Consider the following 141,608-nt stretch of genomic DNA (forward strand, 5'->3'; position numbering starts at 1 on the left):
GCAGGGAGACTGCCCGGGGCTTCAGTTCCCACGCACGGGCGAAATAAAGCGGCCCTTGCTTCACCCCCCTTCCACTTCACACGCCCGCCCCTCCTGCGGCATTGCCCCGGGCAGACGCAGCCCCGGCGGGGGGGCGGGGTGAGAAGAGACTGTGAAGGAGTTAGGAGCAGCGCAAAATAATTCTCCAGAATAAAAAGTAAAAATCACAGTAAATCAAAGACAAAACTAAGACCACCCAAAATAAAGATGTATGGAAGATGTTCAGTTCATTCGTGTTTAAGGTAGTTTCCTTCCCTAGCAGGTTTACAGGTTGTGATATACGAGCAACAAGTAGGGAGATTTATGCGTGTTCAAATCTTGCCTCTTTTCTTCTCCCTTCATTGCTTTCGCAGCCTCAGAAGCAGCCCTCTAATGAACTGTAAGATGCGTGTTATCACACAGAGCATCACCCTATATCACGTTAGGAATCAGCACACAATTTATAGGAGGGCTTCAGGCTCTCAGAGGCTCGCCAACGGCCCAGCTGTGGCCAGGACCGGCTATCGGGCTGGCTGCAGGAGGCCCACGGCCGCACCGAGCAGCGCAGGGGCCCCGGCCCGCTGCGGGCAGTGGGGATGTGCAGGGGCTCACACTGCCGGCAGCGTGGAGCAGAAGTGGCCCTGGGAGCGAGCGAGCTCTGCCCTGCTTCGCCACACGGTAGGACTGGCTGAAGCGTCCAGCTCCCACGGGCTGCCGGGCTACGGAGCCTGCACCCGAGCAGCAACCCCCGGGAAGCACGCCGTGCTGGACCCTGACTCACTGCAGGCTCTCGGCCCCACATCACCTCCCATCACAAGTGAAAATATTTCTCTCCCTTGGGATGGACAAACGAATGGGAAAAATAAAATACCCTGCCACTTATTTTGGCATTAGCAGAGCTGGCAAGACCTTGATCCCTGGGCATGAGGCCTCTCGGAAATGGGTGGACACCACGGGAGCACCAGCATGCTGCTCTGGAGGTTCATGATATTCTTTGACACCACATCCCCTGCTCTGTGCAGGCCTCCTTCCACCAGCCATTTAAACTTACTCATGGCAGGAGACGCTCAGCATTCAGGCACTCGCTCACTTTCTCAGAAGAGCTATTTGCTGCAACAACAGATGGACAGAGGTTGGAGAGCACTAAACCGAGGACTTGTGGGGACTTGGCACGTGTTTCTCTGGTCTCCTCTCTTCCACAGTGGCCTTTAGCTTTAGTTATCCTGAACAAAGTAAGAGACAAAGTCTCCTTCTCTCCTCATCCACCAAAGCACAAGTGTTAGCATCCTTCCCTCATGCATCAGTCCTAGAAAACACCTTGCACATGTCCCAGTGCTGCTTGTGCACTGGGCCAGTTTGGGGCACCAGCCCAGTTCACACTCTTTCTCCTTTTGGGTGGCTTCCATGGTGTGAAGCCCTGCCCAACCCAGCGCTGAGCCTGGCACAGTGTCACCAAGGTCTATGAAGCTGTCCCTTTTCCTCTTGGGAGACTCCTGCTTTGGGAAGGAGCCGTGTGCTGCCTGTGACACAGGGCAACGATACACAGGGTCAGATGGACTTAAAGCTCAACACCTCTCAGGCAGTGGGCTAATGCTGTCTTTCTAGCCAGAGCTCACCTCCAGGTCGTCTTATCTCAGCTGCAGGTGCCAAGCTGAACTGGCAAAGTGCAGCAGGGACCGGGCAGAACCCACCCAGTAGCGGCACTGAGGACCAGGTACTGCATAAAGCGATCTAATAGGCAACGTATATAATTATTATTATTTATACAGTGTCAGGAGTGCACATGCTGCTTTACAGATTAATGAAAGGAAATGCCTTACCACTGTGGTTTGCAAGTGTAGAGATTCTGCAGTTGATATTCATACAGTTATTCATACAGCTGATACAGGAGAAAGTAGAAACACATGTTATATCTGCAGCATACTGTACTCCCATGAAAGTTATGTTACTTATTTCTGGGTACAGGTACAGAAGTGTTCTAAGCTGTTATTCCCTGCAAATACATCTGTTAGTAAGCATCTACGAACACTCATCCCTGTGGTTGTCAGAGTTCCGTGGCACTGTGATCCTCCCCGAGGACTGGGGCCAGCCCAGTATCTCATAATGGTCAAGACAGCTCTCACTGTTTGCACAAGGCAGAGGTGGTATTTCAGACTGGAAGCCAACAGCTAACACAGAACTCCCAGGAACGTCAGCCATGCAAACCCAAACTGACAAAATATTCCAAAATAAACCCTGCAAATGTCGGCAGCTGACGGTGCAGAGTCTAATCCAGCCTGGCCGTTAATATCCGAGTGACGCATTGGTCATTCTTATTCATTGTGATGTTCATTAGTACCTGGGGAATTCATTACTAAACACATGCAGGTTACCTCCATTGTAGCTACTGGAAGAAACAGGCACTTCTGTCCTCAGTTATATATTTTACAATTGTAATGACATCAGTAAAAGGCATTTTTGGATCAGATTTAAAACTGAAAAGTCAAGGCAAAGCTTAGATGCCGCAGCTGAGGAACTGCCACAAATACCTTCAGCAGAGCTGGATATTAAAACCTGTGAGCTTGTTTGGTCAGAGTAAAGTAATAAACCACTATGTTCAATCACATTGGAATGCAAGGGCTGCAGCGAGCATGGTGATGCCTCTGTGCTGCCATGCCCTTTCCAACGGCTGCTTCATGCAAACTTTTCAGCAAAAATTCTGAAGGAAAAGTAAATTCTGATGCAGAGAATACACAAAACAATATTGCAAAGAGCAGCAATGACCAAAAACTAATCATCATGACACTTCAGCGTGTATAACCGAAGAACAAGAGACCTGTTGCTGAGAGGCAAAGGGCAGCTGGGCTAAATTAGCTGAGCAAGTTTGAGTCTGGATAGTGTCATTAGGAGAAAAGCAGAACTATGCCATAAACTCTAATGAATGCATTAATGGATGGCTTGTGCCTCTCAAAAGGGGAAAAAACGGTTTAAATAAAGTTATTAACACAGCCCACCTGTGTTTGGCTCTTGGACTATGTTGTTTAAATAGCCCATTAACTCTTGGAGTAACTAATCTTGAAAGTGAATATAGCCTTTCTGAAGTAGACATTTAACTACATTCATATAATTCAATTAGATTGAGCATTCTTAGTCCAAAGCCAGTATTCTATGCTTTCATCTCTAATAATGGTGCACAGCAAACTTGGTTAATATGGTGTTAAAAAAAGAATTTGCATTTGTAATGGTAGCCAAAAATAAATTGCTGGACTGAACCCTAAAATGTAACATGTAATTTGAGTGGTATAAGTTGGCATTATTATAATAATACAGAATTTTAAGGTTGTATTTATTTCTAAAATCAGTATTACAAGAGTGAGCTGAGTTTTATGGCTCTGCCTTAAACTCAAAAGGGAAAACTAATGATTTTTTAAAAAAACTGATATTGAGATAAAGTTTCTTTTTTGGATACCAGAGCTCACATCAGCTAACAGACAACACCCGGGACTGCTTCTGCTTGGGTTTTGGGGGGCAGGGGTGAGAAAGAAGAAAAACAAATTGTGGCCTGAATAAGTTCATCCAGTTAATAAATAGTTAAAGCAAATTCATTAGGAAACAGGAATTTTATAGATTTAGTTAAAGGTTTCTTCCTATTTATGTCACTGAGAAATGATAAAATTCCTTTTATCACTCTACAACTTGTTAATGTTTTACCCCAGGACCACTTCATCTGTAATAAACATCTTAACAAAATATGCATCCCTAGGGAGGAACCGTTAATTTCCTTAAGGCCTCACACATGTAATAGGTTTTTATTGCATGCAGGTGCTTTGTGAAATTGCATTGACTTGTAATAAACGTCCAGTAAAGAGCAGGTAGCACCTAAAAGGGGGAAGTGTTTGTGCACCTGTCTGAGGAGAGACTTAACACACCCTAATCCTCCACGGGCTTCTTCGGCTGCACTAGACACATCACCGAGCCTCACCTTCTAGGGCGTCTGCTGCCTCTAATCACACCAAGGTAAATGCTTGGCTTTTTACAGTTGTGTTTAGCCAGCTTAAATAAATGCTAGGTGAATTTAATATATGTTCAAATATATTTATTGCTGCTTTGGTTAAAGTTGCAGCATAAATTACAATCAAGCACACTCTAAAGTACAGGGAAAATAGTGCATGGCAGATTTTCCTTTTCTTTTGTAGGCATTTATCTGTGTAAGACTCTTAATGGAATTAAAATATTTTATTCATCTGTTTTAGAATTAAGTATAAAGAAAGTTTAACATAATTCTTACCAGTAATAATATACCTTAGATATTTCAGTGAGGATAGCTTTGTCTTAAGTGTTTAATTTTGAGAGGTTATTTTTTAAAAACCATTTGAGCAAAGTCGTATCTATGGTTTTCCATGGACACTGAAGAGGGCTATTGTGCTCATCACAGTAATTAACAGCAATGAAAACTCTGCATTTCAAGAGAATCCCCACCTAGCAGCAGCACCACATGCATATGCTGAAGCTCTTTGCTGGTCGAGCAGTTGCTCTGCCAATTCTCCGTGTTCTGTGGAACACTTGCAGTACCCGTGAGCAAAGAACTGCTCCCCCTCCTACCCTCGGGGAATGCGGTAGGTATGCCTGAAGGACAACAATCGCAGAAAACCGGGGAGTTAATGTTCTGTGTCACCATCTGAGGCAATACTACAGAGTTTGTACGTTTGAGGAATTTCTAAGTTTAGTTACAAAGTCCAGAACTTACACAAGTTCTTCAGTAAAACCTCTGCATATTTCCTTCCTCTCGCCCTTCTTTCTTTCTAAATGCAGCTTCACAGTGAAGGCATATCAAGGCAAAATTGCAGCTAGAAGTAAAATAACGGGTTCTGGAGCTCTCCAGTAGCTCAGATTAGAAATCTTTGAGGCGCTTGGGTCGAATGAGTCGGTCCGAAGCTGCCCAGGCTTCGTTCATGCCGGGGGACCAGAAGCGTTTGTTAAGGGCAGTGATACAGCCACTCGATGCACCCCTTGGTGAAACAGGGAAAACTTTTTCAAAAGCTCCTGTGACAGTTAAAAATCCAAGCTTAGTTAAAATTTTTACTCAAGTGTGTAGGAAAGCCTTTTGACCTTTAACAGGACTGTCACTGAAACACCTAAGATGCTGTGGGGTTTTTTTTTTGTTTTTTTTTTTTTCCCCCACATTTGGACATTTTTTGAAAACCGTAACCATATGCAAGATTAAGAATTTAAAGGTTTTGACTAGCCCAGACAGAAGGGCATACACTTCATGGTCCAAAGCATCACCTGAAATATTTATTAATGACTGAAACATTTAAGTTCAACAAAAGTCTAAGAATCTGAGAAGTACTTTAGGTGTGTGTTTAATTAAAAAAAAATACTTGCTTTTCACCAACACCTTCCTGAACTGGGTACATAATGTAAAAACTCAGCTGTGAAGTCATGAATAACAACAAATGAATATACTAAAGTGAATCCTGATTTCTTGGGGGGGTAGAAGCGGTAGAAGGGAGGTAAGTTTACTCATTACTGAGTTATAAGAAAACTATTCCTATCCAAGTGAGTGAAAGAGAAATTTAGTCTTATGTGGATAAATAATAAATAGTAGGAAAAAAAGAACCAAAAAATGTAAGAGCAAAGACAGAAATGGAGAATGCTGAAGAAAATCTCCCTGAATTTAAAAGGCAGAGAAAAAAAAGAAACAATAAGTAACCTCACACCTGAGCTAAGATGGCAAAGAAATAAATAGCACCGCAAAAATCAGGAAAGCATTTAAACACATAAGTCACTCGTACGCAGCCCCATTAAGCCCGACGGGGCTGTGCACACACCAAGGGCTCTGCCAGAGCCGGGCCCTCGGCTCTGACCCCGGCGAAACACCACATGCCCAAGGAGGCTGATGAATTATCCGCACGGCATCTACAAGGGCTCATTAGAAAAGGTTGCACCGGGCTGCAGAGGCGGGAGGAGGTCCCGGCGCGCGGGGGTGTTGTGGGAGAGCAGACGGGGGATGCTGCGGGGCGGCCGAGAGGCTTTGGGGGTGATGCCGGGGACGGGGCTGTGGGAAGGAGCACGAGGTGCTGCCAGGCACGAGGGGTGTTCCCTCTGCACCCCGACACGGGCAGGGCACCGCTCCCGTCCCACCATCTCGGGCTCGGCCAGGCCACGTGCGGGGAGACAACAAAGAGGCGGCTTTTTGGGGCTCCTAGCCAGAAAAACCCACCCCTGTTGGGGAAGGGGCAGCCGAAACGTACATCCCTGTGCTGGTGGTTCCAGCCCGTCCTGGGGGAGGATGGGTGGGGGGGGCACCCCGCGGCCCTCAGTCTGGATGGGAGAACGGCTCCCAGGACTGTGGTCATGATCAGCGGGTGCACAGTCGGGGCACAATGAGAGACAGAGACATGGTCTGGGACCCCTGTCCCCCCCAGGCAGGAGCTGGAGGGCAGTGTGCTGGGCAGCAGAGCTCCCTGCCCTCCTCTTCCTTGCAGGCTCAGAGCGAGCCCTGCTCAGCCAGAGCTGGGTCCTCGCACGGTGTGCTGAACCACAAGCAGGCCCGTAGGACTTAATGATAAAAAGGGAGAAAAAGCTTATGCTTGTCAGTAGGCAGCATCTGAGCAATCTCCCCCCCACCCCCGACGGCCACACGAGTATTTTCCTCCATTGGAGCAGCTCCTGGGCACACCCAGGCCGTGCCGTGCGCGGGTGCAGGGCGAGCAGTGCCGGTGGGCACTGTGCACGCCGTGGCACGGCCACCAGCACCCATCCGGCAGGGGAGCCCCCGGCGAGAGGCGGGGGGCAGCCGGCCCCCGAGCACGGCTCTCCAGGAGTGTGGTGTGCCAGGGGCCGCTGAGAGCCAGTGTCACCAGCCCCCCTGCCAAACCCCGGCCGGGGCGGGAGTTTATGTGGGTGGAAAAAGGAGCTGCCACCACGAGCAATTTTCTGTGCTTTCTGGCGAGAGTCAGCCCCATTCCTGCCGGCTGCCCGGCTCAAGCCCACGTCCTCTCCTCCCTCCCAAGATTTCATACAGAACCGCCGGCACCGGAGCAAAGCGACGCTGGTGCCCAACCCGGCCGTGCGCGGGGAGAAGGGCAGAGGCTGCGGGGCCGGCGGTGGCGGCTGCGCCGCGCGGGACGGGCCGAGAACGGCAGCTCGCGCTTCCTGCGGCTCTGACCGAGCTGCTTTTTGAAGGGGTCAAATAGTAGGAACGATCATCTTCAAAGAGAGAGGATTTATAGGTGCTGCCAGGTCCCAGGCTTCGCCCGTCGGAGCCCTGAGCAGACGGGCGCGCTTCCTTCGCTCCTTATCTCAACCCCACATCTCCCGGGGCTGCCCCGAGAGCTGCGAGTTCTGAATCCCGGTGGTGGCCACTGCAAATGTTCCCGCAGAAAAGCTTGACGTAGCATCTTGTTTTTTCAAAGAAAAAAAAAAAAAAAAAACAAACAAACCAACCCAAAAACAATCCAAGAGAAACAGTCAGCCTCCTCAGTACTAAGGACAAAATAGAGACAGGAGTCATAGAGGCAAATGTAATTAGGAAACATATGAGAAGATTCAAAAAAAGTTCAAAAGAATATGAGAAAGGAAATGTATAAAAAGTAAATAAAACACATTGTTTAAAAATGTTTCATATTAGACTTCCCCTATAAACATTTTACTTTTTATTTTATAGATTTCATGCTATTCTAATCAACTTTATTTTTGTAACTTCACAACTGAAACTGCAAACCTTACAGCCTGTTTTCACATTTCTGGTGCGTCCTGTCAGTCTTTTATATCTCTCTGGATGGGGGGAAAAATAAAGTCAATGAAGTGAGCCAAAAAATTCTAATTTCAAAACTTTTATAGAAATTTCTCCTGAAGAAACTCAGGCACCACATCATGGAAAGATCATAAAGGTTTGGTGAAAACAGTTCCAACTCCCAGACAAATCAAAGACTAAATAGTTTACTATTGCTTATGAAGAGTATGTAAACTTGTAAAGGATATTAATGAAGGTGTAAACTCTTACTGAGGAAAAACAAATCTTTGCTGTAGAGGACTGGGGTATTAAAATAAAGCAAACACAACACCTCATCTGCCATGCCTTAAACTGCACCAGAACACTGGAATTAGAGAAGCCAGGTAATCTAAAAAACAATTTAGAGATGCAAGGCTTTTGCTGGCCTGCAGTCATCTGGATGAAGGTCCCATCTCATCTTTACAATCAAAGAGTTAACTCTGATGTCCCAGCACACAAATAAGTAAATGTGGGATAATTAGGAAACAAATTCTGCAAACATCTTGAAAGGGGCTGGAGACCTTTGATCTTTATAGAAAAGAAAACATTACAATACAGTCTAGCTTTTGGGGTCTGCACACATTTTATACCAAGGCAGAGGATGGTATCTTTCTTAAAAATCAAGTAACACCTAATTCCATCATACCCTAATTATCTTAACTGATTTCATATGTCTAAAGGTATTTCACCAAAAGATTAGAGTAGAAAGAGGGACTGACAAAATAATTAAATATGCAATTTGCCAAGCTTGGGCAATATGGCTTTGAAATCACCTTTTCAGGAAGTTTTACAGCTTGTTCATTGACATATATATTGCAGCCTTCAGATTCTTATTTAAGCTCTTTTGATTACTTTAATGGATTAATACCCGAGTACCATCAATGTAAAGTCTAATACTCAAGCCTGTTTCTAATTTGCCAAAAGTTGCATTAGTTTCCTTTTGGTGTTATGATAAGAAAAAAATAATCTGTAACTTCATACTTTTTTTTTTTTTTTTTAAATAATAAAATTCCTCCTTCCAAAGCAGTTCTGTGAATACAGAAGTAAGCCTGTATCTAGTGCCCTTTTTGTTTACATGAAGCACTTCTGTGTTTTCTAAGGTTTTGGTGACCTAACCAACACACACGCAACCATCAGCCACATGCGGGGTGGCGGGTTTTACCAGAAGAGTGCAGGATTGCCACTTTAATCCGTTCAGATTTATTCTGGGTGAAAAAACTTGTAATGAATTCCTGTCTGGAGCCTTCCCCACGGCTCCATCTAAGAGGTGCTCAAGCCTCGACCAGCAGGGCAGCCCGTGCTGCGGGCAGAGGGCTCCGGCTCTGCCCCCCTGCCCCGGGGATGCCCGGTTTCCAGGCCTGTCTTCCAGCCACAGACAGGGAGGACATTTCTGTGCTCACAGCAACGGCAACATGCCTGCTGCTTCTGCTGCTCTGCATATATCACAATGCAAAGTTTGCAGGAAAACTTTCCACCTAAAATCTGTGATCTGCTAAAGGAAACCGTGAAAGCAGCCGCAAGAGGTCAAAGCAAGAGTTGTCCAACCAAGACTCCCTGACCCCAGGCAGGAGCAAACGCCCAAAGCAGAACGGCGCATCCCGTGGATCCTCCTCTGACACTCCATGGCCAAGGAGTTTCCCAAAACACGGGTGGTTTCTGCGTCCAGCAGCCCTCCGTGAACTTGTTCCCTTCCCAGCCTTCATCACAACCCGTGGTAACACGTTTCATGTTACAATGACATGCTGTGTGAAGAACCACCTTCTTCAGCTTGTTTGGCACAGCACAACACAAAAATGGTTAACTGACACTATACATAAATACATATGCACACAGCTCATCTGGCTTCTTGATTTTTACAGAGCCAGGTGTGGCTCTTTCACTCTAGGAGGAACACTGCTGAAGTTGAAAGGCATTTTAAAAATAAAAATTAAAATACACATCTGAATGGTTAAATGATTTGGCCATGGACACCCAGAAGCATCACTACTCAAATGCAATTCAGGCATGAACCAAACAAACAATTGTGTAGCAGCCAACTTCTCAAACACATTAAGCAGCAAAGCTCACTTCACCTTACCTAATTCAGTTACAGAGGTTTCTTGCTCTGCCCTGTGTAGAGACAATGAACCAACCAAAACTCCTCGGGAAACAGGCCTTCTCCTTCTAATACTTGTTTGACAAACCTTCCTGGGCTACTCAGTTACTGGCCGCACACACTGTAAGAGTCTGTATGGCCAAAGCCGGGGCAGCCAGGACTAAGCCTGCAGCATACACCATCTCTCCAGTTCAGATCCAGTTTTGTGAATCCAAGAGGAAACACAAGCTTTAAATATTCAAATAGAAAAGAAATTCAAGTTTAAAAATCCACAAGACTCTGGATACCAGACATGAGAAAGGTTTTCTGCCATTTCTCCGGAAGCCAACACACATTCTTTAATAAAGACCAGTTTTTCTTGAGATTTAACAAAACAATCTAACCCAAACCAGCATGGCCTTTGCCTCTTCCTGAGGAATTCCAGACTAATTGTAAACTTCCTCTGAAAGATGAAAAAATATAGCTGATACTCACAGTTTGGAAGACAATGCAGCCAGCAGCAACTCTGGCACAGCCATGCTGCAAATGGCTGCTAATTGGCTCCACACCTGGACGAGATGAGGAGAAAAGCCTCCCCGGCCTTTCCCTCAGGGCTGGGCGGGGGGTCAGGTCCCTCCTTTTGCTGCGGGCGCCCGCGGGTGCCGTGGCAGTGCCCTTCAGCCTCCTCCGGCAGCAGGCCTGGCTCCACATTGTTGGGTTTTCCTACTGACTTTTTTCACATTTATTATTTCTCCGTTACACGTTACCGCTTGAAGCCATCAGAAACGTCCCAGGAGGGAGAAGGGGCACTTGCTGACCACAAACACGTGCGCGATGCTCTGGGGGAACAAGGCCGGCTGTGGGTTCCTCGGAGCTCTGGGCGCGGGGATGGAGAATCGCTGGTGGGCTCCGTCCTCCCCGCTGAGGAGGCAGCGGGTCCCCAGGGCGGGGGCTGACCCGGCTTCTCCCCCTCCAGGGCAGAGGGGGGTCTGCTGCCCCAGCTGGGACGGTGCGGGGCCGTTCGCGGGCACCTCTCGGCCGAGTCCCCGGCACAGGGCAGGCAGGAGCCGTCGTGGCTCAGCCGGGGCCAACAGATCCCTGCCCTCGCCAGCCCCGCCGGGGAAGGTGCCGAGGGGCTGGCAAAGCTGGAAAAGAGGAGTGCTGGTCTGATGCCGAGGCATAGTTCAGGGCCTGCTTGTTTATTAGTGTCCATAAAGTTTCGCCAAGTGACAGACGTTAGCATTAAAAATATAGGTAACATCAGAAATGTTCCCTAGGAGCCACAGTTCAGCAAACGCCTTTAAAAATAACTAACTGAACCACAACAGAGAGACACCAAACTGACCCGATCCTTTCCGCCTTTAAAATCATGTACATACACTATATTTCAGGGTCAATTTATCATAACATGCCCCTTCCTCACTGGTGCATAGCAAAAGGGACTGCACAGACATATTTATAGCAGTCACTGCTTATCAGATGGTATAAATATGTCCGTGCTAAAGTAAATCAAGTCATGGATGTGGAGCTCAGCGACCCATAGCGAGAAGGAAATGTTGGTGAGCACCTGGCGGGCGGAGCCCCCCCTGCGGGCATGGGGCAGGCTGCCCACCCTGCGCAGTGGCGAGCTCCCCCGTGCCGAGGGCAGCCCGGGGCTGCTGAGCGCGGGGCGCTTCGGGGGGGACGGGCCTTTTTGTTTTCTTTCAGACTTGCACCAAGGAGCACATGGAGAGGATTAAAAGGAGCCTTCTACGTATTCTCTTTTTCTGCTTATTCCTCTGTAGCTGTTCACCTAATTGCATTCTGGATATAATGAAGCTCCCCAAGACAAGAGTTTGTCCCAGCTTATCCTAGTCAGATCTTGGACCTGTCTCCTGTGATATTTAACAATAAGGCACCATTATGGCATGTCATGCTCCTCTGTTGAACTGTAGAAATAATATATGGTTTTCCTAAACTTTTAGCTGTTACCAATTTACTCTAATCTCATTAACACTGTTGTCCAAATTCTAAACATCGCTGCAGCTGTAAAACCACAAGGAAACTTCCAGATATTGTAGGCCTAAGGAAAAATCAAGGTGGGTTCTCCGTTAGCCATTGCTTTTAGGAGAATAGTATCTAGCACACCCCGAGGTACAGACATGGGCTCAGAGTGAGGTGGTGCACAGGAGAGGTTCAGGGAGACTTTTGATTCGGGGTCATTTCTTGCTCACATGTGCATCCTGTGCCGTCTGCAGCCTTGGGAAACAGCTGAGATTTAAGGTTTGCCAAACCAAGAACACAAATATATTGATAGGAAACTTGGTTTAGCTTTCAACCAGCAAAACATAATAATTCGCCGATCAGCAGAAGTCTTGGGACAGAGCTGCTGGCAGTGATGCACAAAGTATTCACAAAAGAATTACAGAAACTGCACAGCACTGGCTTGTTAAGAAGACTATTTAGCAAGCAAAAATGCCAGCAAACACTACCAAGATAGAGCTGCAGTGTTTCCTTATGGGGACCATTTAAGATAATGCCCACTCCTGTGCCTGGACAGTTAGGGCTTTCTAAGAATAAACTGATTAAAGAACATTTTGCAACCTATAAACCCGGTGCAGTTTAAAAGAAGTCTTTTAACCTTGGAGGTCTTATTTTCCTTAATAAGAAGTTGGGAAACCCCTTGCTTTCCCCAGTTTGATCAGCTCATTAACAGACTGACAATATCTCAGGAGCTGCTGATACTCAATGCTTTGATAATAACATCTGCTGACTTCCTCAGGGCCCTTTTCAGAAGAAATTAGGTACAGGTTTGCATGCCAAAGCAAGCAGGGATGTCATGAATCTGCATCCAGCTGGGAAAAGCAGACAGGCTGCAGAATCGCTGCTGCCACACAGTCAGCGCCCGAGCAGACCCCGGCCGGGGGAGGCAGGTTTGGTTCCCGTCTCCCTCCCCTTTTACGAAGAGCATAAACCCGGATTGCCGTGCCTGCTCCGCGGGCCCCCCGCCCCGAGCATCGCCCCGCGCGAGACCGAGGGGGCGGGGTGCCACCGCAAGGGCTGGTAACTGCTGTGGGATTTTTTTAATCTAGTTTCCTATGAAAACAAGGTTCCTGTGATCCCTGTATGCTTGTCTGTCTGCCTGTCCTGCCCAATAACTTTGAACTCTTTTCTTTACTGATTTAAACCAGATTTCACAGAGAGGTAGAAGTCTCAAGGATAATTAAGTTCCTAAAAGTTTCATATAAATAGGCATTTGGGCAGAAAAAAGGAATTTAGAGTTAGAACAGACAAAAAGTTTGCATTAAGGGCTTTGAGTCCATTGACCGGCTTCTGCAGACTGCGACAGGTCACTGCCAGGAGACTGGGGGAAAAGTTATAGGTGTAGGTGGGAAGAGCAGAAAACCTTTGTATAATTCAGATACAAGTCAGTCACAGGAAACCACCCCCATTGTCTCCAGTGCTTGTGGAACAAACCGATTCTCACATATCCCCGAAGTCTGTACTTCTTGCTTTTTGCCGGCAGCGCGGCCCAAGCCACGGGCGCGATGGCTTCTCCCCGGTCAGCGGCGACTCGTCAGTCACCATAAAATAAAAAAGCGCGTGTCGGGGAGCCCATGTGCTGCTCCCCTCGGCGGGCAGGGCGCTCCGCAGCGGCGTCCCCGCGCGGGGATGCCGTGGGTAGCCGGGCCACCGCCCCGTGCCGGCTGCCAGCCCCGGCTGCCATCCGGCCCCACACCGCTGCTGGAGGGAGGTGGGGGTCACGGGGGGGGGGTTGCGGGGGGGCGGTCACGGTGAGGGGGGTCACGGGGGAGGGGGGGGGTTCTGTGCCGTGGGGCCATTTGTGATCTGGGGGTGGAGGGGGTGGCCGTTTGTACCTGGGGCTTTTGAGAAGCGTTGTTCCAGAAATGAGTCCAATTCAGCAGCCAGTCTTGGTGTGCTGTTGTCAGGGCCTTACGCGGTGCACCTTGCCGTAGGATTCGCGGTGCCTGGGCCACCCCCTCCTCCCCGGCACGGGGCTGGGCAGGCAGCTCGGCTGAAGGGCCGGCCCGGTTGCAGCCACTGTCCCCCTCTCCTTCCCCTTGCTCACCTCATGCCCTCAGGTTTTTGCCTAATGCATCTCGGCCAAGCCCTCAGGTGCTCCTGCGGGACACGTTATAGGGAACAGCAATAACGGGGCTTCTTGCCTCGTTTTTGAAGAACGACTCTGTTCAGACACTCCTGCTGGGAGCGTTTCCCTGGCAGGGAAATGACCTGAAATGACCTTACGGCACGTCGGCTTCTCGGGCTCCCTGGTTCCTTGACACTTCAGTGACTTTGCCGGCACCCTCCCCCAGCTCCCAGAAACCCCAAACAACCCCGATCCCAAACCTCTGCCGTGACCGTGGGAACAGCCCACTGGTGTGCTCCCAGAGGAAAGGCAGTGCCTCGGGGGGGGAGCGGCGTCGGGTCCTGATGCTCTCCCCTCCCTGCAGAGGCTCAGCTTTAGCCCTCCTGCTCCCAGCGAGTGTTCAGCAAAGTCTTAATGACAGAGACTACAGGTCCCTCCCAGACCTCACCTGTTTCCCCTTTAGGAAGTTCTCTCAATGTCCAGTATGGATTTTCCCAGTTATCATCTAAACCTGGCGCTTTCAGTGCTGCCAAGGGTGAGGTGACCCACAGGGGCTGCAGGGTCCGGCCCGGGGGATGCGCGTCCCTCCCCGACCTCTGCTGCTGCCCCCGGCCACCAAAGCCCACCACAACCCCCCCGAGCTGGCCTGATCTAAGACACAACTCTGCTCTTGGAAACTATTTCATAAAACTTTTTAAAGTTCAAAATAAGATTTTCCTTCTTTGCTCAGCTAACAGTGCCGTTCAATTTGGCCAAAAAACCTGTTCTGGACAATCAATATCTTTATTGTTCCATGCCAGAATAGTTTAAATTATAAAACCATAAACTATAAACCAACCAGTGGGTAGACTCCCCTGTTTGACAGAGGTGTGAAAACTCTCCTCAGAGAAGGGCACAGCCTCCTCCTGCCCGCTTCCAGCCCTTGTGGCAGCAGGGACCCACCGGCCGTGGGCAGCGCGGGGGGCACGGACCCGGAGCCAGCGGGGCCGCAGCCGCCGGCCGCGGAGCTCTGCCGCCTCGGAGAGCACCGGGACCTGGGGCAGAGTCCTCTCATCTCTCCCCTCCCTCCTCCACTTTCCAAATGGCTGGAGGAACAACCAGGTTGCTCATTTTTTCAGTGATAATCAACAGTGAATTTCTGCTTATGATTTAACTTTTTTTTTTTCTTTTTTAAATATCCTCTAAACTAAAAATTCAGGAAAAAAGTTACCAGTGAAAATGTTTCGGCATGGGCCACGAGGCACGGGGGGTTCCCTGTGCAGGTCTGCTCAGGTGCCAGCAGGGTTTCTCCAGGGAGCTGCCAGGGCAGCGCAGGAGCTGATCTCCAGGCACTGCCAGCAGCTCTGACTGGGGCTGAGCCTTCCTGGAAAGGCCTTTTCCTGATTATGAAAAGCAAGATTTTAGCTATAACTGCAGAAAAAGAAACATGAAGGATGGCGTGTTATTTTCCAACATGTGGCTGCAGTTACTCACGGGCAGAGGTAACACACGGGGCTTTGCAGCAATGCTTTGTTCACGGGTCACTTTAGGATCCCTATGTGGCTCAGCAGCGTAATCCCCAGGGCTTCGCACCGCGCTCGCCGAAGCCAGTTGCTTCTCCTTACTATGGGGCTCACGCTGTCAAAGCCTCACCTGGGTGCTAACGGGCACGAGGGCCTCCCGCCAGCACCGCCACCACCACTGCCACCGCCACCACCGCCACTGTCACTGCCACCGCCGCCACCACCGCCGTGCAGCTGACGCAGGGCAGCTTGGAATCCCAGCAGCACGTGGCAGCAGCGGCATGGGGCAGTGGTGGCAGCGGTGGCAGCAGAAGCGGTGGCAGCAGCGGTGGTGGCAGCAGCAGCGGTGGCAGCGGTGGCAGCGGCGGCAGCAGCAGTGGTGGCAGCAGCAGCATGGGGCAGCAGCAGCATGGGGCAGCAGCAGCATGGGGCAGTGGTGGCAGTGGTGGCAGTAGAGGCAGCAGCAGCGGTGGCAGCAGCAGCATGGGGCAGCGGTGGCAGCGGTGGCAGCAGCAGCATGGGGCAGCGGTGGCAGTGGTGGCAGTAGAGGCAGCAGCAGCGGTGGCAGCAGCAGCATGGGGCAGCGGTGGCAGTGGTGGCAGCAGCAGCATGGGGCAGCGGTGGCAGCGGTGGCAGCGGTGGCAGCGGCAGTGCGGCTGGCAGGTCTCTGCTCTGCCTGCGTGGGAAAGCGCCTGGCAGGGGTTGTGCCCCCCCGGGGCAGCGCCCGCCGTCTCCAGAGCACCGGGAGCTCTGGACTTCGGGAGAGGACACGAGTTATTTGATTTCACTTCACTCCCCCCTGTTTGTTCCAGAGGAACCCCCAAGGATCCGCTTCGGTCCTGTGGAACGATGGATGTTAAATAGGGGCCTTAAAATATCTAACTAGAGCTAACCTTTCTGAGACCCACCCAGCTGAGCCTAGAGCATTTCAAGGCCTGCTCCTCCCGAGAGGATTACCTGGGGTTTGGTTTGGACTTTTTTAATCAGCAGCCCATATTGGCAAGCGAGTGGCAGAGCGCTCCTTCACGTGCACAGGTACCACACCGTCCGGTCCCCGTCGTATGAGTTGGTGGGAAGACTGTAAAATAAAAACTGGCAGAGCAGCTGGATGAATACTCAGTTTAATTTAAGATCCAGCACTCACAAGTCAAACTACAAAGTGGTCCCACTTGGGGTATTCTCGCAGTTTTTGGTTTAATCGAGCAAAATTCTAGAGGTCAAATTTCACCCTCAGTAGAAGTATGTCATGCGACTTCCAGCATTTCTGGTGGAAAAACCCCACAGCCCAGAGCCCGCTTCCTCTGGAGAATCGCACGACGGTTTGACCGGGCTTTCTCTCCTTGACGTGTCGCCCATTTTATTAACTTCTGCTTTGCTTTAAAAAGAGGCATCTACCGTTTTGCTTCCCTGAAGAAGCTCATAATGTTATAATTCAAGTGTCAGGACAGATTAGGTTAAATGTACTGTGTGATTCCCAAAGGAAAACAAACTTCCAAACATACTCTATTTGCCTTGTTACATGTCATGGATTGCATTAGAGCTGAACATGTAATTCTGTCGCCTAATGTGTTAAAGTTGGCATGAATTTTATTCTCTGTGCAAGGTGAGAAATTACTTAGCTAACAAAACATTTCGTTTCCCCCTCTTTGCGTTCTTTCTTTATGAGATTCTGAATGTGACATTTTCACAAAAAATCCCTGCACTTATTTGTGAAAAATGTATATTAAAACCAAAACACATCAAATGGAAAGAAATCACAGATGGTTTTATTCACAAGCAGTAGAATTAATGGCCTTCCCTACTCTTTATAAATATTGGAAGCAGATGAGTTCATTACTATTTCACTCTAATAAAGAAAACCTGCTTTATTTTGACAAGACATCTACTTATCTAGTGTTTCTACTGAATAATAAATCTATTTTCTTTGAAAAATAAAGGTTGTCGATAAACAAAAACCTTCCTGGAAAATTTGTCTACCAAAAAACCCCCAAACATCTTCATTTCTGATAGTGCAGATATGGAATTCAAGGGATTTTGAAAATGTCACTAATTTTCAGAATAGAAAGTTTTGAAATGTTTACTTTGTGGTCGTCTTAAATTTTTACATCTTTCAACAAAGCAAGCAGAAAAGTGAAAACATCTGAAAAGGCTTTTGAAAAGAAAAGAGTCAGCACAAGCTGGATAAAGCTGTGGGCTCCTTTATCTTCGAGAAATCTGCACACATGGAGTGGAGTTTAGGACTTTTTTTTAACTACGCATTCAAACACTTCCCAGTTCGCAATCCAGGCTACGTCGAGTTTGCCAGACCTTCAAAGTACTGTTGGCAGCCTTTCCTGCGCTGGGATAAAACATCTTACCCTAGGGAAGCAAAAGCTGAGTCATTTTTAACCCCAAACAACATTCACTGATGTGGTCATCTTGTTAGTCATGGAAATCCTGTGTTATTTCTATTTATGCTTCTTTCAACACTTATTAACCAAGAAGTGAGGAGGTTTTATTTTAAACTGCAGAAGATGTTTATACTCTCCAGGGCCATGACAATCAGTTACACGGCTTATCCATCATTCCAGAGAAAGGAAAAGATTCTGAGAAACTCCCCAGGCAAGTTAATTTTTAAAGCTGTAGGAGGGAGAAGAGAAAAGAAAACAAACACCACCACCAAAGCCACAGGCACACAAAGCCTAACACAACCGCCTAATGCCGCGGGGGCCGTGGCTGGCTCCTTCCAGCCCTTGCGCCTGCCTCTGGCAACTGCAGCGTCTCCTTGGGGCAGGAATGGCCAGGAGACCCCTCGCTGGAGAGGATCGGCTGCCCCAGTGCCGGCAGCGCCGAGCAGAGCAGAAGAAATCAGAGATCTCCCTTAGAAAACAACCTCTGTGAACGCCGGCCAGCGTCAGGCAGCTCCAGTCTGGGCCCACGCGCCCGCCCGGGGCCGCTCGGGGCAGGAGGGTCGGTCCGTGCAGCCCCCCCGGGGCCGCCGGTGCCACGCGGAGGGGCCGTACCGAGCGATGCCAAGTGCCAGGCAAGCCGATGGCCCGGCACCGGCCCGGCACCGCGGCACGGGCACCGGCTGGCACCCCCGCGTGGGGCTGGTGGCCGTGGGCCCTCGGCACCAGCCGAGCTCTCTGCCTGGCATCAAAACCCGCTTTGCAGACAAATTTAAATTTCGTTTGTCCAACAAGGGACAGACGCAGGAGAGGGAACCGAGGTATCAGAGAGTGTTGCTCTAACCGAGGGGGAAAAGATGCTTCAATGGATGGAGACTGATGCTGTGATAACAGAAGGAAACGCTGCTCAGGCGCTGGCTTGGTCCCCGATGGCACTGAGCGATGTGGCAGGTGAACCTCTGGGGTTTCTTTCTGCCTGTTTTTATCATCTCTGCCAATTTGTACTGTTGAACACCGTGCCCACACTCCAGTGTTGGTCTGTGAGCAAAACGCCTCTGGCCAAAGTGTCACACGATGTCTGGAAGGGCAGACAGGGATGCCTCCTTGAAGCAGCAAGGAAAAGGGAGGAGGAGGCCTTTGCTTCCCCAGGCTTTGAGCATCGCTCTTGCTGCTAACGATGGAGACCCCCTTCCAGCTCATCGCCACCAGTAACAGCAACTCTAGATTACGGCTATTCCAGCAGAAACGCTGCAGAAACGGCAGAGAGATTTGGTGAAGGACTGATTTTAACAATCAATAATTACCCCAAAATTCTGAGCAGGTGAATTAGGATCAGGGGCTGAGCAGAAATACTGGGATTTCGGTCAAGTCTGGAGTATTTCAACAGCAGAACCATCCCAGAGGCCTTGTGGGGGGAGGAGAGCCGTTCACCAGCAGCGGGAGGAAGGGCAGCTCGTGGGGTAGAGCGCGGTCCTGGCCCCGCCACAGCCGCAGCCACGGGCTGGGGGTGAGGGTGCCCCCCGGCAGGCGCCGTTTCCAGGCGGCAGATGTGCGGCCCCACAGCACAGCACAGCGCCCACGCCCAGTGGCAACAGCTAATTAGGCAGAAGCGGCTTTGATGTTCGAAGGCATCGGGGATGTCCCCGAGGCAGCTCCCGGCCCGGCCTGGCGCACACCGACACCGGCAGAGGCGAGCCGCGGGCGGGACGGGCCACTCTGGTTTATGTGCCCCCCGCGCCGCCTCCCCCGCCGGGATATTCAATCAGGTGCCGGTGACGGCTCCCGCAGCAGCTCCAAGAAGCAGTTTCTTAGTTTTTGGTGGAACAAGTGGTACTCACATTCAAAAGCAGGTTATAAAAACACGTGCCTGAAGAGAATGTCGGGAACTTGGGTATTAATCTCCTTTAATTCAAAGACCATTCAAAATAAGCGAGACAGAAATATTGGCGGGGGTGAGAGAAGATGCCAGAGGTCGTATTGTGCACCACTGGCTCGGGTCAAGTTCAGAGGAATAATTTAGCACAAAGAATAACGATTTTCAACCTCAGTGGTGTGGCACGAGCCTCTCCCTAGCTGAGAGGTCCGTTTCCCCTGCGGGGCTCGCTGCCGCCGGCCGTGCAGGCACCCGCCTGCCCGCGGCGCCGCCGGCCCGGCACCCACCGCAGCCGGGACCCGACGGGAAGGGCTCTGCCCCGAGCGCAGCGCCGCCCTCGCTGCCGCCCGCGCCCTGCCCGCGCCAGGCATTTCTTTTGCCAGGTTTCGCCCCGTCCTGCCCAGTACCGAGGCGTCTCCCCGCTGCTGGGAGGTGCCCAAAGGGACGTCGCCCTCCGGCACCGCACGGATGCCAGGCGCCGTCTCCCCCTGCTCAAGCCGAGGCCCGTCCCGGCAGCGTCCCCGCGGTGCCCTCGGAGCGCTCAGTGCTCGGCCGAGCGCGAGCAAAGCTGGGCCACGCAGGACAGACCGCGGGGCAGAAAAGCGCGGCACCTCCCCTCCAACTTGCACTTCCACCCTCAGCCGCCTCTCTTAAAACGGCCTTATTTCAGAGTTGAGTATAAAACCTCATCTATTTCTGCAGAATCCCAGTTTATAACATTTGTGAAAAACGAGACCCCGGAGCCCTGAGCTGGGCAGGGCCGCTCTCAGCCTGCAGAAACGCCTCCAGCCCCGGAACGCTGCACCGGGTACGGCCCTGCCGGTGCCACAGCCCCGAGCCCGCAGCGCCCAGCGGGCTGTGGTGAGGCACCGTGCAGCCCCGGGAGCTGCACACCGCGGTCACACCGCTGCCACATTGCACCCTGCTGTCACCCTGCTGTCACCCTGCTGTCACCCTGCTGTCACCCCGCGCGCTGCAGTCCCTGGCTGCACGGGGATGCAGCAGCCCGCTGCTGCCCCAGCTGCATCGCCAGGAGCTCCTGGCAGAGCCCCACTGCCCCGCGCTGCGGCAGCCCCAGCACCCCCACTCCCCTGACACCCCTGGCACCCTGGCACCCCCACACCCCTGACACCCCTAGCACCTCGACACCCGACACCCCTGACACCCCCGGCACCTTGATACCCCTGACACCCCCAGCACCCCGACACCCCCGACACCCCTGACACCCCCGGCACCCCTATACCCCCAGCACCCTGGCACCCTGACACCCCTGGCACCCTGACACCCCCACACCCCTGACACCCCCAGCACCTCGACACCCGAAACCCCTGACACCCCCGGCACCCTGATACCCCTGACACCCCTGACACCCCCAGCACCCCGACACCCCTGACACCCCCGACACCCCTGACACCCCCGGCACCCCGACACCCCCACACCCCTGGCACCCCCGGCACCCCGACACCCCTGACACCCCAGCACCCCGACACCCGACCCCCCTGACACCCCGACACCCCTGACACCCCCGGCACCCCGATACCCCCGACACCCCAGCACCCCGACACCCCCCGCACGGGGAGCAGGTCTGTGCAGAAGGCCGGGGGAAGGGCTGGCCACGCACACGTTACAAGAGTTGGTTCAACCAAAGCCCGTGCTGCCAAGTCGAGGCCGCGCTGGCGTTTCCAAGCTTTGAGGCCGACTGCGTGACTTTAACCTGACCTCGTAATTACACACAATGCAAATTTTGACATTGATAATTACGAGTGACTAAAGCTGTTAATCTTTATAATAGAGGGTAAACAGGTTGGCTCACTGACGTTGCTGCCATTTTCTGCAGTGACACGCTTATTGCCACATACACTTGGGACAGGGCCTGCGTGGCAGCGTAGATGTTGCGTGTGGTCCCTTGCGCTCCAGAAAACACTGAAGTTGAGCCATTTTGACTTCTGTGTTTTCACTTTGCAGCATACCTTTTGAGAGGGACGTTTTGGATGGAGTTTCCAAGGCTTTTTATATCTAATTTCCAAGGACAAAACCGCACAAACAAAAGCAAATTACCTGGAGGGGGATCGTGCTGCCGCCGCTGAAGTCGGCCCTTCGGACCCAGGGCCAGGCTGCAGCTGCTCGGGCCAGCCGGGACCGGCCGCAGAGGCTCCGCAGCGCCTGCTCCATCTCCAGCGATGCCTCTGCTCCTGTTTCTTTATTCCTCCTGTGTCTGAAACCAGGTCCCACCTTTTGCAGCGTCCCTCGCCTCCCTGGGCAGCTTGAGAGCAGAGGAAAAGGTGCCTCCGGCCTCGGCCCTCACGTCCCACCAAAACTGCGCAGAAAGCCCCCGGCAGCCCCAACAGGCAACCCGCCCAGCTGCGGCAGGGGAAAAAGCACCCTGTGGGCGAGTCCCTCACAGGAAAGCCCGCGATCCCCGCTCGTTACTGCGACACCCCCGTCCACGGACGGACACGCGTGACGACTCGCTATTTCCTTCCAAAAGCGGGCGGGGATGGGAAGGCAGGCAGGCTCCCCACTGGGGACGCCCCCCGCGCGACAAAGCCGGCTCGGGCCCCCGCAGTGTCCGAAGCCTCGCTGCCCGGCGGGGCACAGGGCCCGGGGCCAGGCGCGCTGCAAGAAGCGCCCCCCGTGCCGGGGGCGCTCACCGTCACACCGAGCAGCCCAGCGGTTCAGGTGCCACAGCTGGAACCGCTACGCGGCGGCTCCGTGCAGAGAAAGCACTGGCTCATGCTTCGCTCCTCCCGATGCTCTGAGCTACTTTCCGAACGTTCGGGTTTGGGATGTGAAGAAGTCAGTGCAACGGTGGGGCAGAGGGAAAAGAGTGGCTGGTCCCAAGGGATGCCCCTTTCCACTCCCGCAAGTCAGAGCTGTGGCGGTTTAGGCTTCTGAAACTCCAAATTTAAAACACAAAGCACAGAGAATAAACTGATTAAAACAAGTTTTATTTAACAAATTATATTAAGAATACAGACTAAGTTATCACACAATGAAACTTCCCTTTGTAAAATACAGGAGGGTCATCTAAAATAAATATAAAACGTAGTAACATTCATAAGATTAATGCACAGTAAATTCACTTTCAATAACCCAACAAAATGCATAGCATCTTAGAAAAACACTTCGCAACTGCATAAAAGGTTTCTCTCTTCCATTTGCATGATGACATTTAAAACTGTTGCTGTTAGGAAACAATTTCACAATAAACGACCAGAATATCCAAACTGTTTGGCTTCCCTGTACTGAATGAATCGAGCAGCACCTCACTGAGCTTTTTCATGAGCGGAGGAGCACCCCCCCCACTGCAACGCTGTCAGGGTTTCGTGGCTCAGGATAACCAACACCGGCACCGCTCGGCTGCCCCGCTGCCGGCACGGATTCCCGTCTGTTTGTCAAGGCTCGAAGGCTGAGGTAATTATTTGAAGGCAGCGAGACGCGCACGCCCTTCGGGAGGAGGGAACTGCTCTGCGGTGAGCTGCTCCGCCGGCCCCCGCGGGACGTGGGGCGCCGGGGCCAACGTGGGACCGGCCGGCTGCCAAGGCGCCGCATCCCGCGCTCCCTCCCCCAGGGAGATTTTTCGGGCCCCGCCGAAGAGGAGGAGGGGACGCACGTCACGTCGCCGCCGCCAGCGCCAGCGCCCACCCGGCACGGCCGTGCCCCGCGGGCCCGGGCTGGGGAGCTCAGCAAAGCGGAGCGGGCAGGGGCGGGTGTGAACCAAACAAGCCCGAAGCTACAGACGACCAACAAGCTGTCCCTAGGCAGGAGGCCCGCGGGGGATCCCCTCCTGCAAACACCGCGGGCAAACTCGGCGCCCGGCAAAGGAAAAAAGTTTGACAAAGTTTATTCCTATGTAACTACAGCTATGAGATGCTCCCACTGGGAAGACACCTGCTATGACTGTCCACACTTGAATTTTATCACAAAGTTCACACTCTACGTTACTTTCTGGACTAATTTCTTGCCTCTCCATTGTTAACACATTAGACAGCACAGCCTGGCCTGGATGGCCCACGAGTCATCTCAGCGCTACCTGCTCTTTGCCGTGAGAAATCCAGGAGGCAGCGTGTCACTACTAATTCACATCAGAAAGTGTATTTTACAGCAAGCAAACCCCTCACTGCTGCTTTTCTGTCTCTGTCGCAGACATATGATAATTTGGCAAACTAATTTCTCCATCAGCCACAAGATTAAGCTACCTAGAGACCAGTTTTGTTCTAGAAATAAAGGCAAGGTAGCCAAGCACATCTGGTAAAGCTCTGCACATCCACTTCTGTTGCTTTCCATTAACTCATCCCCTCCCCTTATGCTCCAGAAGGCTTCTCCATAGCCAAACACCAACATCAGGCTCCCTGAATATTTACTGCCTGGGCCAATGGTACCACAGTCACCTTTTGGACAGGGAGGGAGGAAGATGCAGAGAGGTGATGCTGGTACTGGCTATGGCACATGCTAAGGGGGAAGACTGGCTGCAAGGATGCAAGGACCAGCCTTGCAATGAGTTGCCATGAGTACAAAAGTTACGGAACAGCAAATAAAACCTGCCTGTGGAAACGCTGACCTGATGCCCAAGGTCTTGGGAATCCAGAGACGCAACAGAAAAGCTTCCTATAATCGGTGGACAGAGAAGAGGACACATACAGTCAGCCTCCCTGCGCCGTGTGTCTCGCTGTGCTTGCAGGCACCGGCTCTGTGCCCTCTCCCCTCTGGGAGCGCCCCGTTTGCCAGCCTTCGGTCAGCAGGTCTGAGAGCTCAGCTGGCTCTCAGCAGCTGTAGCTCTTTGCTCAAAACACCTCTATTGCGTTTGTACCACAAGAACTGCACTTGTACTGTTCGTGATTTCAGTACGTGGCATCTTTGCAGTGCCACAGTGCAGAGACACACTGGGAAGATCAAACTGACCTCTCAAGTTTCTTTGCAGATGCACCCCTGAAGCAGCTCTGCTGGCCCAGTGTAAGAGAGGGAGGAGTGAGAACCAACTATACAAATATATCCTGAAGATTTCTTAGACGCTTGTCCCAGCTGCATGTCCTGTCAGTGTTCTGAGCCATCCAGTGTTTCTTGTAGGTCACCGAAGAGAAAGCTGAGCTCACTATCTCTAAGAAGGCTGAGCAAACGTAACAGTTGCTATAAATACTAAAGCACCAATTCTATCGACTGATGCTCTCTAAGCTCAATCTCGCAGGAAGGGACTCAAAGCTACGCGCCCATTTTTCTGAGACATCCCCAGGGGGTGCCCCATGGGACGTGGGGCTCGGCAGCTATCCGAGCCCACCCCTCCCCGGGCACTGCCGCTGCTGCGGGAGCCCTGCCCTCGGCACGGGAAGACGCGGCTTGAGGAGGGGCTCCTGGCAGCCGTCCCCCCGTCTCCCGGCGGCAGGAACTGCCCCCGGAGCTCCGCAGACTCTGCGCTGGCCGCCCTGCACCAGCCCGCAGCCCTCACTCCTCCACCACCAGTAACAGGAGGTCAGCTCTCTGCAGCCCCACATCCCAAAGCTGTGCGGAACACACCGCTGCAGAAGGCTTCTACCTGCCCGCAGTGTCCACTGAGCCACAGGAGAAGCTATAAATGGATGCCTCAGAAAACTACAGAACAAATTACAAGCAGAAAAATAGAAAGACAAAAGATGGATGAGATGGGCATAGTACTAGAGCATGGAGTGGATTTGAACTTCAAGTGAACCTGAGCCGAATGACCAGGCTGCCATGGTATGTTCATTTGTCGATGTCAGCATCATCAATCTAGCCTTTGTGAAGCTTGGCAGTGAGGTCTGGCTTTGCTTTCTTGCAGGATAAATAAGAACTAAAAATGGTGCTGCAGCCTCCAAGTAAACGAGCACTTCCAGGGGGTCACCCAAACGTCCAGAGCCAGTGCAAATAGCATACCTCTATTTCTTTTGCCCAAACACACCTGCAACCAAATTGGCCTCTGCTTTCCAATCGCACAGCCCCGCTTTCAGAGGCAGGTTTAGAAAATGATTTACCTGATTGGAAGAAGATGAAGCAAAGACTTGGAATCAGTCTGTCCCGAACGTTACGGTATTTTGTGCTCATTATCCCAGCAATGCGGTATGGTGCCTTAAAACCAGAAATGAATCTTTGGACAAGAAATATTTTACATATGTACAAATAAAAAGTACAAGCTGACAGTACAAAACCTACTGTTAGTCACCATTCTGTCCAACTAGAAAATGCAAGATCAATCAAAAGCAGTGCAAAGCAGGTCAGGGCATACGTATGACCCAGACTGGGAGCAACAATACTGTTACTTGTTACTATGGCAATTGCATTTCAATAGGGTTAGGTAATCAGTATTTTACAATAGAAAAAGTTGTACGTTTTAACACTTACTTAAAAATTGCCATTTTGGTGCCATGATGTAGCTTTGTTCTACAGCAGAGACTTTAAAAAGCAGCATGGAGTCAGATGGGCACTTCTAAATAACTTATTACAGCAACAGACTTCTCCAAGACATGCATTTGACTCGGGAGCGAGCTAAGGTCAGCGATCACAAGGAGGCTGAGGTCAGGGTTTAATGCATCCCACTCTCATCCTGCACTACGTCAGAGTCCGGTGCTTCCCCGTGAGTGCACGAGGGAACAGGCACATCTCTTGTTTTAGCAGCTAGAGGGGCAAAGATTAGAAAACTGTCCAAAGTGATGGGCAGGTGACAGCATCCACGTTGTCAGCAGGGCCCCAGCTCCACAGGCAGCTCGGCTGGGGGTCAGCGGGGCACTGCCAGCACCCAGCCCCGAAAATGCAGGATGTTCGTCACTCTAGGTCCTGACAGACACACGGACACCCTGTGCAAAGCGGAGGTGCTTCGCCTCGGGAGCTGCAGTGCAGCTCGTGCTCTCTGCACCCCTCTGCCTGGGGAGGGAGCCCGAGGCGGGTCTGAGCCGGCGACCACGGCCCTGCCAGCCTACAGCAAAACCAAGTGATCGCTGTCGGGCTGATCCCGGCTGCGGCAGAGCTGCTGTGCGCCCGGACCTTGGCGGGGGCAGACGGGGCATCCGCTGCGGCCCGATGCTGCCCGCTGGGCCGAGTGCCGCAAGGCCTCGAGAGCCCATCAGCTCCGTGTCAGCTCATGCGGGAAGCCCGGGGGCTTGCGGATTAACCAGCCGTGTCTTTTACTCTTCCTTACTTTTAGGGCTCGCTGCTGAGCGCTTCCTGATGGTCTGCGAGCTCGCGGCTCGCTGTTCGCAGCACTTTGTTACGGCTCTGGTTTCTGTGACTGTCCTGCAGCAGGGGTTATGAACGGGGGACAACCACGGGGCTGCCGTCAGGCTCCCAGTCACGTACTCACATGGAGCGGCGTCCGCAGCGGCGAGGGAGGGCGGGGGGCGGCTGCCGAAGGGTCGCGCGGTCCCAACGCGTGGAGCGGCGTGTGCAGGAGGAGGCGGTGCGGTGCGGGGCGGGCGGCGGTGGCCGGACAGGCGGACGTCGGCGGGACGGCCCCGGCGCCGCGCCCCGCTCAGTAGTATGCACGCCCACGGCCGCCCCAGCGCCGGCCGCCCCTCTCAGGACGGCGGCACCGGTGGGCAGCGCGTGGGGCTGGGCGGCAGGCGGGCCGCCGCGCTCTGCTCCGTCCGGAAGCTGTAGTCGTACTGCGGGGCAAAGCAAGAGAGAGGGAACCGTGAGGCGCTGCCCGGCAGCAGCCCGGCCACGCTCCCCAGCCCGTGCCCAGGGCGGGAGGATGCAGGAGAATGAGGCAGCACCCTGAGCACCCAGGCAGGGCCACGCCGGGTGAGCCTGTGGCACTGCCCGACCCCACCGCCCCAGGCAGGATCCAACCCCCCCCCCGCAAACCCAGCGTTAACACTAACACGACCATCCTGGGCAGAAAGCAGCTAGTCAGAAAGACTCCCCTTTGCAGGCCTCGTTTACACAAGTTGGGACCATCGCAGTTAACACTCTTGGTTTGGCCAGGAGGGTGAAAATTCCTGTGTGCGTGTCCCTGCAGCCCAGGGATGTCACTGCAGCCCCGGGGACATCCCGGCTGCGTGGAGCGTGCCGTAGCAGTGCCATCTCGTGGCACGCCACGGGCCGCTCCCCGAGAGCCCCAGCCGTGCCACGGCACCCCCGGGAGAGGCCGTGGAGCGATGCGCTGGGGCAGGGGCGGCACACGGCACCGGCACAGCCCCGGTAACCGCTCGGGGCGTGGACCATCCTCCCCGGCATCTCCCGGCGTGCTGTTTGCAGCTCCTGGGACGTCACCAAGACGTTCCCTCGTTGCGGGCCGTTGGCCAGCGCCCAGCCCCGGCCGCGTGCCCGGAGCGCTGGCTGTGCCAGGGTGGCCGCAGGGCTGGCCGCGGTGCCCAGGCCCCTGCGAGGGCTGCAGGCTGCTCCCGGTGACACGAGCCGGGCGCGCTCCCGCAGCTGGCTCCCGCCGGACACTGGCTTGGCCTGCATCTCGCCCTGCTCCTCAGCCATCTCCTCGACATTCTCCTTGCCCTGCTCCTCCACGTTCTCCTCAGCCATCTCCTCAGCCTTCTCCTGACTCTCTCTGCCTTCTCCTCCACATTCTCCTCAGCCATCTCCTCAGCCATCTCCTCAGCCTTCTCCCGCCCTTCTCAGCCTTCTCCTCCACATTTTCCTCAGCCGTCTCCTCGACATTCTCCTTGCCCTGCTCCTCCATTCTCCTCAGCCATCTCCTCAGCCTTCTCCTGACTCTGCCTTCTCCTCCACATTCTCCTCAGCCATCTCCTGCCCTTCTCAGCCGTCTCCTCGACGTTCTCCTTGCCCTGCTCCTCCACATTCTCCTCAGCCATCTCCTGCCCTTCTCAGCCGTCTCCTCGACGTTCTCCTTGCCCTGCTCCTCAGTCTCCTCGACATTTTCCTCGCCCCGCTCCTCGGCCGTCTCCTCGCCCTCCTCCCTGCCCGGCCCCTCGCCCAGCTCCCCCCGTACCCCGGACTCCCCCCCCCCCCCCCGGGGGCCCCTGGGGCGGGGCCTGCAGGGCGGGCGCGCGGCCGGCAGAGGGCGCGCGGGGACCGCGGCGCGTGCCCGCGGCGCGCAGGGGGCGGGGCCCGGGCGCGCGGGGCCCCCGCGCCCGCGGCGGTTCTACCTCAGCGCCGTGATGTCACGGCCGGCAGCGCCCGCCCCGAGCTCGACAGGCAATGAGCCTCATTCTTCAACAGGCAAACACATAAAGATGTCAGCTCAAACTGTTTACTAATTAACACTTAAAAAGACACAAATTAGATATGCGTGGCTAAGAGCAATTATAATCAAGACGAATTTCTCTAGTCATTTGGGAACTGAAAAAAATGCCTAATTGCTGGAACCAATGTTTTAAAAACTGAAATCATGCCAGTTAGCAAATATGTTCATTTAAAGAACATTTCATGTGACTACACTCTGGAGAATTGACTACAAACATCAGAACAAGGAAAAATATTTCTGTATAAAATTAAAATTTTAAGCTCTTCTAGATTTACAACTTCTTCATTAAATATATTGGCGAAGAGCAGCCCAGGAAAACTTGTAGCAATTAAGTGGTTAAACGAACTGCCTCCCTCGTCACTTTAAAAGGAATGATTAAAACTAGACGCTTGCTTTACTAATTAGACCCTCTCCAGCCTTCCCAAGCCGGGACTGAGCCGGGGTGCCCTCTGCCAGCGTGGGGGGCTCGCGGCAGCACAACGGCCAGCCGGCAGCCGCGGCACGGCAGCACGGCCGCCGGGGCCACCGCCAGAACGGGAGCCACCCCTGAAACTGGAGCCACCGCCTGAACCAGAGCCACCGCTGGAACTGGAGCCACTGCCAGAACCAGAGACACCCCTGAAACTGGAGCCACTGCCAGAACAGGAGCCACCCCTGAAACTGGAGCCACCCCTGAAACTGGAGCCACCGCTGGAACTGGAGCCACCCCTGAAACTGGAGCCACCGCTGGAACTGGAGCCAACGCCGGAACCAGGGCCACTGCCGAACTAGAGCCACCGCCGGAACTGCCAGAACCCCCACTGGAGCCACTGCTGGAACTGGAGCCACTGCCTGAACCAGAGCCACCCCTGAAACTGGAGCCACTGCCAGAACAGGAGCCACCCCTGAAACTGGAGCCACTGCCAGAACAGGAGCCACCCCTGAAACTGGAGCCACTGCTGGAACTGGAGCCACTGCCAGAACCAGAGCCACCGCTGGAACTGGAGCCAACGCCGGAACCAGGGCCACTGCTGAACTAGAGCCACCGCCGGAACTGCCAGAACCCCCACTGGAGCCACTGCTGGAACTGGAGCCACTGCCAGAACCAGAGCCACCCCTGAAACTGGAGCCACTGCCGGAACAGGAGCCACCCCTGAAACTGGAGCCACCACTGGAACTGGAGCCACCCCTGAAACTGGAGCCACCACTGGAACTGGAGCCACCCCTGAAACTGGAGCCACTGCCAGAACCAGAGCCACTGCTGGAACTGGAGCCACCACTGGAACCGGAGCCACCCCTGAAACTGGAGCCACCACTGGAACCGGAGCCACCCCTGAAACTGGAGCCACCGCTGGAACCGGAGCCACCCCTGAAACTGGAGCCACCGCTGGAACCGGAGCCACCGCCTGAACCGGAGCCACCCCTGAAACTGGAGCCACCCCTGAAACTGGAGCCACCCCTGAAACTGGAGCCACTGCTGGAACCAGGGCCACTGCCAAACTAGAGCCACCGCCGGAACTGCCAGAACCCCCACTGGAGCCACTGCTGGAACTGGAGCCACCACCAGAACCAGAGCCAACGGCAGAACCGGAGCCACCCCTGAAACTGGAGCCACCGCTGGAACCGGAGCCACCCCTGAAACTGGAGCCACCGCTGGAACCGGAGCCACCGCCTGAACCGGAGCCACCCCTGAAACTGGAGCCACCCCTGAAACTGGAGCCACCCCTGAAACTGGAGCCACTGCTGGAACCAGGGCCACTGCCAAACTAGAGCCACCGCCGGAACTGCCAGAACCCCCACTGGAGCCACTGCTGGAACTGGAGCCACCACCAGAACCAGAGCCAACGGCAGAACCGGAGCCACCCCTGAAACTGGAGCCACCACTGGAACCGGAGCCACCGCCGGAACCGGAGCCACCGCCAGAACCCCCACCGGAGCCAGAGCCACCACTGGAGCCACCGCCGGACCCGGAGCCGCCGCTGCACGCAGGCCACCTCGCCTGCTGAGACACCCGCCCGGTGACGGTCCCCTGCCCGGGACAGGCCGTGGCCGCAGGGCCAAGCCCCCCGCACCCCACACCCCGGGCTGGGCACGGCTCCTCCGCCCCACGGCCACCGAAACAGCCGCAGGCGATCGGGGCTGGCGGCCGAAACCCGCCTGGACGCGCTGGGCCTCGCCGCCCCTCCCCAGGCTCCCGGGGCTCGGCTGGGCCCGCGCGGAGGGGGCGCTGCCTCCAGGCGCAGCCCGGGCGGGCACTGCAGGATTTGCACCTGTTCCCACCAGTTTTCCTGGAAGAGCGGAGTCCTTTCATTCAGCTCACCAGCCTGGAGAATGGGTGCATACATCTGCAAATGCGCTGACAGAGAACAATAACTCTTGGAATTCTTTGGGAATATTTTTTGCAAGGCATCTAGCTCCAGGGAAAATGTTCTCGCTGCTTTGGAAATCCAGAAGATTTGCTGTAATGGTGCTATTGCTTGCAAGGGAAATAAAGCCATGCAGAAATTCACAATATTTATATGCATAGCTATCTATGTGCAGACAAGATGCTTCATCAAGGAATACGGGCTGCATAATTATACTTTTCATTACTCTGAAAGGCACACAGCCTGTAAGGGAACGGGAGGGTGTGGGGAGAGCCCGCAGGTATCAGCCTCTCCTCCCCATGCTGCGCAGGCGACGCCGGTGCCGCTGTCCCGAGCTGCCGGCACCTCTCCCGCACCAGGCACACGACCAGCGCTGCCCAACCGACTCCATCGCCCCTTCGCTTCCCCCCGGCCCCGCGGCCAGCTCCGGGCCGGCACGGGGGAAGGGGGCAGGCGCATGTCGGGGCCACCAGCCCCGGCACCCCGGCCCGCAGCGCCCGGGGCTGCGGGGGCTTCTGCCAGCGACTGCTCCCGTCGGGCAGCACCTTCCGAGCTGCCGTCACCGCTCCCCCCGCTCGCCGGGCGCCTGGCACGCCCTGGCAACCCATCACCTTCTTTCTGTACTCAGACAAAACTTCCGGGCAGAAGGGAATGGGTCTAGGAAACTGGACTCTCAGCTGGAATCAAAAAGCGAGGAAGCCATGAGGATTCTGGAAGTTCTGCTATGCCATCTTCTTACTCCTGCCCTTAACCCAGCTGGTCGGCACACGAGAAGATGTTTGTGACTGATGGTGCCTGAAAAGCCCGTGCTGCCGAGACAATTTTCCTCCTGGCCTGAGACTTCAGCTGAGGCAGCTCTTGCAGAGCAGGCGGCTCCGCGGCGCCATGCAGCCCAAGCCATGCATCTGCCAAAACGCTTCCTCGGGAACACGAGACCACCCTCGGTTCCGTGGCTGTCTCCTCCCCGAGCTCCCGCAAGACTCGTGCTCACTGCAAGCGCAGCCCGGTTTTCCTGGTAACAAGATACCAGGCACCATCACACTGAAAAACGCTGAAGTGGTTTTCCTGACGTTGCTTAGTCAAGTTCATTTGCTTCCCTGGGACGCGAGAGGCAACCTAACACAAACAGAGTCCTGCCTGTAACATGCTTTGTTAATAAATGAGAAAGCAAGGTTAAATAAGCAAGACATCTGGAATTAAACAGAGGGCAGCAGACTTTGCCATTAGACTCAACACCTGAAGTGTCTCCACCCGGCACAGATCCCAGAGGACATCCCTAACGCCGAGCTTACTGTTTGGCTCCACGTTGACTTTATCCACCAGCAGTGACTTGGAAAAGACAAGGGAGGCCTTTTCCAGCAGGGAAGGGATCTTACAACGAAGCGAACACAGCTCTCGCGATGCTTTTGCGGAGTGCCAGGCTGGCTACCTACCTCCTTTTCGATTTCTGCAAGGGTTTTGATTGTGATACCCAACAGATCAACCGGCTGCATCTGGCAAGGAAAACAAAAACGAAACGTCAAATTCAGGGTTTTTTTGTTTTGGTTTTGTTTTGTTTAAAGTCAGCAAATACTCTATCACCAGAGGTTTAGAGGCTCCATCTGTAAACACCGCCGTAATCCTGTTTCTCAGTCCACCAGCACAGTGAAGAAGCAGCAGGGTGAGGGCCAACAGCCCTTCTCGCCGCGCGGGGACGACGGCACCCACCGCGGTGTCACTGTGCAGAGGCAGAGCCTCGGCCCCCGCCCCGCCGCGGGACGGCTCTGACCGGAGCACGCGCGGGACGGAACACCCTGCGGATTTCATACGGCCGCAGCACGGAGGTGTGAGCGGCACCGGCTGTGGGAAGCCCCGACCAAACTGACCATATGGTGGCAATGGTGTCTAAAGGATCTGAGGGGAGGATTAGCACGACCTAATCTCTCTGCATTTGTCCTCGCAGCAGGGACTCCAGCTTTCTGGGAATAACGGCCCATAAACAACCCTTTCAGAAAGCGATGGTTGTGAAAAACCATGTCCGGCTGCACACGCCGGTTGTGTCAGCAGGAAGAAGAAAGCACAAAGCAGGAGCACAACGTGAAAAATCAGATACAGCTGATGGCTTGGTGTTTGCCTTAACAGCTCCTTGTAAATTGATTTTTAAAGCTATATTGATTTAGGATGGGATGGATTAGGGAACTGGCAGTGGGATGCCCAGCCTCTGAGCTCTGGATCACCAACTTAAACTAGCACTGGCCCCACAATGCTCTCAAGTCATTCCGAATCGGTACTGGGGTTTCTGTTGTGGCTGAGCTGCTTCACCGGCAGCACCCCCGGCCGGCACGGCAGCGCTCGGCACCGAGCAGGCCGGACGTGCTGCCCCTCGAGCTCGGCCGCTGCCGGGCAGGAGCCGTGCCGCCGGCAGCACAGGCACGCCGCGGCAGGCCTCCGCTCGAGGGCTGAACTCACTCAGAAACGTGCTGTGTGCGGAAACAACCCAGCCCGTTTTGCCACTGCACTTCAGACACTTTGGTTCAGATAATCCCCTATTGTCAGAGGGCGATGGGAATCCTAAAACCGTTTTTCCATCCCTGCTCCAGCTCCCTGGAACCCAGCCGAGGTCCAGCTGCGGCGTCATTAGGACGCAGCCACCCCCGCGAGCTTTCCAGACTGGAACTGGTAATCACGAGGGCGCAGCCTCCCCACCAAACCGGATTTTGGCCAGCGCGGCCGCGGTAATCCCACCACCCCCGCTCCACCTGCAAAACCAGCAGTGCCCGCCGAGGCCGAGAGCTCCGGGCGGCCCTCGCCCCCGCGCCGCGGCCCCGCTCTGCCCACGCAGGACGTGGAGCCGCAGGAGCCTCGCGGCAGCTGCCAGCGCTGGGCTGCGCCGTGCCACCACCCCTGCCTTGAACTTCTGGGGTGCAAAAAGGAAGTCGTAAAGCTGACTGTGCCACGCCATACCCACAGCAGGTTAAATCTAGGAGACCTGTATGTTTGCGGCTTTCTTTACAATCTACGTGAAGAAATCAAAAATGCTTCCAGCATCAGAGAGTCCCATTGCCATTCCTATTTCTGGTGGTGATAAACCTTCAACTCCCGGGACAATTCAGTTTTAGAAGTGATCTGGCAGAAGCCATTTGCACCCTATGGGAAAGTGCTGTGAAGCGCAACCTTGGGTCATCTCAACACCGGGTGGATATTAGGCCCCAAAAAATAAAAGCTCCCAGAAGCAGGTCATTCGTGTTGATGCTCTGTGATTGCTCTCCACGAAAAGATGAATTTCAGACATGGGGAGAACAACAAAGGCAACTTACCCCTTCAGGAGCGCAGGCAAACTTCTCTGAAATCATAAAAGGCACTCCATCCATTGCTGAAAGGCACAAAACGAGCAGACACGTCACATTTCCAGCTGACTTCTGACATGTAACTTCACACGTTTGCAGTGACAGATCAAGTATTCATGGCACTGACACATGATTGATAGCCCACAGAAGTTATCCCAGCCTTCTCCTCCCTCTAACCTGCCAGTGGTTCCTCTCTGTTTGAGACACAGCTGGGTTAGTCCCAACCAAATCAGGAATTCAGTGAACCCTCCTTGCTCTGTCCACATACAATTTCATGGTCTCAATTTCGAGTCTTCCAATTTGGTTCAGCTGCCAGAACAGGACAGTATTTGAGACTCAAAACAAATACACACAGTTTAAGGGGACGGATATCTATTTATGACCACCACACAGAACCATCCGAGCGAACTTGGTGGTGTCTGAGCAAGAGGACAAGGAACGTACCTGGTTCAGGTGACCTGAACGTCCCCACAGCAGCAAGTACCTGCCACCTGGGCAGCACGAAACCAAGGGGTCAAGCACCCGCTCTGGCCTGGCTGCTGCCACTGCAAACTCAACAGTGAGCAACGGAGCTCAAACACTTGCAAACCGCAACTGGAGGATGGAAACCAGTGGCACGTGAGGACAGAGACAGACAACCTTAACGCTACTAAGAGGATTGTGTGCCTTTATATTGCCTCGTGCGTTCTGCCTAGGCAGTTCAATGATGTTCAGTGCTTCTGTCCTGCTATCACCACCTCAGAAACTTCACAGAAAGCCTCCCACAAGATGTGTCAGTGCAGGGGAGACACTTAGTTTTAAAACACGTAACTCAGCAATTTCCACACAAGACTGAAAAGGGCACACTTCTAAGGCAGAGTGCAGCCCCAAATACACCCACTTTATTTCACTTACACCTTTAACATCTTAAGTCTTTAAATTTCAACTCTGAAAGAAATAAAAACTTCAAACTAGAGCAAATTTAAGCCCTGAAATGCCCTCAAGTAATCCTCAAATAGGGTTTTCTTTCACAAAGCATCTGCACCCATGAACCCGGCATTTCTCTGCTTGCTGTTTGTAACTTCCATCAGCATCAGTTACGTTGGTGATTTAACAAGGGTTGCTTAAGAATACTTGTAATTTTACATTTGCTTTGTATATTTTTGACTTTAAAAAACCCTCCACTGGAGTAATTTCATTATCAAAGGTGCTATGTGGCAGTCACAGCACTACATGAAACAAAAGGAAACAGATGAAAAGCAGCATCACCAAATCCAGGAAGTTTTGAACCTGAAAGACCATCTGCATTTGTTATCCGACAGAAACCTGCTTTGATCAGTCACACGCCGGCTTTTGTAAAGTAATTTAAAGAATAAGCCGTGAGGAGCATGCACGTCCCCCCGGCAGCCCCCGCCGGGCTGCCTCCCGCCGTCCTGCGGTCCTTGCGCACTCCAGCCCTCCCGGAGCTCAAAACTGCAGAGCAAAGCAGCAGATGAAAGCAGGGTGTGCCAAAGGCTCAGCAGCGCAATTAGCACTCTCCTAAACAAACGAGCTTCCACAGAGCTGTAATTAAGCAGGCCTGTAATTAAGTATATGCCCTTTATCATAACGATCATGCTTAAAAATGGCATGATGCATGGAAGTGTGTTATTAATGCTGCACTCCCAAAGCGCAGGAGCGTGCACAGGAGCCGGCGTGTCAGGCCTGTCACCAGGCTGCTGGTAAAATACATTAAGGGGAGAAATCGGAAAACAACACGCTCATTCAACAGCTCCTTTCACAGCCAGGCACCAGGAGTCACCAGGATTTAAATACCCACCGATTCAGGAACCTGTACGGAGAGAAGGCACCGGGCTGCCACAGCCGCCGCCTGCCCCCGCGCTGGGGGTCGGCAGCCCTCGCCCCGTGGCCGGCGTCGTGCCGGGAGCCCGCGGTGCCAGCCTGCAGGCAGGAGCTGCTCGGGCGCCCGAGGGGCTGCAGGCAGGCGGTGGGGACCCCCCCCGAGACGCTCGTCCCTCGCCTCTGCTTCCAGGCTGAACGACGGCCCTGGACAGAGCAAACGCTTGGGAGGAAGGACAGCCCCGCGCCCCCCGCCTCGGCCCTGGAGGTGCTGCCCGCCGCCCACGGCACTGCCCACACGGAGGGGGGGTTCGCAGCTACCCCTGCCCACAAAGGTCTTTTTCACGCTCACAAGGACTTCAAGGGTGAGGCACGCAACTTTTTTCTAGGAGTGCAAATTCAAACCCAAGCAGATTACCAAGCGTGGTGAGTTTGTTCCGCCTCGCAGAGGAGGGCAGGAGGGCGCTGCAGGAAGCCATCTCCAGGGCCAGGCATCTCCAGCAACAGGCAGGGACGAGCTCCCATCGTCTGCTGGGGTGTCCAGCGCCGGGCTCCGGCTGCCATCGCTCCCCCCGCGCACCACGGGACAGCACGCAACTGCGTTTACAGCAGCCAGTTAACTTCAGAATAAAATTAAATGAAACCAGGACTGTAGGAGGCTTGTAATTCCGTGTCCCTTGTTCTGATGCTGTGCTGTAAATAAACATCAGCAGCAGCTTCTGATTCCTCCCTCTCCCCATCTCCTCCTTGTCGCTTTTGAAGCATTCCTGGCGGTCTCTGCTGAGCAGAGCACTGTGCTGAGATCCTGCCCGGTGTCACCATTTCCACGGGCAGCGCCAAGACTTACCAGCCTGGCTTTGGCCTGGAGCTGCAGTTCTGGTTTCAGTCTGGCCAGGAGCTACTCAACGCTCCCCGATGTCAATCTGCGCCACGTTCAAAACCAGCAGACAGTAACACAAAGGGATAAAAGGAATCGGTGCTGGTGAATGGTGAAGTACAGCTCTCTCTCCAAAGGCAACACTACTGATTCAGAACGAAAAAGGTGGGCACAGTCCCATTTTTCCAGCACTACCACCAGTAACATTACTCGTACCACCACCACATGAATAGGCTCGTGCACTGACCCATGTAGGTTTGAACATCTTTAAAGGACCGTGACTTCGAAATATGTTTACAGACCTACACGAGGTCTGCACCTTGCCCGTTACACTTAAGGCCTCCTTGCCCCGGCAGGCAAAGGTGCTGGTGCGCTGCCCGGCCCTGCGCGGGGCCACCACCTCCTCCGGCGCCTTGGCCCGCGGCAATCCGGGCGGCAGCGGGTCCTCCCCGTGCGACGGCACCCACAGCGTCTGCAACAGACCAGGGAGGTGCCTGCGCCCTTCTCCCTCAAAACTGAACAAAATACAAAGGGATTTCAGAAAGAAGAATGTTTCCAGCGGCTGCCTGCTGCCTCCCAGGAGCAGCTCCTCCCGGAGGGTCGTCCAATTAGCTCAGTCGCAGCGATTAGATAAAAGAACTGAAAGGAGCCAGCGGCCAGACCAGCGCTCCTAAAGCCGAGCCCCGAGGGCAGCCGGGGGGAGGCCGGAGCCCTCCGGCCCCTCCGGCGAGGGGGCGCCCCGAGGGGCCCCCAGCCACCCCGGCGGCAGTGCCGCACCACCGAAACGCACAACCCACTTTTAACCCGTGCCTACTTCTTGGTTACAATGCGCCAAGACTTACTCTCAGCCTTTAAAGGGCAGGACACAAAACCGTGCTTTACACATACAACTTGTTAGCTCGCTCAGAAATTCTCCCTTTAATCTGAAAACGTCCTGTCACCCTCCTCTAAGCACACGATAGATGCTGCCTTCTGTGCTGCAGACTCCAACCAAATCTCGGTTGTCAAATTAGTAATTCATCTTTCTTGAATAACTATATTTTTAGCAAAGCTACCAGATTTAAATAATCAGACCTGCCAATGCTACCCTAATTTAAACATGCTGACGAACTTTCACAGGCAGCATCAGCTAACATAATGAGTTTCTGGATGACAAAGAACTTCAGACCGTAGTTCCCTACACTACCCAGCGTAATAAGCACTTGTTCTTTTCTACAATGTGCCCATAAAAGAGGAATCTAAATAATAATTGCTGTAATTATCTTGAAAAATATGTGGTGATTAATGGTGATTATGAAAATCTGTATAATTGTTCACTGAAATCTCCAATGATCAGATGCTTTCTTGAAGCAGCCGTTAATGAAGAACTTAGGAACACAAAAAGCACCAAAACCCAAGCCAAGCTCCTGGCGGTCTGAGGCGCGGGAGGATGCGAGCGCCCACGCGCCCGGCTCAGCGCTCACCCCCCCGTGAACTCTCTGCCAGAGGTCCCAAGATGTCCGTGATGTGACGCATATGTCACTGCGGTTCAAAGCACCAAGTTCAACCTGTTATTTATGCAAATAATTAATTACTCTTGTATCCAACTAGCAGTTTGTCATGACACATTAATGGCTTGATAGACTTCTATGAACTAGTGAACACAGGACAGCAGAGCGCTTTTATCGTCATTTAATTTAAAAACGATCCTGTGTGAAATTATCTAGTCGTGAGTGATGGAAGCATAAAGAACAGACTCAGCAAAGCTTCTTTTGGATCATTGCTTTATTAATGGTAACGTCAGGGAAATGAAAAATGCTAACATTGTCATATTTAGCTCCTGGGTATAGATGAATAGCTGCCTCAGTGCTTGGCGGGTTCAGTTTGCACACTGCAGTGAGCGCTAATTCTTCACACCACTATTGTGGGGATACACAGCCACGCAAGAGTTTATATACCTCAACTCCCAAGGAAATAACAGCTGTTTCTGCATTTAAGTTCTCACCATAAGCTTTCATAGCTTTGGATTTCTCTATTGCTATTTTTGCACGGCCTTTTACACTTGAATTTTCAATTGCTGATATTGAAAATATTTAAATAAATAAATCCCCTGCAAAACATTTTCCTGCGTGACTTTGAAAACTAAGCATTGCTAATGCAAACCAACCAAAAACCCCAACACTGAACGTACTATTGCCACCTTTGAAATTTAAATGATCTCAGATTTTAGAAAGAGCTTTCTGTAATACTGCAAAAGTCTTTGGATTTTCCGCAGGCCTGAAACGCTAGCAGAGCGTTTATGTTTTACCAAGATGAGTATCCCATAAACCAGCCTACAGCAATACCATAAAACCAGCAACGCTCACCTGTTTAGAGAAAACTTCATTTTCAGCTAAATGACACCAGAGGAACTCGGAAGGGGGCGAGAACTGGGGGGCTGGCAGGGAGCGCAGGCAGCCGCACGCGCCCACGAGGGGAAGCCACGGGGGGAGTGGGGGGACACGCGAGCCCCTGTCCTGCGTGGACCCCAAGGGTGCCCACCAGCAGCGCCTGCTGCCCCCCAGCTCCGGGCGTCCCTTCGAGCACCGCCGGCGCGCGGTCCTGTCCTGTCCCCGGGCCGGGCAGGGCCAGGGCCGGCTCCTGCCCCGGCGGCAGCGCCCGCGGGGGCAGCGTCGTGGCTCTGGCCCGGGGTGGTGGCGCTCGGCTGCCGGCTCTGCCCGGGGGGCTCCTCGCAGGGCAGCCCGGCTGCGGGGGGCTGGGGGGGGGGGGCTCACGCCGCCCGGGGCCCCGCCGAGCCCCGGCGCCAGCTCTGCGCCCCTCGGCCCTTCCACCCGCGCCCGCGGACGGCGCGGGACACCTGAGGAGCCCAGGCACGGTACGTGATCCCGGTGCAGGGGGAAGCCATTCAGAGGACGGAAAAAACGTTTTACAACAGTCTGCAACGCATCAAGGGAAGGACGCAAGCTTTTCAAAATAAACCACGCTCTCCATAATGTACAGCTAAGCCTCCTACTTCTGTATTCTGTACACAGTAATTTAAATAGCAGTCTGAATAGTAAACATGTGTGTGTGTTCTCTGTGCTACCGTGCACCGAGTCCCAGATGGAACACCACCGCTCTGCATTTCCAAATCACTAATGATAGCGAAACCTCAGGGGGAAAACAAAAGCAAACTCTCCCGTGAGCTCCTGCCAAGCCGGCTGCAATCGGGAATGCTGCGACCGCCCCAGGCTGCGCTCCCCGGCTGCAGACACCGCCCCCAAAACGCACACACTTCTTTATTTAACAAAGAAAACTGCCCAAATATTAAGACATTGACCCCGTTTCCTCTGGCCCCTCTCCAGCCCCTTTCCAGCCTGCCCAGAGCAGCCGCACAGCAAGGGCCCCAAGGGCCGAGGGGCCGCAGCCCACCCCGCCACGACAAACCCGCCCGGCGTCTCCAAGACACGTTGCACCTCACGCTGCCGCCCCGGCTCGCCGTCCGCGCGGCTCCCGCAGAGGCCGCCGGCTGTGCCGGGGGCACCGGCGTGTTGCCGGCCCCCCGTTAGTGGAAGGCGCTGGCGGGGGCAGAGCAGGGGCAGCGCCGCGCTCCGCTCAAAGCGCTCGCCGGCAGCGCTGCCTGCGCTCCGCCGCGCTGCCCCTGGGCAGGGTGCAGGCTCCGGGCCAAGGCACCAGCCCAGGCTCAGCGAACGGCCCCGGAGCACCCGGCGCTGCCCGTCCTGCAGCTCCCGGGGCAGCAGGAGCTCGCGGAGGGGAGAGCCCCGGCCCCGAACCCCCCAACGCTCGGGGCGGTGAGGGGGAGCGCAGGGGCCTCCCAGGCTGTGGAAGGAAACCTCTGCGATGCGAAAGGTTTACGGCTTTCCTGTTCGTCTTGAAACGACTTTGATTAAAAAAGCAGACCTGGACTAAATTTTCATTTTTGCTAATTTGATTGTCAGCCTTGATTTTCTCCGTTTCCTGCACAGATCACGACATGGCGCAATTAGTCCTTTACTGCTAGATCAAGCCACAAAAACACTTGAGAAAATACTCCTGGTTTTGATTATTTTCTTTTTTAAATAAAGTGAAGGTTAAGTACTGCACGGTGACGGCTAAGTAGTACCTCAGCGCTGCGGCTGTATCAGCACCAGAGAACATGGAGAGACTTCAAACAACCTCTCAAATTGCAAGTGTTTAGGAGCTCTTGATTTTATTATTTTTTAATAAAATGGCCCCTTTGAAGTCTCTGCACCACACTAAACTTCAAAGATCACACCTAAGCATGTGCTACTTCCAAGCAACAACCCTTAATTAATTAGAGCAGCGCAGATACAAACCAGGGCAGCGTGCGGGGCGGCGGCAGGGCCGGGGCAGGTCCCGCCGAAGCGGAGGCACACCTCCAGCCCCCGCGCACCGGCCGCGCTGAAGAGAAACACAGACGCTGTTCAATTACTTTCAGCTCTAGCTGTAATGATAGACAGACTCCTTGGAAGTCGTTAAACGTGTAATGTCTGTCTGCCGCAGAGAGGCAGGGAGGCGCAGGCAGGCAGGGCTCGGGCTGGAGCAAGCAGTTGCAAAAAGCATCTCGGGCAGCACCCACAATAGCCGCAGTGTTCCCCGGCCCGCGGCTGTAAATTTCTCCCTCTTGATGAGAGAAACATCCTGTTGGGTAAGGGCCGCTTCCTTCCAGCACTGGTGCTTTCTGCACTTCAGCCGTTCAGGACTGCAGGTTAGGAGCAGGGTGTATTACAGAAACATGCTGCATTCTATGAGACTATCGGGCCCTGGGAGCTTTGGTTTCCCTTTGCTGAGGCACCCGGGGAGGTGTGAGTTGGTACAGCAGGGGCAGGGCGATTGTCACTGCGAGGGCACTCGAAATTTCGCCTCCCTGGCCAGGGGCCAGGGCACCGGGCAGCGGCAGATGCTCACCCCTGCCATGAGGGCTGCGATCCCGCCCAGCAGCAGCACCGCGACCTCCAGCTGTGCCCTGCGCAACCAACATCTGTCCCCACGGCTCCCGGGGCGGGTGTGCGCAGCTCCCCCTCCGCACGCGGTTTTGTGTCAGGGGCCTTTGGCTTCTTCAGGCACACGGGGGCGGGGGGACCCCCGTCCCCCCAGCAGTGGAGCCACAAGCTCTGCTGCAGGAGGAGATCCACCATGCCGCGGCACGGCAACTCAGGATCCAGGTCTCCTAATGCAATTTAATTTTTAAGTGCTCAGAGTCATTAGTGGAGCCGCACATTTCTATCAGGTGAATTTCATTTGCATATGCAAATTATATCTAAATACACTGCACCATTAATATGATCACTAATTACATAATAATAGTCACCAATCTCCACACAGATCAAACTTACAGTTTTGTAGCTATTAAGGAAATTGTGCTTTGTAATTAAGATAATCCTCATTTCCAGATGCTAATTAACTATATAATAATTAGCTTCTTTTGCTAATGCAAATTAAGTATTTTCATCCTTAGTGGTAAAAGAGTTGCTTATCACTTAAAAAAGAGACAACCTAGAAATAATCCCTCCTCCCCCTTAAAGGTGAAAAGGTAACTCCATTTTTATCAGTCTCATTTGCAAATGCAAATTAGCCCTGATTAATCAAATCACAGATAAGTGCGCCCATCTCGCAGCAGGGCCGGCCGCCTGGAGCTTCTCTCCCGCCCGGGGTGGCTGGGGCCATTCGCGGCCCACGGGCACCCCCGGCCGGGCCCGGCTCCTCTCCCGTCCCGCCGGTGCCGGGCCAGCCCCGCGGCACGAGCCCGCTGCCCCGAGCGCGGCTGCGGGACGCACGGCCCGGCCCGGCAGAGGAGCGGTGCGGAGCCGTGGCACGGAGCCCTCGTGCGGAGCCGTGGTGCAGAGCCGTGGCACGGAGCCCTCGTGCAGAGCTGTGGCACGGAGCCCTTGTGCAGAGCTGTGGCACGGAGCCCTCGTGCAGAGCTGTGGCACGGAGCCCTTGTGCAGAGCTGTGGCATGGAGCCCTCGTGCGGAGCCGTGGTGCAGAGCTGTGGCACGGAGCCCTCGTGCACAGCCGTGGCACGGAGCCCTCGTGCGCAGCCGTGGCACGGAGCCCTCGTGCAGAGCTGTGGCACGGAGCCCTCGTGCGGAGCCGTGGTGCAGAGCCGTGGCACGGAGCCGCGGCAGCACGTGGCTCGCTGCGCCGTGGGCGCGAGGGCCGGGCCGGCGTGGCTACCGAACCCTCCGCCTGGCCAGGAGCCGCCAGCCCGCCCAGCCGCCCCGGCAGGACTCGGCCTCGGCTGCAGCGCATTCATCATCTGCTAAACCAATCCGCCTGCTCCACACCACCATTTGTCATTAATTATGCTAATCAGCAAACCATTACTCTCTGATGACACCACAGCACTTATTAGCTAGTTATGGCTTTTCAAAAGCACAGCTTATTGTGTATGCAAGCGCTGTGCATACATTAGCCTACAGGGAAGAAATGTCCAATTATGAAAAGAAGAAATTTGCTATTATCTCCTTCTAACAAACCAATTTAGTAATTATAAAAGTCTCTGAACTCAGAAGGATTTTTTAAGAAGAGCTGAGTGATGAAACCAGAGAATTTTGTTTGCAATAACTTTCCAAGTTGGAACTAAAGTGACAATAGGGGAATGAACAGTTTTTATTATCACAACTACAATTCTCGCAGCTTAACTTTAGATGATCAAAAAGCAGAATTTGTCTAAAGGCGTGACCGTCTTTGGCTCCTCCCTTGACACACCTGACCGATTTATTTCAGTAGCTATACAGCTGAATTTGCGCGGCGTGCTGCAGAGAGCGAGGCAGAGCGCTCGTGGCCGGCGGGCGCCGCGCAGCGCCGGGGGGACGGCGGAGAGCAGGGCTGCAGGGCCCCGCTGGGGCCCAGCACCGGGCGCTACGGGACGTGCGGGGAGCGCGCGGCGGGCCCCCGCCCGGCACTGGCGCAGCCCCACGGGCTCGAGGGGGCGGTTGAGGACGCGATCGGAAAACGGCCTTGTTGGAGCCCCGAATTCATTGACAATTCCCAAGTTGTTTTGCTCACTGCAAGAGGAATACCGCTAGTTTTAGAAGCTTAATATGTGTTAAGAGCTCATTAATATCATCAGAGTAAATGGGCCTATTAAAACATCTTTAAGCAATATCTGAACATAAATCTCCCTAAACTATATTTAATGACTGTACTTAAGATACATTATATGCAAGTCTTAATGAGACATTAGATAGCGTTTTGAAGATTAAAATTAGAGAATCCATATAAAGTCTGTCCACTTAATGTAGCCTTAAGCTACACTGATGAAAAACATTACTACCAAATTATTACTTCATTAGAACAAATATTTTCTAATAATTTCTGATTTATGCCATTAGTTGTCTCCATATATATTTTTTGAATATATGTAAGAGTATACACAAACCAATTTTCTAGTTCCGCAGGAGATGGGAGAAATTTTGAGCTTTCTAATGGCTGAGTTAATTACTTGTCTTTTTTCTATGGAGTTGAAAATAAGCACTCTTTATAAAAAGTCCATTTACTGTATAGCCACTTTTCTAATTTAATTGGAGATTTTAATTGCATTAACCACAAGGTCATTTTTAAAACATTTGCTGGTTTGCTTTCAGAAGATGAGTGAGATGCCCTGGCCTCAGCCCCTCGCGGAGGTCGGAGCGAAGGCGCCACAGCCCGGGGGGCCGAGGGAGCAGAACGGAGCCGCGCCGCGCCAGCCGCCCGCGGGAGGGGGGCGGCAGCTCCCCAGGGAAGCGCCGGGCACGGCACAGCACGGCACGGCATGGCACGGCATGGCACGGCACGGCACGACATGGCACGACATGGCACGGCACGGCACGGCATGGCACGGCACGGCATGGCACGGCACGGCATGGCACGGCACGGCACGGCACGGCATGGCACGGCACGGCAGGACACGGCACGGCATGGCACGGCACGGCACGGCACGACATGGCATGGGACGGCACGACACGGCACGGCAGGACATGGCACGGCACGGCACGGCGCGGCACGGCGCAGCACGGCATGGCACAGCACGGCACGGCGCGGCAGGACATGGTACGGCATGGCAGGACACGGCACAACAGGACAGGACATGGCACGGCACGGCACGGCAGGACATGGCACGGCAGGACATGGCACGGCACGGCACGGCAGGACAGGACAGGACAGGGGATACGACCCCACAGCCAAGCGGGGCCCACCGCCGCGTCCCGCCCGCAGCGGGGGCACCGAGAGCTGCGGCGGGGACCCTGCCCCCGGCCTGTCCCGGGACGGGCACCCACCACGGCACGGCCAGGCCACGGGACACCACCCCCGACAACGGCCTCGCCACCACAACGAACCGCAGTAGCCTTATTAGCAAGAGGGCTTTATGTGCGGTTTATTTAGTATAAACAGCTTTTCATTAGATAAACGAAGCCCAACAACCTTTATAAATGTTTTCAATTACAAAATTATGCCATTGAGATATCTGGATGATGATAATCAGGGAAAACACCAGTGACACCTCTTGATAGGAGTCAGGGCGCGCTGCCTGGATGACTGCTCCTCCCAATCAAACACAGCCTAGCCACACCAGTCATTTAAAAAAAAAAAAAAAAAATCCTTCTTTATGAGATGAAATCTGTAGCAACAAGACTATTTTCATTTGTTCTGCCCAAGTCTTCTATCCAAAAGAGAGAACATCTCATTGTAACAATTTTGCATTTTTAACTGTGCAAATTAAGCATTCTTCATAAATAACAGCCTGGTTTTCTGCACTAGAACTCCTTTTTATTAGCAGCACAGTAACGAACAATGAGCAATGTGTTCTATTATTCTTTGTCAAATCACAGAATGCTACATTAGAATAACTCTGCTGGTCAATGTAATATAGTAGATTAAATTCAACTTCTGTGCAAAAACCACTGTAAAACAGCATGATAAGAAGGCTATAAAAAATTTAATTTTACTCCAAACTCCATCAGAAAAAAAAAAATGGTGTGAAAAGTAATTTTGCATAATCAGTACACGCCATCTGGAACAATTAACCGATTTCTATAGAACTATGAGGATCAGTCATATCTGCTTATTAAAGATCAGAAATTATACAAGTAATAAATCCTTGAAAAAACTAAGCGTACTCCCGCCTGTCAACGCTATTTTAACTTCAAATACTGAAGAACGCCTGATAAGGCTGAAAAGAAGAGATTAATATATGCAAATTACATCCAGCATTTAAAATCCCCAACAACTGTCTCCGGTTTTCTGTCCCTTATTGCTGCCTTTATGTTTTATTCATACACCAACTCACCTGTCACTTCATAAGCTATAATATTATGGGGGTATTATTAAACAGCATAAAGCCGTGCTTTAATTGGAAAGCTTCATTGCATTTTCCAATTATTTGGAGTAAATTAAAAGCAGATGCACATAGTTTAATAAGGAGTCTAATATCAGTTCCGGGAAATCAAAATTCATTGTCATTACTATGCTGTGATAGTTTTGCAAACTGTACTCAATTTCAGAGGTTTTGAAAAGAAAATCTGGCTATGCAATCTGTTAATTGTCATTCGGTTAATAACTGTTTAAATATCCAAACCACAGAGCAGCTTCCTATTTAAAAAAAATTAAACTCTGGCACTCAGGAAAGCCAAACAAATACAGTGCAGCCCGCCTCAAAGGTCGCGCTCCACAAGCAGCCGGTGCCGGTCGCGCCAGCGCGTCCTCCCCAGTGGCCCACGCCCCGACAGCCCCGGGGCGAGGGCAGAGCCGCACGGGGGGCCCCTCCGGTGTGTCCCCCCCCGACAGCCCCGGGGCGAGGGCAGAGCCGCACGGGGGGCCCCTCCGGTGTGTCCCCCCCCCCGACAGCCCCCGGGCGAGGGCAGAGCAGCACGGGGGGCCCCTCCGGTGTGTCCCCCCCCGACAGCCCCGGGGCGAGGGCAGAGCCGCACGGGGGGCCCCTCCGGTGTGTCCCCCCCCCCGACAGCCCCCGGGCGAGGGCAGAGCAGCACGGGGGGCCCCTCCGGTGTGTCCCCCCCCGACAGCCCCGGGGCGAGGGCAGAGCAGCACGGGGGGCCCCTCCGGTGTGTCCCCCCCTGGCAGCCGCCGGACGGTCCTCGGCAGAGATCGAGCAGCAGCGTCCTTGGAAGGCGAGGTGCCAGCTGAGAGCGACGGTGACGCCCGGGCGGGCGCGGCGCCGCCGGCCGAGGCAGCCGGAGAAGCAGCAGCACCACAGCCCGAGCCGGCACGCCGGTGGACAGGTACGCGAAAGCGAGATGATGGAGATAAAGAACCCCGCTTCGGCCGACAGCAGGTTAATCAGGAAAGCGCGTCTGAAAAATAATACGGGCGGGAGAACTCGCGGCTTCGCCTCCCAGCGGTTGGGCCAAGCCTGCCTGAGCACAGCGGCGATAACGCGGGGCGGTACACCGCAGCACCGAGCACCCAGGGAACGTCTACACCGCGGAGGAGCTGACTGAATAAGAAATACACTTTCCTGAATCTCATTAAATATATTAAGTAACACTTATATTTCCCTTCCTGAAATACGCAGCTGCAGCATTTTCCGTGAGACTTCAGCCTCCCTGAACTGCTGGATATTAATAGAGCCTTTTGTATTCTGAAGATTATCCAGGTCTTGGTCCAAAGACTGGAAACTGCAATAGGCCAAAGCGCGGGCTGACTTTAATCCCAGCCTCGGTAAAGAAGTTTCAGTGCAGAATAAAGCTTGTCACAACGCGTCTGGTTTTGGGGCCATCCTAATTAAAATTCAGTGTCACGAAAAGTAAATTTAGTTCCGCTTCTATTCTTAAGAAGCACAAAGTACCTACACGTGGGAATTGGGATTGACAGTAAAATGTAGCACAGGGCCTCCCCCTTTAGAGAGTGGGGTGTACTAAACCACTCAAACATAGGAGGGTCTCTCAAAACCACCAGAAACTACGCTGGAAGATGAAGATAAAGGCAATTCTTGTGCAGTGATCCAAAAAATAGCATCTTCCTTTTTTTCAAAATTACCTGTTTTAATAAAGCAGACACACTGTGCCAAGTGAACCATTTAATTATCTGCAAAAATGATGAAGCAAAACAATAGTTTGCAAAAATAAATGACTAACCTCTGATTAAAACGTCTGTCCTCATTACATACAGATAAAAGATACAGTATCTTTTAGAAGAAAATGTACATCGAAGAGAAGTAAGTGGCAGTTGTGGCACAGATAACCTGACATTTTGCAACAAGAAAGAGGTTGACATATGGGCACTGAAATGTAACAAAGTATTTATTTTTTTCTTCCGTTTCTTAATCTAGAAAGACCGCTGAAAGAGATTTTTTCTGTAATTAAAAAAAAAAAAAAAAAAAAAAAAAAAGGAGAAAAAAAAAACCAACGGGTAGATGCAAGGATGCATTGCCGAGCCCATCGCGGAGCAGTGGAAAGCCGAAAGTGCCAGCGCCCAGCACAGCCACAGCCACGCCGAATAAATCCACTGAGCCCCAGAAAGGGAGGAGGAACGCTGGAAGCGAAGTGCTGCCGTAAGAGCAGTGTGTAAATAAACGCTCCCAGCAAAGCTCCCCAGGCGAATTACAACTGCCCCCCCGCCAAGCTCTGCATTATCCAATACCGAAAAGCAACCCGGTTTCCTTTTCAGGAATCCGCTGCCTTTGATGTTTTTCCAGATCATTACCGCCAGCTTCCCCTCTCTCTGCCGCCTCCAGAGACCTGGATTACCCGCCAGCGCGGGAGGGACGCCGGCCCCTCTGCCACCCCCCGTGGCCCCATACTGGGAGCACCCGCCCGGGAGACCCCCCTCCGCCCGGAACCCGTGCCCCCCGCCCCGCGAGCATCCCGCCCGCGCACCGCGTCGCAAAGCTCGCCCCGACCTCCCTGCCAGGAGCCTTCGGCAGGGAAACCGACGCTCCAACCTAACAAAGAAGCGTCCCTATAGAAAACGTAACGCACGTTTCAGTAAGTGTTTACCTGTTTAAGGGAAGTATTGAGGTAGCAAACACTGGCGCGCAATTCCAAAATACCCAGATTAGAGGGGTGGAGGAAGTGGCACCTGTGAGAGCTGCCCCCGAACCCCCCCCCCCCCCCCCCCCCCCGAGCGAGCGGGCGAAGGCGCAGCCCCAGCGCCGAGCTGGCAAGGGGCCGGGCCCCCGCCTCGGCGCTCAGGCCGGTTTCTCTGGGAAAAATACTTCACACAGGGGACTGTGTTGATAATGCGGTTAGATACAATCACAAAATAGAACTTTCAAGACAAATATATGCCGAGGCAGTGCGTCACGTAATCGCTTTGAAAACCCGCTGCTCCCAAGCAAATGAACAGCGAGTATCGCAGCCTTGCTCGCAGTCACAGGCGCTGCTCTGCCGGCAGACAGAGCGCCTCACACATTTCGGGATGTGACATCTCCGCTCCGGCCCAGAGGACGTGGCGTTTTTCCTTTGAGAGAGGATGAAAAACTTCACCTTCAGCTCCGTATCAGCAAAACTGAAGACTGCGGGCATCTTCAGAAAACAGCTGCCGTACCCAGGGGTAGTGAGAAGGCAACGAAGGGCTTTCCGAGAAGCGGGCCCGGTGCTGGGCTGGGGCACGGCTCCGGGCGGGAGCCGCACGCGGTGCCGCTCCGCAAGCGCCTTCCGCGGGATCGGCAACCCGACTGAGACCCCCTCCAACGGCGCCAGGTCCTTCAGCGTACTGTAAAAAGCAATCCACTGAACTTTTCTACAGCACGAGGAAGAGGTGCTGCTGGACCCTGTTTTAGTCCTACGGGTTATCGCGACTCGAGGTACCGAGCCTATGGATGGCCTATCAGCACGTCAAGCGAACATCAACTACTTCTTTCATTACTTGCACAAATGTTTTAATTGTTTTGGGCTGACAGCTGGCAAGTATTATTTGAAAAGACTATCAACAAACATACATCAAAGTATGTTCTGCTTTTGTTCTGTTGTTTTTTCAGCACAGTTGTCATATTTAAGCATCCAAAAAATGAAACTCGGTCCCATCCGAGGGTAACGCTGATCGCCTTATCTCCAGGTTTCTCCTAGAACAAAAATCCTTGGAGCTGGGTTTATGCAACCGGTGTTAGGTTTCTGGCTGTGAGATGACAGCTGCAGCAGTACCTGGAAGTTCATACGCTTGTTTCATGCACAAAATTGGTACAAAGAGGCTTTAATTACTTTGTGCACACATTCTGATGGGGCTGCACAGAAGTATCTGATAGACTCCATGAAATGCGATTTGCCTCTTGACAGTCTGAGAACAGGTCAAGAGAAGGTACAAGTATTGACTGTCCTACATTCAAATTACAGAAATCTGTATGCTGCAACCGACAGACACGTCTATCTGCAACATGACACCGAAGATGGCTACAGCAGAATTTCAGGGCAAAAAGAGACAATCCTGCTGCTCGGCACACACACGCCAAGGCCAGCGATGGCTTTGCCCACCTGACTTTAGCAGAGAAAACCCACGCTGTGGGGAAGCACGCAGCTCGGACCAGCTCCTGAGTTCCCAGGAACCACGGCCGAGACCGGAGAAATCTCCATTTTGCACGCTCAGCCACTAGTTTCCAAGGCAAGATCCTGCCGGGTGCTCTGCAAGGTGTGTTAAGCCTTTCTTCCACCCCTCATCCTTTTCCCGAGATGAGTCGGTTGAGTACATCTCAAACTGGCAGGTCGAAGCGATTCTGAAAGCGAAATCAAAGGTGGGAGGCGGTGCGGGGCTGTGCCCCCCGCGGGGGGTCCTGCTTGGCTGGCTGTGCCGCCTCCTCCCCGGGCCGCAGACAGCTTTGGCCTGCAGTCAGAATCCGAAGGGGGCTTTCGATGGAAGATCTCGTAATTCCAAAGGTTTACATTCCAGTGGCACTTACACAGCAGAAAACTTACGGGAGGCAAGATCCCCAAGAGGCATCAGCATACTGGTCTGAAACACACTGTTTATTAACTTCAGAGAGAGCTACAGTGGCATTAGAGCCCATCCAATTAGTGAGGCCTGCAGGAATATTTGCACTCCTAAATCTCCTGGTTTCTGAAAGGGTTAAAGCTTATTATTAGCATATAATTTACAGGTCCTTTCTCCCAGGAAAGAAATAATGCACAGTAAATGCCACATTCATTTTAATAATACATGTTACAGTCTGTGCCCAACATCTGCACAAAGGTAAAGCAGACAGATTTTTTTGACATGTCCCACTCTGCCATCCAAACACAGGCTTTTTGTTTCTTAAGTGACGGAAGGTTTAATCAAGAAAGCAGGCAATTCATCAATCGAAACAAGGCTGCTCACACCGCCCTGACAGCACACACATGGTTTTATACAGAACAAACCTGGCCACCTGTCAGCAGCACCTTTTACATCAGGATATACAAATACACCGAGTGATCAATCCTCCAGCTCTTCCCATTCATTTCTTCGTTTTCTTATTATATTTTTCTTTATGCTAGATGTTGCCCTCATTCTCTGCAGGGATAGATGGGAGACAAGGCAAGCTATGGCTGTTTATACACTATCATAAAAATTTATATACCCTTAGAGTGACTTATTTCCCTTCTATTTGAGTACCATTATTATAAATAATTTTTCACTTCATTCAGGAATTTTCCCTGTACGTTATTATCTGTGGCTGCCTGAGAGGGCTCCCTCTCTCCCTCACTGTCCTTGTGGCTCTGATAAGCCAAAGCAATATGCAGCCAGAAGATGCTGAAGTCTGAAATGAAGGCAGTATGTAGTCACAACAACATCTTAATTAAGCTGAAGGCCATGAAGAAAGACTACGCTGTGAAATACTGAGCAGTGTCTGTCGACAGGTCTGTCTGGAGCAAGGCATTCTTCTTCCAGCAGCTGCCCGTTTGAACATGCATATTAAACCTGTCAGCTCCTCAGCACCGCGCTCCCAGCAGCACCCAGAGACCTTTTTCACATCAACTCAGAAATAACTCTGCCTTTTGGTCCCGGGTGGGACCAGGGGGTCTGCCGGGCGGGGAGGACGATGCCAGCGGCGCGGGGCAGGCTCCCGCGGCGACGTCCGGGCAGCAGGTCCCTACGTGCGCCCTCTCACAGACTGATTCTTTAGTCTGCTGTGCACCGAGGAGTCTCCCTAACTTTCTGGTCACCCGACGTTTCACTGCCAAGACTAGAAACACCAAAAGGCTGGCTAAAAAATATAATTACTACTTCCAGGACCACTTTTTCCTTGACTCCAGCTTTGTGATAATAATTGCGCTACGCACCCCAAGGAGTAAAAGGACAGTTCCAGCGGGGGTACGGCAATTTCTGCCAAAACGTATTCTGAGATACAGAGCAGGCTCGGCGGCCAAAATTTGTTTCACCTTCCATAAATAGGTTGAACCCCAGCTGGAAGTGTTGTTTTCATTGACTACTGAGAAAATACTGGGTGTCCACATGTGGAAGGTTAAAACTTTTAGATCAATGTAGCAGTATTAGGCTTAGGTCAAGAAAGATGCTCTTTGTAGATGTTAAAGCCAAAGGCATCGCTAAGCAGCAGAACGAGTAGGTAATGTTGTTAGAGCAAGGACGCCCCGGAGCAATTAGACCTTGGAGAGGTGCACTGCCAACTCGGCAAGCAAACTCAAGGTCTGTGTAGCCTTCGCTGAACTACCTTCATTGTAATACTAAAAATCACACCTATGGGTCAAGAAGACCCTTGCCCACGTGAAGACCCTTCCCCTGAGCACGTACAGGAGTACAAGTATTGTGTCAGCAGTGTTATGAGTGCATGGAAACTACTAACCAATCATCGTAGAGAGGATGGACTTCGAAAACTACAAACGCGGCAAGTTTTGTGTATAAATACAGCGTGGAAAGCCCCCTCAGTGTGCTAGCTTTGTGGCGTTACCACCCAGCACTCATCTCCGCACAGACATGAAATAAAAGAAATACCTTGACCCTGTGTGTATTGGCTTGTATGCCGGGTGAAAGAGCACTTCTGTTGGGATAACGCGCAGACGGGGAACCGACACCACGCTGCAACTCTTGATTTCATCCTCCTTTCCTAAATACCCCACCCTGTCCCCACCAGAATTCAGACCGAGGCGACACCAGAACTGGGAGACTGTTCACAGAGGCTTTTGTCTCCCTGCGCCAGCACCAGGAAACCTTCCATGTTGCCGAGAGCCAAGAGAGGGAGCCCACAGGCCTGGCGGGGGGCAGAGGAGGGTCCTGCACCCGCCGGAGCCCCGGCCACCGCGCCGGCCGCCTGCTGCCAGGGCTGCCCCGTGCCCAGGGCTGCCCCCCGCCCACGGCTGCCCCCCGCCCACGGCTGCCCCATGCTCATGGCTGCCCCCTGCCCACACCTGCCCCACACTCATGGCTGCCCCCTGCCCAGGGCTGCCCCATGCCCATGGCTGCCCCCCGCCCAGGGCTGCCCCCCCCCCAGGGCTGCCCCATGCCCAGGGCTGCCCCCTGCCCAGGGCTGCCCCATGCCCAGGGCTGCCCCCTGCCCACACCTGCCCCCCGCCGCCCCACGCCCACGACTGCCCCCTGCCCACAGCTGCCCCACGCCCACGGCTGCCCCCTGCCCCACAGCTGCCCCACGCCCACAGCTGTCCCCTGCCCACGGCTGCCCCGGCACGCTGCGGCCGGGACCCCGCCGCGGCACACCACATCCCGGCAGAGCAATTAGGGACGACAGTGGAAGCACGTTAATAAATTTCCCGTTGCCATGGCACCGCAGCGAGGCACTCGCACGGCAGCGCAGATGAAATGGACTGGCTGCAAACTCCACCGACGTCACAGGAAACTTCGGAATGGTTTCCACAGTGCGCCTGGGGGCTAATCTACCTCGGCAATGTTTAAGCACGCAAAGGGAATTGTCACAGCACCTCATCACAGCTGCTGAAAAGGCAGCAGCGGTCAGGAGTTATGCATGAAGATCCCTGCCAATGCACAGGATGTTTCTTATGACAAGACCCTTTCTTCAGAAACAACCCACAGCTGCAATAGCCATTACAGCGCATGTATGCACAACTTGTATAACAACATGTCTGGAGGAGAACGTGCAGTTGGGGGGAAAAAAAAAGTTACATCCTTTGACTGAAATGTGCTCGTGCAAACGTGGAGGACTAACGCTATGCCCAGCTTCGCAGTCCTGTTTTGTTCTTTGCCTGTAATTAGCTGGTAAAGCATTCAGGTTCTTCACAAAATAGGTCATCTTTCCAGGCTGCACTGCAAGCAGAGCCAGCCCATGGGAAGGCCTAGAGCAGGGCCATTCTCAGGAATATTCACGCAGAGCTGCTGCCTCGCTATTTGTGCATTTGATGCTTCCTCAGGAGAGAAAGCGCAGCTTTCTGTCCTCCATGCAGGGCCGCCTCTCATGTGAGCACAGGAACACACCTTCCCTTACATTTCTAAATCTATTAGGGCAGGAGAGTAACACGAAAAACGAGTACTGACAAGAATTATGCAATTGTTATATTCCATCTATTTAGGAACCTGAAGCTGCAGTTTCAGCCAGAGATTACCTTTTAAATAACCCTTTGATTATGGTACATGAATTAATGCCATGTTCCCACGTTAGAATTGTCACTCACTATTAATAGCAAGAACCTGTGAATGGCACATTTTTGCCATCTTCTCTTCCCTGATTATGCACAAGCACTCCCTATTGTGCAGCTCACTGAACCCACCGCTGCTTCTTCTGGGTCTCTAAACCGTCCTGAAAATCGCCTTCAGCCAGATGAAGGGACTGTACTTCCATTACGTTCTGACAGAGCCAGGTTTAAAGCCAGTACTGTTCTCCTCTTGTAAAAATGACATAACAAAGGGTAAACCGTGGCTAAGTGTGATTCTACCATGCCTATCACAATATTTGTTCAGGTGCAGCATTACTCCAAAAAAAATAATTCTGAGGAAAACTCGCTTGCACCCCAGCACTGCTCAGGTGAAGCACAGGACATGAGCGAGCCCCGTGAGAGAGGAGGCAGGTGAAACGCACTGCTGTGTCACAGCTGCCCCGAACGTTTTTCTTTAGTTTGCAGAACCAAGAGTCCTTTTGCTGTGGCTCAGGAACAGCTTCCAGACCTCGCAGCTCTCGGCGCATCCAGGAGTGGCAGACTCCATGAGGTGCAACTCTGTAAAGCACCCCTGCCTCTCACTCCCAGGGGCATTTCCTCCCGGGGCCCAAGAAGCAGGCTACCTTCCTTCTCAGCTCACTCCTTCAAGAAACCAAGTGCTTAAAGGCAGGAGCTCCTCCAGAGGAGCAGCCCTGCCAGGGACAGCTCGCAGGGCCCCCGGCTCCAAACCGAACCCACCACGTGGCCCTGAAGCACAGCAACAAGTGCCTGTGCCTGCACGGCTGGAGGAACGGGATCCATCCTCACCACTCTATTTAAATACACATTTTCCCCGCAGCCTAGTACCAGTTAAAAATAAAAACTAGCTAAATTGTTCATTGGCAGGTTTTTTTCCACACTGACATCTGGAAACTATCGCTAGCCCTAGCACTCGTATACTAGCCTGGAATAGTGAAGAGAGAGAAAGCTGCAGCTAGAGAGACCAAGTGTGCATGTGCAAGCGCATGCTGCTTAAAAATAACACGGAACCCCCCCAATCCTAACATCTTATTTCAAATTTGCCTGAACACAAGACAAAGCTTCCTGTGAAATGGGCAGAGATGTTGCCTCTTATCACTCACCTGTGACGATCATGAAAAAGATGAGGAGCAAATTTTGTGCCAGTGTTGCTTTCCATCAGAGCTCTCAACCAGCACCTCTGCAGGCAGCAGCATCTCCCGCTCCGAGGGCTGTGCTCTCCCCAGTGATCAGTCAGGTTTGCTGCCGGCAACACGTGTGCCTGGGCATTCCCCGGGGTCCCTCTGCACCCCTTCTGCTCGACACTTAAACGGCACCAAGGAAAAGCCAGACGTATGTTTCGTGGGTACCACACACCTGGCTGTGCGCGCAAGCAGGGCTGCTTTGCTTGGTTACCCTTCTGATTGCACAAAAGAGCAGAGAAGCCATCGCGTGTGCCAGCTTACCTGATATGGCATACAAATTTGAGTGCTGGTGCTCCAAATCCAGGCGAGTGCTGTGACTTTTCCCTCGAAAGCTGGCAGGGAGTGTCAGCGAGATATGCCTAAGGAAGAGAGATGGGGAAGGGAGATGACGTTACTACAGAGCGGTAGGGATCACTGCCGTCGGCTCCCTTTCGCCTGCTGAGGCTGGTCAGGTTAAGCAGCAAACATCAGTTTTAACGTTGCCTGTAAAAGCTGGAATGGGCCCCAAATATCGGGAGGAGACCGAGGTGGTGATCCAGCCATTACAACCAGGGGTGGTTCAGCTGCTTCACCTGCCCCTCAGTCTCACTCGCCCCGGCGCAGGCCCCTCTGCCCTGCTGCCCTCGGGGCTCGGCCGCCAACCCTCCGGCAGGACACGGCGGCTCCCCGGCAGCCAGCACCCGGCCACAGCCTGCGCGCTGCCCGGCGAGCACCGACCCTCTCTGCAAGCACGTCTCACCGTAAGGCACCGCGAGGGCCCCCCAACGCCCTGCGGGACTGAACCGCACCTCCGGCGAGGCAGAAAGCGCCAGCTGCAACTGCCTCGGATCCATCCGTACCGAAACCTTCTGAGTGCATTCAGCGATAAGACCTCTGAAACTCTCCTGATGTTTGAGGCCTGCCCCGAACCCACCCAGAGCTGCCGCACGCTCCCCGAGGCTGGGGGTGACGCACACGCTGAGCATCCCTGCGCCAGCCCCCCGGAAAAGGGGAGCCAAACGTCACTCGTCACCGAGTGCAACGCCCTCCCTCCCAACGGCGCTCTGCCCCACGTCCCTGCAGCAGAGAGGCATTTTTACATCTCCCATTAAACCTTCCTATAAATAGGAAAAAACAGAGCTCATCGAAGCGAAGTTGAAACTATTTTCAGTAGCTCAGAGCTTACTAAAAGGAAAACCCAGCACTCAGCAAGCCTGGACACAGGCTGGAAGACGAGGTGGGCGACCTGCCCAGGACCACGCGGAGCGGGGGGGGGACACGCACCGCCCGGCCCTCGTCAGGCCCTCGGGCCGGCGGCGGGGCTGCACGCCAAGTGTCAGAGGTGCTGGAGCCCGAGCTGCTCCCCCCAGGCTCGGGCCCTCGGGGCAGGGCACCAACAGCCCCGGAGCGCCGGGGCACGGCTCTGCCGCTGCCGCCACGCTGAGCCCGGCCCGGCCACGGGGCTCCGCCGAGCTCTGCCGCGAGAAAAGCTTTTCTGCTAGTAACCGTGATGGACAGCCCACAGATTTCCATGCCTTGACAAGAGATTCAGCCTTTTCCCTTTTAATTCAAATCTGTGTTTTTCTAATGCTGATCCCAGGTCTGGGTGAATTTTTATAGAACGTTACAATTAATCTTCTGGACCGCTTTGCCACACATAATGAAACTGCTCCCTCTCCACACAGAGGCGCAGGGTAGCATGAGGCAGAGGCAGCAGGTCCCAATTCACAGGAGTGAGTTACTGGGCACACCGAGGCCCCCGGCATCGCCCTCCTGCCAGAGCAACCAGGCGGCCTTTGTGCCCCCTCACAAACACCGTATCCGCGAGAAAGGGCCCCGGACACTCTCCAGCAGAGCAGCAAATCCACGTTCTTAGCTAGCAGGTTTTAGCTATCGAGTAAATCATCTGGAAATTATCTGCATTGAAAAACAGGACCCATTTTGTGAAGACGTATGTATTTTTAGCCCTAGATGCAGCTGATGGTGAACAGCATGGATAAAATAAGAAAAAGCAAACATCAGTTTGAGTTTGCTTATGCTTCCCAAAGCTATTTCTAACCAAAAAAAGATGGTGTGAAAATATTTTTGAATTTGGCCAACAGTTTGCTGTTTAAAACACAATCCATATGAGACTCTTTGTGAGCAGAGGCAGGTTTGTCATGAACACACTTTAAAACAGAAGACCACTGCCTGTAGGCATTACACGCTTTTCATTTGTTTTTTAATAGCAGTATCCAAAAATAATTTCCGAGGCACCAAAACAGCTAACAGAAGGACTTTTGAATTTCTCTTCCTTGTACGGAGGACTGCTTTCCTCACCCCAAACAAAAGAGCAGGAATTGCTTTGGAAGTAAACAAAGCAGACCTACTTAAAAGGCCCATTCCTGAGCCGAGTATTTCAAAAGTTTCTACCAGCTTCTGCTGCAGGAGAGGCTGGCCCCCGCTCTCCCCTCCGGACAGCTCTTTCCCCCAGCCCACGAGTGTCCCTTTGGGCAGGGGACTGGAGCCGGCCCCGGCGCTGGCTCCTGCCGGGCACGGCGCAAGCACCACGACGGAGCTGCCGGCGCCGCCAGCACACGCAGCAGCCCCCCCGGAACGCCCCGGGCCCTCGGTCCGCGAAAGGCTTTCCGCACCAAGCCCCCAGTCCCAGCAGCGTGCCTGGCTGGCGGCGCACGCGAGCACCGGGTCGCACGGGCGCCACATGCCGAGGCGGCGCACGCGTTCCACGCGCGTAATTGAAATGAATCGCCCGCCGCCCGAGGGACTCCGAGCACGCGCGCGGCGGCAGCAGACGACGTGCCCCGAGCCCCGCGGGGTATCCCGCTCGCTCCCCATTTCAGACCCGCGGGCAGCGAAAGGCACACCGGGGCATCCCCTCGCGGCGGGGGCAGTCAGAGGCGAGGCGGGGGGTGCGCGGCTTGAGCCCCGCTCCCGGCGGGCCGGGGCACCCGCGCCCCCCGCCAGCCCCGGGGGGCTGGAGCTCGGGCTGCCACGAGGGCGCTGGGAAGCGACGGCCCGCGCCCCCCTCCCCGGCCACTCGCCGTCTCTGGGCTAGGACAAACGGGCATCTCGTCGCCCCCACCACGCGGCGCCCCGGAGAGCTGGGTCTCGCCAAGGAGGACGTTTAGCCTCAAGACGGAGGGCAGCAACTGCTCGAAGGAGATCAGCTCTCCCCTTCCCCCTTCCCTTTCTTGAAAGTATGACATTGTACGGAAAAATGGGAAACAAAGTCTAATTTATTTTAAATTAATGCAAACTTCGGCCAGGATCAATATAACTTATACCTACTAAGTTGATTGCATAATGCATTTTCCTTATGCGTTGTGAAAGCCAAATCATTTTGCATTGTAGAAGACAAAAAAAAAAGAGGCTGCCATTGAAAAGCAAGAAAATCCCAATTACAAAGTCCCCAAGTTCCTAAACACATATCGTGAAAGTATGTGCAGCTCTGCGGCATATGGCAAATCAATTACTAGTTTAAATTTTAAAACAAAAACATGGTAAATGTGTTGCAGAAATAATCAAGAACAACGGTTTGGTTTAGATTACAGCGGCCACTAGAGTTTTGAATACAATTAATCATCATTCCAGGCAATGGGAAGCCATATTGACACTTATTTCTAATTTGAATATTTAATTAGGGTGAAGTTCTTCATCAAATTATCACAGAACTGGGAGGAAAGCCTAAAAGATTTAAACAATTACTACTTTAACCCTTCACCAACCGCTCACCTGTGAGCACAAGAATCTTCTCCCTGTTCTGCAAAGCAAGAACGTGCTCAGGTGATATGAAAAGACAGCATTTAAAAGACACGAAAAATATCCTGGGAGAGGTACACGGCCACTTGGCGCCCTGCGGTGCCCTGCGGCGCTGCCAGACTGACACGGGCTCCTGCCCGCCCCCCCCCCTCGACCCCCGGCAGAGCAAAGCTTTCAGGCCCGATTCCCATTTCAGCATCACGTGGGGCTCCTACTGGCGCTTTTGTGTTTCCGTGGGTTTGGTTTGGGTAGGTTGGTTTGATTTTTTTTTTTTTTTTTTTTTTTTACGACTGAATGCCCTGTGCAGATTCATCCGCCAGGTCCACGTGCCGAGGGGCACGGGAGCCGCTGCCACCGGCCGCCCCGGCCCAGCCGCCTCCCAGCCGCCTCCCAGCCCCCACCCTGCCCCGCCCTGCCCCACCCCGCCCTGCCCCGCCCTGCCCCGCCCTGCCCCGCCCCGGGAGCTGACGGGACGGGGATGGGGACGGACCCCGCGCCCCCCCCCCGCCCCGCCGTGGGCATCCTCCCTCCGCACAGCGCTGCCTCGGATTGCTCAAACATCCCTTTATGTGCTATATTAATCCATATAAGAAAATCTCTTTTAATGAGGAGTGATATAGTTATGAACTCTCTAGAGCCATAATTAGAGCAAACTAATTGAAGTTGTGTTTTGACACACTTTCCAAATTCACGGGTACTGCATGACATATTCACAACACTACTGCTGCACAGCCATGGTGACAGCAAAATCATTAGGCTAATAACGCTTATTTGCATTCTTATCATGCCAGCAGCACGCCGTTAAATACTGCTTCAACCAGTGCTCGTTTACGCTGAAAGTTTCCACTGAAAGATATTAACAGTAATTATTAGTACTTTAGTGGAATCTCTAATGTTAAGGAATGGCAACTCACATTATCTATCCCCATGCCAATTCTTTCCCTTCTGAACCATCACACAAAGCAGCGTTCTTCCTCCCCGCCGAACGAGAGCAGCGAGGCGGATGTGGCGCTGCTGGGAAGGACGGACAGACGCCGGGAAGGACGGACAGACGCCGGGAAGGACGGACAGACGCCTGCCCCAGCGAGGCCGAGGCCGGCCGTCGGGGCTCCAGCCCGCTCTCCCCAGTGCTGAAGTCAAAATCACACGGCTCCAGCACGGGTTAAATGCAAAAAAAATATTTTTCCCCAGCATCTGATAATTTCCAGGCAATTTAGGATGAAACAACTGCGACGGCTCAGCTCAGGACAGCCCAGATTTAATCACTCTCTTAACGTCAGTTTTTCTTTTGGTCGTTAAACCTATGAAACAAGCCTACACACAACAGCAACAGAAGCACCACGTGATGAGAGAGATCCTTCACATGCCAGCAGAGGCGGTTCGAGGTCTGCACGCATTATGGCCACTTTTTGACTGTTTTTGAAGAGAAACTCGCATAAAACAGGCCCAGGAATACCTGACAGTTCCAAATCAGTTATTAATAAGTGTCTGCAGGAAGGTGATGAACTGCTTTTGAAGTTAGGGGGCAAGTACTCATAAAAAGTAACAGAGGATCATAAGGGGAAATGCCAGATATCAAACGATGCTTCATAATTCATATAAAAATATCAACAAGGCACAACAAAAGAACAACGGTAAGTTTTTGCTTTCCAACTGGACTGGATGACTGTGGTAATCAGGCACAACTTTTAAGAACTGCCCCATGTTATCAAATATATTAGAAACCATACTGCATGCTGCAGACTGGAATTCTCCTGTTCTTTGATGTACCACTGTCAGGACTGCAATTTATTTTAAACAAACCTAAGAACAGCGTTGCAAAAACTGCAGTCTCGTAGGGATACCTTCAAATGAAAAGAATCATCTCTTCCATAATCAGTGGATTACACAAAGATCATGCCTCACGAAAAACTGAGGACAAAACAATTAATTTCCAAGCTGTAGAAAGCTGAAGACACACCTACAAGAAGTTAATATCAGGCTGTAGCTCTCCAGAAACATAATCCAGCTTGAAAGCTTTGCCTATGGAGGGAGTAAAGAGTCCATTTCTAAGAAACAAGCTGCTGGAGTTTCACTGACAGACACTGGAGGACCTCTCAGCAACTGCTCACTCCACCAGGATGCATTTTCCAAACTGCAGCTTACAGACACCACCAGAGCAGCTATCTATGGCTCTGGCAGTGTCCAGAATCCCATCTACAATATTTATTCACAGTCCTTAACTTTTACTGTGCTCAGGCATTGCGATGCCAGAACACCTACCTCATACTCCAAAGAACTGCAATGAAAAACAAAACTGTGAGGCAAGAATCACCTCGGGTAATGGACTTCATTCCAGACAATCTATTCTAATCGTGTAAACCAAATATTTAAATACTTTCTAAAACCTTCCTGACCCTTTCCCTAAAACAAGCAACATATGGGCTTTGCAAGCATTTCATCTCATTCCAAGCTACTAAAATATCCTGTTTCCCAAAAATCAATGAGAGCTGGTGGTGCCAGATTCAGATTTTATAAAAGCCCAAATGCATGAGAGAATGAAAAAGGGAGCGAATGATTCTTTCCACTTTTAGATCTACCCATTTAATTTTCCCAGCTGTAGAAAGGGAAGAAGGCCTGCCTGCAGCACACGTACTCAAGGCACTACACACAGCACGCCCCTGCCTATCCCCCTCCCGAAAGCACCGCGCCTGGGAGACGGGTAAAACGATGGTGCGCTGTTCTGTCAAACTAAAGCAACCACCAGCTGAAGGGAACAAACCCCGCTGACGCTAACAAGGGAGCATGATCTACTGCAGACCAGCAACCCCAAACGTAAGGCTTAATGCAGAATGAAGCTCCTGCAGCTTCCTCTATACAGGGATTAATTTAGATCAGAGGGCTAAAGTAACCAGGATAGAACAGCTGCCAAATAATAGAAAAAACCCAACAAGTTTAATTTACACTGCTTGGAAGTCTGAGCTGTAGCCCATTAAATTGTTATAGGCAGAGGACTGCATCAAAGAACTAAGACCTCATACTGCAAGCATGAAGTGCTTATGAAGTGGTTGTCTTAGATGAGCAGCGCGGTGTCTCTGGAGGCTGCAGCGGGAAGAACGCAGCTTTCCACATCCTTCACTAGCGACTCTCCAGAGTCAGGAGTTTTCAGATAATGAAGCAGTAGGGAAAAATTGCCAAACAGCAGAAATACTCCAAAAAGATAAATTACACACGGTGTAAGCCTCCTCGGTTAGGATTCTAAATTCTGCCAGATTAATCAGCACACCAAAGCCCGGGCTCACGCGTCCGACGAGAAGCGTCTCTGACGCGAGGGCGCGGAGCAGGGCGGCCGCCCGGGCAGAGCCCCCAGCACCGGGGTGCTGCTGGCACAGCCCTGCTGTGGGGAGCAGCCACACCGCCTCCGCAAAACCTGCTAAACAAATATTCCACATAAAGACTCATTTGGGAAGAGCATGTTGTCAGCACTTTGCCAGTAATAAATAATGACAGTCCAAACGCTTTACTAAAAGCAATAAACTCAAGAAGTGTTTTGGAAAACGGTGAAAGTGATTGATTTAAAGAAGGAAATATCTGAACACAACCACATGCACTTCAGGGTGAAAGCACAGATTACAAATCAACAGTGGCAGAGATCATATTAAATAGCAGACAACACAAGTTTTAGGGAAAGAACGCTCAATTCCCCCACAGGGCTTATTTAACAACGGAGCACATAGCGTCTTTGAATGAATACCTTTGGCTTGTACTTAATGACCCTACACTACACCCTAAAGAAGACACACCCTCAGGAATATTACTATACCAGGAACAGGGCTCTATAAAGGAGAATGACACGAAGGTGATCGAAGCCTCTTCACTCAGAGCACTCCCCAAATTTTTCCATGCATCCTCAAAATCAGCTAAATCAATCAGACCACTTCTAACTACAGTTAACGTCTCTGTCTCTCAGCTGCTGCAAGGGATTCTTGTGCCTGGAAACCACTCGTATTGTTTAAACATTTTTTCCTAATCATCATTTTCTACCACTAAAACATACTGGACTGTGACCAATTTTTGCACGTCTTCATCCAGCTGAGTTGGATGCAAGCCATACGGTCAGTGCAGTTTCATAACAAATTCCTTATGGGAAACAGACTCTGGATGAATGTATGCCAGCATCCCTTACCCACTCAAACAAACAATCATGTTCAGATTTGCACAGTCTACACGCATCACAGACATTTCATCCTTAAATTTTGTTTCTTACCATACCCACTGGAAAGGGTCTATGGAAACACCTTCTCCAAGCTTCAACTTACTGTTTCAGTCTCATTGGGTTTTTTTATCCATAGCTACTGTGATGCGAACCCAAGCCTTGCACCATTCTTGGCCTCTTGTAGAGTACATCATTTACAAACTATGAATATTGTGCTATATTTCACTATACAAGTGATTTGAGCATTCAAGCCAAAGAACATGTTTTATTAGTTGTAAATCAGAAGGTAGTTTTACTTTAGAGCTCTTTTGATGAAACAGATTAGAAAATGCAACTCCATCAAGAAAGAAGCATTTTGTAGAAAGGATCAGGCTGTCGGAGATCCCACTGGCAATGTTTCTCAGAGCAGTTTCCAGTCAAATCAGAAACATCCACCCCAACCTACTACTTATTTGGTAGCATTTGGTTCTGATGAGGGACTTAGGTGGACCCCCCCACACTCTGTAAGCATCCTGGCCACCTGGCTACCAGTGGTGCCTGCCTCCGGCCCACTGCAGCTCTCGGAAGCCTTGGCTTTGTTCCACCCCAGAGCAGAAAAGCACTGAAACCCTGGAACATTCTCCTCTACAGACTCTCCATAAAAGCTAAGATAGTTATTTCTACACAATATCATTACTACTTAAGAAATAGGGAAGGTAAAAGGCTTCCCAGTTCCCTTCAATTAACCCACTGCACAGAGCAAGACTGGCTTATCAGAGCGAGTTCAGGTCTCCACCGCACAGGCTCGCTGGTGCTGCTTTATTAGCTGCCACCTATTGCACATCATCAGCCTGCAGCAGAAAGCCACACACTGATCATTTTCCAAGCTTACACGACAAAGTTCAAACACCATTAATAAATCAATTTGAAAAATCAGGCTTCTCTGCCTAGAAAGGAAATTCTTACATTCCTTAACATTAAGCTCCACTGGGAGCAGAGGAACAGGAGCAGATCATTTCCCTTTTCTAAGGAGGGGTAGTTTAACCATTTAAAAGGTAATTGGGAGCACGGGAGGAAAATTTACACATCCTGCTCTTACTTCAGGGGTTGAAGTAGGGCAATTGTTATCTCCTTATCAAAGCCAGAGCAGCACTTCCCCCCGTGCAACACTCCTGCTGGATCAGCTCCTCAAGACCCGAGCGCGTGGCGGCACAGACCGGTGGTGCGGGGCGCGCGGGGGGGGCCGCCTGCCAGCCACGCTGCAGACCCACGGCTGCGAGGGCTGTGCGCTGCAGCACAAACCCGCTGTCTCTGCAGCTGATTAGCCATGCGGCTCAGGCAGGACTTACAAGCACCGCAGGCGCATGCTGGGGCCCCGGGTCCGGCACGGCACGCAGCCCCTCTCGGCAGCAGCCCGGGCCCGCGGGGAGGAGGCCGGCGGCAGGGCGAGGCACACACGCTGCCGACCCCGGGCATCGCTCCCGGGCTGGGGCCGAGTCCAGCGGGACCCCCCCGCCCCTCAGACAGGGCCACGCGGGGCCTGTGGCCACGCTGGAGCCGCTGCGGGGACCAGCACCCTGCCACCTGCAGCCCCCTCCAGCCGGGGCGATGGCAGCACCCGCTGCCTGTTCCAGCCAGGCCCCACCTCGGGCACCCGCAGCCTGCTCACGGCGGGCATCTCCCACTGCCCGGCCGGACACAGGCCCCTGGCTCCCCACGTCTCTGGCAGCTGCCCCGCGCTGCGGCTCCCCTCACGTCACCGCCCGCGGCCGCTCCGCCTTGCCAACCCGGAGAGACCCGTGCCCCTGCCAGCCAGCCAGCCTGTGCTGGCTCTGGCTGTGCCCACTGCTGCGTGCACGCGCTGCATCGGCCGTGTGCCGCTCCTGGGGAAACAACCGCCCCCCTCCTGGCCCTCTCCCCACCCGGGTCTGCAACGCGGTGCCTCCTCCTGCTGCTGCCCCTGCCTGGCCGTGCCAGGAGCCCCACAGCCGAGCTGCTCAGCGCTCCCGACTGCCACCACGCCAGGACACGTCCCCGCCGAGCTGCAGCGCTCCCGCGCCGCTGGCCTCCCCCCGCCAGGCCGGGTGTCCTGCCAGCTCTGCCACCTCTCCTGGTCACCAGCCACGCTTGGAGGAGGTGTGGCACTCGGGGCTGACATCCTTCTGCTCGCCCGTGTGCCTTTCTGGTCAGCCCAGAGCACGAGTGACCGACGCGGGGCTCTGCCTCCCGGATGGCAGCGGGCACTGCGGGCCCCGCCGAGCCCTGCAGCCCAGGCTTACGCCCTGCCCCAGGACCCGCCTGCCCTCTGCCCGGCCCCACCTCTGGCTTCTCAATTCGAACAGCCAGGCAGACGTGCCAGAGGCACCCCAGGAAGGCAGCCGGAGGAATTCTGCCCTTCTGAACCTGAACACCGAGCACCCAGCTATGCTAACGCACGATACGAATACAGGCGGATTGCAGCAAGATCTTCCTTCTCCCTGGTAAGCCATTAACCTTTCAGATGACAGCCTTGCAAACTAAATGACTGAACGATTCCCAGGGTCAGTGTGAATCTACATTTTCAAAACCTGACATCAACAAGTAAAAGTTGTGACTGAATCCTGGTCTCTCCGAGAGGAAGATTAAATGCCTGTGACACATCATCTGCAATCAGAGTGCTCCATTTCCCAAAGTATCCGTCACAGATTGATAACATCCACGCAAAAAGTTAAGTGCAATTATGTCTGTCACTGTAAAGCACACTTCAGCAGCACTGACTGACATCTTGCTTGCAGCTGACAAATTGTGAGAGGGCTGTTTGAATGGCGGTGGTAGAGACTCCCGCAGCACCTCGGCGAGGGCTGGGAAACGCGCTCCCGAAGCACCGCGGCCACACGGGCTCCCGAAGCACCGCGGCTGTGACGGGAGCCGTCGCGTAGGCAGCCGCGAGGCGAAATGGTTCGAGGCTGGCTCTCTGTACACTCACAGAAGTCAGAGACTCGCTCTCAGAGGGCTGGAACTGGACTAAAGAGGAGAACCTCAGACACGACTCCCCCTCTAGCCCAGGCTGACAGAGCTTGAGCCCCAGCACTGCTCAAATGCTAGTGACATGTACTTTTCTCCAAGTCCCCAGCCCACGCACTGGCAGTCGCCGATCCACAGGCTGGGTGAAGCAAAAGTGTGCAAAGGGCCAGGCGAGTTCCCTCTCAGTGGCACCTCTTTTGGGGGAGCATGACCTTCGTGTTCCGCAAAGCGTCACCACGCAGCACCGGAGAGCGCACACCTTGAACACAGAGCAAAGGCACTGAGAAAGTCACATTAAACTCCCACTGGTGACTCAAGTCAACAAAAGCAGTTCTTTAGTAGCAGCCTTCTAGGATGGGAAACTGCAAGTGCATTTCTCCAGGCTGCCATTAGTGCCAAGAAGCTGTCGCAGAATTTGGAGAGAAAAGACAGTAAAGCAGCTTGATGCCTTGCACAATGGCACGGTTGTGCTCCACAGCACAGCATGCCATCCTCACTGGGAAGCGCAAGGGCTGCCGTTAGAGCCCATTAAGCCAGATGCCTGCAGTAGGAAACACCGAGGAGGAGAAATGGCTGAAAAATAACATGTGCAGTCCAGCACGAATATCAAACAAAGCCTCCCCTTGTGCAGTTCTGACTGCGAGCCGTAACCCCGCGACACAAGCAGTGGAAGCAGCACTGCTGACGTGCAGCAAGCTGTGGAGGTCAAACCTCCGACACATGACAAAACTCTGATGTGCCGCCATCCACCGCCACCAGGAACTTTACATCATGGATCAGAGGAGGAAAGATGGCTGGTGCAGAAATAAACATCTCCCACAGTAAAAAGTCCTTCCGTTTAGGAAGGTTTTGCTGTGCAGAAGTGTGTTTTACTGGTTTAGTTTATATCCAGTGTTAGCAATTGTTCTGAAGCACCCAAGCATACCCTCTTGATTTAAAATTATTTCATAATGCCAGACTGCAACTGAGGAGAATATCTGACCAGCCTAACAGCAGAATCTCCACAGTGCTCTCTATCTGGCACTGCTCACCAATTTTCACTTAGCACTCACGGCAGCATCAGAGTAACTCGCGGCTGTTCCTGTCAGGATATATCTACATGGAATAAAACAGCAAACTGGCTACCCGTGTAATCTCATCTCTCTATGGTGACGTAAAAATAAGAGGTTACTTGTGACTACAATCTTCCACGAACATTAAGTGTTGAGTAACTTACCACATTGCTGATAAAGTATTAGAAAAGGCTTTCAAGTAGTATGTGCTCCCCATAATAATGAAATATTTGCAGGATGTACCTTTATATACATTTCTATTTCTTAACAAATATATTGGATAATAAATAATCAGAGTAAAAAAAACAGACATGAAAGATGCTTTGAATGATCAGGCTGGTGGTGTAAAAGTTACCTGTAAATCACACACAGGGCATGAGAGTAGAGCTGGCTACAGACAGGTGGTTTTTACTAGGAGGCATTAATGTAACGTTCAATTATTCCACTGCATACTGGCTGTTTTAACTCAGCCAAATTAGAATACATTTTATATTGACTATTTTGACATTTGCTTTATTTGGCAAGTAAAACAAAACTGATCCAATTTCCTTGCAGCCATTGTAAACCATAAACTGTACAACAAGAGGTTATAAAATATATAAGCCTTGTAAACACTTCTTTTCAGACTGTCGCCGATGCTCTGAGCTCTAATTTTGGCCCTGTTCCCAACAGCTCTGACGCTGCTCTGCAGCCTTCCCTGCTCAGCCATAAAGTGACCCTTCCACACTTAGTGATTAAGGACTGCCATTGACATTCTCTTGCTATGATAATTTTTTCTCTTTATTGTGGAAATCTGCCCAGGCAGGAATTTCTTGCAGAGAGAAAATGAAGATCTGTGCTCTAAAATCAAGACATCTTTTTCTCTGATCTTGCACGGCCTGAGCTAGCGTGTAGCTTATGTCCAGCAGAGCTTCAAAACAACGTATCAGCTCCCGCTGGGACGGGTTGAAACCTCCAGAAGACTGCTGGCTTTTCATCTCTTGCCTCCATCTCTGTTTGAGAAGCAAGACAGCATCTCTGCCTGAGCACACCTGACAGTACAGGACAGCAAGCAGTGTGCCACAGCATGGCAGGAGACCAAGCAAAACTCTCAGTGAAAGAAACGCCCAAATGCTTTGGAGAGCTCAGAGCGCCACTGCAAGACAGTAGATTTGAGTGTGGGTCATGGGTGAAGGCTCAAATGTACAGACCTGCCTTAAAAAGATACCCGATAGACTTTTCAGGAACAGTTTACAGCAGTTTAAAAGCGTCACTCTCTGAAATGACCTGTAAATCAAGACTCTGAAGGACATGAATATTCTCCACCCATATGATACAATGACCTTTGAATACAAACTGATCCCCCTGGGATTGTCTTCCGCTGTCGCCTTCGAAATGCTAGCTCTCAACAGTTATTGTAATACTGTAAGTGTATCTGCAGTATGCCGAATGCCTACTGCAAAAATACGTGTTCACTTAATTAAGCAAAAGCCCAACGGGACCCATAGAGAACATGCTGTCTCCTGGCAATAGCCTGGCCTGGAGTTCAGTCCACGAGCCTCATCAGCAGGAGCCCATCTCACACTGGATTGCTGGGCTTTCATGGCAAATGCCAGGAGTATTAAAGCACTCAGATTAACCTCTGTCTGGGTTGGTTTGTTGCTTAACAACACTTCGTTTTGTTCAGAGAAATCCAGGAAGCAAGCTGTCAATACAGCTACTGTTACACGCAAGCCTACACACAAGTGCATACAGTGATACACACACACAAACATTGTCCAGGACACAGGGAGAACAACCCAGGCAGACACTACGCCAGCCTGTGCCCAGAAGCGCTGCTCCTGCCAGTCACTGCGGGCTGAGCAGTCCGCTCTGCACGCTCGGTGTCACCTGCAAGACTGGGGCGCAGTAGCTGGGTTCAAGAAAAGAAAAAAAAGGGCAGCACTTCAACCTGTGAGTGGATTGATTCTGGAAATGAGCAAAACTTGTCTCCCTGTGCACTAAAATCTGTATGAACATTTCTCCCTCCCTTTGGTCAAGGAGGGCAACCAGCTTGGCTACAGTTCTGGCCCACCCTCCAGGGGCGACCCACACATACTTCTTGGAAACTGCAACATCCCACACAGTTTAAAGCAAAGAAAAGGTGTAGCTTGCTGTTTCCCCTCCTCTGCAGACTTCTTTCTTCTGACTTCTTCACCTGTATGTCTTTATACAATGACAGCCAAAGGAGCTTCCAGTAGGCAAATACCTGAGTGACACATTCCCTCATTATCAGATCATGCCACGTAATCATTCATACTGACGTGGTACCCTGGTCTTGATGCCGCCAGGCAAGGTGAGTAACACGGCATCAAGCAGAAGGGGCTGGAAAGCAGCAAGCTTACCGTGGCAGGTTAGGAGCTGGTGCTGAAGACGGTACTTGGGACGGAGGCGTCGCAGGCTGTGAAGATTCATGGTTGCGTGGAACTCTGCCCATCCGGTACCAAATGCCCATGTTGTTCAACTCCCTGTGTAATCAACACAGAAGACATTAATGCTGCAAGCAAATGCTGCACATGTGCACAAGCAGCAAGCACTGATGCGTTTCACAAACACCTTGGTTATGGAGAATCAGAGTAATTGGAAAAAAAAAAAAAGGGGCGTTAGTTAATTCCTACATTAAACTCAGTAACAGTTGTTCTTACGTAGAGTTTTCTAAGGACAAGCTTCAGCTCTTACAAACTACTACTTAGTAATTACAGGACAACAGAGTGCTTAGCCTTAGTACAACTGAATTTATGACGACAGCTTCTGGAGCGAGGGGTACTTACCCTATGAATGTGTACTGGGGAGGGGCTTGTTTAGATCTACCCAGGATTCGGATATCACAGATTGCTGCCTCGGTAGAATCTCGAGGGATGAATTTGATGCACAGCCTCTTCTTTCTGAAAACTATTTCTTCTGCAGAAACAACACAGAACACAGGGTGGGTTTTATGCAAGATTAGGGTATAAATGTTATTTATTGTCTTTCCAGATATTAGGCAGATAATTATGGCAGGAACTGGAGCCAAAGAACAGATATATGTCAGCAAATCAGACAATGCAGTGACATTCATTGACTGGAGAAATTTTCTATCAGGAGCTCTCTGTACACTGTGTGAGATTTGTTATTAGGCACTGTGATAAACCAATACTCCCTACTACCCTCTGCAGAGAAGATAAGACATCACATATGCCACAGAGCACCGTACTGCAGAACAGAAATGGCAAGTGATTTTTCCACTCCCACATGCTTCTTACATTTGCTTTCTCTTTCCAAGGTAACGTTTGCCTTACCGGCCTGAACAGTCGCATCTAAATATTCCTCCCACAAGCACCACCTCCAGGAACATACCTGGAAGCTGCTGACACAACCCGTCAATTTATTCTGCCAAGTGCTTCCAAACAGCCAACCAAACCGAGAGGAGGAGCAGGCAGAAAAACAGACTGCCACGCACTGTGGCTAACAGTAAAAGCTGCCTGCCCGGACCTCACGCATCCCGAGTGCTAATGACCTCCCCTGCCTCAGTCAGGAAACACTGAAACGATAGTCCCGCCGTGTCTGCCCTGCTATCTTTGTAGGGATAAGCCAGATTTACAAAGCCGTAATTGCTAGGACCTCCTATGGGGCAACCATGGTGCACTGACCTGTGTGCAGAGGGTGGAGGAATCTGCCGCGCGGCCCTCTCCTGCTGTGCATCACAGAGCAATTTCACTTGTTTCCATGTTATCCATCAAGAAAAACTCAAGCCTATCGGAGTTCAGGCTTATCAGTATAATGAATTCGTGTATATGCATGCTGTCTGTCTGCACGCAGGCACAATCCACATCCAGCCACGGGTCAGCCGCACGACAGCGGGTGGCACTGGCAGAGAGACCTGCAGTGCCTGGAGACCATTGCTCTACCTCACTCTAAAGAGTCCGCGAGAGTCAGTGTGAGCAAGGCGAGGTTTCTGTTTGAGAATGCAGGCACTTGAAAGACATGACAGAAGTCTATTGATAAACTGAAAATCTAAAGTGCAGACACCGAATGAAAACCTGGGGAAAAAAACAACTACAAACAAGTGCCTGCAAAATAAAAACCTTCAGTTTAATATGAATAAATATCCTCCAGCTTAAAAATACGCTCTCACTTCAACAGATGGCAAGCAGCCCTGTCTCTACAGGCTCCTCCTGTTTTGTAATCCGCACCTTGGAAAAAGCAATCCATCCCGGCCTCTGAAATTTGCTGTCGCACCAGCACCAATAAACGTGCAGACAGTGCGAGGTATGTCACTACACAGCATCTGTGCAGTTACAGTGCTGCTTTTTAGAGATGTTAAATACCTGTATCCCTGAAGTCTAGTCTTGTGCTTTGGGAAACTAGGGCTTTTATTTGAAGTGCCTAAAACTGATTTTAGGAGCTCAGGGTTTAAGGCTTCCACATCTGAAAATTTTCTCAGAATCTAGTAAGGAGTACTGTCTTTAATATAGTTACTACAAGTCAGCTGTCAGTTAGAGAAGAGCACGGAAACACGTACAACCACAGGTTTAACTCTGAACGAAATCAGTGCTTCTTATTTGACTTTCACAGTAAGTACAAAGCTGACTATTTGTCTTTGGTCTTTTCCACACTTGGCTAGGGTCTGCAGTCTGTAGCAAACTTGCTTTAGGAACTGGATTCATTAATGACACATGCTTAATCAGAGTTAATTTTAAGTAAACATATTACAAATAGTCTATTTAAATGTGTTCATTCATGCTAATGGAGGCAGGGATATGCACCACTTTGTTAATACAGACAGTGCCTCTGCTTTAAAGATTGCATGGGTTGCAATCCAATGCATTTTAAGTTACAAAGTCCCCTTCCACCTTTCCACCAGGACTTTCACAAAAATTACAGCAGCACACAAGTGTCCAGCACTTCCAAGTGCAAGCAGGGTAAGCCGACAACTCCCCCCCGCGCCACATGTGCCCAGGAATTCTCCAGGGAGAGGAGGTGACCCAGGGGAAGGGAAACAGGCAGCAGGGCCTTTCCCTTCTCCGCCGCGGGTTCAAATCAGAACCAGGTCAGCGGTGACTGAAAAACCATCCCCATCTGCTGCAGACCCAGATGAATTATTCCCTGCAGAGCAGGCTCACGTAACTCCTTTCTACTCACAGCTAGGCTGATCTCATTCCTGGCGAGCACGGGTACCAGCCCTGCTCTCGAGCAGTAGCTGCATGCTCAGCACCGGCGCGCCGTGCCCCGCGGCCCTTCCGCGCTCGGCTCCCGTGGGGCTGGTCCCCAGCCTCCGCCGCACCGCGAGCCCACAGCACTTGGTGCCTGCTGCGGGGCAGAGAGCGGCGACCAGACGGGGCTCCAGCTGCCGCTGCCAAGAGTCTCGGGGGATCCGAATACACTGCTTGGGAACTGCTGGCTTAAACGTTGCAGCAGAGCTATTTCTGCCTTGCAGCCCTGAGGACGGTATTTTCCCTGGACATTCCACTTGTGCCTTCTCTCAGCGAGCAAAGATAGCCCACCATCCGCGGCGCTGCCTGCCAGGCCGTGGGCCTCCCTTTGTTCGTGGCGGGAGGTGTAAAGCTGGCATGTGTGAACCCAGCAGCACAGGCACGCGCCCTTCCTTTCGGTATCCACTCGTGGACATCCCTCAGCACAGTAGCTCTGATCCTGCTAGGCCCCGTCCACCCTTCCAAAACGGAAAGATAAACTACTCCCTCCTGCCCCGGAGCTGTGCGGCTCTAGCAGACGAGCTGGTGAGTCAGGCAGCAGTACCAGAAAGCCTGAAGAGTACAGGAAAACCGAAGGTTGCTTCATTGCAGACCAGAGCTGCCCCCAAACACACACAGGCAGACCTGGAGAGCAGCAGTGCTGAGGGTGTCCCTCTGCCCAGGACACTGCCTGCACCCCCCGACCACAGACACCAGCGGAGTGGCTGCTCCCAGGGCACGAGACTGAAGAACAGACGCCAACTTACGTGTATCGATGGTCTCCTGGATGGGGATGAAGCCCAGGGGTAACGTGTCCTTGATATCAATGAGCTTCATATCAACCAAGACATTGCCTAAGTGACTCTTTGGAGAGAGAAAAGAAACAGTTGACTATGACAACGTCATCAAATTCAAACTCAGCTTTTCTCATCTGCTGAACCCCAAGATGCCTTGTCATTGTATCTGACCACCAACTTTAAAAATGATGAGAAGATGCCAAGCCAACACTTGCAACTGTCCCCTTGACAGGAAGCACGTAACAACTGACTAGGAGATACCGGGCAACTTTCAGCATTTACAGATTCTTACACCTCATCCACTGCCATACTTCTGGATCCTTGGAAACACAACCAAATTCCTCCCTTTGGAAACACGGCAGCTCAAAGTATTACCTTCACTAACTCATCCATTGAGCAGGTCACTTTAGTTCTCACACACTCTACGTCTACAATAGCAACATGACATTCCCGTGACAGTGACAGCAGAAAGCATTACGGGAAGATGGTTCATGCAGACACAGCCAAAGTTATTACATGCATTAGCTAATTAGTACTGAATAGACATGGTTCTAGCTCCAAACACAGGCACACTCCAGAAGAGCAGGCCATTTGGAACGAAGAACTTCACTTGGAGTCCATATGAATTCTGAACTGATGCCTCGTCCTATTAATCAAGGCTTGAAGAGCTCAAAGCACAATTCAGAATGACAGCCTCTACAATTGTTTAGGGGCCAGATTTTCTTTGCAGTTCTCGTTAAAGCCGGCATTGCTGCCAATAATCTGGATTCACGTATGGAAGAAAACACATTTTAGTTACTATACAGCCTTTATAAACAGAAATGCAATACAGAACAATTAAAATTTCATCCTAAGCCATCAAACCATGTCAGTGTGTTTTATTGTTACTGGTTGCTAAGTGCCTCCTTTAGTTTTTATCTGGCAGAGTATTTCAGGAAAACCTCTACTCCCTGATTATTACACTGAACTATTTTAAAACATATTTAAATTTGCAGCCTCTGACGTAAGGGTGGGGATCAGGTCTGAGTTTATTTTTTGGAGGTTCTGCATTTCATGGTCAAGTCCTCACCAGGAGGGCCACCATGCCTGCAGCCCCGTCCCACCACACACGTGTGTGGCACACGTCCTTTGCTCACGCAAAGTGGCCAAGACCAGGCAGCCCCCACGCGCCTCTGTCCCCTCTTTGGCCAGAGCATCTGCGAGCGAGCAATGTTGGATGCTGTGAAGCCTGAATGCATCAGTTAACATGGTCCTGGCACAGCAAACGGTAGATGAAGTGGTCACTGCTCATTCATCTTTCATGTTTTATTTATCCAAACTGTCTGGCTGTGTTACATCAGCGTGCAACTTTCAGCTGAACCAACAATCATTCCTCCATCAACAGCAGACAAGTAGGAGAGATGACTCTGGTGAGGTCGTTAGCTGCTGAAACACTGGGAGCCAGCACTGATGCTCTGCCATGTACACAGGAGAAAAGGGCACAAGGCCTCCCTGTTTGTGAGATGCACCGTTTGGGGCCTCCTCACCACGACACTCAAGTACCAGCAATGTCCTCATAATCTGTCACGTACTATAAGCTGTTGAGAATGAGGAGTCTGACAGAGAGACAGTACAGACTGTCTCCGTTATAAACCAGGTATCTGAGGTGCATTAACCCTGCTAACTACAGTGTGTTCTTCAGGACAAATAGTTCCCAGTGTTTTGTTAAAAACAAAAAACCCCACAGCAGTAAAACTTCCAATCCAAAGTGCAGTAACGCATCAACATCCAGGTGAGAGGAGCCTCTCCCTCCCGGATGAGAGCTCTAGGTCACTGCTGCTGGGGAGGACCGGTGCCTTTAATCCTCGGAGGTTCCCAGCTGGGCAGCACATCATGCCCGTGTGCTGGAGGGGACTGAGAGGGGACGGAAATCTCTTGCTGGGCTATCCGGGGACAAGGGTGCTGCTCCCTGCACAAGGGGCAAAGGCTGGTCCCCCACCAGTCCGGTCCCCTCCTCCTCCCAGCCCGTCAGCCCGCTTCCAGCCGCCCTGCAGCCGGGGGACCCAGAGCGCTGATCAGCTCTGTGCGCTTCCCGGGCGCTGGCAGACCGGTACCGGCGTCCACCAGCCTGGCCTCAGCCCCAGAGAAAGGCCCCGCGCACACGCGGCGCCCGTGGCCTCAAGCAGCACGGGCGCACGCTCCGTCGAGCGCGGGCGGGACGCGGCTGACCGGCCCCGGGAAATCCACCCTCTGCGAGGAGAAGGCGCTGCCGCCCAGGGGGCACGGCCGCGGTGGGGCAGGGCAGCACCGGCCCCCGCCAGCACCCCGACACGGGCAGCCCAGGAGCAGCCAGAAGCGCCCGCGCGTCCGATGCCGCCGGCGCCGGGCTCGAGCCAGCCCCCGCCTGGCACACCAGGCTGCTGGGCAGCCGGGCCGGCCGCCCTCCTCCCACGCGCCCTTTAATTCACCCCCCGCCAATATGAGGAGCACACTCCCAAACCCTGCTGAGCAGAGGATCCTGCCAAAAGCCCAACAGGCACAGACTGAGGGTAGTTACACTGTCTCTGGTAGTAGCCAGCAGTTACTACTATCCTGTAATTATTTCTGACAACCTCACATTTAAGGTAGCCACAGATAAACTTAATACTCAAATCGTCACAAATCTTTCTGTTTAACATCCTCCCTGCCTATTCTGGGACTATTATCCCTGCTGCTGCAGGTACTCCAGGATGAAAAGCACAATTACTGTCCATCCACTCCAAGAAGCGGTATTTCCCATAGCTCTGGAGCTTTTTTTTTTTAATCTAGAGGCAGGCAGGGAAGCGGCTGGAACAAAGGTCAAATGCTGGAAACTGGCAGCCCCCAGCTTTCCTGCCAGGGCCCAGCATCAGCCTCTGAAGTCGCAGTCGCTTTTCTGTTCCCGTCACTGGCGAAAGCACGATTACAAAATGGTATCTCCATACCCTGACAACTGAGTCACTATGAATATCCAAAGCAGGACGAAAAGCAGGATTACCCACTAGATGGAGTGCATTCATTGTAGAATTAAATAGTTCCTCCAGAAAAGAGGAAGTTTTCACACTAGCCTCAACCAAAAACCCAGTAGAAGGCATCAGGCTCCCACTGCACATGGTCTGCTCTCCTTCACGGAAGATGTGGGCAGACAACTGCCACTAATCAGAAATTAACTTATGCTTAATAGCCACACTAGAAGATTACAATATGGTAGCATATGCACAACTTGGGCAAATTTTCAAGAATCCGTACCAAAAACAACAAAGAAAGAAAAGCTAATCCTGCAGGAAAATAACTATGATGCCCTGGATGCAGAAACTAACATTTCCTTCATCAATACTACCTGCAACATTTGCTTTTCTAGGTAATTAAGCTAGAAATTCATCAGGATCATGAGCGTGCAGCGCCCACTGCTACAGCAGGAAACGCTAGCGTGAGGGGGCTGCTGAAATGCAAGCATTCCCTTTTCTGCTGCTTTTATTGCAGATTTTGCCAGCAATTTCTTTCCATGAATAACAGACAAAATGCAAATATCTAGCCTTTGCAATTTGCCTCCTGACTCACCCAAACTCAGTGAAATGCCTGCTTGAATTATAATTGCCTCTATAAAATGAATCATCTTATGGGTAAGAGCATATCAGGTACAGATGCAAATCATGCAGACACTCAAATGGACTTACATTCTCTTTTGAAAACGATCTTGTGAAGCACAGGTATCGTGTGACCTTGGATTTAAATAAGCCATCTTTCCAGAGGTCAGCATCCAAGCCATCTGCTGTTTGTGCAACCTGGAAAGAAGAGACAGAGGGAGAGCAGAGACATGTGAGCCAAGATAAAGTTAATATATGTGCAGTACTTCTTCCTCAGACCTCTTCTAATTAACGGTAGCCTGAACTCTCACAGCATCTCATTAGTTTCTTCGCAAGGTGCAGTGCAAAGAACTTCCAAGAGGAGGTATAAAAAGAAGTTCTAAAAATGCTGTCTCTTGGGGGTCCATTGATTAAAGATGCTCTGACAAAGGCTATTCTAATGAGGAAACAGCAACTTTGGTTACAGTCTCCAAACAATAGTTTGGAAAAGTCAGCATATCGAGGCTCTCATTACCACCCTACACGCAGGGGCACGCTGGGGCAAGCTGTGAGGAGGGGTCTGTGTAAACAAAGCACAGAAACTGCCCAACCTGAGCATTATTTTTTACAGAAAATACATTGAGGAATACTGGTTCCCAGGCCAAAAAGCTGCTTCCAGCAGCTGGGAAAAGCCCTGCTCACTCGTGGACTTTAGCAGTAGTGCCACACGTGAGGACGTACCCTGCAAACGTCCCTCTCTGGGGCAGCCCTGCACCCAGGCAAATCAGCAGCACACACCGCAGAGAGGGCAAAGGAAACAGAGCCCGGGCCCTGCACTGAGGAGACAGAGGCACGTGCAGGAAGAGGAGGTGTCGCGGTTTGAACTGTTCTAGCTGCTAAGAACAATTAACTCTATCCCAGCTGAAACCAGGACAGCACGGCAGGAGCCCTGACCCTTCAGCCAATTCAAGGAGCGGGCACAAGGCAGCACTGCGCCCAGGGCAAGGGCTCTGCTCTGTCAGCACCTGGGCACTCGCCCTGCACGGTGCAAGCTGGTAGGAGCCCCTGACCCCAAAAGGTTTGTTGTCGAGTGAGAGAGGAGACAAGGAGGCAAACACAAGGAGAGGGGTAGCAGAAATAACACCTCCCAGCCCGACCAATGGCTCCCAACAGGAGACCCTAGCGTGGTCTGAAGCTGTGCAGGAGCACACTGAACTTCTGCCTAATGCCTCTCAGATGGGGGCAAACTGCTCCACTGCAGCTCTTCCAAGTCTGATCTTACTGAACTGAGTACGACCTTGGCCCCAGAGCAGTCTGATAACAAAGAGCTGACATTTGTTGTTAGTGTTTGCACCCATGTTTTGTCAAGCAGAGATGCTGAGCAGGGCACAGGAAGCAAGAGATGTGTGCTGACAAGACCCTCCAATTATCCAAAGTGCGGGAGAGAAAAGTGCGTTTATTGTCTGATCCGTGAAGGGAGCAAAGTGCATTGGCTGCTCTTCACATTTCAGCAACGGGTGTTCACAAGCTCCTGCTCAGCTCAAGCCCTTGTACAACACACACAGCTTTTGCAGTCAGGCTTCTGCAAAGAAACATGCATAATTTTTAAATAGTAAACTTTTAAAACAGGTTTTTGGTGGGATTTATTGTTTCTTTATTATTCCTTGAATCCAACTCCTTCCTAAAGTGCTAGTTTAGGAATATACAAAATCCACCCGCATCTCCCTTCTCTATGGGTAAGTCAGTCCTGGTGAAAAGATATTCAGAAAACAGACTGCTTAGAAAAACTGTTCGCATATAGGGACACTTAGCTTGAACTCCTGCCCTTGTTAGAAACAGTTAGAGGGACTACAACCAGATGTAATCACTTTGTTAATTAACATGTTCAAGTTCTGTGTTTCAGTTTCTCTTGCGTTAGCCAGTTCTGTTTCCTTTGTTCTCACATCAAAGATGCTCAGAACTCAACAAGCAGCAATAGACCCAGTCTGCAACTGTAAAATTGGTGCTATACAAGTTGCTGTCAAATGCACTTTTTATCTAACCTCTGTAAGCTTCAGGTACTTTATGTTACTTAGAAAAATACCGAATAACTTTTGAGGTGAAAAACACATTACTTCAGTTGATACCATCTCCTCTACAGCTCACTGCCCAGGTCACAGCTGGATCACAGCTGGCTGAGACATGTGAAGGGCCCCCGCGCCGGCAGGCTGGCACTGCCGCCCCTCCGGAGGAAGGGAGGCCCAGCACTGTTATCCTCTGACTTGAGTGATGGAAAAAACCCCAAAACCTCCAACCCGCACCACACACCCTTTCAGGAACAACCCTGCCACTCTAACCCATCGAATACCCAGCAGAAAGACCAAGCTGGCTCAGCGGGAGCCAGGCAGCAAGGCACCCACCCATGTGCTGGCAGGCAGAGCCGGCCAGGCTGGCCCCGCAGCCCTTCCCGCTGGCCCCCGAGGGCAGGTCCTGGGCCCTGGGCTCCCGGGGGCCAGCAGTGCCAGGCCTGGGGGACAGGGTCCCTGCTGAGCAGCCCCTTGGGCCCCTCCAGTGCTCCCCCAGGCAGCCCAGCTGCCTGCCCCGGCAGCGCCAGGCAGGCCACACCGTGCCACCGGCGAGGCTCGCAGGAGGACGCAAGCAGCGGAGCAAAGAGCAGGAGGGAGCAAGAGCTCACCAGCCCCAGGGCCCCACAGGAACGCCATCACCACCATTTCTGCTCCTGCCGAAATGCAACAGGTGACATCCCTCGCAATTAACCCTGAGCGCTCTGCCTCCACATCACCCTGCTGAAGACTTCTTCCAAGCCTGGAGAACGTAAGCATGCATTAACTTGTCAGAAAACTCACGGGGAAAGAAAACAGAGCAATACAAACAGGAAACTTGTTGCATCATCTGCTGGGCTCCTGCAGGCAAGGAGGATCCCCGCCACCTCTCGAAGAGGAGCTGTGCCTGTGCAGCGCTGCTTCACGATGGCAGCGTGCCCTCGGTGGGGCAACAGGGGAAGGGAGCCGACCTGGGGAGGCTGAGGCAGCCCTGTCCCGCAGGATGGGGCTGAGCAGCCCCAACTCGCCGAGTTCTCCGCTTGGCTAAGAGGTCAGGAATGTGCAGGATGGAGGACACAGCACCCAGCACTGGGCACCCAGCACCCCAGGCATGAGGAACGGTCCCCCTCACGGAGCTGGGGGGAGACACTCCTCAAGCACGGGCTACAAACAGATGGACTCGATGGAGTGGCACCCTGTAAGGAAGGCGTCCCCCAGCCCACCCCTCCAAGCACGGGTGATCTACCCGCTGCCCAGCAGTCAGTATGGGGTTACTGCTACCCCAGGACAGGCCTTTGGCAAACGGCGAAGCCGCCTGCCCCACCGGTGGGTGTGCAGGGCTGTCCCTGCTCCCCCACGGCCCCGCGGAGCCCAGAGCAAATCCCACCATGGAGCTGGCGTGTAGCCGGCAGCAAGGAACGCGGCTGCACGGGAACCACACCTCTCTCCTACCCCAGGCTCCCTGCCTCCCACTCTCCTCCCTTTCCTCCCCACCCATACACTCAGTCTTGCCAGTTTGGGCAGATTTTCAGGAATCTAAGTTCAGACGCACTGTACATTTTGGCAAAATCAAGTCTTTGGTGTTCAGCTGTTAAAAGACCTGGCTAGTCATTACAAGCATCAGGAGCTGTTTTCTAGGCAGACACAAAGGCAATGAGATTTCTGAGTAATTAAAAAAACTACTGAGGGGAAAAGATCTCTGACCCATTTGCCAAGATTCCCCCTGGTCTGGTACCCTGGGCTCTGCCATACCGCCACCTCCAGCCGGGCGGTACGCCGAACCCCCGGGCTCCCCGCGAACCTGAGAAACGGCCCGGGACATCCCCTGGGCATTTAACTTACACGTGGGCTGGAAGCACCCCTGACTTTGCTTGTTTGTTTTAAAGAGGAGTGAAGCGACAAGGAAGGAAGAGAATACGTCCATGGCCGTTTACTGGAGAAAGAACATGATTGAAAGGGAAACTGGGTGAAGCCTATAAATAACCACAGCTGTCTCAAAGAGAGAACTGGGTACCTCACCATCACAAAACTCAAAACCATCAGTGAAACTACATGTCAAATTCATCACTAATAACAGGAAATACTTTCCCACGCAACTCCGAATCCATCTGTGGAACTGAACGCTGCAGGATGCTGTAGCAAAAGGCAAAGCGATCAGATCCCTAAGGGGACTATGGCAACATCCCAAGATAAACTGGTGTTAACGCCTCCCAAAAGATGAGAGTGGTTCTCCTTTTCAGGGTGCAGTTTGAGACTCTAACTACTAGGGCTTTAGGGAGTGCACTCCTAGGATGGAGCTGCCACAGCTGCCTTCATCAAGGCTTTACACCCTGAAGCAAGTGTCTCATTAGGGAAATTGTCTATCTGGAGAAACACAGAGCCCGAGACCGCCCGAGTCTGCACGCTGCCCACGTCTCGGAACCCAACTTTCTCCGCTGCACCGAGAAGCGCTTCTGCACAGTCGGCTTCGTGCCTGCAGGTGGGACAGGCTGGGTTCCGGAGAGGTCACGGCGAAGTGACAGCCTCGCGTACCACACGCTGCTCCAGAGCCCTGCCGTGCGCCCAGGAGCCACCCTCCTTCCCGGACATCCAGGCAAGAAAACCACTGCCCTGCGTGCCACGGCCCCGCGGGTTTGGGCGCCAGGACGTCCTGGCAGGGCAGGGTGGCACCCACCGCAGCCGGGGCCGCAGGGTGGGAAGGACACCGCCCGCGGCACCCAGGCACAGCGCCCGCCGGCTGGCTCGCCGCACAGCAGGCCGCAGGAGGAACCGTGTGGAAGCCGTGCTTAGGGCAAGACAACTGCAGACAGCAGGCACTCCCCACGGCCTGCAGCGGGCACTGCCGGCCCCAGGGGCAGAGCAGAGCTCCTTGTAAACAGAGAGGAAGGCAGAGGAACCACAGGAAAGGCAGCCTCCTCTCTGTGCCCCCTAGGAGAGAGCGACCCACATTCACTAGCATTATTACACCACCACCGTAATTGGATTAAGCCACAGGAAGACTCTTTTATCTTGTTTAGCTTAAACTGCGTTAGCACTGAAGCTCCCTATTAAACCGCAGACAGGCTATCTGGGGTGAGCGCTCTCTCTGCCCAGTCATTTAGGCAGAATGCAATTCTGTTATCACAACTCTCACATTGTCCTGTGCTCCTTTATCAGGGCAAGCAGCTAATTACACAGCCTGGCTCACACAGGTAATGAGCACTCAGAAAAATGCAGTAAATGCAAAAACCTTCCAGGTCTTTAAGGAGCCTTTTCACAATTCCCTCCCTCGTGTCCTTACTTCAGCCCGATCCATCTTCCTCCTTCTCACACTGAACAGGGTATGCAGTGATCCAGAGCTGAAAAGGTGCGAGCAAAGTCTCAAGTCAACTGGTTTCCACTCCCAGCCATGCAAGCTGTGCGACTATGGAAACCCAAGGTGTGATGTAGCACCGTGGGAGCAGGATACATAGAAAAGTGAGCAGATGGACTATGGGCCAAATCTCCCCATATGGAGCTCTGCAAGATCAGTATTTTATGCTATTTCAGTGTTTGGGACACTAATCTATGGGGAGAAAAATGATGCTGTTGGTTACACAGCAACTAGTCCAAGGAACAAGCAGCTGTTAAACAGTGACCTCCCCCTTTAACCATTCACATATTAATCTCTGCTGCGCACAGCTGCCTTTTCCTGCTGCCCAGCCTCCTGCCAAAGACTAGTTTAGAGGTTTGCATTCTGTCCGTCAAAATCATCCTTGCAATTTCAGCTGGATGTGAAACCCTTTGCTTCCCATTCTGGTGCTTCTCATCATCATTGTGCAGTGCTGATATGTGGGATTAAACAGCTGATGCGGGATCCATTTATTCAGAGATATAATTTGTGCAATACTTAGGACTCCTTCAGGATGAATGTTAGTAGGATTATTAAATTTGCATGCCACAGTGGCCAGCTGTTCCTGAAAACCCCTCCTCCAGGTAATTATGCTCCTCTGGAGTGGCACAAATGAAGTAGCACGATTGCACCCACAAACCTCCACTGAGGGAAAGTGCTAAGTGCTGTGGGCTGAGAAGTGGGCAGCTGGATAGCAAATTACTTCTTAAAACACACATTTGAAGGCAAGCCCTCTCTGGAAAAGATGCTGTTCCCAGCAAAGCAAAGCCTCATTAGCGCAGAACCAAAGCGTTAGCAACGGCAGCTGAAACAGCTCTACTTACTACATCATAACCTGTCGGTGCTCGGTTCCGGGACGCAACCACACCAACACCCGTGATGGGATCCATCGGCAAGTCGGGCAAGGCATCTGAGAGGTCTCGCACCTCAGGCATTATGGACTGATCCTGAAAAAAAGGAGCAGAGTTAGAGGGCTGCTCGGCAACACACCCCAGCAGAAGACAGAGAGCACTGAGAGCCTGCATGCATGCCACAGTGCTTGTGCTGACACACCACAGACCGCCAAGGTAAACACAGGATTAGGCCAGACACACCTTCTGCACTTTCATTTGCTTTTGATAAGAGGGTACATTTGTGCAATGCCCAATAGGTTTGGAATTCGGGCCAGAAGTCTTTTCTGAGATTAATTTTGTTGTTTCCATAATACTTAGCATGGGCTGGTCTCCATCTAGCAATGATGGGAAAACCCAAGCTTGCTCTCTTCCCTCCCAGAGAGCAAATTTCATCCCTGAGTCAGACTGGCTGAAGCAGCTCTGCCATTTTAAGCAGCAATAAATCTGCTCCTAATGGCTTCACTGGGAGGTTCACCATCCACTATGGGTGTTAGGACCTGCTGGGGGTTCCCCCACGAGTCTTCAGTTCCACTGCACCCTCCTGAACTAAACCACTTTCACATAGCAGCACAGATGTATCTGGCGCTGTATGCAAAACCACGCTTGCTGCAGAGAGCCTCAACACCAGGGGAACACAGACGAAGCAGCACAGGATGGTCTGATGCAAAGCAGACAGAGGCCTTGAAGAGGCCTGAGCATCTTCCAGAAGGGAGACATCACCAAGTAGTTCAAGGGAGGAAGATAGGCAAAAGGGGGTAGAAGCAGGTAAGACCAACCAATTTTGGAGAGATGCTGTTGCAGGAAGCAGGAGAGGACAAGTGAGCTGCTGAAATAACTCGCTGAGGAGGAGGATGGGGAAAGGTGCCACTGCCTCAGCACGTGGTCTCCTGCAGAGGCAGCCAGTTAGGACAAGTCTTCTCTGGCTTTCAGGCAGGAATGCCCCAGGAAACCACCCCCCACGCACCCCGAGATAAAAGGGCAGCGCTTTGTGTAAACAAGCGTCACTGCTGCGCAGCCAGACAAGCCGTGAACCAGAGCTACCTAATTCAATTCCCTCCTCAGAGCAATTAAACCCCAGCATTTCTAGGCCATTGTAGACAGCTGGTTACTTACTGCTTCTAGAAAAGTCAGAGGTGAGTGCTGGTGCCAGTGGGACCTGGGTTTACACTTCACAATGCCCAGTCTGAACAAACATCGTGCTGCAGGCAATAAAAAAGAGCAAGTCTGGGCCCTATGTAAAATAACAATAATGTCACACGAACAGCCAGACCACCGGAGGAGTCCAAAACAACAGAAGCTAGTGACCAGTGATGGTGAAACACTATTGCTGAGGAACCAAACCCAGGGGAGAGCTCTGCTTCCGCACCTAGGCAAGCACCCAGCACGCACAGAGCGAAGCGGACCCGCTCTGCTCCCTACACAGTTTAAGCCTCCAAAGCACAACTAGAAGCGCACCCGGCGCCGTAGGGGCTCGCCCTCCCCTCCCGACGGGCTCCCTGTCCTCAGGGCGGGCGAGGAGCGGAGGTCCCTGTCACAGGAACACCGGCGGCACCCGGCACAGCCCAGACAAACACTGCACCTCATCCAGATGCCTCACAAATAATTCAGAACCCGCCGCCTACAATGTGCAGCACTGAGCAAACATAATGTGAATTTAACGAAGAACTTACAATCTGTTCTTCATACAGATGCACGTTTTCTGAAACTTTTCCAAGTCACTCTCAATAATGTGATGACTTGTTATTACACATCGGGAGGAGCTGGGAGATGATGAATGCTGATACGAGCTTCTCTTAGGCCATTTTGCACTGAAATCCAGGTAAGCGGCAGTATTGCCCAGCACGCTAAGAACACCGCACGGCAGGTTCCAGCACAGCAGCAGCTGCACGGTGGGGGAGCAGATCTGCTCCCCCAGCCTCCACCAAACCCACCCTGACGAAGGGCTGGCCTGCTCCGCATTGGCGGCGGGAGCAGGGGTGGCCAGGACAGCACCGACACCTCACCTCCAGGGGGAAGCCGAGGGGCTGTGCCCCCTCCCAGCCCTGGGAGAGCCCGGGCGGGCAGGGAGCCCCCTGCTCTGCCTCCTCCTGCGCAGCGGTGATGGCAGGGCTGTGGCTAATGCGGGCCAGGGACCTGCTGCCGAACGCTGCCCGGGCCCCGGCTGCCCTCGCTGGGGCCTGCTGCAGGGAGGCCCCCCTGCCCCGGCAGGAACCCCAGCGGCAGCAGAGGCCGAGGATGGGGCCCTGGGGGTGCCCAGCGCCACCACGGGAGGGGGGCGGGTGCCACAGGGCGCAGCCCTCGGCCGGACAGCACCCTGACCTCGGCGGGAGGAAGAAGGGCACCTTTGTCGGAGCCATTTGCGGTCCCGCTCGGCGCGGCAGGGGGAGGGGAAACGGCCTCAATCCTCACTTTGTGCCGGCTCACACAAAGCCCCTCTATGGCGGCGGCTGAGCACGGAGAACAGGGCTCTCCGCCTGGAGAGGGCGGGAGGAGGAAGCCACGGCGTGAGACGCGATGCGGCACCGGCGCAGGGCGCGGAGCAGCACCCCACGGCCGCGAGGGCCGAGCCGAGCCCCCCGCGCCCCGTCAGCCTGGCACCCTCCTCCGCCCGGCCCGCGGGGACGGGCGGGCAAAGCATCCGCCCCGAGAGCGACGGGCAGAGCGGGGCAGCCTGCTCCGCAGCCGCGGCTCGAAGGCGGCCGGGCCCCGCGCGCGGCCACCGCGGCACGACAAGGCTCCGGCGTGCCAGGGCGGCTTCCCGCCGGGCGGGTGGCACCGAGGGTGCATCTGGAGCAGATACGGAGCAGCAGCAACCGGTTTGTGCACTCGGATAAATGTTTTTGTGAACTCTGCGCAGGTCAGAGGGGAGTCTCTGGCTGGGCAATCACACAGACGATTAGTTACATTGGACTTCTCCCTTGGGGCGCCTGCAAAGTTTGGTTTCTTTTCTATCGCACCTTTGAACTTAAAAATAAAAAACAAACAGTGAAAGAACAGATTAAATTAAGGAGCAGGATTCTATAGATATTCCAATTAGATAGCTTGTTATTTTAATTAAATGCTCTTTAAACAACGTGAGTTTTGACCTATATGCCCGCCTAACATCACGGTGGCCGAGTACTCAAAGCAGCTGACCAGGAGATGGCCTTTCACCATCCCGCATTAAGCTGCATTTGCCAAGCTCTGCCGAAGAGCCTCCACTGCTCCGGGGTTATTCTGGGAACAGCCCAAAACAATTAGAAGAACATTCTTCCCATTAGTTGGGAGCATGTTCCCTGGAGGTTGTTCTCAACTGCAGGGCCACATCCAGCCCCCAGCACGCCCCGGCAGCGCAGGGAAGCCAGATGCAAGCCCTGAGACAGGAAGAAGTTTCAAAACACCATGGGGCTGCTCGGACAGAGCCAGTGGGGAAAGGATGTGCCTCCACCAGAGAAAATCACGGCGCATCCTGCCGGCACCAGCGCCGAGCAGTGTGCAGCAGCTGCAGGACAAGATGCAGAGAATGGCTCTTGGCCACGCTGCTGCCTTTATCCCGAATGCTTCCTGCCCCTCAAACCGGCCGTGCTGCGAGGCAGGAGGTGCGGGGGTCCCGGGGATCTCGATGCCCAGCAGAGACGGGGCCGCAGCGACCGGTGCTGGCGTGCCCTGCAGCAGGCAGGCTCCAGGCAGAACCACCAACCAGGCTTCCAGAAGTCTTTGCACCGGCCAGTTTGAGGCCAGGGGGCTGATGGCCTTTTACACAAGCCAGAGCAAGTGGCACTCCGTCCTGCCAGCCCCAACCCCAGAGGCTGCCAGCCTGCAGGGCGAGCCACCAGGTACGGGCAGGGGAGGAGAGCAGCGGAAGCGTGGGCAGCAGGCAGTGACACGCAGTCAGAAAGCCGCACACCTACAGCCCAGCCAGGGTCTCTGATCTGTCACCACACAGCGCTCCCCGGTGCTCTGCCCTGCGTCCTCCCGCTGTGAAGCGCCTGCTGCCAGCACGCACCCGGGGTCTCCTCCGCAGGAGACACGCGACACAGGGCCCCGGCAGCTGCCTCAGCACCCCGAGCCTCGCAGCCTGCGGGGACTGCAAAGCCGAGGGCAGCTCATCACCCAGAGAGCTCTCTGGCAGCCCACGCCTGCAGCCACATACGCCTCCCCTTCTCCCCACACCCCACAGATTCTCTGTCTACATCCTTTTCACTCGCTGTCACCCATTTTCTTGCTAGCTCATCTCTGCTTTTATTAGTTTATCCTAGGCATACTTTTCTGCTGGCTTCACTGTCCATTGCAAGTATTCCACTGAGGTGACTGACCACACACACTGCTGGGCTTTGGCTGGGACACATGTATGGCAAAGGAATGCGTTTTCAGGAATGAATGTACTACTGTGAGTTTGTAGAGCGTTCTTCCCTCTCGATGTGGTGTTCCTTTTCAACAAGTTAGACAAGTTCAAGAGCTGGTGGGTACATGATCAGATCAGGCCCGATGATGCATTTGCTAGGGAACCACCACACTGCCAGCAAAGCAGGTGAAGTTCCGAAGTTAAATAGCAAGGGACTTGCAGAGAGAATGGTCTTATTGTTTCTTCCTTCAACTACAAGCCCTGCACTTTGACACCGACTTGCTCTTCCCACAGGCAGGAAAGTATGAGCTAAGGCAAAACTGGAAAAAAATTATCAACTACCTCACTGAATTCCTGCACCCTGCGGGAAATAATCCCATCAAACCAAAGCAGACATGCTGCTAAAACCCTCGCTCACATGTTCGAGTTTTCGCTCCATCGTTTTGAAAAGGTGGTAGGTACTGCTGGCACAACATGGTTGCTTACAAGTTACACTGACATACTCCTCTGCACGCCTGGTCCTCCCACCGCATCCGGGAACAGGACACAGCCCCGGCCAATCTTCTATTTCTGTCCATGGAATAGGACATAGTTTCAATGAGAAAAACAGGAGACCATGGCAGAACACAGGGTCAGGGCCCTGGAGGCCTCCATCACAAGCAGGCAGAAATTCAGTTTCACATTTCGCCCCAAACAAAGGTATGTCTGGAATCATCCCTGCACCCAGGCTCCCATCTTCGAGACAGCTGCCCCGTATCAGCTGCAAAATCTCTAGTTTGTGACTGAACCAGATAGAAACAGGAACTTAAGTCACTGAATGACCAAAACTGAGATTTTGTGCTGCTTCACAGCACTTCTAACTCTGAACACACATTTGTGAAGTGTCTTATTTCAAACCAAAATAGGTTTCCATACACAGATGGCCTTGCACCAGGGCAGCAAAATTTAAATGACATTCAGTTCAGTTATTTCTATCTTGGCACATGTATGAACAAGTCCCTGTGGGCTAAAGGAACCCCTGAGCCTGGGATTCATTTTGTCAGAGCAGCACACACTACGGGAGTGAAACACTGCGCATTTTATTTCACACCTCCAGAAGCTCAAACAAAGCCTTTGTCCCAGTACGCTGAGAAAATCTAGCGGGTAAGGCTATCTCAGCTAAAAATTACAGGGATGACACTGCCAACCTGCCACGCAACGCGCAGGCTCCACTAAGGTATACGCTAGCATGTTCCCAGTTAAAATAAAACACAAGATGGAGAAACCCGAGTTGTAGCCCAAGCAGCTGGACACCTGCTGAAGCCCAGGCTGTCTCGTTTCAGCTGAAGGGCTCTGCTGGCGCTACCACGACCAAGCTGTGAATGCTCCAGCTCAGAAAATTCTGAAGCTCGGTGGACCTTCAAGAACCTCTCCAGAGACCGCAGTGAGAGCTCGGGAAGCTCGTTAAGGCGAGAGGCGAGTATGTAAAGCACAGGCCGCTCAGTATCACTGCTGTAAGGGGAGCTCACGTTATCTCCTCCAGACCGGCAGCAACCCGAGAGCAGGTGAGAAAAACGGGTGGCGAAGCAAACCCACGCCACCCGCGTCAAAAGACCACGCCAAGCGCAGCCTGTCATTCTCGCTAACCGGCCACCAACAATTTGCGGTCAGCTCCCGAGCAGGTCAAGGTCGCCCGGGCGGCCCCCCCCCCCCCCGCCAGCAGCCGGCCGGGAGCCGGGCGGCCGCCGAGCCCCCCGCCCGCCCCCGCGCTCCGGGGGCCCGGGCGGGCTCGGCCCCGGCCTCGGCAGCGGCGGCGGGGCCGGGCCCCGCTCTCGGCCGCGCCGCCCCGCAGGAGCCCCGAGCGCCGGCCGGGCCCGGCCCCCCCCCCCCGCCCGGGCCGCGCCGGGCCCGGGGACACTTAACTGTTGCCCGTGCGGCGGTCGGCGGGTCGCGGCTCCCCCGGCGCAGGCAGAAGCAGCTCCTCATCGCCCGGCGCGGCGCGGCCCGGCGGGAGGAGCGGCGGCGGCGGGGGAGCGGCCTGCGGGCCCGGGCGGAGCGGCGCGGCGCGGGGCGGGGAGCGGAGCGGAGCGGAGCGGCGGGCAGGCCGCGGCGCGGAGCCTCCGCCGGCGGGGCCGGGGCCGCAGCGGCGCAGCTCGGGCTCCCCCCGCCGCCCCCGCTCCGCGCAGGGCCCGGAGCCCGCCCCGCACGGCGGCCCCGGCCCGGCCCGGCCCGGCCCGGCGCACTCACCGCGGCGGCCGCGCAGCGCTGCCTCCCGCCGCCGGGGCACGGCCCGCAGCCGAACCGGCCCCCGGCCCGGCCCCACCCCCGGCGGGCGCGCCCCGGGGCTCCGCGGCTCCCCCCGGGCAGCTCGGCCCGGCCGCCCCCGCCCGCCGCGGGTCGCGGCCAACACCGGGCCCGGGGAGCGGAGGCCGGCTCCCGCCCGCCCCACGGCACAGGAAAAAAAAAAAAAAAACAAAACAACCCAAAAAACCCCACTAAACTTCCTAGAGAAAACGAGTGGAAACGTCCCACCCGCTTCTCCCGGCTGGGGGTCTGCCCCAGCCCTGCGGTCCTTGAGCCTTGGGGAGGTGGGCAAGGCCTGGTGGAAAAAGAGCTGGATAATTGGAATTTGGTCAATGTAACCTCAGCCTTCCGCCTGAAACACAGGACATCTCGGAGACAGGCAGCAGCTGCTGCGGACTGAAGACGGGCAAATTGTGTCAAACCAAGCCAGTTTTCTCGAGTCCCTGCAGTTAGGGGTTAAGCAGTTTTGGGAGCTACCTTGACTTCAGTAAGGTATTTGACGTTTTCTCTCACCATAGCCCGAAAAACAAACTAAACAGATACAGTCCAGAGAGGCCGGGGTTTGCCAGGCGGGTTAGGTGACCAGAAGCTGTTAGAAGCCCACTCGCAGCATCCTCAGCGAGGCACCCGGAGCTGGGGGGCTGCGGAGGCCTGGTGCTGCTCAATATTACCCTGTGCCAGGGATGAAATTGAGAGCACACTTACGAAATTGGCCGATGATGCAAATCGCAGCATAACCTGGAACAGTAGTATGGCCCGTGGCCATAATCGTATGAACTGATCCTGCAGCTGTCCTGCATTTGGTTTTGAGCACCTTACCTCAAGGAAGGTCATCAATAGTAGTCTGGAGAGCAGCAAGATCCGTGTAGGGGTTGACATCAATGCCCTCTGATGCAAGACTGAAAGAGTCAGAGCTACTAATCTAAAGAAAAAGAAAAAAATCCTGGGTTGAATAATGAAATAAAGGTGGGAGGAGTACATGTTAATTTGTAGGTGAATTAAAGAGAAGGGCAGTGACCTGTTCTCCCATCCTTTGTGGTAGACTAAGAAGTGATAGATGTGAAATGCAGCAAGAGATTCTGCAAAGATAAGGTGAAAAACTTGACAATAGCAAAGACAATGAAACACAGCTTTGAGAGGCTTTATCAGTGGTCAAATTGAAAGTCCACCTAAAAGTACTTATCAGACATTACTCAGCTGTTCCCTTGGGGCAGGGACCAGGCAAGATGGTCTCATGTCCTTTCTAGAGCTGATTTCCTCTCTTTTCCATGACATGCTGCCTGCTCAGAGCCACAGTTTCCTTTGTCTTGGAAATGTGGCCTCTGTGGCTTATGAGAAAGACCTCACTCAGACCATGTCACCCAAATTTCCTCCCACTTGTGCTCTTTTGCCCTGACAAAATCAGGTACCTGAAGGGGTGCCACATCTAATGGGGGAGGTCCATCTCTGTTGTTGCAGGGTGATTCTTTGTCTGAATTCTGCTTTTAACTACACCACTAATTCCCTGTTCTCTCCCCCGCTCCCATTTTCCTTTTGCTCAGATTTGGTCATCTTTTGAGGAGCTTTGTTCAACCTGTTCTTTTCCCACCTGGGTAAGTGCTTCTTCCATCCTATTTGGACTCTCTAGGTACATCCCTTTAGCTGGGCTGAACAGAGCAGGAGCAGTTGGGCAAACAGCCCTTCTTTTTCCTTCCGTGGGTGTCTCCAGGCAATTTTTGTACCTACCTGGCTCTCGAGGTAGGTGGGAGCTCAGCTGCCCGAGAGTTTCCCACAGGCCCAGCCGTGGCTGGTCTGTCGTGGCTGAGGAGCAGGGGAGTTCTTGGGTTTGATCCTCAGGGTTGTTCCAGCTCTTTGCTCTTCATCCTGGTGCGGTCAGACTTGCTACCAAGAGAAACACTCTGAGCTTTGCTTAGTGAGTGTTTGAGAGGCTTGTCTGGAGAGCAACATACACATTAGTGTTTTTGTATTCCTGCCCATAAAGCAAACAAAGTGCTCTGCAACAGCAGAATCCTGGTGTCCCACTTCCTCCTGGATACAACCCTGGACTGGGACCAAACCTTTCTCCTGTCCTGGCTGGTGCTTCTTTCCAGAAAAGCATTTTAGACTGGTGCTTGCTGAACTATGGTAATAACTGGATATTTTTAACTACAGCTCTATTCCCAAACTGTTTGGCCAAGGCTTTCTGGCTTCTACTGCATACAGCCCTGATGGCTGGTACTGGCTTCTGGGTCCAAAGATTAAAAATATATATATTTTTTGAGTGATAAGGAATACAATGCCTTTTTTTTTTTTTTTTTTTTTTTTTTTTTTGATTTGGAGAGTAATTTAGAGAGAAGGAAAGATGATGCCTGGTGGAAATGAGAAATATATGTCCCATACATAATATATGCCCCAAATGCCCTATTACAAATACAACAAGATTTCCTGAACTGGAGAAGTTGTTACACATTACAGTGTGCTAATGCTCCCCCACGGAGATGCTGATACTGAGAGAGTCTTTAGTGTAATAATATTAAAAATCCTAGAGTTTCAATAAGATCCTCCCTGTTACCACAGCGGTAGGAAATGAATTGATTCCAGAGGAAGACTCTAATTGCTGCTTAGTATCCACGAAATATTCTAAGATTCACTGCAAACATATATCCCAACGTGTCTGTGGCATGATCTGCAATAACATTTTCTCCAGAGGGACAGTCACTTTCCGGCACGGTTTAGCTGCTGCTTCAGTTCTACCCTGGGAGACGCGGCCCGCGGAGCGGAGGGCCCAGCTGCGGCCGGGCAGGGCGGCACCGCTCGGGCCGAGCTCCGGGTGCTTCTGCTCCAGAGACCTTCAGACCTGGGCCAGGGGCTGGGGAAAGGCCCCGTCGTGCTCTTCCACAGAGCAGAAGCACAGGCTCTGAATCAGCAAATACTTGCACACTTGGCATTAGGTACACGAATAACTGTACTGGAGTTGGTTAATCTACCCGTGTAAAGTTACTCAAAAGCATAAGTATTTGCAAGTATAATGTTTTCCTCTGAATATTTTACATAAATCTTTTTAAAAATGCATTTATTTACTTCTGTTTATTCAGAGCATGTCTTTTCTCACGAGTTCTGCAGTCATGTACGTGCTGTCCAGTTCGTACCAGTGTCTCGTTTTCAGGATGCTGAATAGGAAGAATTTAAGACAGTCCCGGCTACGACGCTGGAGCTGTGGCTGAACAAGCACGGCTCACTCAGCCGTGAGTGGATGGACGCCAGAATTTGCATCCTCCAGAACATTGTTCCAAATGAAGGTGCGTGCTAGCCGGGTTTGTTGGCGGTGCAGGACGTGCTCCGTTTGCATCCCCCCGCTCCGTTCGACCGCAGCAGCACGGCTTCGCTGGGAGGGTGGCGATGGCTGGTGCCACTGCTGGGGCTGGACGCCGGGGACCGGCACCGCTTTGCACCTCACGGGGCTGCCGGCAGCATCCACGGCCACGGTGCCCGGGGAGCTGCTCCCGCAGCCGCTCCGGAGGAAGCCTGGCGAGCTCATCCCCTCCCGCGCTGGCCGTGGCGAGGTCCTGCCCGCAGCAGCTGCTGCTCTCCACGGCTGAGCTGGGGTGGACGGCGCCGTGGCTGTCCATGGAGGAGGGCAGAGCAACCCGAGAGCACCTCGGGGGAGCAGCTAAATCTGCTCCTCAGTGAGAGGCTGGGCTGAGAGAAGAGATTGCGGTTGAGCCCCACCAACCTTTTTGCATTTCAAACGTATTGTAACAGTAAAATCTGTCCATTCCTAGACAACACCTCAGAAGAGCAACACAGCACAGGTTTCTACACTTCCAGCAGAGAACAAGCAGAATATAGGGAGTCCTCATTCATTACAAACCAAATCTGTGCTGAACTGCAGCCTGCAACGCAGGGCTCCCAGCTCGCTGGGTGGGGCACGGCAGAGGTGCTGGGCGCCGCATGGGTGCTGGGACGGGGATGTGCAGCACTGCAGGCTGGTGCAGGGGTAACCAGCCCAGCTCCATTTCACAGGCTGCTCTGAGGGGAGCAGGAACTCCTGGCAAGTACTGGTCAGGCTTCACCACCAAAAAGGATCCCAGTTTGCAGCAGGAAACACTATGACAACCTGTAAAGCATCCTGATCCCGACTGTAAGCTCAAGCCCTTGCTTGTTTAAAATCCTTTATGCTGCAGGAATTCATATCTGTCTCTAGCCACATTTAGTATAGCAGTGAAATACTGCTGCATGTACCATTTTTTCCATGCTTGCCTTTAGAGAAAAATCAGCCCAGAATTTAATTTTGTGCTGGAACTGCTGCAGGTTAAGGCTCAGCTGCTGCCTGGTTTTAAGGTTTCTTGGAGGTAGGTTTAACCTGCTGCCTCTAACTTAGTGCACCAAAATGCCTCTTTATAGCCACAACTTCCCTCCTATATTTCCATTTTAAACTTTGATTATTCTAAAAGCATTGAGAAGGTCCCCCTATCTCCTTTAATTCAGATACCTCTAGGTGGGAAAGGTGTGTTTGTCCACGTGCATCGGTCCCCAATCGCGACAGCATCTTGAAGGACAGAACTGAGGGAGAACGAGGGAAATGCACGGCTGTGGGCCAAGCCCACCCTGAGAAGGGTCTGGGTGGTTTTTGTCTCCACCAACACCCAGGCAAGCTTTGCTAGAAACAGAGTTAGTGAACCTCCATCCTCTTGTCCTCAGCAACACTCAGGGCCTGGGGCACAGCCCTGCCCTAGCAGATCAACAGCAGTAGAGCTAAACCTCCATTTTTACAATAGTGGCAAGTTCTCCTCTAAAGCAAATAAGCCACTCTGTAGGTTTGCCTTTTTTTTCTTTTTTTCCAAGACCTGCAAACTCTGCAGTAGGCACCTGCTTTCTACTGGGACATGTCGGGGTTGCTTTTTAATAGAGATCCCAAAGCATTTCAGGCAGGGACACAATCCTGAGAAGAGATACAGGGATATTTCAGGAGCTCAGTGTAGTCAGAAACCCCCAGACCACCCACCAGACTTCGCAGCATTTTTGCATTTCATTTTACTTTGAGTTTAATCTTTTGTTCTCGTTCAACAAGGCTGTGTAGTATTTCCTGCAGGGAAAATAGCTCACTGTTTTACTACTGCAGTCCTCCTCAGTTTTGGCAGGCTGGCTGATGCTCCTCGGTGCGTGTTACGGCTGGCAGGCCAGGCTGCAGCCCAAGCAGAGCTCCTCACCGCCTGGACCAGGCACACCTCGGCTGAAAGCCCGGCGGCCCTCGCTCACCGCCGGGCTCTGCTTTTGGTTCCTTGCCACAGCAGCACTGACACTTCCTCCTGTCCCTCGCAGTTTGGTTTGGCCGTGACACTGAAGAAACATGCGACTTCGGCCAAGGTTGACACACCTCATTTCTGAATTTAAGCTGAAGAGGGAAATGGCACACAGCACCACCGCGTCCGGGGCTCGGGGGCAACGCGTGCAATTCTCCAGTGGCAGCCCTGAGGCGCGAGCCCGCGGCTGGCAGCACAGCTCCGGGGTGCCCACCCCCCGCCTCAGCCCCCTCCCGCCGCAGCGGCCGGCCGGCAGCTCCCTGAGCCAGCGCGCGGTGTGGCCCCAGGATGGGGCAGAAAGTGGCTTTTAGGAGTGCTGAGCGTCTGTGCGAGCGCGCGGCTTGCAGACACCGGCAGCCGGCGCAGGATTGCAGCGTGCACAGGACCCTCTGTGGCACAAAGCAGCAGCAGCGCTTGGACCACTATTTATATATTATGGATCATAATATTTAAGTGGCCTGGTTATAACCCTGTAACTAGTTTTCTTTGACAGAATGAGTATTGCTCAGCACATACTAACAGCTGTCTGTAAAACACATTTATGAATTGTTCATAAATTTCCTGACAGTGGCAAGCCCCGCGTTGGGGCCCCCACGCAGGCGGGTGCTGCCCATTCCCCTCCCGACCTGGGGGGCGAGCAGCCCAGGCTGGGCGCTGGGGACTGGGGGGGCCTGGGGCAGGGTCCCTCCCGCCTGTGCTGAGCGGCGCCCTGCCCGGGAAGGCTGGGAGCCAACCTGCCCCAGAGAGGCCTCATCTGCCCGGGGTAGCAGCACGGAGAATTAACAGCCCTGCTCGCTGGGTGGGGTGTCTGCATCGGTGCTTCTGGTGTCTGTCCGACCTGGCAGACAAGTTGTCCCAGGGGCAGGAGCATCACCTGGGACCCCGAGGCAGGGTGGGCCTCCAGCAGAACGGAGACGGCGGGCAGCTCACTCCCATGCTCCGTCCCTCGTGCTCGTGTTGCAGCTCCTGCCGCAGCTATCGCCCAGTCCCAAGGAGATGCCGCAGCTCATGCAGGAGCTGGCATTCAAAAAGAAAATGCTGTTTTTAGCATTATCAGCTCCTCACTTAGCCCTGTGTCAGCAAAGCACTGAAAACACATGTTCAGTCCCAAGCACATGCTTACCCAGCTCCTGAGGCAGAGGAGCGGCTGCAGGTCCGCGGGTCGGTGGCAGCCCCGAAGGAAGGAGCCTGCGTGGCTGCTTGGCACACTCCAACAGCCCCAGCGGGAGCCGTGGGGCCACCGCCGTGTCCCGGCTTTGGCAGAGAGGGCGAGTCCCGGGGGCTGCGGGGCTTGGACGGTGCCTGCACCCTCCCCGCGGGGGGTCGGAGCCCAGCGGGCACCGGGCAGGGGCGAGCGGGGTCCTGGGCTGCTCCTCCGGCTCCTCTCCCTGACGAGGGGATCAGACACCCCGGAACACACCTGCTGTGGGGGCAGGGGAGGCACTTACCTGCTTGCACCGGTCGGAGTCCTGCCGGCACATACAAGCGCATTTCCAGGACCTTGCACGGGAACCGGCTCTGGCTGGCAGCCGACTTCCTCCGACCCTGCCACACGCACGTTTAGGAAAACACGGCTCGCGAATGTATTCACTGCCTGGAGCATCACCCTCACGGGGCAGGGGTGGGCAATGCCTGGAAGATTACCAAAATAGCCTTTGCAGAAAATCGCTCTGAACTGTTGTTTCACGGATCCACTCTAACAGATAAAGCGATCTGGAAAAAGCACTAGGTTCTTGATTCGTTTCCCATTTACTTTCCTGTCCTGTAGTTGTTCCCAAATAGCACTGGTGCTGTATAGGTAAATCCTCCCGTTTGCATTCAGGTCCCCGTGTCAGTTAAGGTGTACAGAGCACCACCACGCACCACCGCCGGCAGCAGTGCTGCTGGGTTACATGGCACGCAGCGAGCGCTCCAGCCAGGGCCGGCCCCAGCCTCGCACCCCAGAAACAGGCTCAGGGCTCTCCCACCGGAGCAGGTGGCCCGGGAGGAGGGACCCTCACCAGCCCCCTCCCACGACAAGGGAGCCAGGGCCCAGGGCACCCCGCGACCTGCCCGGGCGGCGGGGAGCCGCTGGCACCATTGAACGGAGCAAGGCTGAAACCTGGATTCGTGAGCCCCATTTCAAGGCCCGGCAGCCAGGACCAGCCTTGTTTGTGCCGCAGAGACACTCCGGGCCTGAGGTACAACTGCTGTTCCACCCAAATGGAGGGCAGAAAAAACTCCATGTGGCTTAATTACCAAGGAGAGCCACACATCCAGATTCTCAGATTATGAGTAATAGCCACAGCAAGATGGAAACCTTTGCTTGAATAATTTTGAATGATGAACACATTTGAGGAAATAATGTTTTCTTTGCAGACCTCCTCCGATGAAACGCTGCTGCTCACATCGCTGTCTCGCTGGGGGTGGGCACTGTCCTGCCGTGCTGCCCCAGCCCGTGCCACCCGCTGCCGCCGGTGGGACGGAGGGATCCGGACCCGGCCGCGCACCGGCTGCCGCTTTGCCAGGCCTCCCCTGCGGATATGTGCAGGGAAAATCCACGGATGGTGGCTATCGGGGCTGCAGAGCTGCTGTCCCAGGAACACGCTGGCAGAAGTGGCATTCAGACAACCGGGTGTTTGCACGAAGGAATGCCAGCGTGTGTTAATAGGTGACCATTTGGCAGGCGGTGCCGGGAAGCCAGTCACACTTGAGCTGCCTTTGCAAGACCTCTAGGTGCAGCCCCTTCTCCAGTTAGCCATGCAGGACCCCCCAAAATACAGCTCTGGTCTTCAAATTCCCCAAAGGAGGGCCACAGCCAGCACATTTCTTTCCTCTTAAACCAAAATAAATAATTCACATTCTGGTTAAAGTGCTGCAGCCCGGGAATCGATGCCCCCACTGCGGCCCCAGGCTGTCCCCCTGCCCCCCGTCCCACCACTGCAGCACCTGCAGGAGTGCAGCAGCACCAGGTAACGCCGAGGGCCCCGTCCCCTCCTGCAAGAGCACGTCAGCTCCCTCCGTCGCAATTCCCAGGCCAGCTGGCAGCATTAGATGCTGCAGCTTGGCTCCTTGGCTACTGCAGCTTGTGCATATTAGCACCCCAGCGAGTTCCTCATCCGTCTGACAGGACTCAGTGTGGATAATGATGCCAAAGTCAGTCGTAACTGGACAATTACAGTATCACTGGGAGATCAGAAAAAATGCAATCCAAATATCCTTAATGAAGGGGCAGCAGGACCAGGGAGAGCCCCCACAGCCGTGCCTGGCTGTCCCCAAACACAGGGTCACCACCCCAAGGGCATCACAGCTCCCCTGGGCAAGGCAGGATCCAGCCAGGTGAATTATGCAGCTGAGGCTCAGGGCCAGAAACGGCGGTACAAGCTCAGAAATGGGGGCTCCATGGAAAAAACAAAACCCACCGTGTCCAGAGTTGAAGCAGAAGCCTGGACTCTGCTGGGTGGCTGTGAGTCCCATCGCGGTGCAGGCGCAGGCGGAGCCTCCTGCGCAGGCACCCACCGTCACGGCACGCTCAGCACCTGCTTAACGTCCTCCCAGCTTTACCAGTACTTGAAACATCACGTCTGTAGGATCCCTTTAGGAAAACACAATCCTTAACAATCTTTACAATCCTTACAAGGAGGGAGATAAAACCAAAACGAAGTGCATCAGCCAGTTCCCTCAGAAAGATTTCTGCATCGCTGGGAAGTACAACAGGATGGGTATTGTGTGATGACAGAATCTGCAGATCACCCAGCATCACTAATGAGAAGCCACTCTTTGAATACATAATTTGACATCCCATTTTATTTTCTTTCCAGCTTTGAGTTTACTCCTACGTAAATTTTAAGGTTTTTGTTCCACAATTACAGGCCCGCAGCTCCCTCAAAGTGCATCCTCAGAATGCAGACACTTCTGAAGGGGACCGCTCCCCTGCTGCCACAATCATCCATTTCTTGGTAACCAAAGGGAGATTGAACACAGAGTGGCTTTGCTTTCAGGGTCTATAATATGCCTCAACAACACGATAACGAGCTGACATTTGAAAGAGAAAAGCTCTCCCAGTTCCTTTCTAGCTGAGAGGATGCTTGTGCCAAGTGTAGCTTTCATATGGAAAGTTGTGCATTTTTTCAATGCAAATATTTTAAGAACAGTGTTTTAGAAGAGAGACAAAAAAATCTCACCTGAGTTTAACAGGAAGGCCCGCTCAGAGGGTTTCTTCTTTTTCTGTCAAAGATCTCATTGCAGGACGCTTTGCTCCCTCTGTCTCTTGGGTTCATTACAGGAACTTGTCTCACATTTCGTTTCTTGGCTGGTCCATTCTTCCTGCCCTGCCCTCCACGAGGGGAGGAACTGGTGCACCAGCCTCTGCACTGTGCTGGCCCAGATGCCCCCAACAGGCACCGACAAGCATCTTCCCAGGGCTCAGCTGGGCGGGGAGCAGGTCCCCCTGCCTGGGGGCAGCAACCGCCTGTGCAAATACGCGCAAGTACGTGTGGGGAGCTGGGGCAGGTCTGTGGGGACAAGGCAGGACCCAAGCCAAGCCAGGAAGCCAGTCTGCAGCTCTGGGGCTGGAGCCACAGCGTCTATGGGGCACAAGCCCCTTACAGCATAGCCTAGGCAGGGGCTGAGGGCCCAGAGCTCAGCTTAAATAGGCTCCTGGGCCGGTGGGCAGGGGGCCCAGATGGAGCTCCTCAGGGCTGTTAGGGAAATTAGCGCCCTAGGCTCTGGGAGGAGCTTCTTGGGAAATGCTGCCATCTCCTGCAGGTGTGATGAGCTGTGCCTGTTCTCAGCAGGCTGCTGGGTGTTGTTGTGACAGCCGGCTGAAGGAACCCCAGTTACAGCCATGCTCAGGGCACCCTGCCCGCCCTCTCCAGAGACTGGAGACCTTGACCCCGTGTCTGTAAAAACCACCTAAACCAATCATCGACAAAACCTTGTGAAGTCCCCGGGGTGTCCCGGCGGCCGGAATCCCGCTGCGCTCCGGCGGCGCCAGCTCGGGTCTGGGCAGCGACTGGAGCAGAGCTAGTGTGGCTGCAGCCAGGCTGGGGCTGCCCGAGCACCAGCTCCCCTGGGGATTTAACGGGGGACACGGCTGTGCAGCACGTCCCAGCGCTCCACGAGCCGCCGTCCCCGGGCAGCTCGCGTGCCTGGGCAGCAGGAGGAAGGGCTGAGAAATGCCTCGTCCTATCCTGCCCCATGTATTGCTGTTTTCATCTTAAAAGTGACAGTAAAACAGCATCCATATTACGGTGACATTAGCAGAATAGCTGCCACAGGGTTGCCTCCTGCTTTATGCTTTTCAGGCAGAGGCCAGCAGCAAGAGATCAAAAACTGGTTTTATGTTGCTTCAGAGCTGTGTCGGCTCAATGAGCCAACAAACCCTGCAGTGCCGGCGCGCGTCCTGCTAGCGCTGCTTAGCACTCGGAGCATTAAATTATTGACAGGATGCTGCTTGTGAACCTGCAGCACTCCTGACCCACATACTGGTCGTCACTAGACCTGGAAGACAGAAGTCTCCAAAATGTCAAATTCGCTGAAATATTCATGTTGTAAATACAGATGGTATGAAATCTCCAGCGAGGTTACAGCCTGCGTATTTACTTATGTCAGCTCCACTACTGAGAGCGAATGAGTCACAGCCACTTTATTAAATTCACACGCAATAGCAGGGAAGGCGACGCACGATGTTGAATGGGCTTTAGGTGACACAAGCTCCTTGCATACATTACTGCTTCCAAGAAAAAATGCTCCTCTCTTCTCTCTGCTCTGACACAATATTAACTCTGCGTTCTCCATCGCCCTGCTGGAAGCAAGTCAAAGCTGCAGCATTGTTTCTGCAACAGAAGGTGCAACAAGCAAATGGGCATTAATCCTGAATAATGGCTCCAGCAATGTCAGGGACGAGCCTCTCCTGCCTGTGAGGAATGCAAAATCCTGGGGAAGGCAGGCGCTCCTGGCGCAGCCTGGCAGGGTCCCTGGCCAAGGAGAGCTTCCGGAGCAGCGCCGCAGAACTGTCCCTCTGCGGGAGTGAAATTCAGCTCTGTCATGGGAGCAGAGCCTCTGCCCCAGGAGGAGCGATGTGCGGGACGCTCTCTGTGAAAGGGACCCTGCCCTCTGCCTTTCTGAGCCCCTTTTCGGAGAGCACCGGCACTCACCTCCCGGCCTCGAGCTCCACAAGCTGCTCAGCAGCACACGGAGCAGCAGTGCTTTCCCGGGGTAAACCTCCATCCCCCCCCCAAAACCTGTAGACACGCATCTCCCTCAGTGACCTGACTCCCACAATTAGCCAGAAACCTCCCGTTTAGGTAGAAGCACAATTTCCCCTAAACCCCACCATCAGCTGACAAAACGGGTGAGCAGATTTCACACTTTCTTGTTTGGAGCCTAGCCTGCAGCTTCCCTTCCTGCTGCCTGAGTATTTGGGCAGGAGAAACACTGGATCCAACCCGGCTCTGTTGCAGCGACGTGGCGTTGGGCCAGGCCCAGTTACCACGGGAGTTAGCACTGGTGTCACGGGACCAAACTCCCTCTTGCTCCGGGCAGAAATGCATTCGGCACCTGCCCCATGGTGCCTTAATTCTTTTTAAGGACTCCGTGGCATGGCCAGAGCAAGGATGGAGCTCCACAGCCTGGTGCACGCGGCGCAGAGGCGCTCACGCCTTCCCCCCACGGGGTCCCCAGCCCCGCGGTGCCATCCCGGTGCCGTCCACGCTCGCTCGAGAAGAAGCCGGGTTCATCGCGCCCAACCCCGTGGGGAGCTGGAGGAGTCGCCACTTCCCAGGAGACAGCTCCGATGGAAGCAACAGCCAGCCTCAAACTGGAGACTGCTCTGGCAAGGAGCTGGGCTCCTGCAAGGTGGGGGCACGCGGTAGCAGGGGCCGCACGCACCCGCTGAGAGGGACCTTCTGGCGGGTGGGCTGCCCCGTTGGCCCCCGCAGACACCCCGCAGGGTGGCCCTGCAGAGCCGGGACCCCGGCCCGAGGGGGCACGGGGGGCGCGGCAGCCGGGCAAGGAGCGGCGTGGAGCCCTCCCTCGCCTGCGAGCGGAGGGTACGAATGAGGCTCCAGCTGCCTGTGCCTCGCTGCCCTTGTGCAGTTGTCTGCCAGTTGTGTGTGCCGATTGCTATGAATGCCACCATCTGGTGTGCCACGTGGACATCATAATCTTTTCTTAATTACATTAGCAGTGCAATCAGTTACTGCATTACAAGGCCGGCGATGAGCTTTTAAATCTTGGTGGAAATCATAAATAATTGCACTAAGTACCAGGCGCCAGATGTGAGTGCCAACTTCAGTTGCTCTAGATAAATAGTAACCTTACAACAGTGTTAGATAATGGTCCAGTCACTGCTTTTCATGGCTTAACAGTGGCTGCACTCCCATTTTTTTCCAGACAGGCCCTACCCCCAGTGGTAGATTAAAAAAACCACAAACCACAAACAGGATTTTTCAAAATGTTAAAAATAACAGCAACATGGAAGAAAAATATGTTCCGGTTTAAGGTGGTGGAGTGGGTGGGCTCCAGGCAGCCCCTCCTTGCCGTGAGCCCCTCATGCCGCTGCTGGGGCGGGACGGGGGTCTGCCGAAACCCATCAGGACAGGGGGACGCCTGGACGTACAGACACGGCAATGGGGCCTCCCCCCCGGCAGCAGCCGCGGCGGGAACGGCCCCACTGGTGTTGTGGGGTGGATGGGCTGGCCACGGGGCAGGGCTGCTCGGGCTCGCCCCGGGCCGGCTGAGCCGGGTCTGTGTGCTGAAAAGTCGTCTCATTTTCTCATTTCAGGAAAACTGGGGATCTTTTTTGGTAAAAAGAGGACATGTGAGTCACCAACAAACTTTTTTTGCCAACACCTCTGGAGTCAGGAAGTTCACCGAAATGATCCTGCCCATAACGGACGTACGGCCCAAAGGCAGAGCCTTCATCACACGGGCAGAGGAGCCTCACCCCAGCCCCTGCCTCCCACAGGGGCTCCATCCCTGCGGCTGCTCCCAGGGAGGCACGGGGCTGTGCGCCGAGGTTGGCTTTGCCACGGCCGTGCACGGCGGACCCGGCTCGGTGTCGGTGACAGCGGGACTCCCAACCTGCGCACGCAGGACGGTTTGTCAGACGCCGCTCAGAAACCTCCCGGTGCCGGGAACACCGGCGGGGATCTGCCATCCCGGCCGGCTCCGCGCCAGCCCCACGCGCAGCCCCCGCCCGAGCCGGGGGGATGGTGGGCTCTGAGCATCGCCGGCGCCGGCGGGGAGCGGCAGGGCTGCGGCAGTGCCGGAGGGGCGACACGGGCAGGGCCCCGAGGGCTGCCGGCCCCCCAGGGACACGGCGGGGTGCTCACCCCTTCGTTGCGTCCCCGTGCCCGCAGGGAGAGTGCACGGCGGCACATCGGGATCCATCCGGAAGGAGAACGGGAGCCCATACCCTCGCCGTGTTTAAATAAGCAAAGTTTTTGTGCAAAGCAGAGGTTAATGTACTTTATTGTTCAATGTCATGTTTATAGTGGATTGTTGGAGGAAAAAAATGTGATTAATTGCCCAGAAACCCACGGATCTACAATTATTTGGTTGTTGTGAACAAATAAAGGGCTACAGTATTCATCATATTCAAATGAGGCAGTAAAATAAATGATGGCATGCCGTTTATGAACAAAACCTAGCCGTGTTCCCTCACAATCTGAAAATGTACTCGAAAAATTGTAAATGAGATACAGCCATTGTCGAGGGCTCACTGGTGATTTGTCTTTGTGTAATGTTTTGCAGTGCTGACCCATCACTTGCCTGTTTTAATTTATGTCACAATATGCACCTTCATTATGCACTTTATGAAAACGAAGTGCCAATTTGTAATAAAGACTTGTTTTCAATGAAATCTCCTCTTTTTGGTAGGTGTTCTGCTTTTCATTAGCACCCATTTCACCAGGCCTAGTTAAAGAGCACAGGTACAGACTAAATATGTCCGATCATTCATCATAATTTTGCTTTCCACTTTGTCACAGCTTGGGTATTTAAGGAAGATAGATGATACAAGATGTTGTCTCCTTTTCAGACTCTTTATGCTCTGGTAAGTGTGTCCGATGCAGAATTATTTTGCCACTTTATTATTTTCTAGTGAGTGTTTGTCACAGCCCGCGCTGCCTCCCGGCGCGGTGCCGGTGTTTGCTGTCACTCACCGTCTCTCCGGCCGCGGCGGGGCTGGGGGCAGCGCTGCCTCCCGCTCCGCGCAGAGCTCGCCCGGCCCCTGCCTGGCCGCGGCCTCGGCCGAAATGCCAGTGCCCGTCCCTTGGGGACCTGCTGCTTCTCCCCCGGGGCAGCCACGGGCGGGTGGCCCCAACGCCCTCGGGCAGCTCTGCCCGGAGCCGCTCGGTCCATCCCAGCGACATCCCGTCCCTTGGCTGCCCAACCTCAAGCCCGTCCCACGTCCTGCCCAGACGCCTTTTGCTGTCCAACGAGCCTTCGTCACCTCGTGCCCCTCTCTGACCCTGAGCCGCCCCAGCAGCCGCGGTGACGGGGTCGCCGGTGGCCTCCTCCTCTCTCCAGGGCCGGGCACGGGTGCGCAGTGCTGGGGTTTGGGGTTTGAGCTCGGCAGGGCCTGGCAGACGGCCGGGCTGGGGACGCGCGGGGTGCCAGCACCTCAGGGAGCCGCCGCGCTGGTCCCCAGGCCGGCTGCCTCGCGGGCAGGCACTGTCCCGCTGGACGCAGGCACGGCGTGCCCGTCACCCGGCCGCCGGTGCTGCCACCAGGCCCGGCCATCCCTGGCACGAGGGGGAGGTCCTGGCACTCCCCGGGAGGGTTTCCCCATTGATGCTGCTCTGTGACAGCTCAGTGAGGAATTTAAGGGCTCGCCATGACCCTCTGACCACACACGCCCTTACCCCGGAGAGCTGCACCAGGCCTTGAGTTTGGCTGCTGCGTCCCTCGGCATTGCCGGCACCTCGGTGCACGTCGCGAGGGCAGCACACCCCACGGCTGCACGCAGACTGTGAAAAGGGCGGCAGAGAGCTGGTGAGTGCCAGCGAGGGCTCTCCTCGGGGTCTGCAGTGTCTCCTGCTCCCGGTGAGCATCCTCAAAGGATGGACCCGAAGCGCGCACCTCCCTCAGACGTCTCCGGCACTTCAGGAGGGAGCAGCTGGCTCTGCTTTCTGCTCCGTGGTGGACGATGACCGCAAAGAGCGAGAGCGAGCTCATCTCCGGGCTGCTGCACCGGGAGCACCGGGAGCAGAGCTGTGTCCCCAAGGCGGGTGCCTGGCACCGCCGCGCTCGAGGCAGCCCACGCCGCCGGAGCTCCACCGCCGCGCGCGAGCAGCCATCCAGAGCGCGAGTGCTAACGAGCTAACAAATGTCTCGCAGGTTTTGATAATGAGCAGCGCACCGGAGCCAAAGCCCCGCTGCCCCTGCCCGTGCCGCTCTCTGACCCCGGCCCCTGTGGCTCAGCCCCCGCCTGCGCGCCAGGATGGGACGCATCCAGGCACGGCGCGCTCGGAAAGCTCGCCCATCCTCGCGGGCCGGGAAGAGCTCTCGGCCTCAGCTGCTAAGCAGCGTGTTGTGCATAGCAGGAGCCTGGGAGGACGCCGGCTGCGGGTGCTGCTCGGCGGCGGGGCCGGCTCTCCCCCCGGCTGGCACGTAGCGGCGGCGGCACAGATGTGCGAGTGCAGATAGAGCCGGAGAGCAGAGGTGCCAGGAGGCTGGCGGCCGTGCCAGGGCTCATTGTGCCACTGCAGCGGCAGCCCGGGCTGCGTCGCTGGCAATGGGCTGCAGCCCGCTCGGGGCAGCAGCGCCCGCTCCTCGCAGCGCAGTCCCAGCGGCTCGCGCAGCTTTGTGTTTTTAATCTGCTCGTTGCCACATTCCTCTGTTTGGTCCTTCCCCGCTTCTGCTTCCCTGGCACGTCTGCACAGCCTCGTCAGGACTCATGATGTAGCACCAGGTATTTTCACCCATTCCTGCTATCACCAGAGCCTTTATGTTCCAGGCGCCCTGACTTCCCAGGTGCAGAGGCTCTCCCCAGTCAGCAGAAGCAGAAGGGGAGAGAGCTGGGGCTCCCCGAAGGATTCTTCTCATGTCTGGAGCCCTCCTTGATATTTAGACGCTCACCAGCAGATGCACAGGCTGTGCCCCAGAAGTCTTGGCCAGGGAACAGCATTTGCTGCACAGCAGAGAGGAGGCTGAATACATTTTGCCATTGCCCAGGCTTCCTTGGCCTGCAAAAATCAAGAGATTCACACTTAAAGTCCCGAGTCTGTCACGGATGAACAGACACGGCCCCACCAGCCTGGGGAGGTCCCCAGGCCGAGAGGCGTTTCGGGCGGCGGGGACGGGCCTTTCCCTGCGGTACCTGTTGGGGTTCCCACTGCATCGCCCCGAGCCGGCAGCAGGGCTCTCTGCCCCCAAAGTGGGGGGGGGGGGGGGGCAGCCCGGCGGGGGGGCTCTGCCCCAGCTCGGCCGCTGCTGGGCCCCGCTGCTTGCAAAGGCCACCACCACGGACCCGCAGCCTGGGCTGCTGCGAGCAAAGGCGGCTTTTTTAAGGTGATGCTTTCAGCTAGGAGAGGTGTCACAGGGGCAGCGGGGCTGGTCCCAACCTCCAGGACACGTTGGCTTCTATAGCTCCTACAGCTCCCGCAGCTCCTATAGCTCCCACAGCTCCTACAGCTCCTACAGCTCCCGCAGCTCCTGCAGCTCCTACAGCTCCTGCAGCTCCTACAGCTCCTGCAGCTCCTACAGCTCCTGCAGCTCCTTCGTGAGCAGAGCACAGGCTGTATGAACATGTTAATTCCATTTCTGAAAGTGTGAGGAAAAAAATACCATCAGTACAGCTTCCTGTTCTGCTCTTTAAGTATCATATAATTTAGATTAACAGATATTTTGCAGATGCCACTGTACTTGACAAGATATAATTATTTTTAACAAGAAAAAGTTGTTTTTTTTGACTGCTCTCTGAATGCAGGGCTGTTCCCAAACAGTGATCGTGCTGCGCATTGTGCCAGAGAGAACAACTCTTGCAGCAGAGCTGTAGAGGCTCCTTTTCTATTTGCATGTAGTATTTATGCTAATATTTGTGACTCCCGAAGATGTCCTTGAAAAGACTGCGCAATTCATTTCAGGGGCAAAATCTCCGAGTGTTTCAAACCGGTGCTTTTCTCTTCCTTCCCAGCCGGCCACAGATGGGGTTTGCAGAACGGTCACAATGAAACGCTGGCAGCGGCCCAAGCGGTGGCTGGGCTGAGCCTCCAGCTCCCTGGCAGAACTGGCCCACTAATTAATCTCGACTGAGGGAAGAACGGGAAGAAAAGAGGAGAGGGAAGGGAGCGGAGGGGGAGAGGGACGACGGAAGATGGGAAAAGGGGGAGAATACAGAACCGCCGCCGCGCAGCGTGTCCGTGCGTGGTGTCCCACGCGTGGCCTGTCCCCGTGTCCCTGCGCGCCCCGCGTGTGTGTGTCCCCGTGTCCCTCCCCGTGTGTCCCCCGTGTGTCCCCCCGTCCCTCCCCGTGTCCCCCCCGCGTGTCCTCGCGTCGCGCGTGGCGGGAAGCGCCCACCAGGTGGCGCTGTCGCGGGCCGCCGCCGGCCGCCGCGTGTTCGGGGCTGCGGTCCCCGCCAGACACTTCCCCCCCCGCCCCCCCCCCCCCCAACCTCCCCGGGACCCCCGGGGACCCCCCCGAGAACCCTGAGACCACCCGAGACCCCCCCCGGGTCCCAGACACCCCCCCCCGGCCCCCATCCCAGCGCTGTTCGGGAGAGCCCCCCCCCCCCCCCCCCCCCCGGCTCTGTGCCAATCTCAGCTCAAAGTCTGGGGACGACGGACTGTAAATGAAAATCTCCCGGTTGAAAAGATCGGGATCTCCATGAAAAAACAGCTGAATACAAACTACATCCAGAGAGATTTGGCAGAAAGGATGTCTTGTCGGACAAGATGAATTTCATTTAAACACCGTGAGCGATTCTGAGGAAAACCCATCTTGTGATTCGGTTGTAATTTTACAAAGATACCAGGGGAAGCTGTAAAGTTGCCCGCTCTGTGCCAGCATAATCTCCAGGCAGGTGGGGGGGGTTGAGCAAATGGGACGTTTCTTCATGAGGACCATGGGAAAAGCCCAGGCAGCATCACATCCTGCAGCACTGCACATCTTTCACCTGACAATGCAGAACCAGCCAACTTGGAGGATTTTTCATTTTCTAGAACTCATTTGCATGATTGCTTCAAACGTCCTGCCTTTAGATCCTTCTCTGTAACAAGGCAGACGAGTAGATGAGAGGCAAAGGCAAACCCAGCCCTTTGAGGGGATTGACAAAGCAAACTCCGGGATGATTCAGAGCTGGGAGGGGGAAACCGGAGCCGTTCCTGCACCTGAGAAGTTGCAATCAGCAGCAAAGAGAAACGGTGAAATATGACCGCACACCTACGGCTGATACCTGCACAACTCAGACCTCCTTCACCACCAGTGTTTGAGCCATGTCCCGTCAGTAATGACACCGAAATGATATTTATGTTTGTCATGTGAACGATTAAATCTAAAAGCAGCAAGGGAGGAGGCAGCGGGAGCACACAGGCGTCCCTGCTGCCAGCGCCGGGCCGGGGCCAGGGGGCGGTGGGGACCTCCTGGCCCTGGGTCCCCCCGGGCCACGCGGGGCCCCCCGAGCCGTCCCGGCCCCCAGTTCTGCCTGCCCGCCTTCGCCCGCCCCGCAGACCCCTGCAGTGGACGCGATCCTGCCTTCAGCACAAATAACCGCACAGAAGCTCTGATTAAATAACCCTGTTCTGTCCGGCCCCTGGGCTGAACGACCTGGGCCCTGCCCTGGCGGGAGCAAAGCTGCACCCGCCTGAGCCGCTGCAGCAACGCACGGGGCAGAAACACCTTGCTGTCTTATTCTTTTTTTTTTTTTTTTTTTTTTTTTTTTTTTTAAGGAGAGCAGTTTTTCATCACGGAAAGCATTTTCATTGAAATGGAAATACTCGTGGGGAATGTCAGTTTTGATGACACTTTTGATGGGAGAAAGATTAAACAATTTTTTCCTTTTTATATTTGGTTGGAAATTTTGATTTGATAAGGTAAAATATTAAAAATAAATACATCCACTGTTCTTACTTAAATTACTTTTGTTTAAAATTGCATATAATATTAAATATTTAGCATTATAATATATAAATGTTGTATTTGATAATATATTTTTATACATAATGAAGCAATTTGATATTATCAAGAAGGCAGCTGAGATGCTTCTAAATTAAGGTTTGGGGATTTTTTTTTCCAATTCAATGGTGAATGTTTAAGTTTTGTTCCAGTTTGAGAGGAAAATGCATTTCAAAGTGCCAGTATGTTCCATAGCCCAGAAATGCTCTTCTCTGACCATTTCAAACCCCGGGTTTTACTCGGGTTTTAGGCTGCCCCAGCCCCACGGGCAGCAGCACGTTCCCCCACGCCGGCGCTTGCTCTGCCTCCTCCCCACCCACTCCCTCGCGTTTTAGGACACGCCAGACTAAAGGAGTAATGTTATGCAGAATGATCTCAAACCATTGCTTATTAATAATCGTGTATTATGTGAGATGCACGGTATTGATTTAAACCCACGGGGCAGCTTTGGGAAGAAAAGGTTTAATTTATAGAAACACTGATGTCTGATAGCAATAAATAATTAGGGCGATTGCAAAAAAAGGGTTCACAGGGCACTGCCCTTCAACTCCATCTGGCTGCTCTTGTCCTGCTAATAAATTGGTTAATAAAAGGAGAGAGAGGAAGCCTGGATTCTGGGGTTATAAAAACAAATGACATTTTTATGTTTAGTGGACAGGAAAGAAACGGGAAGGCAGAGAAGTCAGCCGGGTGCACCGGGAATCACTTTGTGGTTCGCAGTCTGAATTCCTTAATGACATTCTCATTAAAAGTTCTTGCTGCCAAATGCTGTTTGCTTTCGCCTTCAGAACTGTCTGCATTCATAATGAGTAACTGCACTTGGAAGTTATTTACATAAAGTATTGTTCTCATGTCACTGCGCCGACAGCCGCGCCAGCCGAGGGGAGGGGGACGGCACCCGGAGAGCCCGGCACCCGCGGCCGTGCCGAAAGCAGCGGGACCCCTTCAAACGCGCCATTCCTCTCCCTCTCGAGCCAGCCACCACGCGCCGACCAGGCGGCTGTGCTGGAGGAGGGCGAGCACGAGGAGCCCCCGGCCCCCCGCTCGCACCCCGATCCCCGAGCCGGGGCTCTGGGCAGCACCCGCCTCTCGCCCTGCACCGAGATTTACGGGTGCGAAACCTCGCAGAAGACCCGGAGAGGCAACTCCTACATCATTGGGGATCCCAGCCAGGGAAGCTACTCATTATCTGGAACAAAATTACCGATGCTGAGCCGGCCCCGCGGGCTCATCAAGCACCGGGCAGCCAGAAGCTGCCGTTTGTCCACGTGCCAGAGCAGCCGTGTTCGCCCGCCCCGTGTGTCCGCTGTAGCCTGTGACATGGGAGAGGATCTCTGTGTCAGAGGTGTTTGAGCACCGTCCTCAGCGTCTTTCTCCTGCCAACCTGAAGGATGCTGGTCCGCCCCCAAGGGAGTGTATTTTTGGTGAACGCAGGACCATGGTGCTCGGCGGACAAGGAGGAGTTGAGCTGGCTGGGCACGGTGGTCTGCGGTCCAACTGCGGCACAGCAGCACTGACAGGGTTAACGGTTTTCACCCTGGGAACATCAGTATCAGCTCTCTCTGCTAAGTACAGAAACTTTCAGATTTAAGGGAGAGATTTGAAGGTTCCGCGACGGATGGAGGTTTTTGACTGGCAGGCGGGGCGCAGCGCCGGGCACCTCACCCGCTGAGCTGGGGCGGGAGCAGGGAAGGGCGCTGCCTGTCCGGACGGACCCACCCGGGCGCGCGGGGCCGCGGGGTGGCACCCAGCCGGGCAGGCGGAGCGGCCGATGTGCCCGAGCACCCCGCAGCCTGCAATTACAGCAGGGATGGCAGCAAACAAACCTCGTTTTAGAGGCTGTCGGCACTGCTGCGGCATCGCTCGGGCGAGCTGCCGAGAGCTGGGGCCGAAGCACGAGCCGCGCCTGCAGCCGCCTCCTCTGGAAGCGACTGCCTGCCCCGCTGCCACGAGTGCAATTCTAACCGTGGCTCATGTGTCCCTCAATAACATAATCGTGTATTATTATAAATTTTGTTACTTACATCACAGCAAAATCAGCAAGCTCCGTGGGAAATAGGAGACCTTTTCACCAGGCAAGAAACCAGTGCAAAATGGAAAGCCAGACCGGGCCATCCGAGAGAGCAGTTAAAGCTGGGCTGGAAGCAGAGCTGATTCCTGAACAGGAAGAGGTGAGACCATTCCGGAATCTTCCATGGAACAAAAATCTGTGAAAAGACTACTTTCAGATCAACAGAAATGACTCGCTTCAGGAAAATCTAAACATTTAATTCAAAATTTTTATTTTATTTACATTTTTGGTACCACATTGAAATGAAACATCAGGCTGAAGTGGAAAATTGAAATGTTCTGCTCTGAAAAGGTTGAGGCTGAATGTTTTGACCTTATCAGGAAAACTCCCCCCCACATCCCCAATTTTTCTTTCAAAACAAATTTTTGTCAAAGGCAACACATTCCTACAAAGCATCTTGCTTCTGCCCAGCTGGCGTTTCCCGGCAGAGGCGGCCGGGCCAGGAGCCCTGAGCCGCCGGCTCAGCTCCCGGTGCTGGTGCCGGCCGTGAGGCCGCCCGTGCCGCCGCGGCACGGGGGGCTGGACAGAAATACCCCGGGGTGTCCCGCAGCGCCTGCCCCAGCCCCGTCAGCGGCGGCTCCACGAGACGGGACGCCCTGAGGCATCACTGGGCGCCTGCAGAGAGAGACACGCTGGCCCGCGCGCACTCGGCATCACCCGCGCACCCCAAACGCTGTGACATTTTTTCCAAATATATTCACTTGGCTTAACAGCACGTTTTACCTTTCCCTGCGAACCCGGCCTGGCCACAGAGACATGAACAGAGGGAGGCCAACACCCGGTCGGTGCCGGGGTTTGTGATCGGCACCGGCCGTCCCGAGCCCCAGATCCAACTCACCCCCGGCCGTGCCGCGCTCCTCTGCCGCGGGCTCCCCCGAGCACAGTCACCTGCCAAACAACCCCCTGCTCCAGCAGATGTTTGGGATGTTAATTCCTGGTAAATTTTGATGCATTATGTTTACTCCCGGTTTGACTGGCAGAGCTGTGCCTATCCCCGCGGGCACGCTTGTGCATCACCTCCCGAGCAGCCACCGTGGCTGCCGCTGCCTCGGCCGCGGCTGAGCCCCCCCGGCTGCCTCCCAGAGCCAAGAAATCACCCCCCGAGTCCTGCAGGTGTTTCCAGTCCCGCTCCTGGCACGCTGTGCCCGACTGCCCGGGTCGCTGCACGCCTCTGGAGACTCCCCACGCCGCCGCCGTCCGCACGCACGGCCCCGCGGGCTCGTTGAGAACCGCGGCCTGGAGCTCGGCCATTTCAGTTCCCGCGGCGATGCCGTCGGCTTCTCCACAGCATCGCAGTCACCGCCGAGCCGCCGGCACTGTGCAAGCATCGTGCGGGGCTTTGCGGCTCAGCAATCAATAACGCGCAGCTCTGCGCCGAGGCGCAAGCCCGAGGCCACGTGCCGCCCCACGTGCTGCCCCACGTGCCGCCCCACGTGCCGCCCCACGTGCCGCCCCACACGCTGCCACGTGCCCTGGGGACCTCGTGTCCCCCCGGGTGCCCGCGCAGAGCAGCCGCAGCCGCGTCTGTGGCGGGTCCGGGCAAACACACGCTGCAGGAGCGAGGGCACACGCCGGCGTGTGTGCACGCAGGCAGCCCGGGCACACCCCGCAATGCCCACGCGTGCGCAGGCATGCACAGGCGTGCGCAGGCGTGCGCAGGCATGCACAGGCAGGCGCGGATCGTCTCGGCGGCCGTGCCGGCAGCCTGGCTTTCCCCACGGCGTTGGCACAGCACTCGCCGGCCCGTCGGTGCCCCCGGCCCTGCCCCGGTCCCGCAGCCTTACCCGCGGCGCGGGTCTCCCCCTCCCGACGGAAGGCTGTGCACAAAGGGCCGTAAGAAATCGCCCAGATGCGGTGAAAGATTTTCATGGCAAGAAATCAAATAAAATGTTCATAGTGATGAAGTGAAAAATAAAACATGCTTTCAGAAAATGATCCTTTTCTTCTCTGTGCCTGGGAGGGGGGGGCCTGAGGGGGAACACAGACAAAGGTGCCGAAGGTCTCAATCATCTCACCGCTTAATTATTCCATCTCTCAGAAGGCATCGCCAGGCAATTAGAATAATCATTCATGCCTGTGCTTTACCAGGGACTCTTGCATTCTTCCTGTGAAGCATCAGAGCTGGATTGTAATTTTTTTTTTTAACTTTAGCAGTGACCTGCAACTAAAGGAAAAATAAAAGTTTTTTGAAATATTAGTTTAATAAGACATGAGAATAATATTAAGGATATGAGCCTCCCTTATTTATTATTTATATGTATAGTGTGATTTAGAGATGCACTTGAACCAAACAAGTCACTACCAAAGAGTGGATCTATATCTCTCTATATATATTAAAAAAACCTACAATATTCGCCTGGAGATTCTGTCCACATATTCGGAGATTGTGATTTAACATACACAGTTTATCAAGGCTGGTGTGCTGCACACCGAGACTGGAGTTTTATGTAAGGGTATAAATAATCAATGCACATAGCAACTTTAAATTACTGCTAATGTGTTTTACTTATGTTCCCACTAGAACGATATGTGAAATAACAGGGAGTTGCTAGGCACACACTTGACAAATAATATCCATGAGTTTCCATTTTTATTATTTTTATACATTTCTTATTAAGCCAAGCGGCACGGTTCAGGCCCGTGCAGCCGGCCCTTCCCGGGGGCTGCAGCACGCGGGCGAGCCGGGGGGTGCGGCCGGGGGGTGCGGCCGGGGGGTGCGGCCGGGGGGTGCGGCCGGGGGGTGTGACCGGGGTGTGACCGGGGGGTGTGACCGGGGGGTGTGACCGGGGGGTGTGACCGGGGGGTGTGACCGGGGGGTGTGACCGGGGGGTGTGACCGGGGGGTGATGCCGTGGGGTGTGACCGGGCGGGGCGGGGCGGGGCGGGGCTGGCTGGGGCACGGGGGGTGCGCGTCCCCCTCGGCACCGCGGGGCTTGCTGCCGGCAGCGGGGCTGAGCACCCGCGGCAGCGCCCGCGGCCGAGCCCCGGCTCCCAGCTCCCACCCCCGGCTCCCACCCCCGGCTCCCACCCCCGGCTCCCACCCCCGGCTCCCAGCTCCCACCCCCCCAGCTCCCACCCCCCCAGCTCCCACCCCCAGCTCCCGGCTCCCACCCCCAGCTCCCACCCCCCCAGCTCCCACCCCCAGCTCCCAGCTCCCACCCCCCCAGCTCCCACCCCCAGTTCCCACCCCCGGCTCCCACCCCCAGCTCCCAGCTCCCACCCCCAGCTCCCACCCCCCAGTTCCCACCCCCAGCTCCCATCTCCCATCCCCATCTCCATCTCCATCTCCCGTCTCCCAGCTCCCACCCCCAGCTCCCACCCCCGGCTCCCATCCCCAGCTCCGGCCAAGCCCCAGCTCCCACCCCCAGCTCTGCTCCCACTCTCCCTTTCCCTCCCAGACTTTTTTACTGCTCGCTGCCTCCACACTCCCCACACCCGGGGAATCCCGGCCAGGATCTGGCCCATGCGGCTGCTGCTGGACGCACGTGGCCCTGACCATGTTTCCGTTGGGCTCATGGCTAAAACTATTTATTTCTTTTAATTTCATTTTAAAAAACTCTGTCTTTTCCCCATTTCCCCTCCGGCTGCTGGGGAAGGGAAGCGGGGGCTCAGGAGCCGCCTGCGCAGGGCGAGCCCCGGGTTTGGAGCGGTTCTGTGGAGCCGTCACCGCGGCTGGGTGACCCGCAGACTCGGTGAGGAGGGCGCTGGGCTGCTCTGGGGACAAACAGCCCCTGGTGTCTCTGCAGGGAAGCTGAGGCTGCTCTGGCCCTGGGCGGGTGTGTGCAGAGCAGGGACAGTGTCAGGAGGGTTGTGAAGAATATCCCGCGGGCTTCATGGTCCTCAGGGGCAGCCCAGGCTCCCGTTCACTTGCCCCTGGAACCAGCAGAGATTTCCTTAAGCACAGTTTCTTGATGACTTTTTCATCACTGTTGGGGTTTTGGCACACGGACCCGGTCTGTCTGGCTTGCCTCCATGAGCTCTGACATTCAAACCATAATTCACCTTTTCTCTTCTGCCATCTATGTTATACTGTCTGCAAACGTCTGGGCTGGACCAAATCCTGGACCCGAAGGGCTGGATTCTGCAGTGGTCCAAAGCCCCAGGGAACGTGCAGGGATAATTTGCCGTGGCAGTGAGCAGGGGGCAGGCTGGCAGCGGGGGCAGCGATGGGGGGACAGAAGGGCCGGGTCCGCCTGCCCCGCCGGGCACGGCCGGCAGCAGCTCAGGCTGGGGGGGCCCCCCCGGCCCTGGGAACCGGGAGCACATCCCCTGCTTTATGTTGCCCCCCAGATCGGGCAACGGGCACCAGCCAGCCCGCGGCTCTGCCAAAGGTGACGGCTGCCGGGGCCGGGGGGCACGGCTTCAAACAGCCTCTGTGGCAGGAGCAGCACGCACACACACCGTCTGTGGAAGCACGGCCTCACCAGGCGAGCCTGAAAGGTACCGTCCACAGAAATCCACGTATTAAACATGGCACTGATAGGAAAGGCACTTGAATAGATGGGAGGAAAGATTTGCTTTAAAGCATGCAATCATCTGATATTTGGGCACTGGAGCTGTTACAAAAGCCTTTTCTGCCCTTAAGTAATTGGTACATGAGAAGCAAAGAGCATGCTGCTTCGGGACTGCCCACCCTGCATCCATAGCAGTCCTGCGCTAAACCCCTGCAGGGAGCTTTGCTGGTTTCCATTAAAACTATTTAGCAAACAATAAGTATTTCTTTGTAAACAAGTCCTTAAGTGTTTATTACTATGTCACCATCAAAACCGTATAGCTTTGTACTGTGTTTAATGGAAGAAAATTAACAGTGTTTTAAGAACCACTCCACTAAGAAATGCTAAAATGGCAAATGGATTTCCCAAGGGCTGGCAGGTTGGGGATGTCCCTGGCTTGCTGGAAGCACACAGGGGCCTCTGCTGACATTGCCACGACCCACTGCAGAGGTACAACCCCCCCTTACCGTGCAGATAAGCAATGAAGAACCAGCAGCCTTCACACAGCATGCTTACTCACAAACCAAACGTCATTCTTTGCATGGAGAACAGAGCCTAGTCCCACAGCACTAATGTTAATTGAAAAACTTGCATTAGTTTCACTGAGAAAACACGCAGAATCATAAATATAAGACCTAAATTAAACCGCTGTCATATAAGACTACTAGCTTACAGGTCCTTTTCATTGTGGGTGAACTAACAGCTGTCAGTAAAGGGTGTAGCTGGGTTACGGAGCTGGGAGCAAAAATATTAATTTGGTCAACGTGATCGTCAAGATTATCCTGAAAATGCCTCTCCAAAGAGAGCAGCTGTGACTGCCCGCGGCGGCAAAGCGTCACCCGCGCCGGCGGGGGGACGGGGCTGAGCCCAGCGGCCACCGGCTCGGGGCAACGTCCCTGTCAGGCGGCGGGACACGGGCGGCGGCGGCTGGTGCCTGGTGCACACGCACTCGTGCACACACAGTCGTGCGCATGAACTCGTGCACACACTCGTGCACATGCAGTTGTGCACACGCACTCGTGCACACGCACTCGTGCACACACAGAGCGGAGGGGAGCTATCCTGCAGCACCGAATTTTGTACGAGGGGCTGGGGGAAAGCCCTGCTCAAGTGAAAAGCAGCTTTAGATCTTTAATTAAAAATCAGGGTTCACAGCACCAGGGCATTGACTTCCACTAGTTAATCTCCATCACTTCATTTCACCACCAACTTCCATACTCTACAAAACTGCTGGAGACAATTTTTATTGATTGCTCTTCAAGCCGTCAAAAGCGTCCCTGGCTGATCATATGTTACCCCCAGACACCTTGTGCATTTCAGATAATAACTTGGTGCTCTAGAGAAGAAATGAATTGGATGTGCAGTCAGTAACTGTCCAAGTGAATCATGTTACTATATGTCAGCGGCCCAGGCTCTGACTATCATTTTAACAGAGAGAAATCCGCTATTTTCATGGCTGTTTGAAATTATTTTCCAGATGAATAAGATATAACAACAACTACTTACAGTAAAGAATAATATGGGGAATCTATTTGCTACTTGGAAACAAATCTTTCAAGTGTAATACTGTTTAACATTATTTAATCTGTAACTATAAACATGAAATTTTGAAACTAGCTTTCATGTAGTACAAAAATCTTGTGATGTGAGAGTGGGAAACTGAAGTTGGTGTGGGTGCTGGGTGGTATTTTGTATCTCATAATTGTGAACATAGTAATTCACATAGAAAATGGAACATTATTAAAATACTGTTGACAAAGATGTACATGAATGCCAAACATTGGCAGTGACAGTTGATTTTGCATAAACAGTTACCACGTACCGAGATTATTCCCTTTTTTCGTGTGTGTTTGTCAGCGTATGCTTCATTCGGAATTGCTATAAATAACTGCAAATGGATTTGGTGAGGTTAAAAAGAAGCAAACCATGTTAAAGCTCTGATCAAACCGGTAACTCTTTAACTGAGCCTTACATGCTTTTCCTAGCGCCGTACTAGCGCCGGTTGCCTGGGTTTGCATGGCGTACTCATGCTCCCTTTGTGCTCTGCCGGCAGCTGCTGCTGTGCGCAACTCGGACGGGATGTTGGGGGGGGACAGTGACCGTTTTCAAAGCTGCCACTTTGCAGGCGGCCGGACCCCTCGCCAGGACGCGCCTTGGGCAGCCGCACGTCGTCGGTGCCGTAAGCGACGGCCCTCGCGTGATGGTGCCTCTTTAAAAGCGCTTTTCTGCAAGATGTTCACCTAGCCCAGAATGGAAGCAACGCACAAAATACCTGCGTTAAAGGAATGCAACCCGTGCCTTGTGTTCCCTCCCACCCGTGGGGCCGGGCTCCCAGCACCTGCCGGGCACCCCGAGCCGCTCCGTGGGGTGCGCGGGGCTCCCCGGCCCCGCGGGCTCCCGGGGCGTCCCAGGGCAGAGGGGCGAGTGGCGGGACTCTCACTGCTCGTCGGGGCTCCCGGGGCAGCCCCCCACGGCGTGGGCAGGGCGACGGAGCGCTGCCGCCCGCCGAGCCCCCCCTGCGCCCGCTGCGGGGTCCCCTCCCGTGGGAAAGTCCTCTGGCACTGACAAATCTGCTGCAGGAAACCCCCACCCAGCGCACAGCCGGGAGCAGCTGTCCCTTTCACTGCCTTATCTCCTGCTTTACAGAAGACTAATGAGAGGGATTATTTGACTGATACCAGCCTGCTTTCCCCGTCCATCACATGCGGTTTCCCCTCCAAGGGCTGCAGGCTCCATGAGCGCCCTTACAGCCCCTCTCCGGCAGCTGCCTGCAGGCTCGGGGCTGCCCCATCCCGCCCCGGCTTGTCGCGGGGAAAAGGCCCCAAAAGGGCTTTCGCTTGGGACACAACGATCCAGCCACTTCTGCAGAGCCCCGCAGGGGCTGAGCCCAGGGCAGGGCTGGGACCCCCCGATGCCCGGTCCCACAGCGCCTGTAACCCCCACAGCCCTGGGGAAAAGCCGCCAGAGCATCCCTGATCCGGGGCGGCACCGGCCCGGGACACGGCGGCCAGTTGGGGCTGGGCAGCTCTTCACACACAGATGTTTTCAGAGACGCATCGTAATTGTGTATTAAAGCAGCAAAACTGACACAAGTAAAGAAAAGGTTGTTTGGTGACTTGGAGGAAGCCTTGGCTGTGGCTGCGGCTCTGTTATCAGCAGGGCCAGAGGTCACAGCCACTTTTAATTACTGTTGTGTATTAGCTCATCATCTCTATTGCTGTTGAGTTATTATTCTGAAATGGTTAAACACGTCATGAGACATGACTTGAAAAAGAGCAGTTTACTCCTTTGGTGGATGAAAAAAAGTTGAGGTAAACCATATTTATTCTGATGAGTTCTTGGGTTTTTATGAGGTCAGAGACCAGGATTTATTTGCACTCAGGTTTGCATCCACTACACGAGAGCAGCCATCCCAGCTGGGTACTGGGACCAGTTTGCCATCACTTCCTGGCATGGGTTAAGACCAGGTCAAGAGCCCATACCTGGGACTGGTTACACCCCCTGGGCACGGCCGTGTTGCTGCAGGGCACCGCCGAGCAGACGGGCCTTTCTGCAGAAATCTTCCTTTTCCCGCAGTGGGTCCCACGGCGCGCCGGGGCCCGGCACAGCCCCTGCCCGGGGCGGGGGGACACGGGCCGGGCACACGCCAGAAGTGGTTTGGATTTGGCAGGACGGAACGCCACCACCTTCCCCCCCCCCCCCCCCCCAATCTGTTCCCCAGCTTCTCGGCTTCCCGCGCTGGTCCCTGATGGTCTGTCACAGGCTCCCCGTGGGAGCTGGAAGCAGAAAATGCTCCTGCCACTCGCGACGGCTAAGCCTGCTCGTGTTCCAGCTGGTAAGTCATAAAGAAATGGTAAAACACAACCCCCTCAGGGCTGCTGGGAGCCGGATCGAGTTTTTCCAACTCTCCCCAGAGACGGCTCTTTATTCTCACACTGACAAAACTAATGGCCTCACCGAGTCCAACGGTGACAAAGCGGCCGACGGCGTTGGCCCCACCAGTGCAGTGTCATGCGTGACGGGGCCGGACCCTGTCCCGGTCTGGGGACGGGTCTCTGCCCGAGTTCCCCCCGCGCCGACGCAGGCCCAGGCTCCTCACAGCTAGAGAGTAGGTTTCCAGATAAACATTTAATTTTAAAGAATGAAATCTTAATTACTACACTGGGTTCCACAGTGAGACTGCAATGCAGGTGCCCTCCCTGGTGCTTGGGCAGGCGCAGACAGTTGGGGTCCCTGCAACCCCGGCCCTGCCGTGACACCCCTCTGCCAGCAGCCCCCCCGCCGCTCGCGTGGTGAGTCTGGGGTCTGCGCTGAGGAGGTCCAAGAGGAGCCGAGCGAGTGCCTGCTGCTGCGGGGGAGGCACCGGCACCGGCACCGGCACCAGCACCAGAACCAGCACCAGCACCAGAACCGGCACCAGCATCGGCACCAGCATCAGCACCGGCACCGACACCGGCACCGGCATCACCCTGGCCTGCGTGTCACCTCTCGAGTCTTCCTGCACCCGGCGGGTTTGTGCCGGTGCCGTGCGGCGAGGCCGGGCAGGTGGATGCCTGCACACGGCGTGCTCCTCCATCATTTAATCTGGAGTGATGCATATAGAAATTTAGATCAGGCAGCTTGACATCCCTGACTGCTGAGGCTGTGAATCGATGGCCTCTCTACTCCCTGCCGGGGAGATCGATTCCCCAAGCACAATGGATTGGTTTCATCACTTTGGTTTCACCTTGTCAAAGTCATGTCTGATTTACTTTAGTCTGGAGGGCAGATTTTAAGTATTTCATTGCATTTTGTAATCTCACTGCATGTCTTGCTAATCGCCCCGCTCTCCGTGTGGCAGGAGCGCGCCTGGCACCCGGCGTGGACAGCAAACACCCCACAAATGATGCTCGCCTTTCACCCAGAGAATGAGAATTTAGTGGGTTTCCCAGCGCTGCTGTGATGCTCCCAGCCTTGGGCCAGTGCAGTGGCCGGGGGCCCTGACGTACCCCGCGGGGCTGGGGCCAGGCCGGGGGGGTCCCCAGCGGCCCCAGGGCACGGACCCCCTGGCTCAGGCAGCGAGGGCAGCGCTCGGTCCCTGCACCGGCTCCAGCGGAGCTGCAGACCGGGGGGCTTGGGCTCGGGGTGTGCACCTCATGTGGACGAGGAGAGAGGAGCAAACCGCTCGGTCCGGGCAGGGCTGGGTCGGCGCATCCCTGGGAGTCAGAAGCGAAATGTTGCCAAGACTGGGGAGCAGCTGGGAAACGTTCCCGGGGTCGGCGTGTCCGTGTGGGGAGTCCTGGGGCCGGCGCGGATGCAAGGAGCCTTGATCCAGTGCGGTCTGGTCAGAAAAACAACATTTTGCATCCTTCACCGAAAGGAATGAAAATAAAAAAATGTTATTGCAGCTAGCATGGCTGTAAACTCACCCTGGGATAGATGGTGGCCAGTCCTGGGAGCTTCCTAATGGCTTGTTGTTAGCAAAATTATTTTCCCGGTGCTCAGTTTGGCCCGAATTCTGCTTTGTCCAATTATACTCCTGGGTGAGTTTCCTGAATGTAAGTATTGATCACTCTTCAGACAGGTTTTCTGTCTCTTCTGTACATTACCTCTGCTCTTCTTCAGGTAATCAATTATATTTTTATAGCTACGGGTATTAATCAATATACAGTAGCTATCTTAATTGATTTGTCTAAGGCCTTCCATCCACTGCCCACCCGTTACGCGGGAGGGACGGGGCGCTGGGCGGTGGGCAGCAGAGCCCAGGGGTCCCCCCGAGGTGCCGGGCAGTGGGGTGCGGGCACCGGCCCGGGGCCCTTCCCCAAACGCCTCCGACCCCCTCCCGCCGTCCCCGCCGTCCCCCCCCGACCCCCCTCGCTGCTCAGTATCATTAGTTATCTGCTACGGCTGCATCTGGAGGCCACGGGAAGGGTCAGGGAACATTCGCATAGAGAATTAGCAGTAATATTTCAGGGGGGAAATATAGATCTCCTGTTTTAAACGGAGCCGGGAGGGGTGAGTGGGAGGGAGCCGAGCCCAGGCTCCCCGCTCCCCCCTCGCCCCGCCGGGTCCCCCAGCACCGCGCTGCACCAGGCGACACGTGCGTCACCGCGCCGGCGCTGTCATCGGTGCTAGTTCAGTGGGGGACATAAAGTTTTGATGCTCGCATGGCCAGCAGTAAGCGTTTATGGCTGGGAAGGGCCCTGGAGATGCTGCTGCTCCCCCCGGGGCGGCGGGAGGCGGCTGCTCCGTGGGGCAGATCCTGGCGGCACCGGGCCAGCGGGCCACGAGCCGGCCAGCGGCACTTGCCCGGGCGAGCGCCGGGCTGGAGCCAAGCGGGCGTGCAAGGGTTAATTTGGGAAGATCTGTGTTGATAATAAAGCTGCTTTTTTCCTGGCGATGATATGATCGGAGAGGGGTTGCTATGGCAACGGTGGCTCTAGAAACCCCCGGCTGCTGGCGGCGGCTGCCGGGTGCTCCCAGGCCGGGATGTGCCCACCGACCCTTCCCACCCCTGCCCACCCATCCCCTGCCCATGCACCCACCCACCCCTGCCCACCCATCCCCGCCCATGCACCCACCCACCCCTGCCCACCCATCCCCGCCCATGCACCCACCCACCCCTGCCCACCCATCCCTCCCCATGCACCCACCCATTGCTGCTCACCCATCCCCTGCCCACCCACCCACCCATCCCCTGCCCACCGCCCTGGGTGCACCACTGCCCCATCTCCCGTGCACCCCCTCATCTCGCACCCACCACCCCGCCCCAGGCCCTGCTCCCCCCCGGGGTGCCGGGGGTACCGAGCTGTGGGTCGGAGCTCCCCGCTGCAGCCGCGGGCTCAGGGCCAGGCCCCCCCTTCCCTGCCACGTCCCCAGCGCTCTGCCCCGGGCATGGCCGTGCCCAGGCCCCCCTTCCCCATCCCTGGGGGGCCCAGGCGTTGCCGTGTCACCCCCTCTATGGGTGCCACTGGCAGGGTACCCACGGCAGCCCGGGTGGCCCTTGTCCTTGGTGGGTGGGAGCTGGCCGGGACCCCCAGCCCCACCACGGCACGAGGCTCCTGCGCGTGGCCCGCAGGAGGCCGTGGGCCAGGCTGTCCCCGTGGGGTCCGTGGCCCACTCCCCCGGGGGGGGTCAGCATCGCCCCGCGCCCCTCGGGGACACCTCGGGGCTGTGCTCGCCCCTGGGCCTGGCTGGTGCTGGTGCTGACACGGCACGTGACACGCTGCTCACTAAATCACTCACCCTCCTCCTTCCTCTCCCTCCCTCCCTCACCCATTAATGAAATGAAATAAATTTTCCGTTTTTAAACATGAAGTTTTAAAAAAAAGCTGCAGTTCTGCGCACAAGCAATTCCCACCGGGAGGGGAGAGCGAGGAGCGCGGGGCCCATGTGCTAAATACAGAACAAAGCCTTCTGTCTGAAAATACCTACGAGGAGCTAACAAATGCTAATGACAAAATAATGTATGGGGGGTTTAACGCTGGATGCTTTTTATCAGCAAATTAGCACAGTTATTATGCTGTAAATGCATTTAACAATAATTTGTTTCAATAACTGTAGAACTGGTATTTTAAAAAATATACACCATATTTAGAGCACTTCATCCATGAAGGACCATTATTGTTTTTTTCCTCCCAAGAGAGTTATAAAGGTCTCTCTTACAAGTGAAAGAAATACAATCATCACCCTTCACAGTTCAGTTATTCTCTTTTATTTTATTCAGAGCCATTTAAAGTTTGTGCTTTTAAAGGAAAAAGAGAGAGTGTCTTTAAAGGGTCAGGGCTGGAGAGGGCCTGGGGACCTGCGCGCTGTGCTCAGGTTTAAATGGGATTGCTGGGGCGGGGGGCTGGGGCGAGCCGCGGGGCTGCAGGAGCCGGGTGCTGGCGCGGGGCCTGGGGCACCCAGCGCTCGCCAGCACCGAGGGGTCCCGCGGGGGCTCAGCCTCTGCACGGCTCCCCTGGCACCGCTCATCCTCAGCAGCTGCTCCGGCAGCGGCTCCGCGGGACCCCCGCGGCCGGGCTGGGCCTGGGAGCAGGCGGCGGTTTCTGGACAGGGCGCACGGTGCCCACGCGTGGGTGTACCGGGACTCACTGGCCGTGGGGACCAGGGCAGGGCTCTGGCAGGGCGTGGGGCTGGGGTCCTGGGTGAGGGGACACGTGCCTGAGGTCCCCTCCCGCAGCACCCACACCAGGCAGGAGGCCCGTCCCCTGGAAGGAGAGCTTGAGGGAGCAGGGCAGCTCTGCTGCAGACATGAATTTTTATGACCCGTTTGCTATAAAGAGAATTAAACAGCCACGTCAGCCCGAGGACCCCTTATTCCAGGGGCTGTGCAGGTGGGAGAGTCACTGGGGTGATGCAGGAGGGATACTGGGATGTCCCCTGCGCCAGCGGGAGAGCGGGATGTCCCAGCTCCTGCAGCCCCTCACAGACTGCCGAGGATGATGAAGAAATGCTCTTCACCGCTGAGACAGTGCCCATGGCCCAGCAGCCCCCACCTCCGTCAGCGTGCCCCGACCCCGGCCCTCTCCCAGCATGGCTGCACCCTACGTCTGGCAGCCGGCCCCGACACCCACTCTGCCCGCTCTGCCCATGGGCTCTGCCCCCCTGCCCGTGGGCTCTGCCCGCAGGGTGGTCTCGGCTGCCTCAGGCAGTGCCGCTCCTCATGGGAGCTGCTTGTTTACAGCCCGGCTCTTCAGTCACAAACCATTAAGGAAGAGAAACAGCTACATAGACACTCGCAGAGAAATGGATTCATGTGTAAATCAGCTGCTTTTAAAATTTCACTGAGCATGAAAGTTCACCTTTAAAATCTACATAAACCACAGCTGTTCCCAGGGCATCCGAGGCGTAATCCTGTGCGGGAGAGGAAACATTTACATGTGTAACACAAGTACAGGATTGTCAGAAAGCCCAGCCTGCGCCCACACCTTTGAACCCCTTCTTGCACTGGAGGGTCAGGAGACAGTGCTGACTGCAGCACCCAGCACCCAGCACCCAGCACCCAGCACCCAGCCCCAGGCAGCCGTGCGCCGCGGTCCCCAGAGCCGCTGCTGGCCGGGAGCAGGCCAGCCGGCCTCGTGCCGCACGACGCACAGAGCCTGCCCCGGGGTTTGGAAGCCGGTCGGCCAAGGCTGCCCAGCTCAGCTGCCTGGTGGTACGGCTGCTGGCATGGCTACTGGCATGGCTACTGGCACAGCTGCTGGCACAGCCACTGGCACAGCCACCGGCACGGCCACTGGCACAACCATTGGCACGGCCACTGGCACGGCCACTGGCACGGCCACTGGCACAACCATTGGCACGGCCACTGGCACGGCCACTGGCACGGCTGGCAGACCCAGCGCAGCCAGGGGCCAGCGCTCTGCTCGGCGGGGCCGTGCTGGGGATCCCCGGGGAACGCCACCCCAGAAACGCGCGGCGCTTTCTCAGGCCTCACGATGAGTTTGGGCTGTTTCGGCTGGAGAGCCAGCTCAGTTCGTAGCTCTCCCTAGCAAGCACTACTGATTTATAAAATCAAACAATAACTTTCAGGACAGTCTACTCACACCATAAACATCTGAAAGAAAATCCATCTCTTCTCCATGCAAAACCACTGATGAGTTCATGAACTGTACTGTGCAATAAATCAGTTTTGCTTGTGCAGGAGAGCTGAGGTTTTTTAGGTTCCTAATAGGCACTCTGACAATGTGATTGCTCCATATTTCTTTGTAGCTGTCACCTTTGCAGACCTGTCAATGCTCCTAATCTTTTTTCATTGCGATGTCAAGTTTTGGTAAGTGCAGAGGTAGGAGGTGGGATGGGATGTGAGCGATACCGGGACCAGTTGCCCGAGTCAGGCCTGAAGCCCACCCCTGGGCTGCTGCCCTGCACCGGGGCAGAGCGGCATCGCTGGGCGCGGGTCTGGCCCCGGGGCGTCAGGACGAGCACCCCAAGGCCCCCTCCCCTCACCCCTCCTCCCTCCCCCTCCCTGCCCGGCCCTCGCCAGACCCATCCTGCACTTTCCCCCCTCCCAGCACACCGGCCGGCGCAGGGGTGCTGCTCCCGTGCTGGGACAGCCAGCTCCAAACTGCTAACGCATACAAGAAAACATACTTTTAATATTCAGCATCTGGATAGACAATAAAAACTGGGACAAATAGTCTAGTTGAGGCAATTACCTTAGCATAAATGTATATATTATTTATAAATGGCTTTGAATATATAAATAATATTGATAAAATTTGCATGAGTAAAAAGAGACATAATTACCAAATGATGCCTCAGAGCAGTGGATCCTGCTGGCTGCTTGCTGCCCTGATTCTCGTCCCGGGGGACCCTGCCCCAGCCCTCTTTCAGCACTAAAAATACAACATACACATTAAACTGAGCTGAAAAATAGAGCCTAAAACATGTAAACCAGTTTAGAAGAGTCAGCACTGCCCATATGGCCTGCCCGAGCGGGTTTGGCTGGGTTTTGGGGGCGATTTTAGAATTTGGTGTTTCCCAGGGTTGTAATTCAGGACGGGTGGCGCAGCTCGGCAGAGAGGAGCACCCCGTGTCCGGCAGCCCGGGGGTGCAGGGCTGCGGCCCCCAGCGATGCCGGGGTGGCCCTGCCCCACCGCCGGCCCTCCGCGTCAGAGTTTGCCAAGCGCGGGGCTCCGGCCAGCCCGGCCTGCCCGAGCCCGGCGGGTGCAGGACCGGTTGCCACCACGGTGATTCACTGGCCGGGCACTGCCGGGGCGATTGCGGTGGCCGCACTTCCCTGTCTCGCCAGCCACCGCTTGCCCACCGCAGCCCCTGCTAGCCCCAGCCAGCCCCTACCTGCTCGCCCCCTCCTCTCCATGAAGGGGCCATGAAACCCTAAGGACTTTTACAGCTTTCCAGCCCTCACCGGAACACACGAGGAGCTTCTGTAAAGTTAAATTCACCAGCAAAGTGAAAACACGGATGAGAAGAAAAGGAGCCAAGCCCTTGCCTGGTTTCTGAGTCGCTGCTAGATGAAGTTGTCTGAGTCTGGCGTGTCCCACACACCACACGCGGCTCTTTAATAAAATTGGCTGAGATTTGTTGATAAGCCTGAAGCAAAGTCAATGTGAAGTGTCAATCCCGCCGTTCGCGGGAGCCTTCGGGGGTCAAGCTGCTTCCTCGGTATGATCGTCGTATCAAAGATATGTCAGCCGCGTGTTAACTGTTTTCTTATGAATCGCGCTCGAGATCAGACACGAGACGCAGATAAACCAGAGCGAAGGGGCTGGAGCTGCGTTGTGCTTTGCCAGCCGAGGCTCGCGGTGGCCCCGGGGGGCTCTGCAGTCCCTGACCTGCGGCCGCAGTGCCCGGGCCAGGGTGGCCAAGGCCAGGAGGTGACACAGGGGGGCCCGGGGGCCACGAGCGGGGTGGCTGCCGACGCTAAATCCCCCTGAGCCCCGGGGGTGCCACCGCCCGTGCCAGGCTGCTCTTTGTGGGATGAGCATCTAATGGTCGCACAGTCCGCACTAAGTGAAGCTGAAAGAGAAGAAATCAAAAGAAGTGGGGTTTAATTAAGTATCAACCAAGATCTATGCAACTTTCTCTCCTCATCATAAATATTAATAAGGAGCAAGCAGTGGCTCCGTGCGGCAGGCACTGTCGAGCCATGAAGGGATGTTAATTCCAGGCTCTTTGAGATGGACTAAGCGTGACACAGAGCCTCTTTGATTTGGAATATTCCTTGGGTTTAAAAGTTAAATAACATGAAGGGGGATTTAGTGGGTAGTAAACCATTAGTGAGTCCAGGATTTAAACTCCAGTACGCGTGTAGTGTATTTCATGATTGCCAAACTGATTAATGGAGGCGTTGCTGGAGGAGCTCCCTCGCCAGCCCTGGGCGCACGTGGCTGGCGGGGTCTGCACGGCTGGGTGGGCAGCGGCGGGGACCTGCCAGGGCGGGGAGCAGGAGCCGGGGCACCCAGGGCCACCCCCTGTCCTGCAGACCCCACAGGCAGTTATTAAAGGTGACACAGCCAGCCTAAGTAAGGACTCGCAGAGCCCACTAAATCTCTAGCCATCCCTTAAATAAAACTTTATGCTGGCTAATAAATTTTAATGCCACTTGTCAGTGCTTGATAACTGTGATCATTTAACGGAGGAGGAGAAACCCCGGTGCTGGAGCGTGGCGGCTGTGCCATGCGCGGTGCCCGCGGTGCCCGCGGTGCTGCCCCTCCGCGCCGCTGCTCCCCGTGTCCACCCTGGGAACAAGCGAATCCTGCCAGTTCCCTCCCTCCCGGCAGCAAACCGACCCTTCCTGCTGTGTGCTGAGGAACAGACATCTTCAAGGGCTGGAAAACAACTGCGGCCCGAGGAGAGGAGCAAAGGGCTCTGCAGGTGACGTTCACACTGAAGCTTAATGACAGCAACACCGGTGTGACACAGCTCACTCTCACATGCACCATGACTGCTCACTTGATGTCTTGATTCTCCCGTCCTCAGCCTGCGCTGCCTGGTGCAGTTGGGAAGTCTGCTGGCAGCCCTGACCATCACACAGCACAAACCCACAATTTCAGCACCGCGCTTGTGTCCACTTGTGGTTAAGAAGTGCAAGAAGTGTGTCCGTGAGGGCAAAGGCTGTCCCCTGGCACAATGCCCACGGTGGGGCTCTGGCCCCTGGCTCCAGCTGCTCAGCCACACTGCAATAATCAATAATGATAATAATTATTACAGGAGCAGCATGAATTTCCTATCAAATTAAATCACACAATGAATAGTTTTCATGTTTTATTAAACAAAAGCCTCTCTCTGAAGAGGTTTGATGGTGCCAAAGTGTCTTTGGTTCGCCACAGCAGTGCATCGTGACAGACCCTCGCACACGCCTGCCCCGGAGGGACGGGGACATGGGTGTCCTCTGCTCCCCCCTCGGCACCCGCAGGCCCATGCTGTGCTCATGCTGGCACCGACCCGCAGGCCGGCACAGGGCCGGACCCTCCCCTCCCGCTGCCCCCCGGGCTCCGCAGGGCACCCTGGAAAGCTCAGGGGGGCCGTGTCCCCGCTCCCGCGGCCGTCACCGTCGCCTCCAGCCGAGCCCGAAGAGACTCCGTCCTCAGCCGGGGCAGGAGACCTGCTGAGCCGTGCCTCTGAAACCTGGGTCTCACCAGCATGGATTAACCTGGTCTGAATCGGCACGGCTTTAACCTGCTCATCCTCTGGCATCTGTTTTTAGGAAATATAGAAAGCTAGGGAAAAAAATATCCCTACCTGGCCTCCAAGCTGCGCCAGCACCATGCGAGTGTCGTCCCCTCCGCGGGAAGGTCTCCAGCACCTCACAAGCCCTGCGGGCTGCCGGGGCAGTGGGATAACCCCCCCTCCCGCCTGGACTGGCGGTAACTAAGCTCGGTCCTGCACCATGCCAGCCTGGGGCTTGAACCCAGCCGCTGACTTGGGCAAATAATTGCTTTTTTTCTTTTAATTTGCTGGTCAAACAGGGAGTGAGGAGTGCAAAAAGCAGTTTATGCCATCTCAAACCAGTAATTTTCAGTATGCTTGGGGACAGAAGATAAAAGCATTTGCTTTTGGAAGAATGAAATGTTGTGTTTGGGATTTGGGGGGGAATTGTACAGAATAATAAAGTTTTCAGTTTTCAAAAAACTGCTTTTGAGGCCAACAGATTTGTTGGATTTCACAAAAGAATTTCAATAGTCCAAGAACTGTGTTTTTCATCACTAATTCAAAACACTTTCCCGGCTTTACTCAAGACCCTGAGCCTGGGTTAACAGCAGAGTTTATCCAACTGCAGCATCTCTCAGCCTCCTCCCACGGCTGCCAGAGGCCGCTGACGAGGCTGCTCGGCCGAGGCGCTGCTGGGCACGGCAAATCTCAGCACAGCCCCGCTCGCAGCCCTGCTGACCGGTGCTCGCGCTCACAGGGCATTTAATTTTTCTGTCTGGATTGTACAGTGCAGTAATGGTTACGGCCGAGTGGCTGCAGGGCCGGCCCAGCAAAACCCAGGGAGAGGAACCAGCTCTGAAGGTGGTGTGTGGGAATGGATTAGATTTAACTTGCTGGACAGGGAAGTGTCATGCAGGCAGGAGATATGCGTGGAAAGGATCAGCTCACTTTGCATAATAGCATTTCCTTCCTCCGCTCGCCTCACATGCCGCCTTTCAGCACGGCTGCACACTGAGATTTCATGTAATTTTGTTTTAGTGCAGAATTTAATGTTAAGTTTAAATATGTAATTATCTTTAATTGAAATTACATCCATGCTTTTCATTAACAAGATGCAAAGAGTGAGCAGTATAACGCAGAGATGTGAGATCCAGGCTGCGCGGCGCGCCAGACCAGGTTGCAGGTTTGCTGCGGCCCCGTCCCGGGCCGAGTCCCACTAACTCCCGTCCGAAGTTTCACGGGTGGGTTTACAGGGAGTTTACAGGGGCGCCCAGGGCCGGCGGGGCGCGGGGACCCCCCCTGCCCGGCCTCGGCTGCGCCCCCGCACCGGCTGCCGGCGTTCGCAGGGTGCTCCCGCACCCCCCCGCACCCCGAGGGCCCCGGCCGGTCCCCGGGGGGTGGGAGGTGCAGCCCGGCCCCCCCCCCCCCCCCTCCCCGCCCCGCGGCTCGGCTGGAGCGGGAGCGCCCGGGCCGGGGGCACCGCGGGGTGCGGGGGGGGGGGGGGGGGGGGCCGTGTCTCCCGGCGCCGTGACCCCCCGCGGGGCAGCGCGGAGCGGCGCGGAGCAGGCGGCGTTGAGCGGCGCGGGTAGCGCGGAACAGCGCGCGTCAGGCAGCGCGGAGCAGCGCGGGGCAGCGCGGAGCGGAGCAGGCGGAGCAGGCAGCGCAGAGCAGCGCGGGGCAGCGCAGAGCAGCGCGGGGCAGCGCGGAGCAGCGCGGAGCAGCGCGGAGCGGGCACCAGGGGGTAGCATTGGTCCGGCGGTGCCGGCGCTGCGAGCCCGCGGGGCTCAGCCCCGGCGCGGGACGCGCGGCGGTTTCGCTTCCCGAGCGGCCGGGGAACAATGCGCGGCCGTGAGCGGGTGCACAATTGCATTTAGGAGCAGCCGCAGCCCCTCTGTCATGTTGCATGGGAAAAATAATCTGTTTCTAGATTTAGTCCTTTTCAGACCTTAAGGTCAGTGATTCAAGCGGACGTTAAACTAATACAGCAAGACAACGTTGTTACGATTGTCTGGTGGCTCCTCTGAAAACCTATTGGTCCTTTCAAATTCTCGTACTTCATTTAGAGCCGCTCTTCAGCCAGCTTTGTTCCCCCGGGGGGCTCACCAGCACACCCAAACCTGCATCTTTTAAACCCCAGACTGGTCCATGGTGCATTCTGCATCTTTACAATTCCCACGGGATAATCCGGTCCCTCACCCCGACACCGGTTGAAGGGGCGCACAGGCGAACGAGCCCCCATCCCGGCAGAGGGGCTCCTTGGGGCTGGCTGTTATCGCTGAGCCCCGGTCACCCTGAAGAAAAGGCTCGTCAGAGCCCTGTCTCAGCAGCCAGCACTTGCCACCGACCTTGGTTCAGGCTGGGAAAAGCATTCTACATTTTTGATGTAATGTTTCCTAATGTTTCACCCAACAACCCATAAATTTCACAAGAACAAGCCCATAAAGGGTTTGTTTGAGGAGAAAAGGACAGATTGCTACAGGCTGTAACTCTGCAGAGTGAGAGGCCTTTAAAGAAGCTCTTGACAAACAGCAAAAGAAGTGCTGTGCATGCACAGGACCGTTCCACGGGGCAGGATCCTGCCCTCCCCGCTGGAGGCTGGAGGGAAGGCAAAGCCCCGTCCTGGGCACGGATCCTGGGCCTGCAGCAGCCCCCCCCGACGAGGGCACCGCTCAGGTAATGCACCCCCGGGGACAGACAGGGCAGAGCAAAAATGGCACAAATGCTTCAAAGGAGCTCTCCGAGTAGAGCAGAGCACAGCATGTTACTGGGGCAATTGCACCGGGGACGCTTCTCACCCCACCTCATCAGCTACATTTAAATTTCTCTAAACAATTATTTAAAAAGCAAAGAGAAAGACCTTTCTGTGTGTGAGTGATTACATTGTTCACTGACCGTGCTCCGTGAACTCAGGTCTTTGTTGCCACCAAAGCAGTTTCTGTGCCTCTTAGATGCACAGTTCCTACGGATTTATACTAAATGCTCTTCAGACTTGTTAGTAACAGTCAGGGAGACAATCAGCACATGCTAAAGTCCTGCTCTGACAGTGCAATCAATTAAATATCAATTAATCAGTTAATCAGTATAGAGGATACACAGAACAATGCCAGTGATGGCTAGTTTCTAACCCTGAATGTTTTGTGCCAGCTCCACGTATGCAGCTTGACAGGTATGTTATTTTTTTGTGAGGGAGTTTCAGACAGTGGGGTTCCCAATCTGCAGGACAGAGCTGGACCAGCGCTGCAGATGCTTTCCCACATGTACTCATTAGATCAGCTAAATAACTCCCTTCCTCCAAATTACCTGTGTTTGCATCTTCTGCCGTGGTCATTTTCAGCCAATATCCTTGTAAGGGAAGTTTAGTAATGCTCCTGAAAAGTGCTTTTTAAACTCAAATGCTCAAATATCCTCATAACTGTGTAACAGATCATCAGTGTGAAGTTGACACTCAGATGCGTAATTACAGTGCTGTGTCCTCGTTGTTACTGTGTGAGGTAGGAGGAATGAGAAACAAACCATGCGTCCTGCCTAACGCAACACCCGTCGGGAGCCCCCACTGCTGACCTCCAGCTTTCCTGTCCTTACAGCCAAGGCTTCATCAGTGCAGAAAATCACAGAGAACTTGGAGAAAAAAAAAAAATAAAAAATCAAGGGTTTAGGCATTTGCTTCTAAATAGGAAGCAACTAAATTTGCCATGGAAGCTGTCACAAATTCCTCTTCCAGCTGTGGAGATAGGAAGGATGCCAAGACGCTGGCGTAGCAGATCTTGGCACTCTCCAGGACTCTGGCTGCTCCGTGTTTCTCACAGCGGAAAGGATCCGGCAGTCCCCACCACAGCCGCCCCAGCACCTCGCGGGGACACGCTCGGGCGGGCGCCGGCTGTCCCGCGCCTCGGGAGCCGGGGGCGGCTGCTCCTGCCCTGGCGACCTGGTGCCAGCGGTTGCGTGAAGCGGCTCCTCGGCACCGGCAGTTGTGACACGGGTGCTTCGGTCCTGGGGGAGCCGCTTGAACGGTTCTATTTCTAGCGCACGCCTTCTTGCTCTTCCTTCCTTTCTCCTCTGGTCCGTGACCGTTCACACCAGAAAGTCTCCCCATCTGCACCCTTTCGCCCTTCAAGCCCCCAACGCTTCTCACAGTAAAGCCAGGCCGGGTGGCCCCGGAGACCTTTTCACCTCGGGCATGTCCTGCCTGTGCCTTAACCTGATTTGGATGTGCCTGTGATGTGAGTGATACACCTACCCAGAGCCCGAGACCTCCAGAAGCCACTGCTCGTTTCCATAGACCCCCATAAATGGATAACTGGCTCTTTTAATCTTGTTACTAAATTGTAATGGAATTATCCCTCTAATCCTTTGGAGCAAGAGCAGAACTCAGCCACCAATATAAAATTAAAAAAAACCCCTTACAGTAATCATAGATTTTTAAAGTATTTATTTTGTGCTGCTCTCAGATAGGCTGTATATAAAATTTTATTTCAGAGGAATAATGCCATGTAGCGCACTTTGTGGCTGCACTGTGATTAAGTCCTTTTTAATCTGCTGTGTATGTTGAGGTGCAGTGCTTTCCCAGCACAGCTCCCTCCATGCCAGACTCTCTATTAATGGGGTTACCGGCTTATCAGAAAGAGGCAGAATTACCCAGCTACAGGAGGTTTTTACTCTGATCTGCTTAGAAGCCCGGGCCATTTCAGGGCAGGGAGGGCTCAGGGACTGTAAGCCTGTTTCTTCCGCAGGACCATGTGACCCTCACTGCTCTATTTTCTTGCAAGGAACTTTTTAGCTGGTAAATCTGTCTAGAATGATTGGTTCCTGCTGCTGCTCTGTCTGTCTGTCTGCCTGCCTCACCACGGGCAGTAACTGGCCGCTGCCAGGATGGGCAGCTAACACCGCTGACGGGGATGGGGGAGCAGAGACGGAGCCAGCAGAATGGTCAGCAAGTGCCCGGGAGCTGACGTTGCCTGGGTATTGTCACAGTGAGCACAGCAAAAGGGTGTTTGATGGAAGAAATCGTTGGCAATAGGATGGGGAAGTGCAGTCAGCTCCAGAGCCCGGGGTACCTGGTGCCATCAGGAGCCGGCAGCTGGCGCTGCCACGGTGCAGTGCACGGAGCCGTCCTGCTTGTGACCCCGCTGCAGCGTCCTCCTCCTTGCCAGCATTTTGCAGTAACAGGTCCTGTCCACTCCCTTTCGACCATAGGTCCCAAATCTTGACTCTGGGTGGTGGTGGCAGAGCGGGGATGGGGACTAGGGCAACAGAGCCTGTGATCAAGACAAGCAGAGCATGGTGAGAAGGACTCTTCTTCACGCAGCACAACCCTGACACCGTGGGGGCACAAGCAAAATCCTTTGGTTGATGCAAAGGCATCCTCTGGAAAGAGATGGGGTTACAGGCAGGAACACGTCCCCGCCGGGCTGCGGGGGCTCGTAGCAGCATCTGTGCAATGTGAAGGAAGAAACGTTGGCGTGAGGGACCTGCCGTCCTGGTTTGCTCGGCGCCTGGCACGTGGGGTGAGGTAGAGAGTGAGGAAGGAGCGGGTTAGGGATGTGCTAGCGTCTTGTCACAAAGCATTTGCTGACCTTTCTGTAAATATTTCTCAGAAAAGGCTAAATGCCCGGGTCAGTTCAGAGGGTGCTGTGCTGTGATCAGCACTTTGCCTGGGGCCACGGCCACGGCTGCCTTTGACAAACAGCAGTTGACCCGAGCCACTGCGGGCGCAGGCAGCCGCGGCGCGGGGGCAAGCGCGGCCCGGCAGCACGCTGCCGGCTGAACCGCCCTCGCCGGCCGCTCCGGAGGGGCCAGCGCTGACGGCCACAGCTTCCTGCACCGGGCAGAGGGTGTTTTAGGGAAAACTATGCCATTTAGTCCTTAATAAAGTGAACGCTGCAGAACACAAGACATTTATGAAACGCCGCTCCTCACCTGACGACTTTGCCTGGATTTTCTAACCCCAAATGAAAGAAGCCTTATCCGTTTGCATTGCAAGCACCACCTATCAAGTGGAAAGAGTAATTTCATGGGAAGTCGTATCATCTGACTTAACATGAGGGCAAAAAAAAGGGTTTCACAGGGATGTTTCTAAATGTGAAGTGTATTTCTTTTTTTTTTTTGTCATTTGATGGCAGAAACTACTGCATGGAAATTAAAGCTTGGGGAGTCATACAGTGAAGTCTCATAGACCAGACCCCTGCAAATACTGTGCTGCTAAATGCACACAGCTGGAGAAACCCCCACAAACACCGTCTATTGGAAGGATGCACTGCAGCTGGCACAGCCTTTTATCAGTCCCACCAGTCCATGAAAAATCTGCCCTGGTTTCTTACACCAGTTTGACTCCGGATCACACTGGACCCGCTCGCGTCGGTGAGAATGAAGCCGATGTGGCAGAACCTGGTGACAAATCTTCCCGGCAGCGTTTGAGCAGAGGCGGCTGCGCTGGGCTGGAGCGGAGCAGCCCCGGGACCCCGCGCGCTGCCCGGGGTCTGCGAGGGGCCGGGGGAAGGAGGCGAGGGAAGCGCTCGCTGCACAGCCAGCCTTCCACGTGCTGCCCTTTGCATGCCAAGTACCTGCCATGCCAGCGCCTTCCTCAGCTATTTTCTGTTCCCACTCTGACCCAAATGCTGTCTGTGACTGCGCATAACTGCTCCCGCTCACCTCCGGCGCAATTACTGCCTGCTAACATCCCCCTCCTGCTTCCCGGAGACACAGACACGGAGAGGGAATTTGCTAAAGGTGGCGTCAGAAGTTCAGCACCCCCACGGCATCCAAAACGCCCGAGAAATGCTCAGGAGGTTGGCTCGAGCATCAAGGATGCGGCGTGCCTCCCAGCCCTGACACGGGCGGCTCCGCGAGTGAGCTTGCACGGCAGCGGTTCCATTACGCGTGTGCGCAGGAATGTGTGTGCATGTGTGCGTGGGAATGCCTGAGGCCCCCGGCCTGCAAAGATTTATGTACGTGCTTAACTCTTAGCAGATGAGAAATCCCACTGAGACTATGCATGTGCTACAGGTTAAAGACAGGCATAAAGCTTTGAAGAGTCTAAATCTTAGATTATAAAGATTATAAATTTTAGGAGGACAAGGACAGCCTCTGTCTGTACAGCAGCAGTGTCCTGCAGAGGAGGGACAGCTTCTGCCCACAGTTGCACCCCCTCACCCTCATCCCCCCCGTACTGGCACGGCAGGACTGCGCCGGCGTGCGGCCCCCGGGGGTGCCAGGCACGGCCCGGGAAGGCTCTGGGCAGGCTGGCGGTCACGGTGTGCGTGTCAGGGGAACGCGCTTCTACTCAAAGGAAGGGAACGCGATGCGAAGCAGATGACACATCCATTCCTCTGCCGGCACTGGAGCTCGCACGGGACCGTGGAGCGAGCCGCAGGCTGCCGGCGACGGGGGGGGTCCTCACCCCACCAGCCCCCCGCTCGCTGCCGCGGCAAGACCGCGGGGAGCTGATGTGGCAGGAACCGGAGACAGAGCCTGGGGACGTGCCCGAGTTTGCCAGAGCGGCCGTGCTCGGGTGGGACTGGTGCTGGCAGAGCCCGCGGTGCCGTTCCGGGGGGGCCGGGGGTCCCCGCTGGCCACCAGCCACCCAGCCCCATCGTGGGGAATGCCACAGCACGCAGGTGGCACCAGCCATCCCGTTTTGTTTGGTATAATTTCAAAAAGATGGGGCAAGAGGAAACTATTTCCTGCTACTCTGTATTTTTAATTCATATTTTCACAGCTCTGCCTGTCCTAAATCCCAAGCAGATGGTGCAACTCAGCCCGTCTCCTCCAGCAAGGATGATCCCCGGGGCCTCCCTGCAGAGTGTACATTTCAAAGGATAATTCCACAAGCACTTCTTACCCTGATCCAGAGCCTTCTGAGCATCCGTGTACTTCATCACCCTTCACACAGACCTGCCCCTGCCCTGCACCAGCTCCCACCGGGGTTTCCTTTTCTCTTTTAAAAGGTAACTGGAGACAGAAGCTCTTAGATGCAGCCTTGGAAGCAAAGGTAGCTGTGAAATGCAAGAAGCAAAAGTGGAAAAAAACCCCAAGAAACAAAACCAAAAGAGAAAAGAAGGAAAACCCCTGTATGAATTCTGTGATTTATGCTACAAAAATGGGAACCGTCCCCCCCGCCTTCCAGGTGTGGAGGTAACCCCAACCTCGGTCGAAGACGGGGCAAGAGAAGCAAGCTCATTTCAAAGCAGCCCCTTCCCTGCACCTGCAGCACCTTTTTGTGCTCGGGAAGCATTTCTGCACTAACAAATCCCGTTTAATAATTGCGTTACAAAAGCCTCACTCTGAATATTTAATAGAATTATTGCTAGTTATCAGCACAAGTAGGTGATAAATCACAAGCCGCCTTTACCCAACACCAGGCAGAGCCATTACAGGGTTTCAATCATGTTTCCCACCCTGCTCCCATGTCAGAATGACCATGAATTAAACAGAAAAACAAACAACCAACCTGCCCCCAACTCCCCGGGTTTCATTCCTTTACAAAATAAAAAGACAAAGCAGCATTACAGGCTCAGGCCCGGGCCCAGCTGTCCCCGAGTGCCACCAGCCCAACTCCTCGGTGCCCTCGGCTCCCTCCGGCGCTGCCTCCCCGGCAGAGCCCTCCGGCGCTGCCCCCCTCCGCCGTGTATGAATGAGGTGATCTTTTCGCTGCCCTTTGTCTTGGAAAAAAATTAATTCTCATTTGCATTACCTCGACTAAATGTCACCCACCGATATTTTGTTAGACATTAGCAGTGCTGGCAGAGAGGGGCACGGGATAATTGCGTTCTGCCTAGCGGTGGGATTTACATAATTTCAGACAGCAATTAAAGAATCCCTGGGAATTTTTTTTTTTTTCTCTTCCAACCTCTCCTACAAAGAAAGTGTTCGTTTACATTAAGCGCTCAGCTCCTCGCTGTTCATTTGCATAAAATTAAAGGTTTTTGTGTTCTGGAACAGCAGGGTAACATTTAAAATTCCGTTTCAAAAAGCTCACCTTAGAATAATAAAATGTTAATATCATTTCATGGGCTGGAGAAGGTTGCCAGCTGCCTTTCACTTCAAACTTTTATCCAATACTAACTGTTTGGGTGGGTGATATTATTAATATTTTTTTTTGTTAAGATATAAACTTTCTTGAAAAAGTGCAGGGATGTAAATGTGCCTACCGATGGGTCTCTGCAGGGCTACTCCAGAGCAGAATGTTTGTTTACTCCATAGTTTTTTAATTAAAAAATCATGCAAAAGAGCAGCAGTGGAATATTACAGGCTTTAATGTGCCGTCATACTCCAGCCTAGGAAAGGAAATGCAATTTGGATCAAACCCCTTTCATTTGCTTTCATGGAGATGGAAGTGGCACTCCGACACGAGTCTGTAACGGGAGGTAACTTCCACTCCAAGCCCGCGCAGGTGGGGGGGCAGGGGGGCAGCGGGGGGCCCCAGCCCCTCGCTCCCAGGGCTGGCGGGGTCCCCCCGGGCCCCCCTCGAGCCCAGGGGAGGCAGAAGGGCGCGTGGCTCCCGGTCCCCGCGGGCTGGGCCACCAGCCCCTGCCAGGGAGGGAGCGGGCGGCAGTCCCGCAGCCACCGAGGAGGAGGAGGAGGAGGAGGATGGCGGCTCCGAGGGGCTCCGTGCCACATCGTGTGTGGGAAGGGGCTGGGAGCAGAGGCCAGAGGCTGTCTGAGCTGAAGCTCTCCCAGCCATCATCTGCCTTTATTCTGGGCAATCTATCAGCACTAAATAATAAAAAATGACATTTCCATTTGAAGATGACACTGTTGAGGTCCCTGAATGACCTTTCTCTATCACCAGGGTCTCTCGTGCCTGGGAGGAGTTGTCAGCAGCACTGCCTGCCCCACGCACGGGGCCCAGCGCGCTGCTGGGAGGACAAGCTCTGCCAGGCACCACTTCCACCAGTGCCAGGCAGGGAACAGCCCCCGGGGCTGGCAGCCACGTCCCCTTGCAGGGGGCACAGCTCCCCTTCCCTTGCACTGGAGATACGAAGCCTCTCCCCCACCTCATGACAGCTCCGAAGCAGAGCCAGCCCCACTGCAAGCGGGGGGACTCGGGCCACGGGGGTGCGGGAATCCATCCTGCATGGTGCTGGGCTGGTGCAGGCTCTGCAGGAGGAGCGGTGCAGGGCTGTGGGGAGGGGGGACACGAGCAGAGGCAGATCTCAGAAGAGATGAGGACTTACCCCTATAGTGGCAGCACGCTGTCACCTCCATCGTCCCATGGTGGCTTCAGCAGAGGGGCGATGGCAGCAGGGAGGAGCCCCAGTAAAGCACGTGCACGGTGCTCCTCATGCAGCAAGTGCAATCTGCAATCGCGTGTAAGGCAGGGGCAGGGCTGCTGGGACACGAGGACAAGGGGACGACGCTGCAGGGTGAATTTCACTGCACAGAGAGGTGGCAAACGTCCCACAGCGAGGATGGGACTCGGTCACAGCAGATCAGGAACCCTGGGGGGGCTCCGCTCCGAGCGCCTGGGGCGGGAGGCTTAGGGCAGCGGGTCCCACGCTGCCTGGGAGTTCAGGCCAGGCGCAGAGCCTGGGTCTGAGCGCTCTGCCGGCTTCGCTGGCCGGGGATGGCAAAGCACAGCTGCCCTGCTTGGTGGCATCGCCACAGGGAAGGGGCTCCGGAGGCGCGCGGCTCCTCCACGCCAGGCAGCAGGGATTCGGTGAGGAGCCCTCTGACCAGTCCCCGACCTCCCGCTGCCACGAGGATGCCCGACACGCCGGAGCGCAGCGCAGCCGGCAGCACCGCGGCCCGTGCCAGCCTGCCCCGCGGGGACAGAAGGGGCTGGGGGGGCTGCAAAGCCCACCCCACCCTCCCTCGGAGGAGCCCCGGCTGCCCGGGGGCAGGGGTGCTCCCTTTGACAGCAGCGCACCCAAAGCTCCCTCTGCCCCACCGCCGCGGGTGCAGGACGGCAGCGGGCAGAGGGTCAGGGGTGCGGGGGCCACCCAGGACCGGCGCTCGTGGGTTCCAGGGCTCCCCACCGCACCCACACCCCCCCCCCCTCCCTCTGTCCCCCTTCTCCCCGCGCTGCTCCCAGCACCGACACCGGCCCCCCGCGGCCGGCAGCCCTCGCCCACCCTGCCCACCGCCCCCCCGGCCGCCCCGCCGGGCCCCCCCGACAGCGGGGTTCTTGGAGCTGCTGAGGCAGGAGGAGATCTTCCACCTGGCAGTCCTCTTATCTGCCACCATTTGGGGCTGCTGTAGGATTGTTGCAAAAAGTATTTCATTAAAAATGAATCCGGATGCCAGCCGCTGTGTTATCGGAGTGGTTCAGAGGCAGGAGAACACTGAGCACAGACGATGGTCCCTGGTGCCCATGTTTGATTCCTGCTTTAGTCTCCAGGCCACTGAAACTCCTACCTGCTTGCCAGCAAGTGCCATTTTTTCTTAATGATTTGTGCAGGGAATCTACACCTTCACAGCTCCATCAGACACCAGCACAGGACAGACTCAGGCTTGTAAGCCTCCAGCTCACCAGCAACCTGTTTGCCAAACTGTTTTGTGTGTCTGGGAAGTGAGAATTATCATTGTATCCCTGTGAAAAATAATATAAACTAGGATCCACATGCCGTACGCTTCACACGAGAAGCTCCCAAGTACAACATGTGCCAGTCTGGTGTCAGCCAGCAATCTCCACCACCCGCGTCACCTCGTCTGCCAGGACACGTCCCGGTTCCTGAGAGTTTTCTGTGCTCTCCACATGCTCTTCCTGAGAAGTTTTAAAAGCCAACACAAAACCTGACCGTATTGTGGGCGAGCAAAGCAATGAGCAGACATCAAAGCAGAGAATGAAGAATAAAATGTTTCACTTGGGGAAAAAGTGATGTGACCCACCTCCTCTGAACGTGCAGAGCAGGCAGCAGCAGAGCTGGGAGCCCCTGGGCAAAGGTCCCCAAAAAGCAGGGTACCGCACCCCCAGAGAGACGGGGACCACGCACCCGCTTGTCCTCTAACACCCCAGGCCCTGTGGCTGAAAGGATGAGATGCTTTAATTTATAAAGCAAAAAAACCTGCATTTTCTGTCCCTATATACACGGAATATTTTTCACGTCTGTTGTGTTGGGACTAGCAGGACTGACATTTTGCTGCTCAAAATGGCCCGTTCAGGCTGCTGTCCTGCGACACGGCCACGCTGGCACCCATCACCCGGGCCCCTCGCCCGTGGGACCCCCGGGCATCGCACACAAACGCGGTGCACGTGCAGACGCACGGACGTGCTGCCGCGTGCCAGACTCACGGACACAGG

General features: G+C 54.4%; 2 protein-coding genes and 3 long non-coding RNA genes across 11 annotated transcripts; 2 read left to right on the forward strand and 3 right to left on the reverse strand.

Annotated features, from left to right (window-relative positions):
* Positions 1 to 22,629: 22,629 nt before the first annotated feature.
* MVB12B (multivesicular body subunit 12B) lies at positions 22,630 to 90,292 on the reverse strand. Of its 5 annotated transcripts, none has more exons than XM_042786457.1 (11): positions 89,950 to 90,131; positions 84,837 to 84,922; positions 83,655 to 83,777; positions 77,530 to 77,637; positions 73,826 to 73,922; positions 70,659 to 70,788; positions 70,233 to 70,355; positions 56,164 to 56,261; positions 34,505 to 34,560; positions 32,642 to 32,701; positions 22,630 to 27,307 (listed from the first exon to the last, which is right to left on the reverse strand). In XM_042786457.1, the coding sequence occupies exons 3-11, from the start codon at positions 83,763 to 83,765 to the stop codon at positions 27,221 to 27,223; spliced, it is 870 nt and encodes a 289-aa protein (XP_042642391.1). In that variant the 5' UTR covers positions 83,766 to 83,777; positions 84,837 to 84,922; positions 89,950 to 90,131; the 3' UTR covers positions 22,630 to 27,220. The 5 variants fall into 5 exon arrangements, with proteins under 5 accessions (XP_042642391.1, XP_042642394.1, XP_042642392.1 ...); XM_042786460.1 differs by having other exon boundaries at positions 84,837 to 84,954; positions 89,949 to 90,028; XM_042786458.1 differs by lacking the exons at positions 84,837 to 84,922; positions 89,950 to 90,131 and adding an exon at positions 90,274 to 90,292.
* On the reverse strand, positions 27,537 to 28,574 carry LOC122152747. Of its 3 annotated transcripts, none has more exons than XR_006164762.1 (2): positions 28,223 to 28,574; positions 27,537 to 28,190 (listed from the first exon to the last, which is right to left on the reverse strand). XR_006164762.1 is itself a non-coding variant. In XM_042786461.1 (2 exons), the coding sequence occupies exons 1-2, from the start codon at positions 28,401 to 28,403 to the stop codon at positions 27,555 to 27,557; spliced, it is 639 nt and encodes a 212-aa protein (XP_042642395.1). In that variant the 5' UTR covers positions 28,404 to 28,574; the 3' UTR covers positions 27,537 to 27,554. The 3 variants fall into 3 exon arrangements, 2 of the variants coding, with proteins under 2 accessions (XP_042642395.1, XP_042642396.1); XM_042786461.1 differs by having other exon boundaries at positions 28,401 to 28,574; XM_042786462.1 differs by having other exon boundaries at positions 28,259 to 28,574.
* A 122-nt stretch (positions 90,293 to 90,414) lies between the features above and the next one.
* Positions 90,415 to 93,381, forward strand: LOC116961025. The gene is made up of 3 exons (XR_004406726.2): positions 90,415 to 90,822; positions 91,872 to 91,922; positions 93,019 to 93,381. It is a non-coding gene; the product is annotated as an uncharacterized LOC116961025 (long non-coding RNA).
* Positions 93,382 to 95,328: 1,947 nt separating this feature from the next.
* LOC116961028 lies at positions 95,329 to 99,827 on the reverse strand. Its single transcript, XR_004406729.2, has 3 exons — positions 99,776 to 99,827; positions 96,736 to 97,244; positions 95,329 to 96,629 (listed from the first exon to the last, which is right to left on the reverse strand). It is a non-coding gene; the product is annotated as an uncharacterized LOC116961028 (long non-coding RNA).
* A 30,512-nt stretch (positions 99,828 to 130,339) lies between these two features.
* LOC122152764 lies at positions 130,340 to 138,596 on the forward strand. The gene is made up of 2 exons (XR_006164791.1): positions 130,340 to 130,611; positions 135,490 to 138,596. It is a non-coding gene; the product is annotated as an uncharacterized LOC122152764 (long non-coding RNA).
* Positions 138,597 to 141,608: the final 3,012 nt, after the last annotated feature.

The sequence above is a fragment of the Tyto alba genome, unplaced genomic scaffold (assembly GCF_018691265.1).
Source record: "Tyto alba isolate M040663 unplaced genomic scaffold, T.alba_DEE_v4.0 Super-Scaffold_11, whole genome shotgun sequence".
Taxonomy (NCBI): Eukaryota; Metazoa; Chordata; class Aves; order Strigiformes; family Tytonidae; genus Tyto; species Tyto alba.

Coding starts and splice junctions, on each gene's coding strand:
- MVB12B (XM_042786456.1), bottom strand. CDS start 90,012: ATGAGGAGCTGCTTCTGCCTGCGCCGGGGGAGCCGCGACCCGCCGACC. Junction 83,778..89,949: donor CGACCGCCGCACGGGCAACA/GTTAAGTGTCCC, acceptor CCTTTTTTTCAG/GATCAGTCCATAATGCCTGA. Junction 27,308..32,641: donor TTGCAGAAATCGAAAAGGAG/GTAGGTAGCCAG, acceptor TTTGCCCCGCAG/TACGACTACAGCTTCCGGAC.